At 52.5% G+C, this 108,034-nt stretch overlaps 4 protein-coding genes and 1 long non-coding RNA gene across 7 annotated transcripts; 3 read left to right on the forward strand and 2 right to left on the reverse strand.

The window, feature by feature from the left end:
* The first annotated feature begins 4,626 nt into the window (after positions 1-4,626).
* Tp73 (tumor protein p73) lies at positions 4,627-50,255 on the forward strand. The gene is made up of 13 exons (XM_048416321.3): positions 4,627-4,717; positions 5,138-5,243; positions 29,341-29,583; positions 41,646-41,832; positions 42,338-42,453; positions 44,664-44,773; positions 44,867-45,009; positions 45,376-45,464; positions 46,147-46,274; positions 46,639-46,787; positions 47,479-47,617; positions 48,017-48,110; positions 49,240-50,255. The coding sequence occupies exons 1-13, from the start codon at positions 4,632-4,634 to the stop codon at positions 49,573-49,575; spliced, it is 1,926 nt and encodes a 641-aa protein (XP_048272278.1). The 5' UTR covers positions 4,627-4,631; the 3' UTR covers positions 49,576-50,255.
* An 8,166-nt stretch (positions 50,256-58,421) lies between these two features.
* On the reverse strand, positions 58,422-63,916 carry LOC146894056 (uncharacterized). Its single transcript, XR_015001976.2, has 3 exons — positions 63,674-63,916; positions 62,782-62,927; positions 58,422-59,322 (listed from the first exon to the last, which is right to left on the reverse strand). It is a non-coding gene; the product is annotated as an uncharacterized LOC146894056 (long non-coding RNA).
* A 213-nt stretch (positions 63,917-64,129) lies between these two features.
* On the forward strand, positions 64,130-82,652 carry Ccdc27 (coiled-coil domain containing 27). The gene is made up of 12 exons (XM_048416277.2): positions 64,130-64,597; positions 65,257-65,383; positions 66,353-66,463; positions 67,202-67,356; positions 72,883-73,062; positions 73,709-73,801; positions 74,104-74,500; positions 74,680-74,810; positions 78,102-78,179; positions 78,460-78,672; positions 81,066-81,170; positions 82,426-82,652. The coding sequence occupies exons 1-12, from the start codon at positions 64,421-64,423 to the stop codon at positions 82,546-82,548; spliced, it is 1,890 nt and encodes a 629-aa protein (XP_048272234.1). The 5' UTR covers positions 64,130-64,420; the 3' UTR covers positions 82,549-82,652.
* A 658-nt stretch (positions 82,653-83,310) lies between these two features.
* Smim1 (small integral membrane protein 1 (Vel blood group)) lies at positions 83,311-86,477 on the forward strand. Of its 3 annotated transcripts, XM_087906802.1 has the most exons (6): positions 83,311-83,416; positions 83,700-83,824; positions 84,550-84,759; positions 85,013-85,430; positions 85,560-85,678; positions 85,848-86,477. In XM_087906802.1, the coding sequence occupies exons 5-6, from the start codon at positions 85,569-85,571 to the stop codon at positions 85,972-85,974; spliced, it is 237 nt and encodes a 78-aa protein (XP_087762928.1). In that variant the 5' UTR covers positions 83,311-83,416; positions 83,700-83,824; positions 84,550-84,759; positions 85,013-85,430; positions 85,560-85,568; the 3' UTR covers positions 85,975-86,477. The 3 variants fall into 3 exon arrangements, with proteins under 3 accessions (XP_087762928.1, XP_087762927.1, XP_085546291.1); XM_087906801.1 differs by lacking the exon at positions 85,013-85,430; XM_085690165.2 differs by lacking the exons at positions 84,550-84,759; positions 85,013-85,430 and having other exon boundaries at positions 83,312-83,416.
* A 1,655-nt stretch (positions 86,478-88,132) lies between these two features.
* Positions 88,133-99,220, reverse strand: Lrrc47 (leucine rich repeat containing 47). The gene is made up of 7 exons (XM_085690164.2): positions 98,579-99,220; positions 92,636-93,088; positions 91,508-91,624; positions 90,641-90,756; positions 90,187-90,289; positions 89,622-89,711; positions 88,133-89,454 (listed from the first exon to the last, which is right to left on the reverse strand). Exons 1-7 carry the CDS (start codon positions 99,194-99,196, stop codon positions 89,209-89,211), a joined length of 1,743 nt encoding a protein of 580 aa, XP_085546290.1. The 5' UTR covers positions 99,197-99,220; the 3' UTR covers positions 88,133-89,208.
* Between the last annotated feature and the right edge of the window lie 8,814 nt (positions 99,221-108,034).

A 108,034-nucleotide genomic window follows, 5' to 3' on the forward strand; every position in this document is an offset into this window, starting at 1 on the left:
GGTTCAGTCTGAGGACTTGTAGAGACAGGATATCCAATTCGGTCTGAGGATTTTGTAGAGGTAAGAACTCTCTAGTGGCTGGCTGCTCTGCTTCTCTGATCTTTCAGCTAATACCTGACTCTGGGATTTTATTATTAAGACCAATTAGATTTGTGCCACACTGGTTCACTGGTGTAGGCACTGCCAGGCCTAGAAGAGGTCCAGCTCAGCAAAGAGAGAAACCTATCCAAGGCTTTGAGGAGGTGGAGGCAGGACTAGGACGGGGCAGAGGCAACCCATACGCCAGGCATGCTTACAGGCTGTGACCTGGGTGCTTTCTGGACAGATGTGCACGATACCACTGTCTCTCAATTCAGAGCTTCTGACATGAAGCTCCTCTGGGGGCCCCTGGTGCTTTGGCCATCAGCGGGTACCATGGCCAAGTGTAATTCAGCCTGAAGTCTTCCCCTGAAGATCCTGGATCTTCTGTGGCTCCCATCACATCACAGGATGCATGTTCTCTCTAGAAAAACTCAAGTCTCCAACAAAATCTACAATTCCTAGGCCAGTGAGATGGCTCAAGGGTAAAGGCGCGTGCTGCCCATCCTGACCACTGGAGCTCTAGCTCTGGGACCTGCACAGCGGCAGGAGAAAACTGACTCTTGAAAGCTGACCTCTGACCTCTGAAGTGTGCACCTGAATGCACACACATGCACACGTACATACACACGCATACACACACATGCACGCACACACATGTACACACACATACGCATGCATGCACACACATACACACATACGCATGCATGCACACACATACACACACGTACACACACACAAACACACAAGACAGGCTATTGGGGAATGTGGATTTCATTGAGAGAATTTAACTTAGAGTTTTAGGGTTGACTTACTGGAGTGCAGGTCCTGACCTGCCCTCTCACCCTGAAGTCACACATACCTGCAGCCAGGGCCCCAGGAAGCCCCTTTGATTGACTCCTGTAGTGGCCGGCATCACACACTCCTGGTGGTGGCAGCAGAGGCTGGGACTGCAGTCTGGTGGGATGGAAAGGGAAAGCAAATCTGGCTTCCTGGCTGAACAGGGAGCTGGGCCAGAAGCCCTTGCTATCCCTCACCAAACCCTGGCCCCGAGGGTGCAGATATCCCAGAGGTCTCTCTCCCCCTCCCCTCTCTCTGCCTCTCTTTCCCTCATCCCTGCCCCCTCCCCTCTCTGAAGAGAGAGAGTATAAGATGATAACATAGTAAGGCTGGGTTATCAGCTGTGGGAATTTTGTAGAAAACAAGGGAAGGGAGACAAGGCTGGATGGTGTAGGTGGCCTCCCCAAGGCTGTGGTGGTCTCAGTCCAGACCTGGGTGCTGGGATGGAGCCTTCAAGGACACGGGCAAGAAGACAATGTCCCAGCTGAAGGAACAGTAGTGCAGAGCCAACCCGTGGCAGCTGACTCAAGCACACCCCATTAAGACTGGAGGAACCAGTGGGGGAGGGGGCAAGATGAGAGTGTGTGGTGGAGTGCTATGTGAATGGTGAGCAGGCCAAGGTTTGATCTTAGGCCCCTGGCCAGATGTGCCTTCTTCTGTGTGGATGCAGGAGGACCTGGCAGGCAGGAAGGGCATGAAGAAGAACACTCAGCAAGGAGTCTTGGGAAAATCTGCTGAACTCCTGGGAGTCTGGAGCCTGCAGATAGCCCCTTCCTAACCCCTGCTTCCCCCCCACACCCGGGCACTAGGCATCTGCCACTTCTTAGTCTCTCTCTGCTTGTCCTGGCCATGTGGGCACAAGGGATGAAGTGGAACCTATGTTTTCCCTGGCTTCCCCAGAGGGCTGACCATCTTCAGATACGTCGTTGCTGGAACTGGAGAAGCCAGCCGGCCTGGGTGGCAAGAGGTAGGGTGAGGTGTGGAAGGCAGAGGTACCCACACAGCACTCCTGGCATATCCTAGGCTGGGATACCCAGACCCCAGTTCCAGCCAAGGCTCTTGTTGCTGTCTTCCCAGGCTACATCCAAGACGAGTCCTGGAGGAGCATGTGTTTGGGGTCCTCCACCTGACAGGGAGTTTCAAAGTGCTTGTTCCTATCCTGAGTACTGGCCTTCAGTGGGTGGCAAGGGAACGTGGAGACCATCCAGGGCAAAATGATCACAGCATGACTGACATGTGTTCCAGATGCCGTCGTGGGTCTCTCATTTTAATTAACAACAACAAAAACCAGCGTGAGGCAGTGAAGTGACTCACGGGGCAAGGGTGCTTGTTGCCAAGTCTGATGACCTGCAAGGAGAGAACCCACCCCTGAAAGCTGTCCTCTGACCTCTGCCCTCACACCACGGTACACGTGTACACATATACCACACCACATGTGTATAAATAGGTAATGTGTAAGTAAATGTAATTACATAAAAATTTAAAGAATGCCCTGGAATTTTCCTAATACATAATTAGCATCTTATCTTCAAATATTGCTTTTGTAGACTAGGTCTCAGGTAGTTGAGGCTGACCTTGAACTGATGCCCCTGCCTCAAGCTCTTGATGACGGGGATTGCCTGTGTGCACCTCTGCTGGCTTCCAAACAGCATTTTGAAGCTTGACGCTCAGCAGCCTCCATTCATCTTTTGGTATGGCTGAGCTTCTGCTTGCTCCCAGCATATTTAACCCCCAGAAGAAACCTGGGACCATAAGCGTTTGCTTACCATTGCACTGCCTCAGGCTAGCACCTCCGACCTGCCTTTGGCTCCCGCTGTGAACTTCCTGTCCTGTACCTGTCGAAGCAACAGACTCAGACACATTGGGGGTTTGAATTGGCAACTTGTCCTCGATCACGGCCTCGGCCAAATGCCACCTACCGTGTGCTCGGGTCACATCGTGTCTGTCAGCTCTCCTGCTGATGTGTTCCTGACCCTCCACCCCACCTGGCTAAAGTAAGCAATGCTTCTCTGAAGGGACGCGGGCTTTGATGTCCGTTTACTGTGTGACAGGAGCCATGTCCTTTCCCTTTCTGAGCTTGGCATAGTCAGTGTCAAAGGGAGAAAAGGACTACATGATCCATAGGTCAGGACCCCAGAGCAAGGGTCTGAAGGTGTTGGCTTAGCCCAGCTGACCCATTCACGCCACACATTCCCCATCCACCAGCCTGGCCCCGCTGGCAAGCCTACCATGACCAATGGCTCCTCACCAGAAAGGACAAGCCCCCTTTCCCCCACCAAACTGGTGAAGGCAGGTTTCTTCTGACCCTCTCTGTTGGTTGGCCAATGCTGTGTCAAAACCTTCATAACTGTGGTAAATGGGAAGTGGGGAAAATTAATTCCTATTATTAAAGAAGAGTATAGATTAATTATTCATTCCTGAGCTGATTATAGCTGTGGAGCAAGGCGCTTAATGTCTCAGAGCCTGTCTTCTGAAGAGGACGAGGCTGTGGCAGGTGTAGGGCGCTTATCCGGTGCCGTCCTCCCTTCCTGGGTGAGCCTCCACCCTCAGGTTTTTCTTTGCCTATGCTCTGCTGGGCCGCTGTAATGGCTCTTCCAGCTTGTGATACTTCTTTGGGGACCGATGGCCTGGCCTGTACCATCTCTAGAGTGTGCCACAAACCTCTATGAGCCGCTGCCTGCCTGGGGTCAGACAAAAGTGACAGATCTGCCCTGCCAGCCCTGGGCAAGTCTGGGCCTGTCGGCTTGGCAGTGTAGGGCTGGGCCAGACTGACTCCCAGGGCTCAGAAGGCTGCCCCAGGGAGCCGTTCCTCAGCTGGGATAGGGGCAGCAGCGGGCAGGTGGACTGGGGTTTCCCTGCCCCACCCTCTTCCTGGGTGGAGTCTCCATGTGGGAGGCTGTGCTAAGGAAATAGTGGGGAGAGAGCTAGTGGGTTCTAGCTGGGGTCACAGTAATCCCGCTCCCCTTTATCTCCTTGAGGAGGAGACCACCCACAGGTGAAAACTCCAGGACAGTCTCAGGGCCTTAACTTTAGACTCTGTCAAGTTTTCTTATCTGTGGGTCTAGGGAGAACCCCTTCCCTCTTGAGTTTCACAGCAGCCTGCATAGCTATGCATGCCAGACCTGGCTCCAGCAGGGGGCACTCTACCCATGCTCTTACTAAGAGGAACTGATGACGCCTGAGCTGTCTCCAAGTCCCGGGCACCTGGGACAACCTTCCCCCACCAAACACACAACCAAGACCTGGCTTGACCTAACCCTGGCCATACCTGTCGACTCAGAACACGGTGATGGCAGCCTTGGCTTATTCTTGCTCAAACTGACCCAAGACCCTGAAGACTAAATTCACTCACTCCACAGCGTCTACAAAAAAGGTGCCCTTGTTACCCGTTTTTTCCCGGAGACTACTTCCTGTCTGGAACCCTTCCCACCCCAACAGGATCTAGCAATGAGTATCAAAAGCCAAATTTGCCTCTGTCTCACTTCCTGGGCCAGAGGATGGACTGCTTGAAGGGGAAGAGAAGGAGAGGGGGCAGGAGAAGAGAGTGAGGAGGAAGAGGAGGGCACAGTGGTGGTGCATGGGCAGAGAGCTTGGCAGCTGCTCTGGGGTCTCCCCGACACGGTCACAGCCTTGCTCACTTCACTCACCTGGTACTGAGAAGGCAGAGGATGGGGCTCCCCGGATGTTCACGTTGTCCTCCTTCTCCCTCCAGAATGAGCCGCAGCGTGGGAGAGATGACCCAGTCCGCCTCTTCCTCCCCTGGCGAGGGAGCTACCTTCGAGCATCTGTGGAGTTCCCTGTGAGTATGGAGACCCCTTCAACCATTGGGCCTGCTTGACCTTGGCTGGCTTGGAGCAGGTTGGAAGAGGGGTCTGCCAGGGTAGCAGCTGCCCTAGGCCGTGGCCTGGGTATATAACCAACAGTTATGGTCTGTCCTCTGGCCAGTGCTCTAGGTCTGTCCAGGGCACAGAGATCATGTATGCGAAACGATTTCATCCCAGTACTGCCAGGTCTGAGGGGCAAGCCAAGGGCTGGTGGGGACGGTGGGGATGGTGGGGACGGGAGCATGAAAGCTTCAGAAGGTGGAGGATGTACGATCAATCTCTTGGGACACATAAATGCTGCCAGGAGCCATGGGGTAGCCTGGCATCCTGAACCAGGGGAACTCAGGGGATGCTGGACCAGATACTAACAGCCTATTTCCCTCCCCACAATGCAGGGAGCCAGACAGCACCTACTTCGACCTTCCCCAACCCAGCAGGGGGAATAGCGAGTCAGTGGGCAGCGAGGAGACCAGCATGGATGTCTTCCACCTGCCAGGCATGGTGAGTGGGGCAGTCCTTGCTGAAGACTGGACATTGGTAATAAGCGGGGTCGGCTTTCCTCAGGAGCCAGGCATAACGAGGAAGCCAGGGCTTTGGATGGCCCACCTTGTGTTAGTCAGGACCCTTCAAATTATAAAGAAGTAAATATATTTAAGTTATAAATGATAAGTTATCGGATTATAAAGAAGTAGGACAAGCTTGTCTTATGTCAACCCCTAGGTAGGAGTGGATTCCAGCATGATTGGCTCCAGTGGTGGGAAGAGCTGCGGGCATGACTGGACCCAGGGGGTTCCCAGCTGCCTCTTTCACCTCTTTCTTTCTTTAGTTTTTCCTGAGATGCCTTTGTTTTCAGTTGGCTTCGCCCCTCAGAGAGAAGGGAGTTGGGATTCTCTAATATCTCAAGGCCCTGTGGAGAGGGCACATCTCTTTTTCCATTGCCCAGAAAGCCATGTTGGTCTGAGCAGACACGTTGCTGACTGTCTCTGAGCTATTCCTATCTTTCATGTCCCCTTATCTACTGTGGACCAGGTCAGGATGGAGGGCAGTGAGCTAAGCGCTCTATATGAGACGGGGACAGTGTGGTCAATGGGAACAGTCTCTTTCCTGGACCAGGAGGGGTGCCAGGCTGCCAGCTCCTACCGGGAACTCTTGTCTAGAAGGCGGAAGACAAGCCACAGTAGTTAGTGCAGTTCTGTCCCTGCCCCACTCCCCGGCTGCCGCTGCGATGCCCTGATGATGCCGGGAGCTGGAGGGAGGTGGCTGGTGCGTGCAAGCAGGGGCTTGTGACGACCTCTGGTCCCGAGGAAGCCCCTTGAGGCCTTCTCTCCTCAACCTCCCCCACTGGACCACCAGAGTGCTGGGAGCCCATCAGACATGGAGGCTGGGAAGGTGTCAGGCGGGGTCTCGTTGGAGGAACCCTGCAAGCATATGAAGGAAGAACAAAACCCAGGCCAAGTTGGCACATGTCAGCTGCAGAGGCACCAGAGAGCTGAGCAGGTCTCCAGGACAGCCTTTCTCCCACTAGCCCCTGAGGGCCCACGTGCCAGAGGGTCAGGGACTGGAGAGGCTGGGAAAGTATGAGGCTAAGCCCCCTATATTGGAAGGGGAAATCTGGTCACCTTGGGCATCAGTGAACAAGAGACCCATAGAGCTGTCAGAATGAATGCACAGCAAGGCTGAAGAGGCAGGCGACATCTCCTTGTGGTCCCAACCCCCTCTGTAGAGGGTGGAGCACGGGTCAGGGCCCACTGGTCCCCGTAGAACTAAGAGAAGACTGAGTCCTACAGCGGCAGCCCCGGTGGGCAGGGGTCTTTCAGGTGTTGGCCTGGTGATGTCCACGTCTCTGAGCTCTGCCTTTCCAGCCCTGGTCTCTGCCTGCTCAGGAGACTGTCTCAGAGTTCACCCTCTTTCAACACCTTTGAGTGTCCGTGTGGCAGGTGTAGAAACCAAGGCAGATGCTGCAGCAGGGGTATCCTGGGGTTTAGGAACAGAAGACAGCCGTGCAGTATGGCAAAAGCATAGTCCCCACCCTGCCTGCTACCCCTTAGTGACAAGATCCTGACCCTTGTCGTCTACGATATTGGTGTCTTCCAGTCTAGAGAGACAGGAAATGGCTACCAGGTTCCAGGGAGGGGGGACCTTATACAAGAACTTTAAAGATGCCTTCCTTGGCAATGCTGGAAGCTGCCTCCCCCGGCCCAAGCTGCCCAGTCCATGCCCGAGAGGACAGAATTCTCAGAGACCCCACTGACCAACCTGGGTGGGGGTCTTGGACTGAAGGTGTAAACAGGGAACAGTCCCAAGCCCCTAAAGCTAGGGATATGGTACCCACCCCTAGCCCTAAGGATGCCCAATGTAAACATGTTGGCAGGGTACTCATGAGACCTCACCTGCTGGGGCATGCTGCTCCCAGCGGGGGTAACTCGGGTGGGGCACTACGCCTCCACAAACAAGGGGCCCGCTTCGTCAGGTAGCAACATGCCTTGCAGTAAAGCCATGGATGAAATTCCTGGGTGCACAGCTCAGCTCCTGGAAGTGGGAATTCCCTGGAGCCAGGACTTCCTGGCCTCCTTCTTCAGGCTCCATCTGACCCTTATACCCAGTCCTCTCAAGAGACAGCTACGGACCCACCAGCTCCCTGTATGTTTCAAAACTCCCAGCCACTCTGATGGCAAAAGATCAGGACTCAGATAGAAGCCACATCTATGGCCATCTGGCTGCAGCGCTCCAGAATCATTGGCAGGAAGACGGCCTTGCCACCCCCCAGGCAGAGGGCTGCAGGAGGCTGCAGGGAACTGCAGGGGGCGATAGATGTTTCATACCTGAAATGAGGTGGTTGAAGTTTGAGTTCACACATGACCCGGCTGATTGCAGCTTATCAGGATTGCAAAGCTTAGGGAAGAAAGGGACAGCTTGACACGGCAGGACGCACGCTCCCAGAGCAAGGCGAGGTGGACGGTGCTGGGATTCGCAGCTACCAACTGAGTCCATGGGGCAGAGGTGGCTAAGGAAATAACAGGTTGGGGTGCAGCTGTGTCGGGGTGGCTTGGGGACCTGCAAGATCCCTTGTTGTTGCAGGGTGGGGCTCTAAGGAAGCAGAAGTCAGGGCTTAGAGTACAGAGCATGTACTCCCTGTCTGGGGAAGGCACAGACAGAGGAGGGTAGCCTGCCGAGGCCCACACTCCCACGTGTTAGCTGAATGGGTACTCTTACATGTGTAGTGTGTAGCCCAGGAGTTGAGGTTAATGGCTCACATTCGGGGGCTCGGAAGTATGACGGACATCAGAGAGAGGAGTTGATCACACTCACACAGAGAGGCGGGTGCACGTGCTGTGGACTCACATGTGGGTTCCGTGTGTTGTTTCTTTCAAACAAGACACCAGCACAAAGTAAGGCCCCAGCCTCACACCCCACAGTCTGCAGCAGCTTCTAAAGTGCTGGGTGGCTTTTAAGAGAATGACTGAGTATGTATGATCTTAGAGCCCAGGGGGACTGGGAAGTACAGAGAGGAAATGGTGCTGAGACAGCCGGGGTACCTGGGCCCATTCAACCCTGAGACTGGATGGGAGCTCCCAAATGTTAGCCCCACCCCTGGGAACTCTAGCCCACCCTCTGGCTGGGTCCAGCACAAGGAATACTATCCAGCTTTGCTCTCAGGTCAGCGAGTAGTTCTGGAATCTGAGGTACCGAGGCGCCCAGCAACCCCACCTCCTGTGTCCTCAGGGACCCTCACCCATCCCCACAGGAAGCTCCCCCAGTGCTGCCTGGTGCCTAGTTGTTTCTATGTGCTGGACATCCCCACCCAAATGCCAGGATAGTCTGGCAAAGGTGGTCTGGTTTAAACCAGTATAGTTCTTAAACAAACGGGGCATCTCTTCAATGCTTTATGCTGTGACGAAGGGACCTCAGGTGGGAGATTGCCTTCTGTCACATGGGAGGTCTTGAACAGGTCTACCAGCTACAGCGAACCCTCAAAACCACACGATACCCTTCACCCCACCTTCATGACTGGCAGAAACCGGTACCGTCGGTGAGTTCAAGTTCTCACATGCCTCTGAGTCTCCGTGTCCTTGCTTGTGAAGTTGGTGTGATGGAAGGGAGTGGAACAGAAGGGATGCGGGGGGTGTGCAGGATCCTGAGTAGTACCAGGGGACGCTGGGAACCAGTGCGCCTGCGGGGGTGTGCAGGATCCTGAGTAGTCCCAGTGGACGCTGGGAACCAGTGCGCCTGCTTGGCCTTGTGTGGAGGGAGGGGCTTGACATCTGACCACGTTCTTGTCTTACTCGAGGAGACTGTTGTGGGGTTAAAGAAAATGGGGTAAACAGGAACAGCTGGGCCCCTGGTGGGTTGTGGAAGAGCCCCAGGCTTGGTGAGGGAAGCCATGAGCCCCTGTGGCCTTAGTTTCCTGTGACCATGTAGACAATGTAGCAGAATCTAGAAGGTTGTGGTGGGTAGGGGGAAGTCGAGGTCCCTAAGACTAAATATACTGGGTTCCTAGCCCACCCTGACCTTCTAAGCTGGGAAGACCACAAGGTCTTTTAGTCTTCTGGGTCTCAGTGGCCCCATTTGTAAAATGAGGAGATGGACAGTTAGAAATCTCTAGGGTTTGGGGGCAACAGGTGCGCTTTCTCCCATGGGGAGTGATGGGGACGGCAAGGATGGGGTCCTATGTTTCCCAGACTGTTTCCTTGAAGGTCCTGAACAGTTTGCCATACAGAGGCACTGGGTCCTTGAGCTGGTTTTCCCCTTGTTCAAGTCGACCTTTGCGTATGCAGCTCCTTCCCCTGGCAGTGGTCTTTAGTTCCAGCTGCCCTCGAAGATTCCAGGACCAAGCTTTAAAACAGGCCCTGGTCACTGGGTGTTGTGGCCCATGCCTAAAATCCCAGCTCTTGGTTAACCCATGGAGGGGGATCTCAAGTTTGAGGCCAGCCTGATCTACCTAGGGAGACCCTGTCTCAAAAATGAAGTGACCCCTGTCCAACAAGAAGAGAACTCAGAGCAGCCTCTCCCAGGTACTGGGTAGGGTGAACTGGGGGATGGGGCCCATCCCAAAGGCTGGGGGTGGGAATGACTGTTCCAGCCTATCCTAGGGTGCCCAGGAGGGTTGAGATGCTTTGGATGTGGCCGTGTGTGTGTGTGTGTGTGTGTGTGTGTGTGTGTGTGTGTGTGTGTCGGAGAGTCCCAGATCACTGAGGCTCCCACCACACAGTCTTGGAAGATTGAAGGAAGGGCAAAGTCCCCATCATGAACACCAACTGCGTGCCAAGAGACTGTAGAAGTTTGGCTTTGAGGGCAGGAACCCCAATTCTCACCCCATAAACATGATAAACGTTGTGAGATCAGCCCCTTCACTCTGATCCCTTAGTCTCCGTGAGCCATATGAAGATGGGCACCGAGAGCCAGAGACCCTCCAGATCTTAGGGTACAGAAAGCATATAGAGGGGAGTGTGGTTCCACAAAGGAAGAGGGAGAGAGGCAGGGGCCCCGGGTGTGGCTGCGGGATCGCCCTCCTTTCTTCCCCTCTCCACATCCTCCTCCAGGCCTGCACCTCCACTAGAGGCACCCCCTTCCCGCGGTTTCTGGCGCCTTTCTCTGCAACAGCTATTGTGAGCAGGTGGGCCCCAGAGGGTCGGGGTGGCGCTGCAGCTGGAGAGGGCAGAAGCCTCTGTGCCGATCTCCCTGTGGCCTGTAGGGGGTTGATCTGGGGAGTAAATGCCTTGAGACCCCAAGGGGTATCCAAAGAAGTCTTCCTGACTTTGAGGAGGGGATGTCTCTCCTGACCGAGAAAAGGACACACGTGGGCCATTGTGGGCATCTTTGGGGCAGGTAGGGCAGGAAGGATATAGATTCCTTTGCAAGAAGAAGGAAGTGAGAGGAAGGATGGGACTAAGCTGACAGGGACCGGGTTCAGTATAGTTCAGTTGGACACCCCAAGCCTACCCACCACCCCTAGTGGTTTCTGGCCACCCTTACCTTGACAGACTTTGATGGTAAGAGTCTTAGGTGTACAGCACTGAACTCAACCAATCCTCAACTCCTCTCCCCCACGCCAGGGTCCAGGGGAAGAGAAACAAAGCCAACAGCAGGGCTGAGGTCCCCTGCCACTGCCTGGGGGTACCTGAGGATCCCTGCTACTATCTGGGGATACCTGAGGTCCCCTGCCACTACTTGAGGGAACCTGAGTACTCCTGCCACTACCTGGGGGTACCTAGGAGTACCTGGGGGTATCTGAGGATCCCTGCCACTACCTAGGGGCATCAGAGGACCCCTGCCACTGCCCGGAGGTACCTGCAGACCCCACTGCTGCCTGGGGGTACCTGAGGATCCCACCATTACCTGGGAGTACCTGAGGACCCTTGCCCCTGCATGGGGATACCTGAAGCTCCCTGCTACCACCTGGGGGCACCTGAGGTCCTCTGTCACTACCCGGGGATACCTGAGGACCCCTGACACTACCTGGGGGTACCCGAGGATCCCTGCTATTACCTGGGGTTACCTGGGGTTCCCTGCCACTACCCAGGGGTACCTGAGGCAGACAGACAGACCACCCAGAAGGAGCCAGGAGCCAGGCTGGAGCAGAGGCTGCAGTGGAGAAGAGAGCTCAGAGATGGACACGCCTTCCCTCATGGGGCTACTAGGCTCTCAGGTCAGGTCCCTTGCCTGGAAATGTGGACATGAGCGCCAATTCTCGCCTTCATTTTTCTCCTTTGCGTATTTGCAAGACCAACATGACACTTGATTGACGAGGACTCAGAGCTGCCGAGGGGCACAGTTCCCTAAACCCCATTCTGAAAACTGAGGGCCATCTTTTCAGGGCTCTCTGGAGCAGCCAGGCCACACCTACTGGGGTGGGAGTCTGCAAACCTGTCCCTTAGCCCCCATGGAGGGAAACTGCAGCTGCCCCCCGCAGAACTTCTTACTATGAACCCCAGTTTGAGCAGTGTTTCTCAAAAGATTGCCTCCCACAAAATTTGACTTAACAAACTCATTTTACTGTTCACAACTGACTTAGGAGCAGTTTGTGGCTCTAGCCACAACCAAGCCAGGGTAGGGTAGGGTTCTGTATGACGTAGGGTACCTCCGCTGCTTCTGTGGGTTCCTAAACTCTGAGTTAGTGCTCTGGCTACAGTCCCCACCCTCTGCCCAAACCCAGCTCCTCCCAACTCTCTGGAGAGGCAGAAGGTGGTTTGGAATTTGGCAAGAAAGGGCTAGAAGGGCTAAGTCTCCGTGCCATCTCTGCATCTTCTTGAACATCTTTAAACTTTCAATGTGGGGCTCACACTGTTGTGTTTTAGGGGGCCTGGAAATCCAGGGCCAATGTCTACTTCCGCAGGACACACATCTGTTGTAGACAAGGTGGGTTCAGGTATCTACACCAAAGGTGACTTCGTGGTTTGAAATAAACCTGAGACTTAGATGCCCCCAGACAAAGAGCAGTGGTGACCGCCGTACAGCCACCACTGGGCAGATACTGGTGTGGAGCCCCTGACTCTGTAAGGTCTGTAGTGGTTGAGATGCATTCTAAAGGGGTCCCTCAGGAACTCTCTTCAGCGGGGTGGCCATGTCCCTGCTTCATGGGCTTAGTTAGAGCCAGGACAAAATACTATCTATAATGCAATGCTATGGGTTCTTTGACTCCACCCACCAGGTGGGATTTTGACCACTTACTTGATCCTGTGCCCGGCTCTCCACAGGTGCCCTGGCACAAGCATGCTGGTGTATCTTTCCTCTATTCGGGCCTTGGAGTGGTCCCTAGGGGCCCATAGTTCTCTGAGAGGAGACAGGTCCTCTCACCTGGGTCGCCAAGGCTGGCAGCACCATCTGTTTCTTCAGGGTGGCCGAGCCCTGGCTACCAAGGTCTCCAAGGCCAGGGCTGACCGCTCATGCTTTCGAGCAGCCGATGCTTATAGGTGACAGTCGCAGCCCCCGGAGCCTTCACTGGGGGGCAGGTAGGAAGGAGCCCGGTGGGAATGGATGGTCTCTGAGCCAGTCAGTGACCCCGCATCCCCATCGGCTCCCCCTATGCAGCCTCCTTGGTGCGGTCCAACATATCTCCGGGCAAGCTGAGGCCTGCCCTTTGTTGATGAATAGTCATGAGGAAGAAAGGGGTGGGCCCCGGTTTGTTGTTGGATGCAGCCAGTTGACAGAAATAAGGGAGATAGGCAGGGTGAGAATGCCAGCCCACAGCCCACACGCTCCTGAGCATCCTTGGCTTCTACTTTCATAGCCAGACAGCCTCAGCCCCTCCTCAGTCCACCCCACCGGGAAGCCACCAATCTGCCCCTACCCCACCGAGCCACCCAGACCCATGCCTCGTCCCGCGGCACACCAGCTCCTCAGCGTGTGCAGACCCCCACAAGTCTACCATGCTTTACGTCGGTGACCCCATGAGACACCTTGCCACGGTAGGTGTGCTGTGCCCGGTCTACTTGGAGACCTGGTGCCATGCGTCTCTGGGGCTTGGCAGGGTCTGTCACGGTTGGGGTTCAGAGAGAGACATTCTCTCACCTGTCTCCCTGGCCAAGTGCCTGCTACCAGGTGGGGTGATCAGTGGCGTTGGGAAGGCTGGAGGCAGATCCTGGGCTGGAGGGTGGATGGCTCTAGTTCTCTTCAAACAGAGGTGGCTCTTGAGGACCAGCAGTTTCTGGCAGGCAGTGAGTGGGAAGCTGGAGGGAGGCTCTGCTGGTGTCTGATGGGGTGGCTGAGTTACTGCCCTGTGAGTTGGGTGTTCCCAACAGTTTTTGAGGCTGGTGGCTCTGGCCCTGCTCAGGGTCCCCGGGCTATCCTGTGCTGCCCACTCAGCTGCCCAGGAACTTATGCAGAGGTCGTCTTTGCTTTGGGCTTTAGCGTGAAGCTGCCCCGCCCTGCCAAGAGCATCCTCACCTGGGACTTTGTTCACTTGACAGCGCAGATGGGGTATTTCTCAGAACCGTGGGCTCTTCCCAATGTGGGTGTGAACTCCAAGGCACAGATGGGTAGCAGGCTGGACCTAAGGCTTCCTGTTGCTCTTCTCATTCAGGTACAGGTAGCCCCAGCAGAAGAGCAGAAGGCAGAAGGGGCCACAGCCTGTGCTTGGCCTGAGCCCAAGGGACTTGGGCTCATTTCCAGACTTGCCAGGTCCCTGGGGTCAAGCAGACACCAGGCTGCTAATTGAGCAGATGGAGGTCTTGGTGCAGCTGCCCCACATGGGGCTATTTTTCCATTAGGGAAGCAGGCAGAGTAGGGGCCATGAACACATACACTGCAGAGACCCTACAAAGAATTGTGGAAGATGACAGAGTCCAGATGTGCCCAGGATAGGAGCCATGAGTACAGAGCCACAGAAGTCTTTGTGAAAGACCAGAGATCTTTGGAGAACTGCAGCTCCTAGAAGAATGAGCAGTATGTGTGTGTGTGTGTGTGTGTGTGTGTGTGCACATGCGTGTGTGTGTGTGGTGTGCGAGGTATGTGCACGTGTGTGTATGTGTGTGTGGTATGTGCATGTGTGTTGTGTGTGTGGTGTGTGCATGTGTGTGTGCTTGTGCATGCGTACGTGTGTGTGTGCATGCATGTGTATGTGTGGTGTGTGCATGTGAGTGTGGTGTATGTGTATGTGTGTGGTGTGTGTGTGTGTGCGTGCATGCGTGCATGTGTGTGTGTATGTGTGTGTGTGTGCATGCGTGCATGTGCGTGTATGTGTTGTGTGTGTGTTCATGCATGCACATATGTTGGGGGCATACTGGCATAGCTCAAGGGATAGCAACTCCATCCTTCCTCCTACCTTCCTCCTACCTTGAAATCCAAGGAGGGATGTCCTCCTTCCTCTGTCTGTCCTCTCCCACATCCTCATCGATTCTTTTGTCCGCCAGTGTGTCATTGTCAGATATCAGCTACCCGGGTAGCCTTTAACTCCCATACCCAGTTCTGGGCTGTATAGTTTACTGACCTCTGTGGTATCTGGCTGCCATGTCTGGAATCTAAGGGAACTCCTAACTGGCTAATCTAAAAGTCAGAGGGCAGGGGTACTGTGCTGTTTTTTCCTCTAATGGAACAGGCACCACCCATGGGAAAGACTGAGCGCAGATTGAATCATGGTTCTTCGTGACTGCCCTTCCTGGGGCAAATAGGAGGCAGAGATCCACTGTCAGGGCTGCACAGAGACCCGCTTCCGAGATAGTCAGTGACTCCCACCCGGCAACTGCTGCCCTAGGTCCCAGAACCAGTAATGGCTACCATGTCACGCTGTTATTCTGTGTTATTATGTTGTTGTGGTGGGGTGTGTATGTGTGTTTATATGTGATCTTGTAGTTTTGAGACAATCTCTCTCTTGCAACTGGGGCATACTGAATAGGCTAGATTGGGTTGTCTGTCTGTCTCTGCTTCCTGATACTAGAATTACAAGCACACACCACCACGTCTGGCCCATATCGTGGTGCTGGGGATGGAACTCAGGTCTTCATTCCTTTGTGGCATGCACATCATTGACTGAGCCATCTCCCCAGCCACGTGTCCTCTCTTTGTGGACCATGGATGCTGTGGTTTTTGTTGCATTAGCACGGCCATCATCTGCCCCTTCTGCATTCGGCCCAATGCAGCAGTGCAGCCCAGGATTTGCTGGGGCTCCAAGCTTCTGCTGGGAGCCGGGCTGAGCCATCAGTCTAACTGGGTGGGTGGGTGAGTCGGTTTCCTTATTTCTTCGTGACCTTGTCCCAGTGAATGAGAGGATGTGTAGTAGAGAGTAGCCTTTGGCTCGGAATGTATTAAAGTTAACGTGAACCGCGGACCCATTGGTGCGTCTTTCCCACCCATCTGTCTTTGTTGCCCCTGCCTGGAGGAAGCAGCCACTTGGGAGTCCACAGGCTAGCCTTGTCTTTGGAGAAGTAGCTGACTTTCAGGATGCTGTCTGATCCAGGAATGGGTTTTCTGATTAGTGCACCCCATCGTGATTTGGGGTTCAGTGTATGGGTTCAAACTTTATCTCTGGTGTCTCCCCCCAGCTATGACTTTAGGGGAGCATGAGGCCACATGCTGAGGCACGGTTTTGTTCTCTGTAAGCAGGGTGGTACTAACTCTGCAGAGATGAGCTGTGAGGTCCCAGTGACAGCGTCTGGCCATGGCTGTGCCAGCATCAGTTGAGTTACAGAGAGGCCGAGTGCAAGAGCTGGACGTGAGCTCATCCTCCTGCTGCTTCCTATGCCGTTGGCTCTGCCTCTCTCCCACCCTCCTTTCTCTCTCCAAGGAATAAAGAGTTTCTAGCCAAGTGATGCCCCACAGCTGGACTCCAACCTTGAATGCAGTGCAGGATGGCCTGCATGCAGGGAGCCCATTTACAGTGTAGGAAGAAGTCGAGGGCCATTGGAACTGGGCCTGCTAGATGGGATGAGATGAACAGGAACATATAATGACTAGGACTGTCTTCTGACACCCCAAACTCTTAGCCTCTTCCTCAGTTTCCAGTTCTCCTGCACACACACATACACACACACACACACACACACACACAGAGAGAGACAGAGAGAGAGAGAGACAGAGAGACAGACAGAGAGAGCGCTTCAGTCGCCCCCAAGATACAGGCAAGTGTGAATGCCTTGGTTCTTCCATGTTTGCTGTGTGTTGTATGATTGGAGAACCTGGCTGTTCTCCCTTCTAGCACAGCACATGCCAGCAAATAGTGGTGTGTGAATGTGTGTGTGTGTGTGGTAACAGGGAAGCGCATGTGTGGCCCAGGTCTGGAGTCCACCCCATGCCTGGAGCAGGCTTCCCTGTGCTCCTGCAGGGAGCCCAAGGGATGATCTCAAGTGGGAAAAGATAGCTATGCAACAAGAAAGGACTGGAGAGCAGAGGGGTGGAGCTGGCTTTAGGTTCTAGAAAGGCACGGTGCAATGCTGGGCAGTGACCAGAGGAGGGCAAAGCTGAGACTGGGAAGAAGGGACGTGGTCCAGGTGGGGTGGGGTGTGTGAGGGTGACCTCAAGGGCTTTCCACCGTAAAGGGGAAATGCTGCAGGGGCCTCAGAAGGGAGAACCAAGCATTGTTCTGTGATGTGCAGAGTTTGGGTGCTTCGCAATTGAATGGTAGAGATAGAGTGGCTGGCCGGTAGGATCTGAAGACCAAGCGTGGAGTGCCTGAAGCAACTAAAGGAAGGAGGAAGCAGGATCTGCCCTTCTGGTGGCAGGAACAGGGCATCCGTGGAGGTGGTCAGGTGTGAGACCTGTGGAGGACCAAGACAGGACCAGAGGACAAGGCCACAGCCGCCTTAGGAGCCCTGTAGCAGTGGTCAGAAAGTGTAGGGTTCTGTGTAGGAGGCTCAAAGACTGTGGGCACACAGATGGGGAGGCCATGCGGACAGGATGGTGTGGACATGGACATGCACATGGATGGGGGAGGCCATGTGGACACCCAGGTGTGGGCGTCGGGTGGGCAGGATGCTGTGGAGATGAACATGAGTGTTATTTAAGTCATTAAGTTTATTTATTATTTAAGTTATTAAGTTATTTAAGGGGGAGCCGTGTGGAGAGAGGGGAAAGCAGTTCTGGGAAAGACAGACATTTTAAGGAGAAGCCTGGGAGTCAGAGAGGGGGCATTGTGGTGGCCTGGAAGAAGAGGCTGCACTATGGGGCTGTGAAAGGGACCAGAGTCAACCTGGGGGGAGGAGGGTGACCCCAGGGAGGATAGAACTGAAGGAGGATTGGATGAGAGGGAGGCACACCCAGTGGAGCCTGATCCAGGGAGGTCATCCTGGATCTGTGTTATCTCTGCCTCCCCACTTTCTGTGTTCCCTCCTGGTTCCCAGGGAGCCAGATGATGGGATATCCACACATGAAGCCAAACTGAGCTCCGGCGTCCCACCTGGGCAACATCATTTCAGCCGTGAGACGCCTTCTACTCCCTTGACCCAGACCCAAACCCTAGCGCTATCCCTGACTCCCCTTCAAACACCTTTTCTTTACTGCTACCCTGTGTCCAAAGGCCACAGTGTTGCCTACCCAATGCTCAGACGTGCTCAGAACCACTTAGACATGCCCAGAACCACTTAGACGTGCACAGGACCACGTAGACATGAGCAGGACCACGTAGACGTGCACAGAATCACTTAGACGTGCTCAGAACCACTTAGACGTGCACAGAACCACTTAGACGTGCACAGGACCACGTAGACGTGCACAGAACCACTTAGACGTGCTCAGAACCACTTAGACGTGCTCAGAACCACTTAGACATGCTCAGAACCACTTAGACGTGCACAGAACCACTTAGACGTGCACAGGACCACTTAGACGTGCACAGGATGACTTAGACGTGCACAGGACCATGTAGACGTGCTCAGAACCACTTAGACGTGCACAGAACCACTTAGACGTGCACAGGACCACTTAGACGTGCACAGGACGACTTAGACGTGCACAAGACCATGTAGATGTGCACAGAACCACTTAGACGTGCTCAGAACCACTTAGACGTGCACAGAACCACGTAGACGTGCACAGAACCACTTAGACGTGCTCAGAACCACTTAGACGTGCTCAGAACCACTTAGACGTGCTCAGAACCACTTAGACGTGCACAGAACCACTTAGACGTGCACAGGACCACTTAGACGTGCACAGGACCACTTAGACGTGCACAGGACCATGTAGACGTGCACAGAACCACTTAGACGTGCTCAGAACCACTTCGACGTGCACAGAACCACGTAGACGTGCACAGAACCACGTAGACGTGCTCAGAACCACTTAGACGTGCTCAGAACCACTTAGACGTGCTCAGAACCACTTAGACGTGCACAGAACCACTTAGACGTGCACAGAACCACTTAGACGTGCACAGGACCACCGCCCTTCCTCCCGTCAGAGGTCCTCGGAGACCTCGTCTATAACCCTTTCTTCTGAGCCCAGTCATGAGCCCCAACCTCTCCTGCTGCGTCCATCACCCAAGTACTTGTTCTCGGCCCTCCCTCCGGCCAGGGTCCTTTCCCTGCCACTCCGCCTAGGACTACACCAGATCCCACAAGATTGGGGGAGGGGGGCAAAGGACTGCTTCCTACAGACTAGAAACCACAGCAGCCCAGGCCTTTCCCAGAGTCCCAACCTACCAGGACACCTGTTTCTGCCTCTTCTCTGGGCACCCTTGTTTCCTGGAAGCCCTGAGCTTGTTTGCTGATTGGCCAGAAGGTTCATCACTATACTCCCAGGGGAGAGCTCAGGATGCTCTGCCAAGAGATGGCATGAACAAAGCAGGGTCAGGGGGTGCCCGGCGTGTGTGGGCAGCATCTGTCCTTAGCTTTCATGGCCCATCTCCCAGCTTACACTGGGCTGTCTTCTCACTCTTGGGTCCCAAGACAGTGTCACAGTCCCACATCTCTTGGGCCCACATTACCTTTGTTGTGATCCTAACTTCTAGGGTCAGCTGCTCGTTCTTTGTTCCATGCAGACCTAAAATCTAGGAAAAAACTGGGGGATCCTGACTGACTGGCTCCAGGTGTCCTCAGTTGGCTCCATGAACAAGACAGACAGAAGGACAGCAAGAGGAATGCATGGACATGGATGCTGAGTGCCCGAGTACAAGAATGTGCCCAGGGAGAGGAGCTGGCAGAGGCATGCCCCCCACATCTTTCTCTGAACACCACCTCCCCTGTGCTATCGGAGTACACTCAGATGGTTTGAAATTTTCTGTGAATCACTGCTGCTTGTATAGTGCCCAGAGACCCTCAGGAACGTTCTGCTCTACGATACCCAGGGTTCAGGCTACGCTGGGTGGAGGGGTGGCCCAGGCTTCACAGTGGGTCTTGCAGACGCACGCCTGGCAGCTGAGTGGAGCTTCTGGGGGCACGTTTCCCGGGTGTGAGGTGTGGAAAGTTCCACATGGCCCTGGCATGGGACCGGGCAAGGCTCTGCCTCAGCGGGCAAAAGGAGGGTGCTGTATGCATACCTCCAGGGAGGCCGCCGTTCCCCCCATGCACAAGTCGTGTCTTGTTGACATTTCCATCCGTTTAATCACAGGCTCAGGGAGACTGTGGGAAACACCATCAGGATGGAGGTCTCCAGAGAGCACACGGGCGGGAGGGATGGCTGTCTCCACAGGGCCAGGCTTCTGTCAGTCACTAACCCCGGGCAAGCTGAACCCAGGCTCAGACATGCCTATGGGAGAAGACTGGGGCTCCTGAAGCCTGCTTACCCTTAGAAGAGTCCACACAGCTTCGGCTGGTGTTCTAGAAATGAGAGGACCCAGTCTCCCCATCCCTCACAGCAGAATGAGCATGACACTAGCCCCAGGGAGAAGGAAAGAGGTCCAGGAGTGAGGAGGTTCCTGCAAAAGCAGATGTGGTCACGGGGGCCATGGCACCCATACCTGTGCTGGATGGGTAAATGCTATTTGATTCCTACCCAGAGTAAGGGAGCAAGTGCCCAGGGGCTAGGCCTTGCGTTGGGGAAGTGGCATTGGATTATGAAGTACTAGTGGCAGCACATAGGAGCCTGAGGGACCACAGCATATGGGGCCTGGCAGCTAGCTCCTTTCTCCAGTTCCCATTCCAGCTACTTCTGTGAGAAATCCAGGGTGGGCCACAACTGCCCTGTCATCACAACACGGGATGCACAGAGGCTGGGGCGATTTTCAGAGAGAAAGGAGGAGGAAGGTAGGAAGGAAAGGATGGGGGAACAAAAGAAAAGACAGACCAAAAGGGGGAAGAAGGGAGCAAGCCAAGGAAGAAAAGAAGGGAGAAAAGAGAGGAAGGAAAGGAGGGAAGAAAGGAAGGAGAAAGTGGTGGAGAGAGGGAGGAAGGGAAGGAGGAAGGGAAGAAGGGAGAGAAGGAAGGAAGGAGGAAGCTATGGAGAGAGGGAGGAAGAGTGGAGGGGAGCAGGAAGGAAGGGAGACCTAGACAAAGGTCCTCTTCCACTGAGGTCACAGTGGACTTGGGTGGGGTTGTGCTCCAGGCTCTCCAGGTGTCCTGTGTGGTCCTGAAGCCATGTTCCCCTCCGTGCATATAAAAACCTCGGGGAACTTTGAACTTGAGGCTGCCACTGCCGTCTCCTGCTGGGTACTTGGGTCCCTGGCATTATCCCTGTGAGCCTGGCTGAGAAGAGGAAGTGGCCAGACAAGGTGGACCTATCAGAGCAGCTGTGGACTCAGCATGAAGCTGGAAGGAAGGAAGGAAGGAAGGAAGGAAGGAAGGAAGGAAGGAAGGAAGGAAGGAAGGAAAAGAAGGAAGGAAGGAAGGAAAAGAAGGAAGGAAGGACAAAGGAAGTTTCCTTCCGCAAAAGGCATACTGAATCCAGGGTACAGAAATGCTTAGGTGCCAGGCATGCTGATCCAGGGTACAGAGATACGTGGGTGTCCCTGGAAGGCAAACAAGCCCTTGGCTGGTGACTATGGATCAGGAACCGATTGGTCACTTTGGTGCGTGGACTTTGGTTCTTTGTGTCTGTGGAGATTTGGAGACTTCAGTGTGGGATCCTTGGAAGCACACTGGCAGCAGAGTCTGGTGCCTTTGCCCCTCTGAGACGGCAGAGTATGGAGGGAGCCTCATCAGGATACAACACTCTTGCGGCACCACATGCCATCACGGGTTCCCATTTCTCTGTGTGTATTGAGGCAGAGTGGTTGTATGAAGATCTTGGGTTCTGTGTGAAGCTGGGGAGACAGGAGACAGCACGGCCTTCGATGTGCCTGGAATGTTGGGGCAGCTGAAGAGTACACAGGAGCTTCTTGCAGGCAGGGCACCTTGGCAGGCTGGTCTTCTGGAGAGGAGATGGACAATGAAGTTAGCCTGCACCCCTGGGCCTTTGCATTTAAGTTTGACATCCAGTGCACGCAACAGGCAGGTTTTTCTGTTATTATTTTCATTAGGGGAAAAAAAATCAACTTTCTGGAGAATGTTGCATGTCGTGTGGAAGTATGTGCCTTTTGTTGCGAAGAACTGGGTGCAGCCCGTCCACCTCCGTGGTCCATCTTGGTGTTCTGGGCTATGACAAAGGCTGTCGTGGTTGATGATGTCAGAAGGGACTATGTAAGGAAGGTAACCTGCCCCCAGCCTTTGAAAAGACGCTCGTTTTCCGTCTATGTATAAGAACCGATTGATGGAGATTGTTCGTGGGTTTGAAACAGTTAAGATGGGAGTCGTTAAGGTAAAAGCACAGTATCCAAGTTTAACATGTGAGGGCAGGAAGCCGAGAGCAGGAAGGCGAGAGCTTCCTTGTCTGGTAGGACAGGTGACTGGTGGGGGAAGAAAGGGATACATGGGGGAGGCCCTGCCCTCACTCCAGCATTGAGCAGGAAGAGCCTGCCCCCCTCCTCCACCCCGGGCGCTGTCTGTGGCCAACGGACCATCATGTGGACATTTCCTCCAGAGGCTCCTGAGGTCCAAGGAGTAGAACTCTTTGACTGTGTTTAGGTCTCCGTGGGTATCTCAGGTTCTGAACATCTCTTTCCAGGCCAGGTGTTAGCATGACCGGTACATGTCCAAGAATGAGACCCCAGCTGGGGACGGCAAGTCTATCCCACATGGAGCTTCATGGCTCTGCTCGGCCTTTGGTACCAGCCTTGCTTCTTGTGGGTAGACAGCCTCTGTCCCTTCCTCCCTGGGCCCTGTGCCAGTATGTTAGGGTGGGAATGTGCCAGCGCAAGGCGTTGGAGCTCCTGGATTCCGGTGTCCTGATGCTTGAACCAGGGTTATTCCTCTCAAATAGCCATAGGGTTTTGGTTTCCAGGCCCCACCCTCACAACTGTGCTACGAGTTATGAATAGACTTAATTCCCACTATGCAAAAGAGAAAACAGAGGTCCAGGGTTGTGGAGCCTTATCCTACCTCTCTCCAGCTCCTGCTGTCCCCTACGCCCTGGGGCACAGTTCTCACCCTGGAACCACACCATCAACCAGGAGAGAGTGTTGAAGGGTTAGACTGGCGTTATCTCCTTATCTCTCTGCTCAGAGCAGACACGAAACTCAGCTGCCTTTAGCAGGAGCTTGGGGAGCTAGAGGCCTAGTTTTGGGTGTCCTGTGCTCCATGACCCTCTGCTATAGGGCAAGGTCACCAGCATGCTGTCACCCCAGGGCATGAAGAGACTACCAGGAGACAAGGTGTTAGAACTGAATTGAAGTCTGAGCCCAAGGAAAGAGGACAGAGGCACTGATGGCCCTGCTTCCGGCAGGGGTGCCTGGGAGGCCTCCTGCAGATCTATATGCAGGGGTCAAGAAGAGACCCCTAAGAGTGAGGGAGTGGGAGACTCTTTGGAGAAAGCCTGGCCTTCTCTGTAGAGGGCAAGGTTCACAGGGGTCCCATCTGCCTGAGCCCAGGACAGTGTAGAAGGTGGGGCTCACAGGCCCCCATCTGCCTGAGCCCAGTACAGGTCTTACCCTCAAGTGTCCTGGGGGTTTGCTGGATGATTTCAGTACACTGGACAAAGTCTAGTATGTGACACAGAGACCTGGGGGTAGGCTGTGTTCTCCTCAAACCCCATCCCCCATCAGAGCTATTGTCCCCTGATGTTGGGGTTTCCCGTGGAGACTGGCCCACTAGTGGCCTGGACACTGGAGGAAAGGCCACCCGCTGGCTCCGTGACTCCTCCATTCCTCAAGGCCTCCTCAGGTCACGCCCAAGCACCCCACATGCACATGTAGGCACATGTGGGCCGCCGCAGGCTGGGCATGTCCTAATTAGCCCACTATCTTGGAGTTCTCATTGAAAGGAAAACAAACCAAAAAAGTTCGGGTTTTGCCCAGGTTCTTCCCTGAGGCCAAGTGGGCCTTGTCTGGGCTTCCGGTGGTGGGGGCTCTGGGCCTGGGGGACCCCTGGGCTTCTGTGTGGACCTGCTTAGACCTCTCTGACAAGCTCCTCATTTCAGCAGCCTATCTGGAGACAGGAGTAGGGGGCCTGACTGAGCCTCACAGCCTGGCACTGAGAAAACAGGAATGGGTCCTTCCTCAGAACCTCAGAGGAAGGAGGGAGCGCTATGGAGATCTCCTACACTTTGCAATCAGTGGGGTCCTTGCCGTCTTTGGGACGCATGATAGACACCAAGACTGTGAGCAAGTGGATGGTGTCCCTAGAAATGCAAGAAAAGAGCAGACAGGGGAGGGCCAGCATTCACTAGACAAGGGGATAGGTTGGTCTATTGGCCGGCCAGTCCAGTGTCCCCAAAGCAGGTCTTCAGGGACCTGCTTCTGTGAGAGGGCCTCAGGATCGCCGTGCCAGCCAGGTTCTGCACTCCAGTGCTGAGAACCTGAGTGCTGGAAGCGCCCGGTTCCTCCTGCAGAACGCTCCCCCACAGATGCTATCGCTGTTCCTTTTGGTTCAATTACTAAGTCCTTGGCACCCACCTCCAATCACGGAAGAATGCAGACAAGTTAAAATATGAACCCTACTGCCATGGGCCTGTACTCTGCTTCTGAGCAAGAGAGGTAGGGCTCTCTGCCCATCAGGGATGGGACAGGAATTGGGCACAGAGAGGCTGCTACTGCCCACTGCCGCTGTCATGACCTCCCTTCCCAAAGCCCTTCGCTGGGGAGACATTGAAGGCTGCAGGAAGGAGGTGAACCTACCATCCCATCCTGGATCTGAAACGTAACAGGGAGATGCCCTCCCCGAGGTCCAGGGATCCCCTGGAAGACAGGAAACGTGAGGTAGAACCGTGGCTCTATCCTCATTCCTAGACAGCCACACCAGAGAGAGCTGCCTTCCTGACCATCGCTCAGACATGGGAAGCCATCGCCGGCCTTGCCGTCACATTCCTTCATTCATTCTCTCATTCATTCCCTCCTCTGCTACTTTGTGTGCACAGAAAAATGCCTCAAGCAACTGCTCTGAAATGCACACCTCTCAGGGAACACAGTGGGTGGGATCCTGCGTCTGTGGGCTGCTCTGTGGCGACAGCATCCTCCGTCTGCGTCTATGTGACTCTCAGTGTTTATGACACCTATCCTGTCTGTGGGCTCCTTTGTGTCTGTGGGACCCTGTGTCTGCTGAATCATCTGTCTGTGTGTTCTTCTGTGTCTGTGGGGTTGTTTACGTCGGTTAAAGCCCATGTCTGTGGGGACCCATGTCTGTGGGGTCCCGTGTCTGTGTGGACCCGTGTCTGTAGGTTGTACATCCTCAAATTCTAATGAGTAGGAATCAAAAAAAATATTTGGAAAAATCGCATTTATACTGAGCATGTACAGACATGACTCTCTTCATCCCTTAAACGGGGCAGTCTAATGGCTACACGGCAGATACCACGTGTTCGGTTTTGTGAGTCAGCCAGGGGGATGTGTGTAGGCTCCATGCAAGTGCTATACCGTTGTCTGTAAAGGGCTTTATGTTAAAGGCATCCATAGGGTTCCTGGGCCTGATGGCTCACGAGCGCTGTGGGACACATGCACAATGTGAACCACGTATGGAATTCTGGACTTCAATAACTACATTCCCACGGTGAAATGAGGGCCAGATCTGTGGCTCGGGGGGTGGAGTGTTTGCCTGCATGAAGTCTAGGTTCAGACCCCAGGACTGCAACATAAAACAGATGAAAGGAATTGGTAAATGCAACCGACAGTTACTCCTGACAACTTAGGGTCATCTCAGTGTGTGACCATGGAGCTAGGAGTAAGGTGTTTGGCCTTCTTTCTCTGGCATAGAGTCCTTGCAGTTGGGATACTTTCCTTCATGTGCTTAAACACTTTGTAGCCATTGGTCCAACTCATGGGAAGGTGTGGGTCCTCACACGCTCACAGTTCAGTAGGGAGCATAGGAGTGACACCTTCCTGTGGAAGGCATTAGGACTGGACAAAGGTCAGAGTGCCCGGATGTTCCAGCTGCTGTAGCCAGGGCTAGCCCCTCTGAGCTCAGCAGAGTCTATGGCAAGACCAAGGTAGAGGCTTCCGCTGGGAGGTAGGGCTGCAGTCAGAGGCCTATAGGAGGAGTCTGAGAACGGGGATGCTTGGGTGGGGGACTGTGCTGGGCCAACCAGAGTCCTGCCTCTATGCCACCCGCACTCCTGTGTTAGCAGGAGGAGTAGGACCATGACCTTCCCACCAGAAATCTGTTGTCAGATCTTGGGATGGGATGGGGCTTCCTCAACCTAGATACTCCAATATGGGAGGCTTCACCCCTCTTTCTGAGGGGGGCCAACTGTCACACCCCATGCTCCCCTCACATGGCCTTGGTGCTGGGGGAGGTAAGGATCAGTTCCTTCCTGCTTTCAGACAGTGTTATTAAGGTGTGATTCACACACCACACAATCTACTCATTTAAAACATATGGTCTGGGGGGGTGTAACCCAGATGGTAGAGTACTTCCTGCCTAGAGTGTCTGAGGCTGTGGGTTCAATTCTCAGCACAGTATGAAGTAAGCATCCTGGTGCCTGCCTGTAATCCTGGCACAGCACTCGAGAGGGAGAGGGAGGAGGATCAGGAGTTCGAGGTCAGCCTCCTATATAATGAGCTCCAGGCTAGCTTGGGCTATAAGAGACCATGTCTCAAAAACTAAAAAAGAACAAAACAAACAAGTAAATAACAAAATGGATAAACAGCAGCGTTTAGTCTGATCAGGTATACGCATCCATCACCTTCAGAACATTTCCTCCTCGCTGGCGGGAAAGAAATAGTGCCCGAGCTCCCCTACCTCTCTCTGTGCAGCCTTGCGGTCTTTTGCCGTCTCCCTCTCCGGCTTTGCCTGTTCTGCGTTGTTTACCAACATGAAGTCACACTGTGTATCTGCTGGGAACAAGGTTCAGAGTTTCATCCACAGGCTCGCTATGTAGTTACAATCCTATGTCATCACAGTCCTATGATATCATCATAGACCTTTGTTATCACAGCCCTATGATGTCATCACAGTCCTATGATGGCATCACAGTCCTATGATGTCAATGCAGTCCTATGATGTCATCATAGCCCTCATTGCCAGTGCTCTTCTAACTCCTTTGTCCACTTGTCCGGGGTAGGGGTGGAGGGGCTCATGTCCTATGGCACAGGAAGTTGAGAGGGTTCGGGAGCCTGCCCAGGACTAGGGAGGATACAGTGGTCAGGGTCTGGACTCAGCCCCTCTGTGGATAGATGGTTTTTAACTATGGAAATGGGTCCCCCAGCCAAGGTCTATCCATCCAAGTCCAGTAGGTCCTTGCATACTGGGGAGAAGGTGGGACTTAACATTGGCTCCACTCAGCTTTTGCTAATATCTGCACTGCATGGCAGCAGCTGGCTGCCCCGGTGTCCCAGAGCTGGTAATCTCTGCCTGGTCCTCAGTCTCAGGGTGCAGTGGACACAGTTTCGGCAGGAGACAGAACTTGGTTCTGAAGAGATGGTTCAGTGGTTAAGAGCACTTGCTTCCCTTGGAGGACACAGATTTCGTGTCAATGCATGACCACCCATAACTCCAGTTCCAGGGGATTCAGATACCCTCTTTGTGATTGAACTTGGGGTTACACCTTGTGTCCTGAGCCAGCTTTGGCCACCCATACACAAGAAATCAACTGAAGAAGGCAAATGAAGACTGGAAAATTTATTCAGTGTGGCCACACAGGCAAGCAGGACAAAGAGAGCCACGAAAGTTTGGCTCCAGGGTCCAAAATGAAATCAAAACTTAAATAGTGGGTCAGGAATTTGCATATCTAAGCATCCTGGTCAGGGCACGACCCAGCTCTCACTAAACTTCAGCCTCAGACAGGGCAAGTTTATGTGAAATCTTTTTCTGAGCTACAAGCGGTCTTGAGGCCTTTTCCTTCTCCCACCGCGAGATTCTTGTGGTGGGGAGGTGGAAGGTGCGAGGAGAAATTCCCATTTCTTTGGGGTCCATTGGTTTACTACTCTGACAGACTGAGAGGCACGAGTCTCTCTCTAGAATATCTTCATTTCAGTAACACTCAGGGGTTGGGTGATGCCGTGCTGGCTTGCTTCCACATGGGGCCTGCATGTGGCGTGCATACACACATCCAGACAAGCACTCATACACATAAAATTATATATATATATATATATATATATATATATATATATATATATATATATATATAATCGCAGCACTCAGGAGCAGAGGCAGGAGGATCTCACTGAGTTAAAGGCCGTACTGGTCTACAGAGCTAGTTCTGGGACAGCCAGGGCTACATAGAGAATCCCTGTCTTGAAAAACCAATCAATTAAGAAGTAAATAAATCTTAAAACCAAACAAACTAGAACCTGTCTCTGGCCTCTTTTCTCCTGAGTTCCCTGATCCGTCCTCTGAGCTGGTCCTCCTCCTGCTGGACAGCCTTTTGTAGGACCTTCCTTCCTATATTAGATTCCGTCTAGTGTTTTCCCGTCAATCAAGGACTCACAGTGGACCACTGAGGCCTTGGCATCACCAGTTACTTTGTATGACTGCCCTCCATGTGAGGACTGAGGGACAGGAGGGGCTGAACACAAGGTCCCCAAGAGGAGGGAAACCTGTGGTCTGGAGCCGTGTTGTCTGGGGACACTTATTGCTCTGGAACTTAGAGGCAGTAGGCTAGTGGGAGGGGACATAGAAGACAAGACTCCAGGTTCAGAGGCCTCTCCGAAGGGGCAACAGGGAAAGGGGGGCACTTTGCACTGTGATCTCATTTCTTCACCATCTATCCAGTCTCTGTTATGTTGCTGGCTACCTGGAGCCAGTCATTTCCCCCTCGGAGTCTTAGGGTCCTCGTCAGTGAAGTGGGAACAGGTGGCAATACCCACTTCAGGCCTGTGGAGGTCCATCTGAGTTTGCAGGAAAGCTCATCAGAGCAGAGAGGATCAATTAAGCAACTCAGTTAGGGACCCACTCTGACCAGCATCAGCCATTGGTACTATCCTCTCAAATCGTTCTTGTTTTGATGCCTTTTGATGTGGACCGGGTGGTCTTCCAGTCTTCCAGTTGATAGCTGGTGAGATACCCATGGCAGAGAGGTGGGGCCTCCCTAAAGTTCCTGGGCCAGTGGGGTAGTTGATTCAGAGGAAGGCTGGAAGGCCTGGGCTGCCCTAGAGAACCAGCAGGGGTTCTTGGAGGAACTGCCCCGACCCTGGAGGAATGGGGAACTCATTGTAATGGAGATAAAGCCAAGGGCTTGAAGAAATTCCTTTGAAAATGGCTGTGGGACCTCTGGGGACTGATGGCAGCCTCACCTCTGTCCATCACTCAGAGGGCTGGACCTAGGAGTCACATCTGGCCTTCCAGGGCTTCTGGGCACCCATGCTCTAGAACCCAGTGCATCCCCACCCCACCCTTGCAGCCAGGCTACAGGCTCTCAGAACTTTGATCTTTGTGGCCCTCCAGCCCCTGTGCTGCCCCAGGAACACAGTGGAGCCCACCAGGGTCTTGGGTTGGGAACCTTCCCAACCAAATAGCTCCCCTCCAGGTAGGTGTGCAAAGCCCCAATCCACCTTGCTGGCAGCTGGGTGGATCCCCAGAAGCCCTGGCACCCGGGAGGCAGGCAGACGGAGGGGGCAGGCGGGAGAGGTGAATATGCGTTTATCCCAACACAAGTAGTGACCTGTTGGGGTGGGGTGGGGGCCCCAGGAAATATTTGGGATGACTTGGAGCCGGCTGGCCCTTTAAGGCTCCTGTAACAAGACACCTCCCCAACGGGACAGGAGCTGGAGCTGGGGCTTCCACCTTAGCCCTTGTTTCTCCCCTCCCTCCTCCCCCTTCCCTGCCAGGCCCAGTTCAATTTGCTCAGCAGCGCCATGGACCAGATGGGCAGCCGCGTGGCCCCGGCCAGCCCCTACACCCCGGAGCACGCTGCCAGCGCACCCACCCACTCGCCCTACGCGCAGCCCAGCTCCACTTTCGACACCATGTCTCCAGCGCCTGTCATCCCTTCCAACACTGACTACCCTGGCCCCCACCACTTCGAGGTCACCTTCCAGCAGTCCAGCACAGCCAAGTCGGCCACCTGGACGGTGAGTAGCCGTGTTGTCAGTGGGCATCTGGAGGGCGGGCAGCAGGGTGGAATACCACGGTCCTGGCACCGAGGTCTGTCTGAGCACACATGCTGTCCACATGGGGTTCCCACCTGGCCAGAGCCAGGAGGAGCATCAAGCAGGAGGCGGGTTCTGGGGCTGGGCAGTGTGGGTGTGCCCACCCCTCGGACGTGTGGCCAGAGTCAGCCAGCCTCCCATGGGTCCAGAAAGGTCGGGAGTGTTGCAATCAATGAGATCCATGGGGCAGGGAGACTGGCCGGCTTTTTTGTGCTCGGTGCCTTGGAATCTATCCTGAGCTGAGTCCCGCACCTCTGCTGAGTCTTGGGGGCCCACATGATCCTTTGGAGGCTGCCTCCTCCAGGTGGTGTGGTTGCTTGCTGGTTGTGGACCGAATCTCCAGGAGTGTAAGCATAGTTTTGGGAGCCCTGGTCCTTTCTCTGAGGCCTCTAGGAACAGTCTGGTTTGTGGCTGGGAATTAGCTGATGTTGTCAAAACCCACCCCCTGCGCGCTGACTGCAAGTTGGGTAGCCAGCTAAGTGCTTTGACTTGCCCAAGGTGGAGTCTGATCTTGTCCCCATTGTACAGCCAGGGAAGCTGAGGTGTGAGAAGGGAAAGTAGCCTGCTCTGAGTTGTGCAACTAATAATTAGGTGCTGGACTTGGAGTTCAGGGGTCACTGCGATGAGCCTCTTAACCACTGAGCATCCAGGTTGTCTCTGGGAGCAAGGGCTGCAGGAGGAGCAGAATGAGACGTGCGGGCCATACGAGGCGTTGGGTAGGAAGAGCAGTCCCAGGACCGTCCAGCTGGGAAGAGGGAACCCTGCACCGGCTGGGCCAGTAGGAGGTGCACGGAAGAATACTGGGTTGTCCAGTGGTCCACTGAGCAGCAGCATCCACCCTCTGTAGCTGGAGTTGGGGCTGGGGCCGTCTCTGCAATGCAAGCTTTGTCTCTCACCTCTCCTCCTCAACGGGAGCAAGGCCCCTCCCAAGACTCCTCTCCAAAACCCAAGTCCCACTGGGGCGGCTTTCACCTTCTCTCTGGAGACTGAAGAGCTGGACAGAGCCAGCCCTGTATGTGGCCACAGAAGATCAGTCTAGTTGGCCTGGGTCTGGTCTCAGTCCTTGACCTCCTGCGGTTTCTTTTGGCTACTGTTCTTGGTGGGCTCCCCAGCGTCTGGTCCATGGTTAACTGATGGCTCAGCCCAACTGCTGTGGCTCTGACGGGCTCCAGTGAATCAAGAGGGGCTGGGTGACTATAGACAGTGGCTCATCCTGAGTTTCTCTCGTGCTCCATTCTCCCCAACCACTGACTGAGGGGCGGTGGTAAGCGTCCAAATGAGACGAGACCGGTACAGCACACAGATCTTACTCTTGTCCTGGGGCAGTGGAGATGAGGGAGCCATCCCGTGTGGCCTCCTGAGTTGGCTTTTCTATAGAACTGTTACCCTTGCTGAAGGTCTCTTCTGTGTTTGTAGCTGGGCTGGGGTGGGGTAAACCACAGATTCTTCGTCCAGCCCAGCTCCTGACTTGGGGTGAGGTCAGGAAGCCTGGGAGAGACATGGGTAGTGCCAGTGACAAGAGGCTCTCCACACTGCTCTTCCACTTTCAAATGTCTTCCCTAAGTCCGCCTTCTCCTCTTAGGGTGAGGTGGGGATCTGGTCTGTCATAGAGGTCTGGTGGTGCCTGGAGGAACCCCCTAAACCCTGGGGAGGCAGCAGCTTGTAAAGCTGCCTCCCTCCATCTTATTTGCCTGAGGATGTTGATTGGGCCAGTCTCTGGCATGTCTGAGGGTTCAGGGTACCTCAGATGGTCAGCGTTGGTCTTTGAGAGGGGCAGGCAATGCCCTCTCTGCTGGCTTCCTCCTTCCACTTGGGGCCTCTCTGCAGCCCCTTCTGAGGTGTCTGACACTAAGTCTCCCATAATGATTTGTTTCCTGCTGCCCTGCTCTAACTGTCCTCATGGGATGGTTTGCTCAGACTAGAGACAGTCCTGGCTGGCCAGACTTGCCATGGATCACGAAAGGCTTGGCCTCCCCACCTAACCTTCACCCAATGCCGGGGGCTGCAGAGCTGAGTTATCGGGCAGGGGGATGCTATTTCCCGCACCCTCCCAGCCCTGCCACACAGGGGGCGGAGGTGGGACCAACATTGATAATGAGATTTTTTGGCACCTTGGCCATCTGGGAGCAGACACCCAAGGGCTTTTCTCAATGCCTAGGGAAGGGCTGGTAGCGGCTGCTCTCGGCTCTGGGGGTCCAACTGTGTGTGCGCTGCCCAGACTTGCCCTCTAGGCTTCTGCACCTAGGCCTCTGCCACACCACTGGCTGGTAACTGATAGATAACTCATATTTTTCTCAAGTACAATTCCATATTGACTGTTGCCTTCGTTCCTCTCAGATTGGCAAAAAACACCCTCACTGGCCTCCAAGTGACCACAGCTGTTAATGGGGCCTTTGGCCTTGGCCTGGCTGAAGTCACCTTTCCAGCCCCAGAGGATCTGCTTGCCCAAATCAGCTTCCCTCAACCTAAAAATCTGCTTGTGTAGTAAGAGGTCTGGGCCCTCAGTTCATAGTCCTGCATGAATGTACACACACGTATGTTTACATGTGCTCAGGGTCCCATATGGGTGGACACTTAGGTACACAGATGTGTGTAGTGCATGCACATGTATCTATAAGCACACAAGGATGTAAACATACTTGGGCTCAGGCTATATATGTGTATACAGAGATGCACGCACATACACCAGTAAACACGGGCATGCCAACAAATAGGAGTGAGCATGCAAGCACACATGCTGGGCTCCCTGGTTGCTGTCTTGGGTTCTGACAGCCCCTTTCCTCAGGCAAGGCTGAGCAGTGAGTGGATTGGCCAGAAGAGGGCTTTATTTTTGGGTGTGAGATTGTGGACACCTGGTCTCAGGAGTCCCTCAACACCGGAGGAAATGGAACAAACAAGCATGATGCGATGGGCGTCTAGCCGCTGTCCAGCTCCAGCGCAGCCCCTTCATGCTGCCTTCATCTTGCTTACAGGCTGTCTTCAATATTGGAGGCATTGAGAGAGAAAGAGAGAGAGAGAGAGAGAGAGAGAGAGAGAGAGAGAGAGAGAGCGCTCTGCAGCTAGGCAAGAGGGCCCGTGTGGATGTAACGCTGCCCTGGTGTGGTGTCGGGGAAGGCTGTGACACCGCTAGCTTGCTAGAGAGGGGGCCAATAGTGAGGGCATGTTCACGGATGACTTGATTATTGGCCTGGGAGCATCACTGATGAACAGATGGCTTGGACATAGCCCCAAGTAAACTTCAGCGGTGCTCAGCCTCAGTGTGTGTGTGTGTGTGTGTGTGTGTGTGTGTGTGTGTGTCTGTCTGTCTGTCTGTCTGCCTGCCTGCCTGCCTGCCTGCCTTCCTGCCTGTCTATCCTGAGAAAGAGCAGCTACCCACCCACCCACCAGCCCCTGGCGGGAAGCACAAAGCCTCCGTGAGGGATTCCTGGGGAGGATGGGGCTGAGTCAACACTAATGGATTTGGAACAAACTTTCCAGCCCCTCGGAGGTTTGCAAAGCAGAAGAATAGAGGAGGTGTCCCAACATGATTGTGGTATCAATTGCGTTATCCTAAAAGTTTATGGAATGCATAAATGGAATTAATACCTTTTACTGGCACCGGGAGCAATTATGTATATTTAAAGCCGAGAGGAGAGTTCTAACAATGTTTATTGTGGAGATGAAACGTGAATTATTGGGGGAAACAAGAGCACTTAGAGAGGAATTACAGCAATTGCTCATATTGTGTGTGCAACTTCACAGTAGAAGGCGGGCTCCCAGTAGGCTGGCTCTGGTCTGTGCTGGGTCCCTTCAGAGATGGGTCTCTGCTATCTCCTCCACTGAGGGTCCAAGGGACTTTGGTCCCCAGTGGGCACAGAATCTAACCTGGAGACTCTGAACCCCTGGATCCAAATGCAGCTAGACACTGGAAACATGGTCCCTGTGTCTAAGGATGCTCCCCACCTGAGTGGTTACACTACATACCTCCAGGGTTCTAGTATGGAACAGGAGACAGGCACCTTGGGGGATAGGACTCTATCCCATGGGACTATGAAGGATTAGTTCTGATTCATGCATCACAAAGAATCATCCATTTTTCGGAGACTCGTCTGTATGGACCGGGAGTGTGGTGCCTGAACTCCTGTTCTCTCCATTCAGCCTGCCTGGTGTGACCCCGGGAAGCCTAGAGCTGATACTTACATAGACTCTCTCATCAGCTCACACCATACTGGTAGATAGAGACCTGGTCTGACCGGGGTTGTGGAAGACTCCCCATTTCCTGCATTCTGTGCAGCTGATGCGGGCATGACATCTCAGGACCCCTGGTGCCACCCCTCAGCCTGCAGGAGATGCGTGTACCTCCTTTCCCACTTTGCAGATGAGAACTCAGAGGAGGGGCCAGGTTAGGCCACACATCAGCAAAGTGCAGAGACAAGATGGTAACCCAGTGGCATGTCCCAGGAGTCTATGGAACGCCTTCTCTGCCTGCCCACTGCTCCAAGTTCCCCAGGGGTGGTTCTAGGACCTTAGTAGCTCTGTGAACAGTAGTAATGAGGCTTTGACACTTGTGGGGGACACCACTTACCACGAAGAAGGAAGCTTGGCTTGTTCCTTAGCACCTTGAGAATTTCTGTCGCCACTCATGCTGGCAGAGACACAATATCTGCCCACCATTCACCCTGGGTAGATTCTTAAATGCTTCCTGATTAGAATCTTCTAGGGCTGACTGATCTCAAAGGTGAGTAAGCCAGCCAGGTCTATGAACCACCTTTCCCCATTGTTGATCCATGGTATGCTTGCCCTGCAGGACCTAGCCCTGCCCACTGCCCCTCAGGTCTACCAACACACTTTACAGCCCGATGAGAGACGGGTGGGGGAGGTGTCCATCCTAGGCTAAAGCTGGACAGGGCTTGTGGAACAGAGTAAGGTGAGCTCCAGGGCCGAATGGTGACTTGGGTTTTGCACTCCTGCCCCTCCACTTTGGAAGCTAAGCTAAGGTGCATGGAGGCCACTCCAGAATAGTTGTCTGTGCCCTGGAGGCCCAGACTCTGTTACCTCCTCCTGGTAAAAGCCCAGCGCCCAGTCAGAAATTCTATCGCCTGTACATGAATTGGAATATTCTAGACTTCGAGCGCAGGGAGGAGGGGTCTTCTGCCATCACCCACCACTGATCAGTCCAAGAAGACATGGTGGACCGACCATGTCATGGTGCTCTGAAACCGGGCAGCAGGTTGCGAAGCTGGGCTGTGCAGTACACTTGAGGGCAGAGAAACTCTCTGAACAAGTTTCTGTGTGGCAAATAAGTCAGAAACCATTCAGTGACCCAAATCCCAGGTTCACCGCTCAGTGCGCGGCCTGTGTGCCTGCTTCTCCGTCAGCAGGGTGAGCTGTATCTGCTCACTTGGTGTTGCCTTGTGCTTGACAACCTAAGGGAGCTTGCTGAGCCTTAGAGGGGCGGGCGGTGAAACAGTGCAGTGTCACATCTGCATGTGGTCCTGGTCCCACGGAAGCGCCCAGTCTGCTGCGCCATGCTTCATGCAGGATTGGACATTTAGACACCTGAACGTTCCTGTTCCAAAACTACAATAAGGTGCACAAAGCTCAGTGGAAACGTATATTCTGATCAGCTATTGCCTACAGCACTGAGGAGCAACTCCCCCGAGCACACCACACACACACACACACACACACACACACACACACGCACACACACCCTCAATTGGCTTCCTTGGCTCTTGGCAGTCACTAGCCCCTGAGACTGTATGGAAAGTCACCGGTCCTGAGAGGAGCTGGCCAAGGTCTGTGTTCAGGAGGGTCACAGCTGGAGTAGAGATGGGCCTGACAGACTGTTCTATGATGCCCTGCAATCTTCATGCTGATGAGGTTGGTCCTGCCTGTGGACGTCGCCACTGACAGCCAGCGTGGGCTCCACGCTGTGCACAGAGCAGGCTGGATGCCACCCTCCCTGTGGGACCCTGTGCTAGACAAGCCTGTGAGTCCCTTATCACTGGGCCGATGACTGGAGGCCAGAGGACGGGTCAAGCAGGTCTGCTTGCAGCAGCCGGCTGCCCCCATGCTTGGCCAAGACACAAGGCACAGCTCTCCTGCTGGCTGGATCAGGAAGAAGAGTGACAAGGGTCCCTGTTTGGACTCATGGGGAGGATGAAGCTAGGGTGCTTAGGACCCTGTCATGATGTGTTCGGAGAACTTTCCTGCTATGCTGCTCCTGAGGGCCTCAGATGGCCCTGGGTCCTGGGATAAGATTAGGTGTCCAAGCTAGGGGTAGGTGACAGTACCTCCTAGGAAAGTCTCAGAAAATCCTGACAGTGGCACTCTGAAGCTGGGGCACCACGTAGCATTTGCTTGTAGTTCAGCTGCACCCATCCAATCAGCTTCCAGAGCCTCCATCCACCCCATGACTTGATGTCGGGGGAGACACCTCCACCTGGCAGTTTCTTCTTGCTCAGAAGCATAACCCACACCCCCACCTAGCAGCTCTCCCCGAGAAACGTAACCCCGGCCCAGAGAACGTCGCCTGTCTCTCCTGGCTCTGGTGTGCTGTTTAGCCACCTGATTGCCCTCTTACACTAACCCAGTCTGTCTAGACCCTGATTTCAGGCCCCTGACTTGCCAAGTCTGATGGAACCAAAGGGCCAAAGATGTGGGGACTCCTCCCTCCGGCAAGCCAACAACGCCACAGCAGCTGATACCAGCCAGCACCATCCAACACTAGACTGTTCTGATGCTGGGTTTCCTGGAGGTCTAGTCTGATGCCTTCCTCGGGGCAGGGGTTCCAAACCCAAGGCTGACCCTGTAGTACCACTGCCTTACATAATGTTTCTGCCTTCTACGATTTGGGGCTGTCATCTGTTCCAGCAGCTCACGGGACTCTGCAAAACGCTTGTCTAGTTACCCAGGGAAACAAAGAGACACACGGGGTAAAGTGGGGGTAGGGAAGAAATGTGTGGGACAAGGTAGAGAAAGGATATAGTTTTCTGGTCCATCTCCAAGCACCTCCACATGTCCAGCTGTCCAGAAGCTGACCAAGTCCTGTCCTTTGGGGTTAATACAGAGGCTTCATTATTAAGCCATGGTAAATCACCTGACATTGGGGACTAAATTGACCTTCATGCTCTCTGCTCCTTCCCAAAGACTGGGGCTGGGGTGCGGCATGTACTGCCTGGATCTTTCCGTGAGCTACTCAGGGAAGCAGCCCTCAGCTAGTCGTTAGCATAAAAAGGCACTGTTGCTTTGAAGGGTCTCTGGATTTTAAGAGTATTTTCCAGGAACCAGACATGTATAACAAATGCAACATGACAAGGTCTGGTTACTGATCTACCCCAGCTCAGACGGCAGCTTTTGGAAGTCAAGTTCTAGATCCCAAGAAGTCAAAGTAGACCCAGAAGCCTTGCAGGAAATGGCATGGACGGGGCTCCTTTCCTTCCTCAGGTTTCTGTGTGGACCCTCAACCGTGCATTCCTTCCAGATTCTCAACCATCGCCCTCCCCTTCTCCTCTGAGACGGCTCCATCGGGCCCTCACACATAGCTATTCATCCGCTTCCCAGCTCCTTAGCCTAGGGCAGAAACTGCTGGAAGGTTCTCTGCCATGCAAAGGCTAAGCAGGCCCAAACCCCATGACCTGGGCCCTCTGACTCCACAGTCTTGGTGTGAAAGACCATGGGTATCCGCATGGCTCCTGCTTGCTTGTTTGGTGGGAAAAGCTGCCCAGCTCCTGAGGGGTGCCCCAGCTCGCTCCTGGACTGCTTCTCCCCAGGGGAACAGGTCTTTGCCCCTAGACTATGGAACACCACTCAGGCTTCACATGGCTCCTGGGTGTCCTTTACCCTCCCTCAGATTGCAGCTCTTTAGGAATAACGACTGTCTCTTTATTGCGCATTTGGCAGGGTTAGGCATTGAAGCCTGGGGTCCTCCAAAGATGGGTTCATAGAACACTGACTCTCCATGCCCTCAGCCTATATCCTGGCGTGGAGGTGTTCTGGCATAGGCTGAGTGATGTCACCTGAGAATCATCCCCTCCCTAGGGCTTAGGTTTAGACCCTTGTCCTAAAAGGGGGCCATAGCCTGCGTGAGCACCCACCCCTGCTCTCAGATGTCCCGATTGATCATGGACATGAGCGATCATGAGAGCGAACCCAGCCGAAGCTAAGATGTTCTCACAGAGTAGCTGCTCAGGACTGCTGGGATCCATGGGTCTGCATCTCTGGCAGTGGCTTTTCTCGAGGGGAAAGGGAACAGGGAGGGGAGGCAAAACTTAGGGGCTGTGGACCTGGGTTCCTCCAGATTTAAGAGATCAATCTGAGCTTACCAGATTCCATGCCCTGTTCTGTGGATCTGTCCTAGCAAGAGTAAAAGCCTGTGACCATGGGGCTGATTCTCAAGGGGGTCCAGAGCCCAGAAACGTGTGTGCACACACAAACTATATAAAAGTGGGCTATGAAAAAAACTAAAAAAATAAAGCCCCCACCACCGCCTTTCGTTCAGAATCTGTCCTAACAGATTCACCCAAGCTGGTTAACGGTATTTGCGGTTTTCAAGACGCTACATGTCCCGAGAAAATGACAGACAAGTTATTATCACCTCCCTACTGTCCTCCTGCCCAAACCTGCCTGTGCCGGGCACCCAGCTGCCTGGAGCGGGTGCGAGGAAATTAACAGCCCTGTGCCGCGCCCGCCCCCGCCCGCCCTCTCACCCACCACCCGGCACCAGCCCTGCCAGGCTAGGGGCTTCCAGCCAGGCGGGGACCATAGTGGACTGGGGTGGGAGCAGGGAGGGAGTGAAGGAGGAGGGTTCGGGAGAGGAGTGCGGCGGGAGGGACGTCTGCTCTGCCCCGATGTTGGGCAAAGTATTTCCTGAAAGCCCCACGGAACACACGCATCCGCGCAGGCAAGTCTGGACGGCTCTGTGTCAACAGCCGAAGATAAATAAGATTTTATCAGCTCGGAATCTGTTGAAACACATCCATCTAGCGGTTCTAGGGATGGAGAGGCAGGAGGAGGGCAGCAGGGAGGAAGCCTTCTCACGTGACACTCTAGAAAAGAGATATCTACCCTCCTGCCCCTTCTTCAGAGTCTGACCCTGAGGACTGACCCCACAAACTCTGCCCAGGAAGGGGAGCACTGGTGACCTCCTGGTCTTAGGACTTGAGTATCCTGGAGTCTTTCCCGGAGGCCACTAGTTTTACCGTCTGGCCCTCCGGGGCGTGGGGAAGCCTCAACACCCCACCCTGGAACTCCCTACTCCTGGCTAAAATAGATACCCACAGATTTAACCTGTGTCCAGTGCAGGGTTAGTGAGTGTGTGTACGCCCCAACGCCTCAAAAACCATTGTTTTTAACCTAATAGCGATGCCACCTGAGGGTGCAAAAGTGAGGTGAGGTCTTTGCCTTGCCCTAGGGAGAAGGGCCTCTTGTAGCTTCGTCCCTGAATGTAGGCTTCCCGTCCACACTGGCTCCGTGGGAGACTTGCCCCACCAGAGGTGACTTGACACCAGCTGGTTCTTTCTCTGAGAGGTTATCATGCGGCAGCCGCTGCCTTGGTACCAGGGACAGCTCCTGGCACTTTGAGCTCCTCCCCAGGGAGGGGCATCCATGGCTAGTCCCTTCCCAGCCCTGCTACTCTGAAAGGTTCCCTAGCTTTCTCCAGATTACCCCCTCCTCCCGCCAGGGTCCCACTGTAAGCCATGGAGGGCAGTACCACCTCACACCCATCCCGGGACACCCATAGGTACAAAAGCCCCCTTCTGAGGAGGAGGGTCAGGTCTCAGCTACCTCTGGCCACACCTTGGCAATGACGGTGCATGGCTTGGGGGCGTAGATTCTCAGAGGGCAGTGTTGGGGGAGGGCAACAGTGACCTGCAGGGCTGGGGCAGGGCTCCAGGGATGGTTGGGCACTGTGGTAAGGCACTGCTCAGGAGTAAGTGGTTGAAGGGAGCCCTGATGCCTCCCTCCGTGGCTGGGCTGTGCCGAGCCTGGCTCCATCCTGATAGGAGCACAGGGATGAGCCTAATGCACAGTCCCTCCCTCCAGGCATGTTTGGGCTGCCCAGGAATGTGGCCTAAGGCACCACCATACCTGTCCTGCTCTCTGCCCATCCTGGCTCAGGCCCCCGTGGGTCTATGAACCCTTCTCGGGTCATGAGCATGGGAGAGGAAGGTAGTCAGCTCGGAAAAGGTGCTTGTAAGAACTCCCAGGTCCGTATGCCTATCAGCTGTACCAACTCACCTATCACCTCACCTGGTAGTGAGAGCGGCCATGCTGGAACACGAAGCGTCTGACTTTGCTGGCACTCTGCCACATTGCTGGCATCTGGGGGTCTTGTGGTAAGTCAGTGGTAGGCAAACCTGACAGGTGGTTCTGTGGTTAGGGCAATCCAGCCCACATTCCTGAACCAGAACAGGGGACTTCAAAGGCTAGCTATAAACCTCTTTTTGCTGCTCCTGGTGACTTTGACCCCAGTTCCACCCCCAACCCTCAGTCTATTTTCTTTAAGTAGCCTAGGCCTCTGCAGTGGGCAAACAACGGTCACTCAGCCATTGCTTGTTAATGACGGATATCCCTTCACCAGGAAAGTGCCTTGGTTAGCCTCAGGTAAAGCCCCTATGAGTTCAGGACTGGCTCGGTCCTCCCTTCCTGACAGGAGATCAATCACAATTGTCTGAGCCAGGGCCTTGTTGGGAAGCCTTCATTTGTGAATCAGAGGTCTGGGCACTCCACTGGTACCAACTGTTTGCCTGGTACTGTGTATGAATTTACTTAATGCTTTGGGATCCCCACACTGTGAACTTTATGTCACCCCAGAAAGTCAAACTGGCCCCGAGCTGCTGCTTTGAGAAGGCTCCTTTGACTAGAATGGTTTTTTTTTTCTCAAATGCTTTTCAAAACAAGCTCTCAGGACTTCTGCAGGGTCCTGATAGTGAGCCTCTCTTGCTCTTTAAAGAGGATGGAAGGGACCTACTTCATGGTACCTCTTCCCACCTCCCCTTCCTTGCATTTGCCCATCGTATATGATATTTTGGTAAGCCTCTTATTGGAAAACTTGAGCCTATGGGATTGGGGTGGTCGGGATCCTCCACTGTCCCTTGCAAAGGAAAGACTCTTAGTATGTGAGCATCACCTGCTCTTCCCGGTTTTGTGACAACTCTTCATCTTTAGCCTCGGTTTCCCCAACTGTCACAATGGAGCATGGTAAACATTTTCCAGGTTGACATAACTCATGAATCTAAGTCAATGGGGGCTTTAGAGAGAACAGAGCACCATAAAAGTCCCCTTTAAACCCAAGGGTCTGGGAACCGCCACTGCCCCTGGGGAGGAAGGTGTGAGGAGTCTCCAGGGGTTTCAGGAGTGTGAGGAAAGGCCAGCTAGCATATACATAAATGGACATGACTGAAGTGGCCTCATCAGGGCCAGTTCGGCCCTTAGATGGGTGACCTGGGCCCCAGGATGGTTGGAGGAATGGCAGCATGACCTTGTCGCCCTGGCATGATCTCGGGTCCAGTAAGGTTCTAGGGTGGGGAAACCGGGTCTTGCCTCACACAACTGTCGACCTTGGCTACCTGGACTCAGTGGCTTTTGTTGGTGGAACAGTGCCGGCATGACAGGTCACCCTGCAAGGCCGTGCTGGCCCAGAGAGTGGAAGACGTAAGCCATCTACCTACAGAGTGTTTCTTCTGTGCGAGGCAGCAAAATGCAATTGTGGGCTTGTCAAGCAAGCTCAACGCTCCAGATCCTACCTCTGCAGCCGGGCCTGAGAGCTCGGCTGGGGAAACGACGGAGACTGATCCCCATGTCCTCCCGTACGTTCCCGCCCTTGTTCCTTGTCCACCACTTGCAGCCTCTGGGATTCAGGTTGCTGAGTAGGCAGCAGGCATAACCATCTCTGTATTTTGGGGGAGCAGGCATTATCAGGGTGCCTGGGAAAGGAGTCTTGTGGAAAGTGCCCAGCCCAGACAAGCATACGGAGCTGGGCTGTGATCTCTTCCTTCCAGTACTCTCCACTTTTGAAGAAGTTGTATTGTCAGATTGCCAAGACGTGCCCTATCCAGATCAAGGTGTCCACACCGCCACCCCCGGGCACAGCCATCAGGGCCATGCCCGTCTACAAGAAGGCAGAGCATGTGACCGACATCGTTAAACGCTGCCCCAACCACGAGCTTGGCAGGGACTTCAATGAAGGTGAGCACCCCCTTTCCATTGTGGGTCCCCAACCTCTACAGCACCATGGCCAGTGGCCTGAGGGCCCAACTGAAGGGAAACGGGGCCAGCAGTGCAACAGAGAGATGCAGGCCAATGAGTGGGCCGGTGATGCTCTTAGTGGCTCCCTCATCAGGAACTTTGAGCAGGAACTCCGCCCCATGCCTCCCAGTCCATTTCCTCAGCGCTGACTGCAGCCTCAGAGGCTGATGTTCCAGCAGGAGTGTAGCTTGGGAGAAGCCTGAGGGAGCAGCGGACCCTGGGGAGCCTTGTAGAGCATTCCTGCAGTGTTCCTGGTGAAGCTCATGACACCCCCAAGGTCAGAAGATCTAGGAACAGCATCTTCCAGGCTCAAGGCCACCTGAATGAGCCCCCTCTGGGACTCTCACGGGGACAAGCCCTATGTTCTCAGCTCTGCCATGCACCTGGTACGGGGTGACAGGTTGGAGGATGTACTGCTCTCTAAAGCTATGTCCCCTCCTGGCAGGACAGTCTGCCCCGGCTAGCCACCTCATCCGAGTAGAAGGCAACAACCTCTCCCAGTATGTGGATGACCCTGTCACCGGAAGGCAAAGTGTGGTTGTACCCTATGAACCCCCACAGGTAGGCCGGGGGCCAGACAGGGGTACAAAACCAACCTTACAGGGTGGGTTTCCTGGGGCCACTGCTCTGAGTTCAGCCTGCCTCTCCAGGGCCTTTTCTTGGCTATCCATTTGTGACCACATACTGTGTGATATGACCCTCAGACCTCTCTCTCTCTCTCTCTCTCTCTCTCTCTCTCTCTCTCTCTCTCTCACACACACACACACACACACACACACACACACACACACTATCCCTAGCTGTATATCAAGGAATGGTCACATGACCACTAAGCTTTCAGCCCTTCCCTACTAGGAGAGTCTAGTCTTGTCTGTTTCTACCAACGCCAGCACGGCTTCCTAGACACTCCTAGAATGAGGAGTGAGAAAGAGTTCCCGGACATCTCAGCCTCCATCGGCAAGGACAAAACCAAGCCAGCAAGCATAGGGTGTTGGATGGAGGGTAGGGAATTCCATGCTGGGAGCTGGGGTCATAAAAGGTCCCTAGACTGGGCTGGGGATCACAGGAGATGATAAAGGGGACTGGAGCTGTGGAATGCGGGCTCAGGAGAGCAGGAAAGATGGTGAGGGACGGGACTAAGAGGCCTGTGTGCAGAGCCTCGAAAGTGGGATGCGAGCTGGAGGTGGCGTGTAGCGGAGGTAAATGGCACAGGCTAGATATGGGGTACAGGGTGGATGTGGAGGCTCAGGCTGGACGTAAGTGAGGGATGCAGGCTGGAAGTGGTGGCTGCAAAAAGCAGTCAAATGAAGAAAGACTGGAGGAGGCGGGTGTCGACTTTTGGCAGCAGGAGGGTATGTGATCACCATTCTAGATCTGAAATGAGGCCCAGCTGGGGCCAAAGGCCAAGGTGGAGGGAAGTTGCTCTACAGGAACGATGGCCTTTGGCACCAGGGTGGAGACTCAGAGGAGGACTGTAGATGGTCAGGTCTCATGCTGTGCTGGTATGAGGCCTCCCCATCCTCTGCCAGGCCCCGTGGTCCTCTGAGGAAGCTGTTGTATAAGGACAGGGCCAGGGGTGGGCATGCTCACACCAGCATCCTCCGCTATCCTCACAGGAGGTCGCCGAGCAGCCTTGCAAACAAAGTGGGATTCTCCTGCCCTCTAGTGGTGGCCAGGTGCAAGTTCTGGGAAGGGCTGGCATTTGTGGCTTTGGTGTCCTGATCTAGCAAGACCAGGGAACTTCCTCCATTCTGGGGATGGAGTCCCTTTCAGTCTTCTGCTCAGCCGAGCCCAGAGCATGCAGCAAACACGTGACACACGCGCGCGCGCGCACACACACACACACACACGGCCTTAAGATTTGACCTCCATCTGTATTATGGCTGAGGCAATTGCACCATAGACTCTGCACTTCCCAAGCTCTGTGATCCCAGAGCCAGCACAGTGTTATGAGGGCACGAATGGACCCGTGGCTGGGTAGGCAATCTCAAGTGACTGGATGGATGTGTGGATGGAAGGGTGGGTGGGTAGGGTAGTGGGGAGTCAGGCCAGTGAGGGGGTGATGAACGGGAGGGTGGGTAGGCAGGAATGTAAGTGGGTGGATAGATGGATGGATGGGTAAGCAAACGGATGGGCAGGTGGATGGGCAGACGAATGGTGAGAAGTTGGCGGGCAAGGGAATGGGGTAGGTGTATGGGTGAGTGGGCGGGTGGGTAGGTAGATGGCTGGATATGTGGATGATGGGCAGGCAAGTAAGTGGATGGATGGGTGGATGGATGGACGGACGGATGGATGGATGGATGGATGGATGGATGGATGGATGGATAGGTGGATGGATGGATGGATGGGTGGGTGGATGGATGGGTGGATGGATGATGGATGGATGGATGGATGGATGGATGGGTGGATGGATGGGTGGATGGATGGATGATGGATGGGTGGGTGGATGGATGATGGATGGATGGATGGATGGATGGATGGATGGGTGGATGGATGGATGATGGATGGGTGGATGGATGGATGGGTAGATGGATGGACGGATGATGGATGGATGATAGATGATGCAGAGAGACGGATGGATGAGTGCACAGACAAGATTAATAGATGGTGGAAGGTTGTGCGGATAGGTGGGTAGATGACAGAGAACCATAGTGCATCACTCCTATGCCTATCTAGAACCAGGGCCAGACGTGGCCGCTAGAAGTCCCTTCTCCAGTCGGCTGGCTCTGCATACTGACACCAAGCCCTCTCCCTGCCTCCCCTGTGCACAGGTGGGGACAGAATTCACCACCATCCTGTACAACTTCATGTGTAACAGCAGCTGTGTAGGGGGCATGAACCGGAGGCCCATCCTCGTTATCATCACCTTGGAGACCCGGGAGTGAGTCTGCGGTGCCAGGATGGTAGGGGTGGGGTCTGGACATGATCAGGAGTGGTTCTCTGAGCTCACCATTCTGCTGCGCCCACCCTACAGTGGACAGGTTCTGGGCCGCCGGTCTTTCGAGGGTCGCATCTGTGCCTGCCCTGGCCGTGACCGCAAAGCCGATGAAGATCACTTCCGGGAGCAGCAGGCCCTCAACGAGAGCACCACAAAGAATGGCGCTGCCAGTAAACGTGGTACATGGTGCTCTGAGCCAGGGTGGAGGGCGGGTCGTCCCTCAGGATGGAGTTGGGTGTGCTGGGTGTGAGCTGGCATGCCACCGCAGAAAGAGACCAAGACACTAAGCATGCTCACATCCGTGGGATGGGTCCGGGTCTCAGTGGCCTGGGCCTAGAGGCCTCTCTGGCTGAACAGGGCAAATGCAACCCAAGCCAACCCAAGACAGTTCCTTTCTCTCTATGCTCGAAGGCCAGGGCCAGGCGACTCTGGGCCCAGCTCCATCTGGCCTAGGCTTGCACTGTACCAATGCTCCACCCGTGGCAGGTGTTCACCTGGGCACTTTTGCCCTCTGGCTCACGCGTCTTTCCTGACTTGCTTCCCAGCGTTCAAGCAGAGCCCTCCTGCCATCCCTGCCCTGGGCGCTAACGTGAAGAAGAGGCGGCACGGGGATGAGGACATGTTCTACATGCATGTGAGTGACTATCAGAGTGAGCTGGGGAGGACAAGGCCTGGGGGTGCCCCTTACCCGAGAGCCCAGGTGGGCGAATTCCAGATGCCGCAGAGATGGGCAAGGGTGGCATCTAGGCAACCGGGGTGGAGACTATGGCTCTGGAGGAGATGGGGTTCGAAGGAGGCTCTGCTCAGAGCCAGACCTGCTTCAGTGCCTGAACTCAGTGAGCGTGAAGATGCCAGCCAGGTTAGCTCTGCATCCAAGAGACCCCCATAGTGGAGATTCAGTAGGAGTCCATGATCCTGCAGGGCATAGCCTATGTTTATGTGACTCAGTGAACACTGGATAGTGGCAAGGTCACAATGGGGTCTCAAAGAACGCTTTCTATTTCCTTGAGCATGGGTCCTGTTCTAAGACCTATAGCTGCCTGGTGGGAAGAGGAAGAGGAGAGCTTCTTAGTGGGAAGATTGGGCATGGTTCTCTGAACTCCTGCAAACCTTCTTCCTACATCTGCCCCTGGGCGGAGGAAAGAAAGCCATGTTGTCCTGAGCTCTGGAGTGCAAGGGCACCCTGAGAGAAGAGTTACACTCTGCCACAAACCTGGGGTCCCTCCTAAGGCTTCGGCTGCCCCCTCCCACCTGGGGCGTGGAGCCAGGGGAGGCTCCTGGGCACCTGGGCAGAGGGTCTGCCTCTCTGTGCTCAGGTGCGAGGCCGGGAGAACTTTGAGATCTTGATGAAAGTCAAGGAGAGCCTCGAACTGATGGAACTTGTACCTCAGCCTCTGGTCGACTCCTACCGACAGCAGCAGCAGCAGCAGCTCCTACAGAGGCCGTGAGTGAACCCCACCTTCTGGATAGGGAAGTGTGATATCCTGACCCAGCAGTGAGAAGGCCAGGAGGTATGGCGCACAGTGGAACCAAGGCAGCTCAGTGCTCAGCTGACATCTTCCCCAGGAACTTAGCCTTCTGGGACTTAGCCCTCACCCTCACCACACCTCTGCCTCCCATGGGCCTTGTAAATGTTGATCAGGAATGGGCAGGCAGGGTTGGCTTTGCTGGTGAGGAGTTAATCTTCCTGGTAGCTCTCCGAGAGGTGGGGTCTTCATCTACCTGCCTCCAGGGATGTCCTCAGAAGTGCCAGGTGAGGAAGGAGTTGCTTTTACCTCTTAGGGACATGTGCTTTTGTTCTCAAACAGGAGTCACCTGCAGCCTTCATCCTATGGGCCCGTCCTCTCCCCGATAAACAAGGTACACGGCGGCGTCAACAAGCTGCCCTCCGTCAACCAGCTGGTGGGCCAGCCTCCACCACACAGCTCGGCAGCTGGGCCCAACCTGGGACCCATGGGTGAGTCCCTAGAGCAGTGGACACCTCGTGTGGGCCGCAGAGACCCAAGGTGGGGGTTGGATTTACCAGGTCATAAACAGGACTGGTGGGGGACTCTTGACGGCTGCTTTCCCTGCCGCTCCAGCCTGGAGAATGGCCATAGGGAGGTTGGCTATCTTCATTCCAGTCCCAGGAGTTCTGTGTCTGGGGATTTGCAGAAGTGGTATAGTTAATAACACATGCCTGGCTTGTCCTTCCTCTTGAGGATGATCCCTAGTTTTGCTCTGTCTGCCTCAGTTTCTCCAACAGCAAAATGGCAACACCAAGTTCCCTCATTTTTAGGATTATAGCTCATGAGGCCTCACGGTGGGGGGTAGCTGTAGAGCTGGGCAGACTGGAATGTGGGTCTCTTCTGTAAGGTCTTTACATGGACACCAATGGGCACGCTCCTGGCAATACGCCCAGGGATGTCCCACATAAGGGCACTGGGACCTGGTAATACCCATATGCCAGCTGCTAATTCCTGCTCATTTAAACTAAGTTCCCTGTACACAGCCACGTCCCACTTCCACCTCTTGAGGAAAAGAGTTGGGCCTACGGGTTCAGCCCTTGCTCAGCCTCAGACAGCCCTTACCAGGCTGGATCCTAACCTGGGACACCTCCCACCGCGTGTGGAGCTGCTCTCAGATTCCTCGACCGTTCTTTTGCCCAGGTTCCGGGATGCTCAACAGTCACAGCCACACCATGACGGCCAACGGTGAGATGAACGGTGGCCACAGCTCCCAGACCATGGTTTCAGGATCGCACTGCACCCCGCCACCCCCCTATCATGCAGACCCAAGCCTCGTCAGGTGTGTGGGCTGTGTCCGGACTTGGGTTTGTGCTGTACCCTCTCTTCCTCACCTGCTACTAATTGTGGGTTCCTGCTCTGGAGGAGCAGCCTTGCTTGTGGCTCTGTTTTATTCTGTGTTTTAATTGCTTGGCTGTCCCCAAAGGAAGACATGCTAAGATGGTTGGGTCATGTAAGGGCTCATCAGCAGGTGTTGGCACAAAACCTTAGAACGAAGGGCACTTGAGCCAGGACTCCTAGGCTGAGACACTGATGGCTGGCCACACCTGCTTCAAGGGACCGGTGGCTTTGCCACTGCAACGGACAGATCCCTTCCTAGCAAGACCGCTTACTCCGGGGAGACCTGAACACACAGTCTAGCACTGGGAGTTAACGCCACCTTCTCAAATTCTCTCTGCAGTTTTTTAACAGGATTGGGGTGTCCAAACTGCATCGAATGCTTCACCTCCCAAGGGTTACAGAGCATCTACCACCTGCAGAACCTCACCATAGAGGTAAACCCCGGCAGACCTCCCCGAAGGGATGGAGGGCCTGGCCCAAGGCAGAGTGCGCTATTTAGGGTGGCAAGCAGGGGAACTCCCATAGCCTTTCCCACAAACACTCAGGTTCTGGTTTTTAGAAGCCGAAACAGGCTCGGGTGACTTGAAGGAGGCTGGGTAGACATGTGCCCTGGTCCCTGGAGGTGGCCTGGAGGGCTTTCTCTTTTGTTAAAGCACCCCAGCAAGACTATCTTTAATTTTGGGGGCTGGGATTTTCCTAGGACCCAATGGTTAGGAAGTGCAGGAGCCAGGAGGGAACAGGTCCAGAAAGAATAAACGGGGCCCAAAGACCAGCCTACACACACAGCACAGAACATTCTGGGTTGAATGTGGACTAGAAGGGTGCTGGACATCAAGACTGGAGCCCCAGCATCTGAGTACAGCCCAGTAACACAGCCAGCCTGATTTGTCCATTGGACGCAGCCTCAGGGCCTGGGAGGGGGCATCACCTCAGACCCTCCTGCCCCTCCTGTAACTATTTCCTAGACTTCTGCCTAAGTTAGAGGCCAGTCCATATCTGTCGCCCGCCCAGGGTCCCAGGCTGGATACAGAGACTTATCAGAGGCAGGCGGTGAGGCAGGTGCCTAATGACCCCGCAACTATGTGACCACTAACTGCTTTCCTTCTATCTAGAGTCACATATTAACCCTTGCCTCACTAGTGAGACTCATGCGCTTGAAGCCAAGGGATGAGCCTGGAGCTGCTGCCAGCTAATGGGTGCCAAGGGGCAGCCTGAGGCCAGGAGGCAGGTGGTCTCTTAGGCCCCCATCTCTGTTCTCACTGTGATCCAGGTTCCAGGCTGCATGCGGCCCCCAGAGAGGCCTTCATCACGGTCCCCTCCGACACTCCCACATGTCATTCATTTAGCTGTCCTACAAAACCGTGTGGCTAGACGCTGTGCGTGCGCAGGTGACCCTGATGCTGTCCCTCTCTGGGCTGCTCTGTCACCCACATTGACGTGTTCTAATAAGTCAGTGGCCCTTGAAAGCAGAAGCTTCCTTGCAGGTAGGATGTCCCTGGTGCGGGAGACACACAACCCTGTAGTTTCTCGTTTATAACCACAAGGTGTCCGTCACTCTCGCAGGACCTCGGGGCCCTGAAAATTCCCGATCAGTACCGCATGACCATCTGGAGGGGCCTGCAGGACCTGAAGCAGAGTCACGACTGCGGGCAGCAGCTGCTCCGCTCCAGCAGCAATGCGGCCACCATCTCCATCGGTGGCTCTGGCGAGCTTCAGCGGCAGCGGGTCATGGAAGCTGTACATTTCCGCGTACGCCACACCATCACTATCCCTAACCGCGGAGGCCCAGGTGGGGTGGCGGGCCCGGACGAGTGGGCAGACTTTGGTTTTGACCTGCCTGACTGCAAGTCTCGGAAGCAACCCATCAAAGAGGAATTCACGGAGACAGAGAGCCACTGAGGGCCGTGCCTTCTCCTTCCTCGGTGAGAAACGGCCCTTGGAAGCAGGACCTCTCACCTGTACCCACGGAAACAGCAAGGGTCTTTTGCCAGACGCCATTTCCGACGGAATGACACTCATGAACTGCTCGTAGGAAACTTCTGGAACTGCCCTACCTACATGGACACGAACGAGGCAGGTTGTGGGCCAAAGGCTGAGACAGGGGCTGTCCCTTTGTGGGTGGGTAAGCCAGCACCCACTCTCTATGCCCGTTCTTTCTTGAGGACTCTGCCATCTCCAGGACAGAGCGAGAGCCTTCTCTCACCCTCTGCCACAAAGTATTCCAGCGTCTTATAGTTCCTGCTAGCTGTGAGCAGCCCGGCCACCGTAGCTTCTGCAGGTTGATTCCAAACCGTGTCTTGAAGGTGAAGTCCGGAGAAGCCTCTGTAGGATGTGGGGATGGATCCTGTCCTGTATGTATGCCATTCTGCTTGTCCCCGAATCTCCTGCCCAGAACAAAGTCAGAGTCCAGGGGAGGCTGGAGGACCAGAGGAAGCTTCTGGCATCAGCCCTCAGCCAGCACCCAAAACACACTGGCCACAGCCTCTCTGCGGACCCATCTCAGCAGCCAGAGGGACAGGGGGAGTCTCAGACTATTGAAAATTGAATTGTCAATATTTGATAAAATGTTACTCTTTCTATTTGATGGGTCAGCTTGCTTTCTTCCCCCAACCCCCACCACTCTAACTTTCCCAGCATTCCTTTCTGCTATCAACCTAGTGCATTCCTGGCTTTTCCATACGCTGTTGTCAGCAAGCCTAGGAAAACCGAGTGTCTGTTGCCAGGATGGTTGGATGGGACAGTCAGAGAAAGCACAACTGTGGGAGGGCAGGTCAAAGTCCAGCTGTGAGAAGAACATCTATCCTGGCCAGCCTGAATTCTATCTCATCCCCATGGGGGGAACCGGGGCAGCTGCTGGGGGCCTCAGACTTCATGGTGTACCCCAAGGACAGAGTGGGCTTGGAGAGACAGCTCCTGCTTGTACTCGGCCAATGGGGCTCTCTGCCTGCCAGAAACTGTGAAATCCTGCAGCGAGAACCCTGGCAGTTCCTGCAGGAGTGGAGGACCACAGAGGAGCCCCTGCTGCCATAAAGCCTGATGCGCTGCCCAGACTCTGTGCAGCCGGCCATTCTCCTTAGACCTGGCTTTCGTCAGCATGGCCCAACAGAGGCAGTGAAGCCCATGGGATGGCAGTACAGTCAGCACCACCAGGACTGGCTTCCTATTGGGCTGCCTCCTGGAAACACAGGAGCAGATACTGCCGATCTTAGCGGGCTCTGCAAACTCAGGCGGCTATCACCCACTCCACGCTTTGTGGGACTCTGAGGGGCAGGGTTTGGGTGCACTCAGGGTGGGTGCTGGCACCAGGTTGCCAGAGATCAGTTGATCATGTAGGCTCTTCCAACTGGACAGATGTTGACAGCTTAGCCTCGGGGAGGGGGGGTCCTAAGCAGGCCTGCACCCAGATGGCCCACAGCAGCAGCCACCACTGGTTTAGAACATCCTGGGTGCAGGCTGTGGCCATCCTGCCATACACTAACACACCTCACAAAGTGAGGACAAGTATACCCTTCTTGTTGCACAGATGAGCAAACCGAGGCTAGACAGACTGTGTTGCCTGCTCATGGCGTCAGGTCACGGTAGAGGTGGGTGATCATTCCCGAGGCACACACAGCCCTATGCTACCTCAGGAATAGGGATAGCATAGCATATCATACTGTATCCTCATTCCTGGCTCTGTGAGCCCCATTGAGCTGTGCTTGAGTTCTGGGGTCTCACATGAATATGTCTCAGGCATTGTCCAGAAGGGGCCATCCTAAGCGCCCCCACCTCATGCTCCTGGGAAGGGTTAGGAGGACTTATTTAATGGTGGCTGTCAACAGGAAAGACCCCATCTCCAGTGAGGACCCAGAGCTATGTGTCTCCCAGACCCTGCCCCAAGTGCCAAAGCTGCCTCAAGAGCCTTCGGGATTTTGCCACGCTTGGAGGGAACCGCCAAGGACCATTTCCAGAAAATAAATGTCACAGAAGCAAGCCTTGTCGTGACTGAGGACACAAGTAACTCTCCAGGAACCAGCCTTGGGGTCCAAAATAAACTCTGTTCCGCAAAACACAGAGAGCGAGAGAAAGCCAATCTTCCAGTCACCAGGATTCCCGGGAGCGCTGAAGCGGCAGACTGGGAGTGAGTTTGGGGGTGACCTGGAAACAGCTGTTGAGCAATTGTGGGTACCTCGAGGCTGGACAAGCAGCCATGCCACACATCAGCCTGTGTGGTCCCAGGGAGCTCCGAGCCTCCAGCTAACGGCTCTCATGGTTCTTCTGCTCTGCTTGCCCCATCTGACAGCTCTGGCTTGGGCTGCTTTGAGGTCACTGCATTGAGCTTGCAGCGCCAGCCCTGGACCCCCGTGTGAGAATCCTGCAAGGGTCCAAAGTTGCTACTCAGAACAATGTTTCAGACAGGAGACAAAAACCAAAACCAAACTGTCCATTTCCAATGTAACGACATGGTTCTCCAGGCAGTATTGATGGATGTAGTCCAATGACGCTATTCACTGTTTTGGGTAATGTCATCTTAGAAAAATGTGTTATTTTTTTAGCTGTGTTTTGGTGGGAATTTTTGTTTTTGTAATATAATAAAAAAAACCACATGTTCCCGTGACTGGCTCTTATGACTAACCTCTCCCTCAGGCTTGTGAGGAGCATCATAGGAGGTGAGAGCCAAGCACAAGCAGAAGTGTGTGCACCTGAACGGGCCCAGCAGCACCCGCTGAATATCTGGATCTTTCCTGCAATTGTGCATCTGCCCTGCAGGCTGGAAAGGGGATATCTGGGGACATCTCAGACACCTAGGTGATGTGGAGCCTGCATACTCACCTCAGCAGGACTTACAGGGAGGAGTACACCTCTCCTGTCAGCTCTACTTAGCCTTCGTCATCACTCAGGCCTCTTTGCGGTCCTCAGACTTCTTGATTTTCAGCCTGTGGACGTGTCTTAGCAAAAATAAGGCTCTAAAAACCTACTCTGCTTTGAGGGAAGTTCGAGTCTTCTAAGAGTTGAATGAAATTTAGAACAAGATAAGAAAGGCTGAGGCAAGATGGAGAGGGGCCCACGTTCCTCCTTACCTCCCGCAACTGCTGCCGCAGGAACAGCACAGTTCTAGAGTCTCCGTGCTGGATGCCTTGCCGGTGGGGGGGGCAAGATAAGGATGAGACGGTACAGGGTGAAGCCAAGTCAGGCCAAGTGAGGCACAGCGCTCAGGTGAGGCCAGGTAAGGCACAGCACTCAGGTGAGGCCAGGTGAGGCACCACGCTCTGGCTGTGACCCAAACACCACTGTGTGTTTGACACTTGTTCACTCAACACTCTTTATTCAATGACCTGGTTATTCCCTTCCCGATCCCTCGTTCGTCCCCAGGGTCTGTAGCACCCCTTCTGGGTGAGTTCAGCCTTCATCTAAAAAGCTTTTGGGGACCTGAGTCAAGGGAGCCAGCGCCCATACCACCAGATCTCATGACTTAGTGTGATAACCTATTACACACCGTGAGGGCCCCAGAATTTAGGATAGACCTTCAGCTTCTCTGTGGTCTCTCACTCATACGCCTAATGAGGAGGGTTTACTATGATCAGGGGATCTGATGCTTGGGTGTATTTTAGGAGGTCTGAGGCCCGTGTCATCTCAGGGGTCCAAACTAACAGCTTTCTCTGGTTCCCTGAAGGCCTCATAGAAGGGTTTAGCTATTTGGCTGAACTAGATAGAGAATCCAAATTCAGCAAAAATCTTGCTGTCCCCGAGAGGGTCTGTGGTTATTATTCTTGTGACTGGAGTCTCTGTAGTTAAAATGAGATTATTAATGTATGAATCATTATATAGTCTAGCTGGTCCCAAGACCTATGCCTTTTGTGAAAACATTTGAGCCTTTGAAAGAGAACCCTTTAATCTACGTGAGTTGTTTCTGGAGAGTTATGATGGCATCTAACAATGTATGTATGGAACACAGCTAATTCCAGGGTGAAATTTAGGGAATGGCAGGTCTCTTGCTAGGGTCTGTCCATAAAGTCAGGGGCTAGCCTAAAAGCCCTGAGGTAAGAGAGTCTCCAGGAACTGCTAAACAACCTGGAGAGAGGAGTTCCACCATTACAGAAAAAATAGGAGCTGAGAGTCTGAGTGGGCAGGAATATGAAAGAGTGGCTCTCTCTAGATCTAAAGTGTGACAGGAGGTGCTGGCAGGCGCCTTCCCCAAGAGGGTATAAGGATTGGGACATACAAGGCAAATTGAGCGCATAGCCTCATGTACGGTCCTGGACCCTTCTGTCGGATCCATCTGACGTCCTTACTGTTGAAGTGGAGGTGTTTTATGGGGTGTGGCAGGAATACAGATGCCCACTAGCCAGGAATCCAACAAGAGAGGCTGTCAGCCTTTCTGTGCTTCAAGCTTTAGGATATTGGGATTTTCCAGGAAATTTGTTAAAGACCTTAAGAGCTGTTGCTTCTTTTAGTGAACACCCAAGAATGGTGGTATACCAGATGGCAGAGGGAGCTTGTCTGGTGACATAGAAACATATAGGGAGGGTCCTTGCGTACTAGATGGCTCCAGGCAACTTCAGGACAGGGGACTGAAGAATTTCATAAGAGCTTCTAGACTCACAAGATGCCTTAACTGGACTTGACATTTAGATATGATATGCTGCTAAGGAAGGGAAGGGGGTGGGTTGGACCAGAAAGGTATGAGTGAAAACGCATTGTTCTATCCTACCCTAAAATGGGTGTCAGTCAGGCTGGTTGGGGCTTCATCAGTATCACTGAGGAGGGCTGGGGACCAGAGGATCAAACCAGAAATGGTCAGGGTGGAAAAACCACTCCATACCAATGAGGATTGGAATCTCAGTCTCTGCACATCTGGGGTTAGTGAAGGTTCATAAACCATGTAGCCTCAGGCTCACAGAGAGGGCGACCTCCTTCCTCAGTGGGCTGCTCACACAACAGGCACAACCTGAAGAGCATTTACCTAGTTCCGTTGTTGACTTGAGTCCGATGACCTTGGGAGAAGGCTGGCTGCACCGTGACTGTCCTCTGAGGCAAACCTGCACCATCTTCAGGAGTTCAACTGAGCCTGCTTACTCAACCTCATTTCATCTGGGCTTGTTGGCTCTTGGCCATCCTTCTTGGAGGAGGAGATGGAGAGTATCATGGAACTCTCATCTCCGTATCCAGCTACCCTCCCAACCAGTTGTATGCAATTCTGATCAAAATTGCATGTGACCTCTTAGTATCACGGAAGAACTAGAGCGCCATCTACACAGCCACAGGGAAGCCATCATCCCCGGTGGGTGCAGACCTTCACCCACGCTCCCACCCACAGTCCCTCAATTGCTCTGTAAGCCTAATGTGCTCTTCGGTCCCCTCTGCCAGTGAACTTTCCTGGACCCACTCCCTAGTTTATGGTTGAGACCATAGGAGGAGCAGGAAATGTTCTTGTCTCCCCCGGAAGAAATTTTAGCCACATTGGCTTTCCCCCAGGGAAGAGGAGAGGCATTTTCACTTCCAATTTGTCTCTACGTTGCAGTCTGGATGTGAGTCTAGGAGAGGCTTGTACCCTGGTGGCTTTGGGCAATGACAGTTGAAGTATATTCTAGCGGACCCAGTTAGCTGGAAAAGACTCACCCCCAGGCTGGGTTAGTGCTCTGAGACTGCCAAGTGGCCACTAGATGGAGCAGCAGGATTTCCTGAGACGCAGGGATGAGACATTAGCTGCAGCTGTAGGCTGAACTTTCCACGTATCTCTTTTCTTCTCTAGCTTGGCCTTTCTGACTCTCCAGACCTCTTCCTCATTGATTAAAGACTTTGAAAGCTGTGCCTAATAAAAGGGGAAGAAATCTGGGCTCTGGGCTAGCTTCTAAGCTTTTCTTCCATTGAGCAAATACATAGGTGATGATGGGGCCCTTGAGGCAGGTCCCAGCCCAGGTCTCAGGAGAACTGTGCCTGCCAGAAGCGCCCCATCCTATGGGCTGGGGGTGGGGATCACCAAGGATCTGGCATCAGGTGGGCAAAGGCCCGCAGGCCTCCTGGGAAGACAGTGGTATGAGGCATGGTAAAGTCGGTGTGGCCTCCAGCTGTTCCCAATCTATTCCAGCTCACAAGGGCTCCATGACTCAACTCAGGTGAACCAGATCCAGAAGCGGGTACAGTAGGGGAGCAGGAAGAGCTATATTAGGGAACAGGTCTCTAGCCAGGGCCAAGATCTTGTGGGTGTCTCCTTGCTGAGGGTTGGGGCTCTTGTCTGGGGGCTTGATATCAGGGCTGGCCCAACAGAAGCAAGTTCTGGCCTGTTCAGGTGTACCTGTCCCCAGGGGTTTGCCATCTCTACCTCGGAGTCCCTTCTCTGGACCCATAATCTCTCTGCTGGTGAAGTGTCCCTCTCAGGGGATCACCTTGGCTCATAGACAGCTTTTCTTTCCAATTTATACCTTTGAAATATTAGCCTCTCGGCAAAAACAACAAAAACAGACATTTTAGGGATCTGATGTTCCAACTGAGTTTCATTATTGGAATTCCTGAAACACCCAGGCTGCTGTTCTGTGATGCACACATCACCTGTGCAAGGCACAGCGCTGAGCTCACCTGGATCTCTGGGTCTGTGAGTTGGTGTAAGGCTCACACACCTGTGTAAGGCTCACACACCTGTGGAAGGCTCACACACCTGTGGAAGGCTCACACACCTGTGGAAGGCTCACACACCTGTGGAAGGCTCACACACCTGTGGTAGCTGTCCTCACTTCACGAGCACCGAGGGAGAACTCAGCAAGCTGCAGTAGAGACCCAAGACAGCAAGCAGTGCCAGTCCCCAGGGACTCCTGCCTCATTAGATGGGGCTGCCAGTGTCACCTGTCTGCATTGAAGCCGATTCCTCACATAGCCTCCAAATTTGGAGAAAATCTGTTCATCGCTCCTTGAAATAACAAGACTAGCCTTTAATCCCAGCACTTGGGAGGCAGAGGCAGGCGGATCTCTGTGAGTACAAGACCAAACTGGTCTACAAGAGCTAGTTCCAGGACAGGCTCGAAAGCTACAGAGAAACCCTATCTCGAAAAACAAAACAAAACAAAACAAAAGAACCAGCATGTGGGTGCTGGGAACCAAACCCAGTCCTCTGCTCTTATCCACTGGGCCACTTCTTCAGTCCCAATATGTGACTTTAAAAGTATTTATTTTAAAGCCAGACATGGTGGCACATGCCTGGTATCCTAGCACTTGGGAGACAGAGGTAGATGAGTTGGAGGCCAGTCTGGTCTACATAAATAAGTTCCAGGACAGCCAGAACTACATAGTGAGACCCTGTCTCAAATATATATATAATTATGTTTATTTGTTTAGTGTGTGTGTGTGTGTGTGTGTGTGTGAGCGTGTGTGTGTGCTCATGAGAAGAGGAAGTGAGTCCTCCGTAAGAGCAGTGCATGCTCTTAATGGCTGAGCCACCTCTCCGGCCCCCATTATATGCCTTTCAAATGGGCAGGGGTTGTAGCAATCCTGAGATTGCCACAGTAGCACACAGTTGGCCTCAGAAGCACTTAAAAGCCGTACTGGAAATTCACAGAATAACAACCCGGAGAAAAACCAGCAAGGTGAGACTGACTTCCCTCGGTTTGAAGTGATAAAAACACCCTATTTCCCTTTCCTTCTCTTTGAAACTGTTTCTCATAAGTAGACATGGAATGTCCAGTACAGGCCTCGAACACCTCCCTCCTCTTCTCTTTCTCACGCTCCACCCCTCCTATGGGTCCCCTCTGTCCCCCAGAGAGACAGTTTCACATCGACTTCCACGTCATAAAGACATACATGACTGGACGTGTCTACGCCAATGACAGTGTCTTTCTGAGTCACTGAATATGACTGTCTGCACCTTTATCATTGTCCTGGAAAACACATAATTATTCTTTGTGCTGAAAAGAAAACCTTTCATCGTGAATGTCAATCACACCTAATTCTCCACTCCTTTGTTGCTGGAGCCTAAGCTGGTTCCATAGCTCGGCCACTGTAAACAGCTGTTAGCCCGTTTCTTATTAAAACCTGTCCAAAGATCAAATTCAAAAGAGATTTATTTTGTAATTTTATATTTGGCCATAACATTTTAAAAGCATTTGGGGGGGGGGGGACTGGAGAGATGGCTCAGAGGTTAAGAGCACTGACTGCTCTTCCAGAGGTCCTGAGTTCAATTCCCAGTAACCACATGGTGGCTCACAGCCATCTGTACTGAGATCTGGTGCCCTCTTCTGGTCTGCAGCATATATGTAGGGAAAACGCTGTATACATAAATAAATAAATTTTTTTAAAAAAATAAAAGCATTTGTGGGTCCTTAGAATTGTCTTGGAAGGTATTCTAATCTTATTTCTGTTACTGTGGCAAACACCGCAACGGAAAGCAAGCTGGGAAGGAAGGGGTTTGTGTCAGTTCGCAGGCCATCTCTGTCACAGTTGGAGAAGGACCTTACGCAGGAGCCTGCAGCGGAAACCATGGAGGAACATTGCTTACGGGTTCACAGGCTTGCACTGCAGCTTCAGTATACACAGAGGAACTCCTGACGAAGGAGATGCTGCCCACACTAGGCTGGCCCTCCTACATCAAGACAACAACCCTTCACAGGCCAGTCTTAACTGAGGCTTTCCTTTCAGATGGCTCTGGGCTGCGCTGAATGTGTAACATGAGGGGGCCGGCTTGTTGGGGTTTCCGTCCCACCCGGTACCCCACAGCCGGCATACCCCAAGGAAAAATCACACAGAGGACTCCATAAGGTTACAAACTGATTGGCCCATTAGGTCAGGTTTCTTGTTAAGTCTTATAACTTATGTTACCCCATTATCCTTATCTACATTAGCCACATGGCTCCGTACCTTTCTCAGCTGGGCAAGTTACATGCTGCCTCTTCGGTGGTCTGAACAAGAGTGGCTGAGGAAGTTTCCTGCTTCCCAGAATTCTCCTGTTCTCATTGCATCACCTATACTTCCTGCCTGGCCAATCAGCGTTTTATTAAAATACACGATTGACAGAATACAGACAATTCTCCCGCACCACGAATGGACAACCAGAGCCAACTAAAATAGAAGGGAAAAAACCAGGCTGCTGCTGAGAAGGCTGTGACCATGAGGACATTCAGGAATGAACCATGCCAGCTCCTGAGCTCACTGTTGCTCAGCCAGAGGTGGCAGACTGGCCCGGGGACGCACAGGTCATCTCTGTACCCATCCAGCAGTTCCCTACTTGTTGAGGGCACAGAGGTCCGTGTGCTTACAGAGAAGCAGAAATGTTAATCACGCAGAAATGTCTCCTCAGCAGACGAGCCTCTCTGCCGACACAAATAATTTTAATCAGACCAAATTAGGCCAAATAGAAGATGCCCACGTTTAATACAGCGCTCCTTGGTGGTCCAGAAAAGCATGGAGGGGTCAGCGCTTGGTGGGCTTCCCGGGAGATAGAGTCCAAAGCGACTCCCAGGGGAGGGGGCTTGAAATGGAGCTTCCTGCTCTATTCCCGCTCCATTGGCGCTCCAAGGGTGGGTGCCAGGGGCTGAGGTGACGCTTTCACCCAAACATCCCAGGCTTCTTGGATATAGGGGTGTCAGGGGGCTGGGGTCTCACTTTTGACCAAATCGGTACTAAAATAGACAACCCAAACCAGCCTCATTGGTAACTACATCAAATATCGGCTGGTGGAATCTGAAAAAAAAAAAAAAAAAAAAGAAAGGAACCATCAGCCCAGACAGTAAGGTCAAAGGTCGGACAGTAAGGTCAAAGGTCGGACAGTAAGGTCAAAGGTCGGACAGTAAGGTCAAAGTCAGACCCAGTCCCTTGTGCTACTCATGAGAAAGGTACATTTATTTATTTATTTACTTACTTACTTACAGTTTTTCAAGACAGGGTTTCTCTGTGTAGCCCTGACTCTCTGTGTAGACCAAGCTGGCCTCAAACTCAGAGATCTGCCTGTCTCTGTCTCCTGAGTGCTGGCATTAGAGGTGTGCACCACCACTGATTGACTTTGTTTTATTTTTAATTTTATAGAAAATTTATCTTTATTTTATGTGCATGCCTGTTTTGCCTGGAGGTTTGCATGTGCACCACATGTGTACAGTGCTCATGGAGGCCAGAAGAGGACACTGGATCGCCTGGGACTGCAGTCATGGGTTATCATGTGGGTGCTGAACTAGGTTCTCTGCAAGATCAGCAAGTGCTCTTCACAGCCAAAGGGCAGTCTCAGCCCTGTGTTGCACGCGCACCTTATACACAAAGGGATGCACCGAGAAAGTGAGTGGATAGGCAGGATGGTGGTGGCGCAGTTTTTAATCCCAGCACTCGGGAGGCAGAGGCAGGCAGATCTCTGTGAGTTCGAGGCCAGTCTGGTCTACAAGAGCTAGTTCCAGGACAGGCTCCAAAGCTTCAGAGAAACCCTGTCTCAAAAAAAAAAAAAACAAAAAAAAAAACAAAAAACAATAATGACAAAAAAATGAATAGGCAGACATATTGTAAAAGTGCAAACATACCCGGTGGGAAGACAGACTTCAAAGACCAAGATTTTATCAATGAATGAGTTAGGATTTTTTGTTGTTGAGGTTGTGTGTGTGTGTGTGTGTGTACATGTGTGTGGAGAATTTGTCAAGCAGGCTGGCTGGATTTTGAGCTCCAGGGTCCACCTTTCTCTACCTGGAACTACAATGCGTGCCTTCACACCTGACTTTTTTTAAAAAGCAGATTCTGGGACTGGAGAGATGACCCAACAGTTATGAGCACTGGCTGCTCTTCCAGAAGACCCAGGTTCAATTCCTAGCAGCTCACAACTGTCTCTATGTCCCTCTAGTTCCAGGAGACCTGACACCTTCACACAGACATACATTCAGACAACAACGCATATAAAAGAAAATAAAACTTAAAAGATTGTGTAGCAGAGAACAACTTTATAAAAAGAAGGGGACTGGAGAGATGGCTCGGTGTCTTGTCATTGTGCATGGATTTTGATATTAATAAAAGGTAGCACAATCCCAGGCTTCCCTCTTTCTGGATAGGTCTAATGTGACTTATTGTTGGGACCACAGATCCAAACTACGGCGAGGTTTACCTGCACAGCCGTGGTGTGTGGAAGACCAGTGGGGACAGCTGTGCCGTGAGACGAACTCATAGCCAAGATGGTTCGGAAGAGCTGTCTCGTGTTGTGAGTGTTTTTAGTACCATGGCAACAATAATAAGAACAAGCCCTTCTCTGAAATAGGTTGCCCTGATCACTTCAGCCCTTGTGTTTTAAGAGTTGTAGATGCACTATTAAGAAATTTCTTTTTTTTAAAGATTTATATATTTATTATGTATACAACATTCTGCCTCCGTGTATTCCCGCACTCTAGAAGAGGGCACCAGATCTCATTACGGATGGTTGTGAGTCACTATGTGGTTGCTGGGAATTGAACTCAGGACCTCTGGAAGAGCAGCCAGTGCTCTTAACCACTGAGCCATCTCTCCAACCCCTAAGAAATTTCATTAAATTGTGGATGTGTACCAAGATAATAACATTTAATTATATTCATTAAAGTGCAGTCAGATTTCATACAGGGTGGAAAACTGGTGAAGAAATACTTTAAAAAGGAATGGAAACACACACATACACACACATACACATACACACACACTCATATATGCACACACATACACATATACACACTCATATATGCACACATTTACAAGCATACACACATATACACACACATATATGTACACACACATGCATACACACATACACACTCATATACACACACACTCATATATGCACACACACATACACACATACTCATATACACATACACACACACAAGTGCCAGGTGGCACATGACTGTCATTCCAGCACTTAGAAGGCTGAGACAGAAGGGTCATTGTGAGGGCCAAGCCAGCCTGTACTATAAGTTCTGAGCCAGCCTGGGCTACAGAGTGAGGTTCCTTGAAATTTCTATTAAGTGAAACAAACTGGACTTGGTGTATAAGTCTAATGGAACAAGACTCATGTGTGTGTATCTACACATACAGCTTATAAGAGTAGCTCACAGGATGTGGTCCAGGGAGGCCAACAATGGCTGTCTTCCAACAGAAAAAGCAAAGAATCCAGTAGTTGTTCAGGCCCTGAGACTGGATGTCTCAGCAGTCCTGGTCTGGTGCTGGCATCCCGGAAGAGCCCCAGAGAGCCGCTGGTCTCAGTCGGTATTGGAAGCACACTGAAGAAGTGAATTCTAACACCAGCAGGCTGTGTAGACTTGTCAGTGAGTGAGAGAATCAGCCAGAGAGCAAACTGTCCTTCTGTGTGTGTCCTTTCCTGTGGGTTCCGGTCGAAAGGCGGGGCCCAGGGTTAGGATGGGTCTTCCCACCTCCAAATAGCCAATACAGGCTCCCTAACAGGCTTGCCCTACTGCTTGGGGTCCAGTTGGTTCTGATTCTAGTCAAGCCCAGACGGTCCAGCTTGACCCTTGCTCTCCAGAAAGCCAAATATTGCATGTTTTCTGTCATGTGTGGGTCCTGGATTTTCTGCATAGATCCAGAAGTTATTGATGTGTACACATGAAGAGAAGGAAGAGAGAGACTGTTGGTGCAGAGGAGCGAGCTTGACAGATGGGAGGGGAGGAAAGTGAGGGCATGAGGCTGAGAACTGTTTGCAATAAAATCTGGGGACTGGAGAAATGGTTCAGAGGCTAAGTGCACCGACTGCTCTTACCGAGGACCCAGGCTCAATCCCCAGCACCCACATGGCAGCTCATAACCACCTGTAACTCTAGCTCCAGGGGATCTGATCCTCTCTTCTGACCTCCATGGGTATCAGGTATGATGAATAAGTGCAAACATATCTGTAGGCAAAACACTTATTCACATTTTTAAAAATTAAAGAAAAAAATCCGGCAGTTCATTCTCAAAGGTACCTCAAGTCAGCTTCGGTCTAGTTGCAAATGATCAAAAACACCAGACTCCTGCTAATTTCTGCTGGTCTAGCTACTGCCCCCAGACTGCAAACCTGCATCTGACAGACTAAAAGTTTAGGGCTTTCCCACAAGTCTGGTTACGTTTTACTATAAACAGGCTGTAAGACGTAGGGATGAACACATGCACAGGTTTGGTTGTGTGAAAGACAGATTGTAAGAGGTAGGAGATGACCTGGTCGGAGAGGAAGGTAGGCCTCCTTCTGGCGACACTGCCTAAGCAGTTCACTGAGCGGCTCCCTCCCTGCCACGGGCTGCCTTTGGAGTGGTGATGAATGCGAGCTTCATCCGGTCTTGAGAAGCACACGGCCACAGGAGTAGCTGTGGGTGCCAAGTGGGGAAGGGTTATGCCACTCGAATCAGTGCTGGGAACGACAAGCAAGGTTTTCCCAAGAAGCAAGGCATTTTGACCCACGACTGAGTGCACCTGCTGTTGGGTGAGGGGCATTCTTGTTATAGACCAAAGACAGCTGGAGAGAGGAAGGACAAGCATGTTCCTGGACTCACCGCAGGTGCCAATCTGAGCATTCTCAGCTTGGGTATTGTAAAAAAGAAAGAAAAGGAGAAAAGGAAATTCCTGGACTGACAGATCGACTGTGCCTCACCAGTAGGGACCTAAAAGAGCAAGTGGAACCCAAAATCTTTCCAATCTCTCTAAAGATGATGTCTGTCACTACATCATCGAAAGTCCTTAAACCGAGAAGGTGGGAAACCCAGGACCAAAGCGCCCAGGATTCAGCGTCTCGTTACCCTGCCCATCCTGCAACATGAACGCCGACATATTGCTCTGAAGAAACAACACTAAGAAACACAGAAAAGAAGCTGCAGAACATGCCAAGACCATGAAGGAAGACAAAGAAAACCATCAGCAGCAGGTGCCAGAGGACGCTGGCTGTCCTTGCTCAGAGCTTTAGGTCTGAGTCCAGTAAAAACAAGTCTAAGAAACAAATAAACGACCAGACCTTGAAAAGAGGAAAGAGTAGATGAAGTGTGCGATTGAAACCCCCTGCCCTGATTACTCCCGAAGGAAGGGAGGGGCATGTCAGTCATTCTAGGCTGATGTTCACCTTTGCAAGATGGTAAAATAACCTGTGTTGATTCCATTGGTTCCACTACTCGAGTCTCCGGTGCTTTCTTCTTCTTTTTTTTTTTTTCCAAGACAGGGTTTGTCTGTAGCTTTTTTTGGGGGGGGGGATTCTGTTCTGGAATTCGCTCTGTAGACCATGCTGGCGTCAAATTCTCAGAGCTCCATCTGCTTCTGCCTCCCTAGTGCTGGGATTAAAGACGTGCGCCACCACCGCCCAGCTGATCTCCAGGACTCTTATTATGAAGGGGGAGATCACTGTTTCTCGTGTTGTGAGTGAAGAGGGTAATATCCTGGAACGAAGTGTTCTGTCAATATGCACAGTGTATACATGCCAATAAAAGAAAGGAAAATTCCTACTCCTGCACCCAACACAAATGAGAGAGGAGGATTCTGAGTCCCTGAGGTCAGATGACTTCCTTTATTCTTGTGACATCCCAAGAAGTTGTGGGAACGGCATGTGGATCTGCTTCCCAACTCCTTCACCTAATTGCAGAAAATTGAGGAGACTATGACCATGCCCTGTTTCTATGGCAACATCTGTGATGACACACACTGCTCCCAGGAGCCTGTAGGACAGGAGCATTGGAAGCTTGTCTTTTCTAGCTTGAACCCCTCTGAGGGCTCAAGCTAAGGTTGACTACTCCTCCATAACCGGCGCTGCACACAGAAGCAGATCGGCCTGTGTGGTCGTTCAGGGTGACCGTCTGCCTTTGGTTCCGTCTTCTCAATGAAGAAGGAGAACTTCCCTGAGGAGTTCAGCTTGACATCTCCTCAGATCAGCAAGGGCCTGGTGCTACTTCAGAGCATGGCCAACCGAGACTACCATGGTCCAGAGAGGAAGCTGCAAGACTATCACAGACCCAGCAAGTCGGCCCAGGCCGTCAGTCGCTACTACCGCAAAGTGGTACGGAAGCTAACTTCCCAGCACAGCCACCATGGAGCTAGCCGTTCCTCTTCCTTACCAAAGGCCCATGGGAGCTGGCAGCCAGCAGAGCTTGGCACATGCTTATTGGCAATCTGCCACAGAGTCCAGGAGGCCTGCGGACTGCTGCTTCTGGTGTGGAGAGCCCTGACTGGTCTTGCCCAACTTCCTGACAGACCTATGACCTCCTATCCAGAGCCCCCAGGCTTTCTTGGGGGTAGCTGTATGGAGTCACTGACTTCCCCCTCTGCAGACCTTGACTCTTGCTTGGTCTGGACAGTCAAGCCCAAAGGAGGAAGTCAACTCTGAACCCTGAGCAAAGAGACCCAGTCTGTCCTGAGTGTCACAGAGGAAGAGGAAAGAGAGAGAAGGGCCCAAGGGAGGGAAGTCCAATTGAAAAGGCCACCTGCACCCACCATGCACCAGGGGAGCCAGGGATGGTGCTGGTAGTCTCGGTGACTTCCTAGTTGGGTGCTGAAAGCCCAGCCAAGGGTTGTCTCTAATGCAGAGATTTCTGGGAATGCTTTCCAGCTGGCCAGGAAAGGATCGGCCCATCGCCACGAGTAACAGCATAGGCAGGGCCCCTGCATCCATCCCGTAGACACAGCCCAAGTCTCTGGTCTCACTTTTTCTCCTGCCAGAGCCAGATCAAGAAGCTCACTAGCCCTAATGGCTTTGTGTCTGAAATGGAAGAAATGAGAAAGGCCTTCCTCATGCGGCCTGGATGCCCCCAGTTCAGTACCAGAGCCACGTCTGTATCTCATGTGGGTAAGACCACCCTCCCCCAGACCACCAAGGGTGATGAGAATAGCCTCCTGCCTCCTGAAACCCTTCAGCCCGTAAGGAGCCTCTGGGGACGCTTCTGAAGTCCTCTGTGGGAGCACAGAGTCTCTGAGACCTGCACAGAGGCTGGGGGATGGCGAGATGTAAGAGGATAGACCTCACACTCACGATTGCTCCTTCTTGTTTTGCTGTTGCAGTGTTGGGATGGGAGAGGGGAGGGTTGGAATTTCTAGAAGCTTCTGTGAAGATGCTCTTAAGTTCATAGACACTTAAGTGGGAGCAAACACCCCAAGGACTCCTAGAAGCCTTACATCTTGTTTTGTTGAAACCCAGGAGAGCACTCAGTGCCTACCCAGGGCACATCACTCAGAGTCAAGGCTACATCCCAACCTCTTGGATCCCTGACCTGCTCTTGTCCCATGTCCCCAACACCAACTTGGAGACTTGTCTGTGAAGTTCAGCAATATCCCAGCATGGGCTCTGCTCCCCAGGAGGCGCTGTGGGATTGTTGTGGGGTGAACTGAGGGGCCACAGAGTCTAGGCTGCAGGGGCTGTACCTACATTCGCTCACAGACGCCTCCATCAGTCCGCTCGGGTGACACACTGTGATCAGATGGTTTTTTGTTTGTTGCTTGTTTTGTTTTGTTTTTTGAGACAAGGTTTCTCTGTAGCTTTGGAGCCTCTCCTGGAACTAGCTCTTGTAGACCAGGCTGGCCTCAGACTCACAGAGATCTGCCTGCCTCTGCCTCCCAAGTGCTGGGTTTAAAGGCATGCGCCACCATCGCTCTGTTTAAGCCTCTGTTTTGATGGATGTTCAGGGTCCAGTACCGTGCCTCCATCAGGAAGACTCACTTGTTCCTGGCCTCCTGTTTAAAGATAACATGACAGCCTTGACCCTAGAGATCTTGGAACAGTGAGAACTTCTCGTCACCTCTGGCACCTTGCACATTCCAGGTTCTGCCACCACGGTAGATCTGCCCAGGGACACATGCACCAGCTCCGGAACCTGGAAGATGTCCGAGGACCCGCCCCTGGACAGGCAGGGCTCTGCCACCAGTATGGACGGTAAGGGGATCCTGGAGGTCTCCGCCTTCATCTTCTGGGGTCCTGGGTCCCCAGGGATGCCTGCTGTGTCCTCATGGAACTACTCCTAATGCTGAGACACAGGCTACCCAGGTCCAGGGCTGTAGCAGGACTCTTCTCTCACTGGTGGAAGACACTACCATTGTTCCTTGTCTTTGGCTGAACTGCAGCTGAAATCTGAGTCCTCTACCTTCTTTGTGCCCTTTCCTTCCAGCCCCTTGGGTACCACATCCTTGAATAACGCAATAAGCTTTCCTTTGCCAGAAGGTGATATAAACATGGTAGTTTCAGATAATAACCCATAGTGAACAACTGCCTCCAGGGTCAAGAAGGTGAAGAACTCCAAATTCTAAAACAAGACTCTGGGGTGCAAGAGGGCTGGGTCATGGAGTCAATAAGGGCAGTAGCAGATGGCTTCCTGTTCTGACTCGAAGGTTCTCGTCCTTCCACCCTGGAATCTGGATATGGACTTTGATACACGGCCACCCTCCTGAGTGTGTTCTTGGTGTGTGTGGACAGATGTGGTGGTCCCAAGGGCTATACGTAGGCTTCTGGTCGAGGAGACACAAACTTGAAGCTTTTAGCTTGGCAGTGGATGACAGCTGACTGGACAGATACCAGCCTCTGAGGGAAGGGCGGGAAGGGTGGATATTATCATGGAAGATTCTGCATATCCACAGGGAAGAATCTAACTGCCCTCTGGTCTGTGTTCCTCTACAGGGCGCATCTTTTCATTCAGCAAGAGTGCTTGCGAGCTCAACTACTCACGCAAGAGGAGTGAGCCCCCAGCCACGAGCCCCACCAGCAGCCCAACCATGGTCAAGAGGTCCCAAAGAACCAGAATGCCCTGGTACATCTCAGTCATCCATGAGAAGGTAGGGTCCCGCACCTGATCCGGCATCCTGCCCACCCCACAGTGGACTGTTGTTCTACTGTCTGGCTAGCCATAGCCTAAAACAACACCCAGACATCCTACATTGGCTGCTATTAATCCAGTGATTCTCTCACACACCCGCCCTGCCTCCTTCCTTCCCGGTGTGTGGCACTTTAACCCAGCACAGAACTAATTAGCATGTGTGGCCATCAACCAGTCTGTACACCTTCAGCCCAGAAATCCCTGTGAGTATGAGAGGCTAGCAAATGCCCAGAGATCTGTGCATAAGCCATCACATCCTGGTGGGATCTTCCCTTTAAATAACAAAAACAAACAAACAACAAATAAAAGTTGATGCTTGTAAGAGTTGAGCACACAAACTCACTTGTCTTAGAATTCTGTTGAAATATGACGTTCAGGTTATTCTGGCCTTGTTTTTAAAAATTCAGAAGTACTTCTGTAGTATTATTTTATTTGTGATCTAACAACTAAAACTTACTTGAAGATCAGGGGGCAGAGCTAAGCCACTAGTTAGCCATGGAGGCCAGGCAGTGGTGGCAGACTTTAATCTCAGCACTATGGAAACAGAGGCAGACAGATCTCTGTGATTTCAAAGCCATCCTGGACTAAACAAAATTGAATCAGTCTAAAAGAGAAACAGAGCCAAAAGGTGGTGGCTCGCATCTTTAATCTCAGAACGAGGGAGGTGGAGACAGGAAGGAATATGACTGGACAGAGAGAGGAATATAATGCAGGAGGAGACAGGAGCTCAGTTGTGGTCTCAGAATTCAGTCTGAGCATGCAGTCTGAGGATTCGTAGAGACAGTATAGCCCCTTCAGTCTGAACATTAGCATTAGCGGTTGGCTGCTCTGCTTCTCTGATCTTTCAGCTTACATCCCCTAGTATCTGTCTCTGGGTTTTTATTATTAATACTAATTAGAATTTGTTCTACACACTTCATCTAGGCTTTGGGAGATTCTATGTTATCACTATTCCCCAAAGTCTGTTTTTCAAACCATCTCTCCTACCATTTTGCCCTCTGGGGCTCAAACCCTGGGTCTTGCATGTGCTTGTAGCACCAAACCTTCTACTACTTTTTATTTTGAGACAGGGTCTCACTGATTTGCTCAGGATGGCTTTGGACTCACTCTACAGACCAGGCAGGCCTTGAATTTGCAATCCTTCTGCCTCAGCCTTTCGAATGAGTTGGGATTCCATGCTTATAAAACAGACAAGTTTTAATAAATCACAGGTTTTATGTCTTTACAAGGTGGGCACTTCCCCTTTTCTGCTTCCTGCAGTTAGCAGTCACGTAGGAAGTGTCTGACTCCTGAAAGTCTGTGTCACTAACGTAACGCGGTGTAGCAGAAGGGAGCGGTGCCATCACGGCCCGCGGCTCCTGCAGCGGCAGCCTCTTCATTCCCGAAGCCCCTGGCTCCTGTCGTGTCTCCTTCTGATCAGCTGCTCTCTCTGTTTTAGGCTTTCTCTCAGTGTTGGCTTTAGGACGTGCTGATTTTTTTTTTCAAATGGATGCTTATTATTTCTAGGTCTTGAATTTGTGTGTTCATGCACGCATGTGCAGGTGCATTTGTGTTCACACGTGAATGTGTGTGTAAAGGGCAAAGGTCAACCTTGGGTGCTGTCCTGTGAGTGCTGTCTGCCTTGTTTTTGAGACAGAGTCTCTCACTGAGCTGGATTTCACTGATTAGACTAAGCTGGCCCCAAGGATCTGCCTGTATCCGTCCTCCCAGGGCTAGAATATGAGTGTGCCCCCACTTCTGGCTTTTCCAATGTTAGGTTAACTTTAAATTATTGGCTTTAGGGGCTGGAGAGATGACTCAGTGGTTAAGAGCATTGCCTGCTCTTCCAAAGGTTCTGAGTTCAATTCCCAGCAACCACATGGTGGCTCACAACCATCTGTAATGAGGTCTGGTGCCCTCTTGTGGCCTGCAGACAGAATATTGTATACATAATAAATAAATATTCTTAAAAGTTTTTAAAATTATTGGCTTTAATAGAGTGAGACAACTTTCCATTCTTATTTGTATTGTCTTTTAAATGAATTATTTCATGTGTATAAATGTTTTGTTAGCATACATATCTATGTTCTATGTGTGTATGGTGCCTATGTAGTCTGGAGAGGGTACCAGATCCCCTGGAATTGGAGTTACAGATGGTTGTGAGCTATCGTGTGGGCACTGGAAATAAAACCCTGATCCTCTGGAAAAGCAGCCAGTGCTCTTAACCACTAAGACATCTCCCCAGGCCCAACACCTATTTTCCATGGGTTCCAGAGATCCAACTCTAGTCTTCCTGTTTGCGCAGCAAGTACTTTACTGGCTGAGCACCTCCCCAGCTCCCATCCAGTTTTTAAAAAGGCAGTGGGGCTATAGGGAAAACCCTGCACACTTGTTGAATGCACAAGGAAGAACACAATTGGACAGAAGCCAATGAATTTCTGCAAGTCCCAGCCAGGGCAGGTCCCTGACAGCTGGCATATGTGTGATAGGTCCAGAAGCTCAAAAGCATGTGTGTCCCGTGACCCAGCCCTTCCACCTCTGCCATGCTGGCAAAGGTGTTCACCACCAGGCTGCTGCTGCTCACCCACCAGGGTGGAAGCCTCTGAGAGATGGCGACAGGCCTGCTTCCTCCAGGAGCTCAGATGGTGCTACTGGGGTTGCCTTCGTGTCTTCTGAAGAGACAGGAGAGCCACTTGCACCAGAAAATTTGCCCCATGCCATCTTAGCAGTCCTCAGCAGGAAAGGGACCAGTTTCCCCCATGGCAGTTCTCAGACTACTTGGAGGCATGTGCACATGTCTGAGATCACCATGGTCAGAACAATAAGATGTGTTCTCTGGTATTGTTTTCCTACTTTGCTTTTTCATTTTAAACATTAAAAAAGTTTAATAGTCACACAAATAATTCCCATACCCCTTTCACACTTTCCAATGCTACAATGTTGCATGCTGGTTTCCGTCTGATGTGTGTGTGGGGGGCAGGGGTATGTGTGTGGTTTTTGTGCTTGCAGACACACGTGCAGGCACATGTACCCATGAGCGTGCCTGTGAGGGTGGGAAAAGGACATTGGCTGTCCTCTCCAGTTTCCCTCTGCCTTATTCCCTTGAAACAGGATCTCCCACCAAACTTGGAACTAGCTGTTTTTTGGCAAGGCTTGCAGCCAGCATGCTCCAGCTATCTTCTTGTTTGTACCAGGGTTACAGATGCACAGGGTCTTACATCTGGCTTTCTACGAGGGAGGAGGGAATCCAAACTTGGGTTTGTAGGTGGAATTCTTCGTTGGTACAGCCAACTCCCAAATAACCACTCAGAGACCTATTAATTATAAAGGTTCAGCCCATAGCTCAGGCTTATTACTAACTAGCTCTTATATTTTTAAATTAACCTGTATTTCTTATCTATGCTCTACCATGCGACAGTACCCTTTAACAACAGGGCAAGTTCATCTTTCTTCTCTCTGTATCTCCTTGAGACTCCTGAGATTTTACTCTTCTCAGCATTCTCTTTGCCCTGAAAATTCTGCCTAGTCATCAGCCAATCAGCTTTTTGTTAACAATGAGAGCAACACGTCTTCACAGTGTACAGAAGGAGTATCCCACAGCACAGGTTCTCATGCTTGTACAGCCAGACATCAATCTTTCCAGCCCCACTTGCTTCTTTCTCAGATTTGTTTTTATTTACTATGTACATGTTGTGGCTATGTGCGGGTGCCTTCAGAGGCCAGAAGAGGACGTCAGATCCCCTGAAGCTGGAGTTATGGGTGGTTGTAACCACCATGTGGGTGCCAGGAACCAAACTCAGGTCTTCCGTATTCTAGCCCGTGAGCCATCTCATCTCCTTTTGCTTCATTTCCCCCTCCCATTCCTCATTTTCAACCCTCTCCCTATACTATTAACTCTTTACATCTTCCTAGTACTGGGGCCTGAGCCCAGGCCTCATACACTCCGAGCAAGAGTTCCACCACTGAATGATGTACCTAGCTCCCTGTCTACTCCTGTGAAAACTTCAGAATGGATATCATTAAATTGCCCAGGTAGGTTTTCATTTGTGATCCTCCTGCTTCAGTCTTCTGAATAGTTAGGAGTTCATCAATTCTTGTGTCTCACACTTCCCCCTGGTTTCTATCTTCATTAGGCTCAATTTTTGGTTCTTTTCTAAATTCTAAATTTAGATTTTTGAGGTGTCTATTTTTTTCATTTATTTTTATGTCATGTGGATGGGTGTTTTGTCTTCATGGAAGTTTGTACAGCATGGGTGTGAGGTACTTGTGGAGGCCATAAAAGGCCAGGACTCCTGGAACTGGAATTGCAGACAGTTGTGGGCTGCCATATAGATGCTGGGAACCGAACCCAGGTCCTCTGGAAGGTCAACGAATAGTCTTAAATATGGAGCTATCTCTCCAGCCCCTAAGATGGCTGTTTATATTAGTTTATATTTCTCCCAGTAAGTAAATCTCAAAACCACAACCTGGCATTTATTTATTTGTTTGTTTGTTTAGTGTGTGTGTGTGTCCCTGTGTGACTTTCTTCCTGGTGTGGGTACCCTCAGGACCAGATGAGGGTGCTGGCTCCCCTGGAGCTGGAATTGCAGGTAGTTATGAGCTGCCCTGCATGGGTTCTAGAAACTGAACTCTGGTCCTCTGCAAGAGCAGTATAGAGTTGGGCACGTGGGAGAGCCCTTTAATCTCGGTAGAGGCAGGGAGATCTCTGTGTGTTTGAGGCCAGACTGGTTCCAGTCATCTGGAGCAACAGTTAGACACTTGTCTCAGAAAAAAACAGTACTCATTCTTGAGAACTATTTACTCCCTATGAAGTGGCTTCCATCACAGTTTTAGATTTATCCTGAGGCATGACAATGGCCCCACGTTCAATGTCATCCATTCATAATGTTTCCTAACTTCTCAAGTGGTTTCTTCTTCAGTCCGCAGGCTACACAGAAGCCTGTGACGTTATTTCAATTACTTGAGAGATTTCTAGTTGCCTTCCGTTCCAGATTGTTCTGCATGGGTAATTTTCCTTCTGCCTGGAAGCCTTACCTTAGTCTTTCCCTGAGTTCATATCTGTTGGTGAAGAAGCTAAAGATGCCTTTGATTTGCCTTCTGTTGAAGAACTGACACAGTTGAGATTTTGAGAAGGCAGACTGAGGGGCTCCCTAACAAGCTCCTTTGGGGGGGGTCACTCTTGGGTGACATCTCCACAGAAATGTGTGGGCCACCAAGAACACAGGTATCTTGAATTACAGCGGGAAAGCTGACCAGGCTCTGGTCCTGACCTGAAGGCCTTTGCGCAAGGATTTAGGGTCCACTCCCAGGACAGATGCTAATGCCGCAGAACCCCAGGACGTGAATCCCAGGGCGTGGCTCCCCAGGAATGGCTGCAATAAAGAGCTGCAAAACTTGTCCTAGGGTTTAAGTGTCTGGGAACTACTGTTCTCTGGGTGGCTGAGAAGGAAAATGGGGACAGTTGGTCTTGCCTGGTGCCCAAGAGTTGCCTCTGGTTTCCACACAGGATCATTCCCTGCTCCGGCTGGGAGAAGAACTCCAGCGCCTCTCGGTGCTGGAGACCCAGATGCAGAAGAAAGATCAGGAGATCTTGCTGCTCCAGAAGGAGAAGGAGGCCCTGAAGAAACAACTGAAGACCCTCCTCAGAAGCAAAGGCACAGAAACATCTTCCTCTTCCGTCAAGATGGTGAGCCTTCTGCCAGGGGCCTATGGGAGCCCTGAGATAGTCCAAAGGGATAGCTCATGGACTGAGATAGCCTATGAGCTGTAGGCTCTGCCCTCTCAGACATTAGCAGAGGGCGGGGGAGGCAGAACCCTATGGCCAGGAATGGTCCCTGGATTGGTCCAAGACTTGATGTCTTTCACACCTGATAACAGCTTGTGCTTGTCTGGGCAGACGTGAAGTGGGAGCAGGGAGGAGGTTGGAGGTCATGGGCGGTGCCTGGGTACCTTGGGAAAACTGCCTACACAGATAGATGCCCAAGGGGGAACAGATGGGACTTCTGCTCCCCCATTCCCTCCAAGGGCTCTAACGCAGGCATGAGAGGACAGGGCAGGCAGATGAACCACAAACGAGCATGCTCACTGGGCCAAGTGTTTGCGGGAAGCTGTTCTGGTAGGGCCCAGAGCCCCGTTGTTCCCCAGAGCTGCTCGCCCACAGACCATTGCCCTGTTCTACTGGATGGCACTGCTCCTTTGCCCTCTGCTATGGTTACCCACCTGCACTTGGAGAGACTAAGGTTCCCTTCCGGGAGGGTGAGGAATGGGGGCAGTATCACCTGGAGCTCCTGTGGGAGTTTGGAGAGCTTGAGATTCATAGCAGCATCTGATAGGATCGGTCATTTGAGGCTTCGCTGAAGCTGGGAAGGCTGAGCATGCTGAAGACACTACACAAAGAAGAGGAGGAGCTCCAGCCCTGGATGCAGGTGTGGAGCAGGCCGAAGCCCCAGGCTGTCACTTCTTGGATGCTCCTAGGGACAGAGGAACGCTAGGAGGGAGGCCCCAGCCACAGCGCCCCTCCCTGCAGCCTAAACCTTGCTGGCCCTCCCTAAATGCAGAGGAGGCCAATGGGCAAGCCCAATCAATGCCCCTCCCCCACCAAGAGTGCAGATACTGAGAGGCGGAGACAAAGGAACTGAGCTGCTTTCTGAAGTTGGTACATCTCCCTTGTACCTAGGGACATTTGTGTCAATGCCCAGTCCCTTTTCTCTCTGTCCCCCAAATGCAGGATGACTTTAACCTGACAGAGAGTAGCAAGGAGCTGCAGATGGAGCCAGGAAGTGTCATGGAGGAAAAAGGCCCCAAGGGGCCCCCGGAGGAGGCTGGAACTACTGCCAGACCTGGGAGCAGCATGGGCAATATGGGGACTTTGCGTGAAGAGGGCCCTGAGGAGGAGGAGGAGGAGGAAGCAAACAGACTAGAAGAGGAGGAGGAGGCGGTGGTAGAGGAGGAAGAACTGTGGGAGCTGAGGGAGGAGGAGGAGGAGCAGTGTCCCAAGAGGTCGTACTCCCTGACTGAATCCTTTGAGGAGGAGCTGATGGCCCAGCTGGAGGAGTATGAGCGCATGTTACTGGACTTCCAGAGTGAGCTGGAACTCACTAGGGCCAGATATTCCCTGGCCACAGGTAGGAGGGGCCAAGGGGCGGCTGCCATGGGGTGTGGGTGCTTGGTTGCACTGACTCTGCCCAGCGGGCAGGAGTTGCACCAAGAAAGGACAACAGGGCATTCAGACAAGCGCTTGGGGCCTGGGGCTCACAGATGGTCCTCACTCTCTCGCTCCGCCTGTGTCCCGCCTTGCTCTTAGGAGCCATCACATCTTTACAACGGCAAACCGACTTTCAGGAGTCTCAGCTGCGAAAGGTCACCACGGAAAACGAGCTTCTGGAGAAGGAACTCCGCGAACGGAAGCGGCAGATACAGGCCATGACCAACAAGGTGGCTGTGTGCTCAGCAGTCCCTCTAACCTTGTCAGTGAGCAAAGCCAGCAGGCCCAGTGGTCCCAGTGACTCAGGGGGTATGGCCTTCCAAGTCCAGGGCACCAGCTGGTGGCACTGTGGACAGCCTCAGTCCTACTGTCCTTTGGTCTGTGTCCCCATGTCTTGTGTCATGGTGACCCTGGTTACTCCCTAAACATTTGCCGGCCCCTGATCCCTACCTAGGCTGTTTATCCACATTTAGAGTATGTTTAGCTTCTGGGCCTACTCATGTTTCTGTTAGCAAATGCCCGAGACAGAACATGTTATGAAGTAGAGAAGTTTATTCTTACCCAGGCTACCCCACAAGTGCCTCTTCTCACGGCCCCCATCCCATAGCAATGACGTCTAAGTCTTCTAGCAAATTCTTCAGGAAACTCCACTGTGGCATCAGATAATGCGCCTCATAGAGTCATCTTCACTGTGACATCATCAAATGACTTCCTCTTCCCCAGCGTCCTCGTCTGCCTTCCAACGGGGCAGGCTCTCTCCCCGTCCTCTGCTCCCCTAACGTCAGCGTCTCCCAGCTTCCATTCTGTGCCAACATCATATTCACAATCACCTGAAACACGGGAGAGTTCCCAGAACAACACTGAGATTCCTGTCACGGTCTCAAGCTTCTGCACCCACGTCCTTCTCTTTCTTGTTTCTGTGCAACTCATTTCTAGGGGTTTTTGTTTTTTTCCCAGAAAGGATGTATGTCTGGAAGCTTTGGTAACACAAACCATCTGAAAATGCCTCAGTTCTACACGTTAATAGCCATCAGGGTCACCACAGTTCAGAAATCATTATCCCGCCCAGCTGCAGAAGCACTGCCCTGCTGCGAAGGCAAAGACATTGTTCCTGTCCCTTCCAGGCCTGCTGGTGGGAAATCTGAGGTCACCTGTGTGTTCTGAATGTCGTCTATTGAAAAGCTGTCAGATCCTGTCTCTGTCCAGGGCGTCCTGAGACCTGGCAGAGCCGTGCCTTAGTGCCCAGAGGGGTATCACCTCACACTGTGCGGCAGGCACTGGGTGGCCCTCTAGAAGTGTGTCGTGTGTTCTAGAGCCTTTGTGTGCCCTGCTGTTCACTTCTGCTTCTTTGTTCCAGTTTTAGTTCTGTTGCCACACGTGACAACATGCCCTGATAGAAAGGAACTTAGGGAGGTGTGATGGCACACCCCTTTAATCCCAGCACTCAGGAGGCAGAGGCAGACGGATCTCTGTGAGTTCAAGGCCAGCCTGGTCTACAGAGTGAGTTCCAGGACAGCCAGGACAGTTACACAGAAACCCTGTCTTGAAAAATCAAAAAAGAAAGCAACTTAGGGGACACAAGGTTCGCTTTAGCTCATAGTCCATAGTCCGTCAAGGCAGAGCCAGAAACAGCTAAAGTCCAGTCACGAGGAGAGGGAGTGGATGCTTGGACGCTTAGTGCTCCCACAGCTTTGTCTGCTCCCGCACAGTCTCGGACCCCAGTCAGGGAACAGCTGCCCATTTTCAGGCTTAGCCTTTCCAAACCAATTAACAATCGAGACAATCCCCCCAACAGATATGCCCACAGGCTAGCATGATCCAAACAATCCTTCATTGAGACTCTCTTCCCAGGTGTGAGTTGTATCAGGTTGGCAGTTAAACTAGCCATGTTCTTTTCTAGATTATTTTCCTTTTTTTCCCCTCACTCCTCTCCTCTCCTCTCCCTCCCTCCTCCCCTCTGCCCTCTACGCTCCTGCAGGCAAATGGACAGACCTAGATAAAACCATCCTGACCGAGGTAACCCAGGCCCGGAAAGACAAATATCATATGTACTCACTCATAAGTAGATAATAGGCATAAAACAAAGGGCAACCAGCCTCCAGGCCACAACCCCAGAGAACCTAGGGAACAAGAGGACCCTAAGAGAGACATACATGGGTCTGTCTAGGAAGGGAGAAACAGATGATTTTACTTTTTAAAGTAAAGATGATGGTGGCACACACCTTTAATCCCAGCACTTGGGAGGCAGAGACAGGTGGATCTCTGTGAGTTCAAGGCCAGCTTTGTCTACGTGGTGAGTTCCAGGGCAACCAGAACTACACAGAAAATCTCTCGAAAAACAAGCAAAAAAATATGTGTATGTGTGTGTACATATATGTATGTGTGGATGAATGTGTGTGCATGAGTGCCCGTGCTCACAGAGGCCAGTAGAAGTCAGCCTGGCGGCTGGAGTGAACTGCTTGACATGGTGCTGGGAGCTGAACTCCAGCTGTCTGCAAAGGCAGTGAGCTCTCAGCCACCTGGTCATCTCTCCAGCCAAACAATCACATTCTTCCTTTCTGATTTCCCTTAGGGAGCTCCAGTAGCTTAGATTGGCCCTCTCATTGTGAGATGCCCTTTCTTTTAGCTTTGTCTCCTTGTCCCTTAGGTTTCCTCAACTCCATCTGTAGCTCTGCTTGGGAGTTTCAGTTTCAATGTTTGAAATGTCCATCTGTGCTTTGAGGGTTCTTTTCCTTCTTTTTCCAAGAGCCAGCCCCTTTCTATTTCACAAGAGCCCTGTCCTTTCTTCCTGCAAAGGCAACATTGATGGGAGCTTGCTGTCACATTCTTTGACAAGGTCTAGAACTGAGCCCCAGGCATGTTCATGACAATCCTCCTGCCTCTGCCTTCCTGTCCTGGGATCACAGTGTCTCTGACATTTCAACATCTTGCTCTTCCACTTCTGACGAGCCTCCCTTGGTCTCTAGTCTCCACTATTTATGTTTGTTAAACTGGTTGCCCCAGGGCTGCTGGAACCTCGGACTTTGTGGTGACCACACTGTGATCCAGAGTGGCCCCTGGAGAGTTTCCGTAGAGGTCTCCTCTGGTGTCTGGGGCAGTCAAGTTTCCTTGAAAGCTAGGGGCTGAAAGAGCGTCTTGGCTAACAAGCAAAGGTTTCTTGCTCCAGTTCTGGGCCTGGAGGGCAGAAAGTTGAGGATGTTCCCACACTCAGCACACAGGGGAGGGTGGCATCTTCAGGCCTGAAAATGACTAGTCTTTACCAGAGTGGATACAAGGGCAGGTAGCTGGCAGGCCAGGGCCTGTCTTTGGTTTCCTTGTGAACGGTTTAGCGTCTGACTTTCTTGGCTCTGCCATCCACTGATCTGTTTCCCATCTTCCACTGTGTCCTTGGCGCTCTTTCTCTTCTTGCATGTCTGCAGAAACCCACTTTCTTCTTGGGAGGGTGGGGAGGCAGGTCAGGTGTCTGTATGCCACCTGTCCTGGGCCTGGGACCCACACTGACCCCCTCATCTGCTCTGCAGTTCTCCAGCCTCCGGGAGGAAAAGAAGCAGCAGGGGATAATGGGACTCATTGAGAAGGAAAACCTTATCCTCCGACAGGTGATGGCATGGGCACCGCTGAAGCCTGGGCTGGGCTACCATCCTTGTGGGTTGGGATACCATGATGGACAAGATAAGGTTGGAGCATCTTCACAGTGGAGCTGGCCCTCTGAATCCAGACAGCACCCCACTCAACAGACCCATACTGGGGTCCCCTGGCAATGGCTGGGCTGGGTGGCAGGAATCCGAGGCTCTTTGCCTCCTTCTTTTGGGAAGACATGGTAAGGATCGCACAGCTCTGGCCACACAGCTAATGCTCTGCCCTTCCTGGCTCCCCCAGCAAGTATCTGACTTGGAGAGAGAGCTCCTCAAGCGTGATCAGGACATCGTGGAGCTGCACAGCAAAGCCAGCGAGCTGCAGGCTCAGGTCGACCTGTACGAGGACCACCTGAGGCGGTGGAAAGAGCTTCACAATGATCTCCAGAGCCGGAATGAGACAATCCAGCAAGCAGAGCAACAGACTCGCGTGGTCCTGGAGTCCTTTCAGGCCAGGGTAATGCCCACCGAGGGTTCAGATTCATGTTTATGACCACCTATATCCTTACCCACTGCCCCCCCACACCGACCGGATGCCCAGCAAAGGCTCTGGCTCATTCTGCCTCAGATTGCAACGTGCAGTGTAGAACTGATGTTTGTGAGGTAGTAGAGGAGGGAGTGAAGGCTTGTGGAACATTCTGGAAGCAGAGGACAGGAGTCAGTATTGTTCACCTAGAAAAAGAGGCAGGAGGGAGGATGAAGATGTCCATGTCAACCCCCCCTTTCACCCCACACCTCCTGCCCCTCCCCAGTGTGTCTCCCTTCATTCCTCAAGTCCTCTCATCTTTTCTAAGTTGATTTTTTTTATAACCCATTGAGTCCACTTTGTGCTGCCCATATGTGAACGGCTGTGGGGTCACACACTGGGGGTCATGAACAATCAGTCAGTGGTCACCGTTCAAAGAAAAGTGACTCCTTCCCATACCAGCCATTAACTGCCAGTAGTTCCTCAGCTGGGGTGGGACCTCAGGAGCCCACTCTGTGCTCCACTCTGAAATAAAACAAACAAGCCGGGTGATGGTGGCACACGCCTTTAATCCCAACACTCGGGAGGCAGAGGCAGGCAGATCTTTGTGAGTTCGAGGCCAGCCTGGTCTACAAGAGCTAGTTCCAGGACAGGCTCCAAAGCTACAGAGAAACCCTGTCTCGAAAAACTTAAAAAAACAAAAACCAAGCACACATGTGTATGTGATGTGTGGGTGCCAGCAAATGTGAACACAGGTGCCTGCGAGGCTAGAAGCTTCAGATTCCTGCAGAGCAGAGTGATGGGGGGTTGTAAACACCCCATGTGGGTGCTAAGAACTTGTAACGTCTGGTGGTTTGATTGAAAAGGACTCTCAGAGGCTCGGGTTCCTTTGTTTAAATATGTGGTCCCCAGTTGGTAGAACTTGCTGGGAAGGATTTCGGAGTGCAGCCTTGTAGGCAGATAGGCTTTGGGGTTTCAAAAGGCTCTACCCTTCCTAGTGCCTGCTTCTACCTCCTACTTATGGGTCTTGGGTATGTGTGCCATAATGCCCTTGCTGCACCGTCACAGACTTCAACCCTCCAAACATGCAGCTCAAATCAAACACTTTTATAAGAGGCCTTGTTTATGGTGTCTTATCATAGCAATAGAAAAGAAACTAGACAGAATCAAATTCAGGCCCTCTGCAGGAGCAGAACAGACTCTTAACCGCTGAACATCTTGTCTATACTATACAATCTATACTAGAGTTTTAACTGGCTTAGTATTGGCCTCTATGGCTGTGTTTTGATTGTGGAGGTTGAAGGGATATATATCATAGATAAGAGAGAGAGCTGTCTAAAAACTGATAGTCTACAGAGAAGGGATGCTGTGAATTGTTAAGAGGCTGAGGCGGGACTGGAGAGATGGCCCAGCCATTAAGAGCTCTGGCTGCTGCTCTTTCAGAGTACATGGGTTGAATTCCCAGCACCCATATGGCAGCTCACAACCACATACAACTCGGGTCCCACAGGGTCTGATGCCCTCTTCTGGCCTCTGTGGGCATTGCATGCATTTGGTGCACAGATGACAAACAGGCAAAACTCCCATACACATAAAATAAAATTAAAGCAAACCAAACAAAAGAGAGGCTGAGATCTTCAGTGGCAGCTGGAAACTAAAATTTAAAGTAATTGTTTGTGTCATTCTTTTATTTATTTAATTTATTTATTTATTTTTTGGTTTTTTGAGACAGGGTTTCTCTGTGGATTTGGAGCCTGTCCTGGAACTCAGTCTGTAGACCAGGCTGGCCTTGAATTCACAGAGATCCACCTGCCTCTGCCTCCCCAGTGCTGGAATTAAAGGTGTGTGCCACCACCGTCCAGCTCATTCTTTTATTTTTAAAATGTGTATTTTTATGTATGTGCATGTGTAAGTCTGTGTGTATACAGTCTGTGTGCCTTTAATCCCCTGGAGCTGGAGGTACAGGCAGCTGAGAGTTCTGGGTCCTGTTGGGTGCTAGAACCCAAACTCAGGTCCTCTGCAAGAGCAGCAAGTGCTCTTAACCGCAGCGCCATCTCCCCAGCCCTGTGCTGATATTTTAAAGTCACATGCAGAGCTGGGAATATATCTCAGCAGTAGAGAGCTTCCTAGCATGTGGGAGTCCCAGGACTCCTGGTGGAGATGCGTACTTCTCTAGTTTAAGAACATAAAAATAAGTGTGTTGGCATGCTAAAGTTTCTGTGCTTCAATGTGGGGCCACCCAGGAACAGAGGTCTGATCCAGAACATTCTAGCTCTTAGGCAAGTCCCATTCCCAGCCACGACACGTACGAGCCTGCAAGGCTTATGGTGGCAGTACCAGGCATCGTTCTTCGTAACTGGGAGATGGCTTCACCTTTGTTACAGCTGGAGAGACTAAGGAATAAGATCATCCAGGCCGTCTACAGCGTCAGTGGGACCAAGAACTTGTCCACTGAACTCTCTGACAACTACATCCTGGAGTCCCTGCAGGTGAGAGGAGCCAAGCTGTGTCCCCACTGCCCACCACCCAAGACTCAAGGGAGATGGGAACCCAAGCTGTGTTCCCACTGCCCATCACTGAGGCTGAGGGAGGAGGGGACCCAAGCTGTGTCCCCACTGCCCATCGCTGAGGAAGTCTGGACTCAGTTTGTAAACCCGGTTCTCATCCCAGCTCTACACCATGCATTGTAACTCCAGGACTGTCCCTTTTCCCTGCTCAACCAGAGAGGACCAGCCCATCCTTGGAGACAGCTCTAGCATGGAGCTGGAGAATCTGAGCTGCTCTCAGCCTCATGGAGAATGGCACCCAGTTACCTCTGATCCTCATCCCTGCTCAGGGAGAGGGATAAGCTACCTGCATTTAGGAAGTTCACTGTCCAGCTCAGCTTCCTTGGTGGAGCTCCCTCCAGAGAAGCTTCTGGGCCAGAGTCTTCCTCTTGGCCTCAGCCTTGCCAACTCCTATGGACCTAGAGTCCCCCAAAGCAGAAGCTTTAGAGAGTCCTGGGGGTGCAGGCTGTGGTGCCTATGAACTGGAGTAGCCCTCGGTGTGCTAATCCTAGCTACTTTGTGTTTCCCTGAATTACAGGGCCTTCCCTTTATAAAGGGGATGAACCTGCCTACCCTGAAGGTATAGGGCACCAGAGCCCTGGGGATGGCTGAGGTACCAGGCTGCTCTGGTTGGGGTCGTATGCCACACAGGATCACATCTCCTTAGCAGACACTCTGTTCCCAAGGTTCTGTTGCGTTGCCCAGCGAACCCAACATGCTCACATTTCCCTGAGGCTTTTGGGGAATGAGCCTGGGTCACTCCACTGTCACTTGTGGGGACAGGCCTGTGGTCGTGTGTCTGCTGGTGGGGAGGAAGAGGGACGGAAGGACAGAGAAGATGCTCAAAGGCCCTGTGTCTCTGCTAGGAGTGAGAACAGGGCTAGGGCTGGGAAGGGACTAGTCAGGCCCTGTTGGACAAGACGAAACAGTTTCTAGTCTCTAGGAGTCTAAGGTTCCCTTCAGTGCCACACTGACTAAAGGGGTGGGCTCAGTGCACGAGCTGACTCCTGGGACAAGTGTGGATCCACTCCCACCCCCTTCCCCCACCCCTCCACCTCCTGGGACAGCATCTCTGAAGTCCCACCACTGGCAGGGAAGCCACACTCCAACTCACCTGCTGTAGCAGCAAATCCTGGATGGGGGGTGGGGGACCAAGGTGGCGAGCTGGAGGCCACCCATGGACTGTTTTCTTGTGCAGAGAATCATCACGGAGAGAAGCGAGTTCTACAGCCAGCTGAAACAAAAAGGTGTCAAGGTGCCCCCGCTGCAGCAGTCAGACATCTCCCTGCCCACCAAGCTCAAGAAGCTGTCTTCCAAGTAGATCTGGCAGAGACCCCAGGACTTGGCCTGCCCAGCAGAGGTCAGGGCAGAGGTCAGGACCTGTGCGGCTTGCTTTGTGTTAAAGAATTAAACCTTAGAGTTGGCCACTGTCTCATCTTCTCTGCTACCTACAGGACCTCATCTTTTGCACCCGAACCACACAGGCCAGGTCCCACGCCACAGCTCCCTGTCCTGGGCTACAGCCCCATTTGTGGGGGAGAGCCACACCTCCAGGACCCCTCTTCCAGCCTTCACTTTGCAGAAGACCAAAGACCTCTCCCCCCATTCTGATCCAACACTTCTGCCTGGGGCATGCTCTTGCTACTGGGGCCCCACTGGAAGGTGGGGAAAGCGTGGGATGGGGTAGGTGGTGTAGGGGCTGAGGACAGCTCTTCCCAATCCACGGCTTCCTGGCGTCTGTGGTCAGGATGTTTTCACATACGACTGTGCCCCGTACCCTGATGAATATAAAGCGGCTCTTTACACACATAGTATGCCATACACGCTTCTGATGGCACGTGCACGGGGTGCCATCAGTGCAGGAGCACTACCTCTGTCTTCCATCTGGGGAGCAGAAGGCCCGGACACCGAGCCTTCTCTGAGCCTGACTCTGAGAAACTGGGCAAGGACCTAGCGCCCTCTGTAGGTCTCTCCGGTGGCCGGCTCCGTTCGCAACCCCAGCAGCCAGAGGGGGTCCGCCCCTCCCGATCTGGATCAGACTTCCCAACCGTCAGCCCCCTTTCCAGCCGGGCCTCCCTCATCTCGGCCCCGCCCTTTAGACCCGCCCCCAGCCTCGGGCCCCGCCCCTGTCACCCCCAGGGCTGGAGACGCGTCCCGGGCTTGCGCAGCGGCCCTGACGAGGGGCGCAGGTGAGACGCACTCAGCAGAGATTAGCAGTTTCCCGTTGCAGCCCAGGGAGGTGGACCTGGCAGCTCGCCCCCACCACTCCTATGTCCTCCCTCCGGGGCTAGAGCTTCCCTGGCCCTAGAATTCCGGAGTGGGAAGGGCTAGATAAGGCCTAACTACCAAGGGCTATCAGGCCCGGAACTGGCGGCCCAGCTCTTCTCGGGACCCAGGAACTCCCTTGGGGCCCGTTTCTTCCTTTCCTCCAGCTATCTGCTCCTCTTCCCACCTTTGTTTTCTTTATTTAAGGCTCGAGACACCAACCCTACCTCACATCCTGGCTTACCCTGCTGGGGCAAGGTGGGAGCCACTGACCAGACCCTGACAGCCTTCCTGGGCACCGGAGGCTTCAGCCCCCACCACGACTCGCCTTTGTAAGTTGGGGTCTCAGAGGTACTCTGTGGGCAGACGGGTCTAACGAGCAGCCGCATTTTGGACTCCTGTGTGCACACCCCATCACGGGAGGCTCTGGGTTTGAAGGGGCCTCGTAGGCCCTTCCTACTGTGTCTGTGACGACTGTACAGATCAGGGTGCACGAAGCCCAGGAGAGCCCGGCCCGAGGAGTCCATTGATGTCTGTCCAGCCACGGATGGTTGGCAGATAACAGGATCCCACTACCTCCGGCTTGAACAAATTGGGAAGACTTCCATAACCCAAATTCCACATGTGGGCAGGTTTTGCTGTAGAGATGGTCCTGTTAGAGCCAGTGTTGCATTCATGTCTAGACTGCATGGGTGGTGTAGCAGCTTCGGCCACCGCATAAGCAGGAAAGAGGTGGTCACGCTTAACTGTGAGAGAGCAAAAGCTTCCTCTCCCCGCGTTCCACTTCACCCCGCTTCACCCCACACTTTGCCCACAACTAGTGGTATGGCAAAAGAGGGGTTCGGGTATTCAACTCATCTTGGCGTGGCTGCCACCCGGGGCCAACACTCCTGCTATCCACCTGGAGTTGAGCCTTGTGCAGGTAGCTGGCATGCTCTGACTGAGGCAGGTAACAAACAGGACACTCCAGCCATGCTTGTCACCCCAGGCGGTCAGCCAGAGGCCCCACCTGAAGACACCTGTGGTTAAGATGGCGTCCCTTCTTCCATCCATCCAGCCTGGCTTCCTGGGCTTCTGTAGCTGTTTTCTGCAGTCTGCTGGCCTGCTGTGCCTTTGGGTCACTGTGTCCAGGGTTATCTAGGATGCATGCTGCCCTTCCCATGGCCCCAGCGGTGCCGTGAGGGGACACTTGGATGCCCAGTACACAGGAGCTCTACCTTCACCTTGTCTCAGCCTGTACTTCTGGTGTGTGCCCTGTTCCCCTCAGGTAAACAAGAGGCAACGGGAGAGGTCAGAGGGTAAATGAGAGGGTTAGTCAAGTATTCAGTGCAGGCAAGCCTGTAGGGAGGCAGGAGCGACCATGCATGGCAATATTGTCACCATGACTCCTCCTCCTCCCAACCCACTGTCTGTGCCCAGGGTGGCTGGCCCTGAGGGAGTCAGGGATGGTTTGGTGGTAGGAACCTTCCTGCTCTAGGCACTCATGTGGCCCCTACTTCCTGCTAATCTATGATCTACAGGGGCCCAGAAGCCTCTCAGGGGCAGCAGGTGGAGGAGGGGAAGAGGACAGCTGCCGCCCGGCAGCTCCCTGGCTGGCTGGACTGGCGGTACCAGCCACCATCCACTACTCATCCCTCTCCTTGCCAGCCTCTCTGGAGGGCAGCTCCAGGCCTTATCGGCTGGGCCGAGGAAGAAGACAGTTATCGGGTCCTTGGCAGCTACACTTTCCTGGTCTCTGAGGGCGGCACTGGCTGCCTCCCCTGATAAGTGTCCCGCAAGGGAGGAGAGCCCCTGACCCCTCAGAAGAGGCCCCAGCTGGCAAAGCAGTGGCTTACATTCCTGAGGGTCAGGGCTTAGCGAGGGACCGCCCTGCCCTCTGGGTTGGAATTCCTGTTTTGCTTAGGCCTTCTGACCCTGAGCTAGTTTCTAGTTACCTCGGTAAGTACCGCCCCCTCCTTCCGGACTGACCCTCTCGTGACAGCAGCCGGGCCCGCCTTCTGGGAGTCTGGTCTGATACCTGTCTGGTCTCCACTCTGACTGCTGTAGCCCCCCCCCCCCCCCGCCCAGGTCTACAGCATGCAGTCCCAGGAGAGTGGTGTCCGCTACAGCAGGTGGGACAACAGTAGCCGGGATGAAGTCAGCATGACTGCCATGTCCAGCACAGAGGAGCCCTCATGCTATAGGAGGTAAAATCCCAACAGGCCGTGACCCCCACTGCACTGACCAGCCTTGTCCAACCATTGGGCCGTCCCTTTGGGTGGACAGGTAACTCCCAACTCCAGCAGGGCACTCAGGAGGCCCTGATCTAGCCTTCCTTCCCCATCCAAACCTATCTCACTGGGGTTCTCGCTCTAGGCTCTCCCAGAAGTTGTGCTCCGGCAAGTTGGGGATCGCCATGAAGGTGCTGGGTGGAGTGGCCCTCTTCTGGATCATCTTCATCTTGGGCTACGTCACTGGCTACTATGTGCACAAGTGCAAATAAATGCTGCCCCGCTCCCACTCCTGGGACTCCCTCCCATGTACACAGACCCCGGGGCATGTGAAGATGCCAGTGTGCACTGTTGTAGAGCTCATCACCAGCACCAACGTCCGGTGCCGGCAGCGCCAGCTGCAGACATGCTGGGGACTAGGCTCAGTCCCAGTAGAGCTGGAGGGAACCTCCCCAGGCTAGGCGCTACCTATGGTGTCCACATCTCTTTGACCAATGCTAGGTGAGATCTTCCTCAGCCTAGGCTGGCCCTGTCCAGATTCCTGGCTGTGCAGGGAGGGCTGTGCATATTCTTTTTAGGGGCCACAGATAGGGCCCTATATAGACTTGTTCCTGTGCCTGGCAGAGGCCTTCTCAAACACAACATTGTATGCTTTTATTGGAGACAGCCTTGCCTGTCCTGGAACTCACTTTGTAAACCAGGCTGGCTTTAACTCAGATCCACTTGCCTCTCTCTTGAGTGCTGGGATTAAAGGCATGGGCCACCTGGCACACAACATTGTATTCTTTTGTTTGGTTTTTGATTTTTTGTTTTTGGAGACAGGGTTTCTCTGTAGCTTTTGGAGCCTGTCCTGGAACTAGCTCTTGTAGACCAGGCTGGCCTCGAACTCACAGAGACCTGCCTGCCTCTGCCTCCCAAGTGCTGGGATTAAAGGCGTGCACCACCACCGGCACAACATTGTATTCTTTAGCAAACTAGCACGTCTTCAGGGATGGCCCTGAGAAAATGGAGGCTGGCGCCCTACTCGCTGCCTCTTCACAGGCCCCCATTCCTTATGGAGTCTGTAGACAAATCACTGCTTGCTGAAGGGACAGTGGGCGACTGACTGTCCTAGAAGTGCTGCCCAGCCAGGCATGACTTGCTGCAGGCCTGACCCTCCTCCACAGCTCTTCCTGTTTGGCTCTGTTCTGGAATGTGCCACTCCTGGCTGGGCCATCTCCCAAGAACACGCGAGACCTAAGGGTCGAGATGTGGTTGGACCTGTCCCTTCTTACTGGACCATGGAGGACAAGGCCTTCAACCCTTGAGGGTACTGTGGCCTCCTCTCCAGTGGTCCACATAGAACCTTCCTGGGCCACCCCTCATACCTGCTGTGCTGTGAAATGGTTCCAGACTTGCAGGACGTTTGCTAGAAAATCTCAAGATGAAGTCTGCACCCTGGGCTGAGAGGGTGGAGGGCAAGGGAGCAGTTGCTGTCTGTGGGCAGAGAAGGGGAGCCAGACAGTAGGTGGTGGTGCTGGAAGACTAAACCCATAGCTCTCAGGTCAGCAAGCGCTCCCCTCCCCTGCTCTTGTCCTTCACCGCACTGACAAGTTGAGGGGCTCGGCCACATTGGCCAGGGAGGGCTGGTATGGCTGGCCTCATTCTCAGAACTCCTGGTTTGGATTGTCCCGAGCTTCAGTGGTCCTCATGTGGGAATTGCTCCAAATGGTCTGGGTCTCTGTATTGCAAATCTAGGCCTCAGTTCTAACAGCCACCATCTCTGTCCCCACTCACAGGCCCCAACTGAGGTAAGGCAGTGGAATGCCCTCCTGCCTCCGCAATGGCAAAGCAGGCATTGGGAGGTCCCAAAGGACCCTTCAAAGCCTAGTGTGGCCCTTGCCAAGAGCAGGGCACCCTGGCCTGGTAGCCCTTGGGGTAGGAGGAGCAGGTATGTGCCTGGACAAGGCAGACATGGCTGAGCCTGGTATATGGGGTGCAGTGGGGGCGGGGGAGTTTGAACAGGGAGGACCAAGTGTGCTCCATCTAAGGAGCTCCAGGGAGGATCAAGTGTGCTCCATCTAAGGAGCTCCAGTTGAGAGAAAGGAAGTGGCCAGGCTTCTCTTGGTAGTCCTGCACCCCTGGGTGACGGTAGTGGATGGGCATCTAGCCATATCCTGTACTCCAACGACAGATGCTCCCAGCCCTGGCAACTGACCAGGGCTCTCTGGCCAGTGCTCCACAGGGAGTAGGTAGTCTCAAGTGGCCACAGGCCATGGGCCCTGATGGAGGTCCAGAACCAGGTGGGGATTTAGGCTGTTTTCCCACATGTCAACACTAGGAACAGACCCTGGCGCTATCCTGTTGATGAGAGCGGGAAGTCGGCTGGATGCAGAGAACATGCTGCTACCAGAGGGTTTTATTAGAACAAAGAGGCGTTCTGCTCGTGTCTGTAAAAAGTTCCAAAAATTTTAATCTTACACATGGGCTGTGTTGGAAGAAACAGCAGGAACTGGCGGGGGTAAAGGGGTGGGCATGGGGCAGCTCCACCCTTCCACACTTTGGTGAATCCACACAGAATAGGTGAGCTCTTGCCATGGTCACTCAAAGAGACCTTAGAGCAACTGTACAGTCACAAGGCAGCTCTACCGGCTTTGTCCAGGACACTGCCGTGAGGGACCCGCAGCCCCACTGGCTCTGACAACCACAGGACCTTGCACAGCCTCAAAACTAAAACCACAAACCCGAACCGTTGTTGTTTTACAGAAGACAGGAACTGTCCTTTGAGGTCAAAGACCACCAAAGAAAGGCTGAAGGGCCGGGTCCCTTCTGCAGCCAGATGTTAAGGCATAGGATAGGGCCACTAAGTCCGCTGTGCAGCTGGCTGGGTCCTCAGGATCAAGCACTTTGGCTCCACGGATGGCAGGTGTGCTGGGTATGTGCGCCAACACATGCAGAGCGAGACAGGTGGGTGGACAAGGACAGACTGACAAGGAAGCCTGTAGGGCCGTGTGTGCGGCACACCTTCCTGCCACTGGCCAACAGCTTGCAAGCCAGCCTTCCCATCACTCACAGAAATCTGTCGCCGACTCAGGACTACATGGGCATGACCTCTGGGGCTGAGGAGTGCAGGGACTTCAGTCCCGGGGGCACGGCAGAGGTTACAATCACAACATGATGTTTTCTACTGTCTGGGCAATTAACATGCCATAGAGAAGTAAGCGCTGTCCCACAGGATGTCTTACCCTGAATTCACACCTGCACATCAAGCCCTGCTCAGCCTCCCCCCGTTACCCACACGATTCAAGACATTTCCAACAGTTATGTGAACATCCATGAGAACAGCAGAATTTCATTAGTGCTGTAATGATGACACAGCTCACTCACTTTACAACCGTCACCCAGACAAAACGCAGACACCTTAAAACACCCAGAGAAAAGGGACGAAGAACAACCAACCACACAGAGACATCTACAGCCAGTGCCCCCACAGGAGCCACAGTGGAACCAGTTATGCAGCCTGGACGTCAGCGAACCACAGTCACGTAGGGAGGGGTGGTGACCAGGTCCGCCTTGGACGGGTATACCACCTTCAAGCTGCCCTCCAGGTCCACCACTCGGACCTGCTCCACCACCAGGGGGCACTGTCCATCCTTCCCAGCTCTCAGATTCAAGGTGGGATCAGAAACCCCACAACCGGCATCAGCTTCTGTACCCGAGAGTGCGTCTTCCTCTTTATTTTCTGAAGTGCTTTTGTTCAGTTCTGCCATTTTCTGCAAAGGGAAATAACGTTTTCACAGAGAGGAGAAGTGACCTAGGAAGTCAGGCTGCAGTGACCTGGAGAGCAGCAAGCAGCAGCCATGGGGGGGGGGGGGGGGGGACGGGACGGGACACAAAGCTGCCCTCATGGCCAGGATCTCGCTCAGGTCGGACCACTCACCAGAATGAGGCTGTCCATGATGTCCTTACAAAGCTGCAGGCTAGTGGCACTTGTGACTTCCAAAAACAAGTTGCATGTGGTTTTCTTAATCTGAAGAGTTAGAGTTCAGGAAAAAGTTATTGGTGCAGGGACACCAGCTGCTCAGCGTATCCAGGAGAAAAATCTATGAGCAGGGCTGGAGGTGCAGAGCGCATGCCGCATGAAGCCTTGGGTTAAGTCCCCAGCACTGCATAAACCAGGCAGGCATGGCGGTACACACCTATAATCCTATGGCGTTAGGGGCATGGAGACAGGAGAATCAGAAGTTCATGGTAACTCTTAGACTATATATCAAGTTAAAGGCCAGCCTGGGCTACATGAAAACCTGTCTTAAACTAAGAACTTGTAGCCAGGGCCACAGACTGGGGGACAGCACAATGGTGACTTTGTCGAGGTGGGCGGCACCAGGTGTGAACAATGCCAAGGAGCAGAGGGCCCCAGTCCTCTACTTTGCACCTCTCTCACGAGTGGGCACAAGCAGGCGGGGCAGCCTAGAGGACTTGTCCACACGCCATACAGTGCCTACCTTTGTCTTCTCGCTGTTTGTTATAGGTGGAAAGGAAATCACATCTCCTTCGGCATCCACGAGACAGGGGTAGTTTTCCTTCCCGTCCAGTAAGTGAAGGTACCTGTGTGGGAGGGAATCCAGGTGACAGGCAGTGTGAGCTAGTGCTAAAGCCGCAGCCCTGCATCCCCACCTGCCCAGAGACCTGGGAGGTGAAGTGACAGAGGGCCTTAGGTCTGACAACCCTGACCATCACTGAGAACCTGATGGCTGCCTAAAGCAGGCCCCCCCACTCTCTAACCCCTCACAATGGAGTCTGGCCCTTTCAGGCGGGGTAGTGACTCTCCCTTAGAAGGAAGTCTGGGGAAAGTCCCTCTCCATCTGCTTATGTTGTGCTTCTGCCAGCTGGAGGGCGGGCCGAGATACAGGGATTTACAGTGGGCAGTGTGCTAGACCTGTCTGCCACCTGACTGACCTGTGCAGCCCGGAGACGTTCTGCCGCTTCTTCTGCTTTCTCTGCTCCTCAGCCTCCAGCTGAAGCTGCCTCACCAGCTCCTTGGCCTTGGCTTCTTTCCGCCCCAAGGGCACAATCTGTAGGAGTGGAAGCTCATAGCTCATTGTGTTACTGAGGCCACTCGTAAGCATGAGGGATGCTGTACACCTCTCTACCTTAATCTCTAGCTGGAGAGTGGGTTGCCAAGTCTCCAAGTCTGAAAGCAGAGACCCCTCTAGAGAGGGGATGCTCAACACTCAAAGTTTTGAGCTCATAGACACTTGTATTTCTAAAAACATGCGATTGCTCAGAAGGCCAATGGAGAGATAGGAATTAGTTGCCTGTACTGGTTGAGTCAGGCATGCAGCTGGCACCCGAGTCCCTACTCCTGAGTCTCTATGCAAATCCAACCTTGGAAATCACATCCCAGAGAGCAACCTGGTAATTCAGCTCACACTACAGGTGTTAAGTGGAACCAAAATCTTTTGTTAAAGTTGGCGAGCTACCCAGGCATGGTGGCACATGTCTTTAATCCCAGCACTTGGTGCAGAGGCAGGTAGATCTCTGTAAGTTCAAGGCCAGTCTGCTCTACACTGAAAGTTTCAGGCCAGACAGGGCTACAGAGTGAGACCCTGTCTCAATAGAAGTGGGTAAGCACAGGAAGCCCTTGCCAAGGCCTCCCTTATGACGGGCATTTGTACAGCTATGCAGGGTCCCAGAGTGAAGGCAGACATCATGTCCCTTATGCATTTGCCCAGAAAGTACCAGGTTAAGCCTCCCAGGTCCAACCCCCAGCCTGTGAGTCTAAGTAAGTGCAAGTGTAGACGGAAGGGGCAGAGCAGTTGGTACCTTCAGGTCATCGGGTGGCCGGGCTGCATACAGCAGGGGCCCGCGCACTGCCTGGAGGTCGTGGGTCGCAATGGTCGCTGCTGTCCTCTTTTCACAGAGGTCATCATGGAGCTTGGTCTGTAGGTGAGAGCAGAGAAATGGGCTTCAGAGTCCCCGCTGCCCAGGGAGGCCTGAGCTCACCACCACAAAGTGGCACCTCCCTGCCTCCCAACTGTGGCTATCTGAGCCTTTCTCTTCTCTTTAATTCTAGAACTTTCATCTCAACCTATCACTCCATCTACAGGGCAGATCGCAGGTCTACTGCTAGGCTGGGCATGGCTGGGGCGGGGAGGGGGCGCTACTGGCTTCCTCCCGGAACTGCTGAGGGACGTCTCAGATAGCAACTCTGGCCGTGCCTGCACAAGGCTGCACCTGTCTCTGCTGGGCACAAAAGATAAAATGTGCTTTTCAGTGCACAGGGAGGCAGCTGCCAGAGGAGCAGTCCAGTCAGCCAGATCCAGGAGCTTCCATGAGGATGTGCTGCTGAGAGGGGACAATTGTACTATTATCCATTTATTTATTATTTGTTTGTTTGTTGCTGAGACAGGACCACACTGCATAGTCCTAGTTGATCTGGAACTTGCTAAGTAAACTAGAATGGCCTTGAACTCACAGAGTTTTGTCTGCCTCTGCTGGGATTAAAAGTGCTACCATGCTTGGCAAGAAAAGGCAATTTTAACATAGTCTCATATAAAACAGACTGCATTTTACTACAGAAATCAGAAATTCCCACTAGCATCAAATATCATCAATAAATTCATGTCTGGAGCGAGGCGAGATGTGACAGCTGTGTGGGGGAACCAACAGTCCAGGCCTGGCAGACACTTGACAAGGGTGTGCTCTGGATACCAAGGGGGTAGGCAACGGACTTTCTGCATCCTGAACCAGGGCCTGCTATACTACCACTGACGCAGGGAAACTGAGGCATGGAGACCACCTTGCACCTCCTGACCCTGACCTGACTGCTGGCTCCAGTGGTACACCTAGCATGCAACCCCTACACCCAGCATACATGATCCCCAAATCTGTCTGCTACATGTATGCCCACCCCAGCATGCAGTCTCCCAAGTCCACCTACTGAGTGCCCACCTGGGAGTTGAGAAAGCGACGGAGTGCATTTCCCGGCTGCAGGTCCATGCCTCTCACGATGGCACCCACGATGTACGGGCGCACGTTCCTGACCTCCGGGCTCACCCTGACTGTCAGGGGTGTGGGGTTCTCAGAGACGTGCAAGACCTTGAGCATCAGCCTGGCTGAGTCTGCTACCTCCTCCTCGCCCTCCCCACTTTCCCGACGCTGCTTCCGCTCCCGCCTCTTCTTTCTGTCCTCCTTTTCAGCACCCTCTTGCCGGCCCTTGCTCCGGCCACCGCGGCCACCAGCACGTAGGTACTCTAGGATGGACTTGGTCTGGCAGCCACCCACCATCTTCTCCAGGCGCTTGTCTCGAAGCTTGTTCCCTCGGAAGTTGATCTCTTTGAGCTTAGGGCAGTCTGCCAGTTCAGCAGGGATCTCGGTCAGCTGGTTGTTGGAGAGGTCCAGCGTCTGGAGTGAAGGAGAGAAGAACTGGATGCCCAGGTCTGGGCAGGAGGACAAAAAGTCCTAGGCTAACCCATGAGTTATCTACATGGCCATCACTGTCCCCCTCCACAGAGGCTGCCAACTCAGTACATCAGGCCTGCAAGCATAGCAAACACTCAGACCTGTCAGCAGGCAGGGGACCAAGCAGAACTCCTTCCAATCTGAAAACAGGGTCCTCAAATGGCACCCTGCTATTTCTTGAATGTAATGTCAAAAGCAAGCACCAGCAACCCCCTCCCCAGACCCAGTATGACATCAGGAGCGGAACACCGCCTCAGCTGGGGAAGACGGTAGGGCCACTGTCCATGCCACACACGCACAAAGAGCAGTGGTCTGTGGAAAAGGATGTTCGGTTGCTATCCCTACTGCCGGACAATGCTGCTGTTTCGAACACGGGGAAGAGTGCAGCCCTTCGGCCTCCACAGTCATTGTGGCTCGGGGGAGGGAGCTCAACAGCAGGCTAGATGTAGAAATTCCTTCCCAAGGAGACATAGACTAATGCCTGCCCTGCCTTATAGAGCAACACTGTCCAGTTTGGGGAGCCGGTGGTTTTTAGTGAGCTTTCCCATAGAACACGGGCCAGGGTTACTTACTGGAACGAGTGACCTCAAAACAGTCACACTATTGAAAAACCTCATCACAGCATGGGTGAATAGATGGAGTGTCTACACACACACACACACCCCCAGATCACAAGGCTACATGCACGCGGGGCAGAATTACATACATGTAGCTGGGAAGGACTGAGACAGCTCCAGTGACCCTCCTCCTTCTAGGAGTGACATCAACAGTCAACACACCTGACCTGGTCTGTCACAGCTGCTCTGAGAATCACACACCACAGATATCTCTCTCAGGGCTGGTGGGGACTCTCTCTGCTTGGCTCTCTGCTCTTACATCAAGCACCCTTCAGAAGAGCCTGGGAGAGGTCACAGGCACCACGGGTGTGATACCTCAGCTCTGCCCTCAGAAACTAGCAAGGGCTGCAGCAAGCACTCGGATGTAGTCTGTGGCAGCTGAGCCTGGACCTAGGGGCGTGGAAATGGGACGAGGACAGCACAGGGAGGGGACTGTTACGGAAACACCTGCTCTGGATGGTGGCGCTTCTCAAGCAAGGGAGAGGGAAACTTTGGCTCGAGCCCCGGGCTGCTTGAGGTGGGAGGACACAGCACAGAGGGGCTCCAGACACACCCAGGGACAGCAGAAACTCACGAGGCAGAAGACTGCCATAAAAGCCAAAGGAGAAAAGCATGAAAGAAAAGCGACACAGGCCCTTGAGAAGGGAGAGGCCAGACAACAGCAAGGCCTGCTGGCCGTGTCCATGATGGAGCACAGTGCTCCCCCACCAACACTCAGAGCCAGGAGCCTTCAGCTTTAAGATCTCTGAGATGTGGGTATTTGTGTGAATGTGATGAGCTATCTCGGGAAGGAGCCCAGGTTCAAGCACACGGCTCAGCTGCTTCACACACCCACACACAGCCTGAAGCAAGCTCATGAAGTGCTTTAATGTGCTGACTCTGTGATTGGCTTCATAAAAGTTGGGTTGGTCTTTCCTACAGTGCAGCCACACCAACGCCCCATGAGTTGGGAGCATCAGATCTGTGGTCTGTGCCTCTGTCCACTGGAGGCAGAGAGCATCCTCAGAACCGAGCTGTTCCCCAGTGACTCCAGTGACCTCTCAGGACCACTATGACACTATCAGGAACCATGCTGGGTCCGTACCTTCCTCCCAACCCTGAGAAGTCACCAGCCCAGAGGAACGGGATGGTGCAGGTCTTGTTTGACTGTCAGTTTAACAGCCCGTCTGCGGCCCTGTGGGTGTGGACATGGGGGCGTCTGTGCTCCTTAGAAGAGTTGTGTGTACAATGTCCCCATGACGAACCAGTGGAGGCCTATGGTGGCCCCTCCCTCTGAGGCTACTTGACTTTCACCTTCCTTTCTGCAGTTGAGGAGCAGGGTTTTCTCAGTGTGTGAGACTCCTAACTCTAATAACCTGAGAGGCACCACTATCCACTCCAGCCCGTTTAGCAACCTTCCCAAGTCCCCTTGGCGTGTTCTGGGGCGTCCAGAATTCACAAAGTCACTCTGTCAAGGTGCCTGCTCTGCGGGGCTAACAGATGTGGAAGGACAGATGCAAACCCAGACATCTACACAACAAAGCTGTCTCAAGTGACATGATGCTAATTTGTAAAAATGAAATGTCTGTGGAAACGATCTTCACCTGGAGTGGTCAAAAAGCTTCCAGAAAAGTAAGGGATTGACAGAAAGGCTCTAGAAACCAACACGAAGCCAGCACTGAGACATTGTTATCTGAACTGTAATGTGAGCCACATGTACAATTTTACATTTTTTGCAGTAGCCACTCTCGAATAAAATAATTAGATGAATTTAAAAAAGTTGTGTGTAACTGTTCAGACTACAGTGGGATGAAAACACTTCTCAAACGCTGGGTTGAATGAGATTTTTTTTGCTTCTGCTGTTGAAATACAATTTACTGAAGACCTAGGAAAGCAATAAGCAGGGAAGGGAACAGCAGTAGGGCTGCTAGTACAGCACAGCCTCAGACACAGCCATTAGAGGAAGGGCATCTTCCAGGGACACCACCTGACAAGGGCAGGACAGCGACAAAGATGAAGACCGAGTCAGAGAGAGGCAGATGGGTCCTGCCACACAGAGCCACAGGGTGAAGTGTTCTTGTGAGAAAGGTGACACTTGTTTGGGTTGAGCTGGCTCTCAGTGCCTAGAGTGGCAACCTTGTCTGAGAGCGGAGCCTGGGTTCCAGCTGCGATGGGCCCTAGGTGTGGAAGGTAACAATAGCAAACAGCAGAGGTGGAAGCAGGGCAGACATGCTAGGTGCCAGCCTCCCAGCGCCCAGGGGAAGCTGTGAGTGGCTGTGCTTGGGGCACCTGGATGCCTTGCAGAATGTGCTGAACACCCAACAGGACATCCAATGGGATGTAAGGACAACCAAGGCTACCTCTGCATCAGACACCTGCTAGGAACGGGTCCACAACACAGTGGTGGCGGCAGTGTGAGGCAGTGTCTGTGAGACACATAGGGACCACAATATGGCAATAGCTGCTGGGTGAATCTGGGCACTTCTGGCTACAACTGCAACTCAAAGATTGGGAAGGATTTCTTTACCCCAGATTCTGGTCAGAGACAGAGGTTTTGGTCCCTGTGTGAGTAACAGGGAGGGACCAATCCTTGGCCAGGAAGAATCTCTACAGGGTGTCTTTGATGACTACTTCAGAAGTCTCAAGTGAAGAGCACTGTAAGTCTGAGTGACAGACACTGCAGAAGTAGACCGGAGTGATGTCACATAACTCTTCCTGGCTTACCACAGCCCTGGTGTGATTCCTAAGAGACCACAGAACCCCAGGAGAAGAGAATGGCTACTACTCTGGGTTCACAGGTGATGTGGGAGTCCCCTCTGTGTGTTGCTTGTATTGGTTTATGAATAAAGAAACTGTCTTGGCCTGTTGATAGGGTAGAACTTAGGTAGGTGGAGAAGACAAAACTGAATTCTGGGAGGAAAAAAGAGTCAGGGAGATGCCATGGATCTGTCTCCAGAGTAAGACATGCTGCTGAAACTTAGCTGGTAAGCCACTGCCATGTGGCAATACACAAATTAATAGAAATAGGTTAAAACAAGATGTAAGAGTTAGTCAACAAAAAGTAGGAGCTAATGGGTCAAGCAGTAATTTAATTTATTCAGTTTCTGTGTGGTTATTTCGGGGCTAAGCTAGCCGGGCAGCCAGAACGAACAAGCGGCCCCTCTGCCTGCAACACGCAGGCCTCCCACAAAGAGAAACCAAGCTGCACAGGTCTAAAGCAGAACAATGAACTCATGCCCCAACAAGCATAGTCAACAGAGAGGGACAGGACAGCAGAGGGAGGCCAGCTGCTGCTTGCATTTCTTGCCCCAAATGCTGAAACAGCAGATTCAAAAGTTTTCCTATTGTTCTCCCTCAGATTAGAGTTGAGGAACTGATCTGGTTTTGTGTTGATAGTCCCTCAGGCTGGTGTGGGGCCAGATGTAGAGGCAGCTCCTGGGCAAGAGCCAAGGCACCTGCGTTTGATTCTCTTTTCTGGAAAGTAAAGAGATAAGCAGAGGTCTTGGTGTCAATGCCCTGCGCCTAACCAAGCAGGCTTTTTGTGTCCCCATCCTTGCCTGTACTGGCTTTGCTTTTTTAACCAGTGGAATGTGGTTTAGTGGCAAGAGGCTAGGCCTAGAGGCCTGACAACTTGCTTCTGAGTTGCCAGGTGAAGAGAGAGAGGAATTCCAAGATGATGGAAGATATGCAGACAACAGTCAGCTCACACCTTCCCCTCACCCCCCAACAGCAAAGGCAGCTGCATCCATTTGTGGAGCCAGATCAGGTCAGTGGCTGGTACAAAGAGAGGCACCATGCTATCGCAACCATCGGCCTCCTGGAAAGTCAAAACATCTACTACATAGGAAGGCATAGTGTCCAGCCTGTGTCCCACCTAAGCCATAGGGATGCCAATGACCTAGTGGTCCAAGGTACCACAGGGAGTCACATCCCACAGCCTCCTCCAGTCCTCATGGAGATGCCAAAAAACAGGTATCATTCTGCAGAGTGGCTGGCCCATTTCATTCTCATTCTCTCTCTCTCTCTCTCACACACACACACACACACACACGCACACGCACACGGGGTGGGGGGGGAGAACATATTACCAGTCAAATCTTTTCATATACATATAGGCATATTTCCAAAGTGAACCTTTGCGAACCAGCCGCTATGCCATACACATTAGGAAAGGTCTGCAAAAGGATGAGAAGCAGGAAAGACACAAAGGCCTGCCCAGCCAAGGTTGCACAAGGGGCGGGGCTAGCTTCGCATCTTCTGCCTTCCCACCCCTCACTCAACAGAATTAACGAGCACCTGGTGGGAGTCAAGCATGGCGGGATCCTGGGTCCACAGATCACATGAGCTTTCTATAAAACGGAAGCCCAGGGGCTGGAGAGATGGCTCAGAGGTTAAGAGCATTGCCTGCTCTTCCAAGGGTCCTGAGTTCAATTCCCAGCAACCACATGGTGGCTCACAACCATCTGTAATGGTGTCTGGTGCCCTCCTCTGGCCTGCAGCATACACACAGACAGAATATTGTATACATAATAAATAAATAAAAAATAAATAAACGGAAGCCCAAACCGACCGACCTCTGAAGGCTGCTGTTAGGGTGAACACCGCCAATTCCAATTCTCTCATGATTTTGTGCCTCCTCTGGATGCACTGCCATTTGGAAAACCGAACACTTACAATTACACACAAAAGAACGAGACCTGGCTCCCTGCTACTGAACATCTTACGACAACTTTTAAACTCCCCCAAGTTCGGAGACGCCCGAGCACGCGGGTCTGAGCAGCGAACTGGGGCGGACCGGCGGCGGGGGCCAAGCAGCCTCCAAGGGGCCCCAGCTGACCTTGAGCGAAGCCAGGTGCGCGACGTCGGGGCTGAGCTCCCGCAGGCAGTTGTCGGCGGCGGCCAGCTCACTGAGGAGGGGCAGAGCTCCCGGGAGGAAGAGCTCGGCGGGGAAGGCGTCCAGGCGGTTGCCGGTGAGGTTGAGGCTCTGCAGGCGCGGAGCGCAGCGCGCCAGGTCGGCGGGCAGCTGGCGCAGGCGGTTGCCGCTGAGGTTGAGGCTCTGCAGCTGCGGCAGCCCGGGTGGCTCGGCGGGGCCCAGGCCCTCGCCCGGCGGCAGCGCCTCCAGCGCGTTGCCGGACAGGTCGAGCACGCGCAGCGCGGGCAGCGGCCCCAGCTCAGGGCTCAGGCCTGGCCCCAGCGCGTTGCGCCGCAGTACCAGGCTGTGCAGCTGCGGGAGGCCCTGGGCCAGGCCGGGCCCCGGCGCACGCAGGCTGCCGCAGCCGCTCACCTCCAGGTAGTGCAGCAGCGGCAGCGTGAAGAGCCGCGGAGGCAGCCGTCCTCCCGCCGCCTTCACTCGCTCCTCCAGCCCCGGCCCAGTCAGCAGCAGCTCGCGACGCCGCTCGCGCTCCGCCAGCTCCAGCTCCGGCCAGGACTCGGATACCGCCGCAGCCGCCATCATCACACCCGCCCGCGCGCCGCTTCCGGAGTGCGGCACCTTAGTTCCGGCGAGCCGGAAGTGACGGCGGAGAGTTTGTGAGGTGGGTGGCCGGGTTCGGTCACTTAGGCTTTCTGGGGCTGGCTGGTGCTGGTGGTCCTGGGGATTCTAATAGGCTAGGGTGGCCTCCTTTCCTAACACCCAAACACCAGTTAAGCACACAGTTGTGCTGGGAATGTAGTTTAATTAGTAAAGCCCTTGTCTGGCGTGCATGAAGCCATCGGTTTGATTCCCAGCTCTGCATACACGGTGCATGGTGGTGCACATCCCAGCCCTCAGCAGGTGGAGGCGGCACGGGAGACTGTGGGAGTATAAAGCTGATGGCACCTAGCGTCCAACAGGTCGACCCCTTGCCATGACTCTCTGATGGGGAGCCCCACTTGGCAAAGACCGTGGGGTCACTGACAGTGAATCCGTTAGTTTCTGGCTGTGATTTTTCTACCTTTCTTCCCTAAAAAGAGCTATGTGTATTTTCCCCACCGCCTGTGTGTTTATCGTGTTTTCTATCTACGGGGCACATATGTAGCTGTGCGTGGTCAGGAAGATGATTTCTACTTAAGTGTATAATTTCGATGCATAGAAAAGTAGGATATTTTTCATAGCTCAGACTGACATAGGAAAACTGCAGTATTCTCAGTTACAAAAACAGCTTTTAACGCATTTAATTGATTTTAGACTTCAGTGCAGATTCAAAATGAACTAGTTGCCCTGGCAAAATGTGCACAAGGGCAAGTTCCCAGGTGTCTGTTGAACCAAGTCAGGCTGATAACATTAAAGACATAACTCCCTGCAGCAATTGACTTCTTGCATGTACTCCTGACCCCAGTTTGTGATTCAGGACTCAAGATCCAGTCAACAAACTGTTTATTGCTTAGGTCCTGAATTTTGATGTCACTCTCCATATCTCTCAGGCTACATGCAGAGAGGCTGTGCCTTCCTCCATGGCCACATTGCATAGCTACTCACTTCCAGCCAGTCACTGTGACAGTCTAAGTCTGAGAGAAACCGTGTGATTCCTTGTATTCAAGAAATGCTATGTGACCCTGAAAATATAATTTATATATTGTCCAGAGTTTGTTCTCTCTCTCTCTCTCTCTCTCTCTCTCTCTCTCTCTCTCTCTCTCTCTCTCGCTCTCTCTCTCTCTCTCTCTCTGTGTGTGTGATGTAGAAGAGAGATGTAGCAGTGGGTGAAGAAAGGTAACAGTAGAGTGAGGGAAGTGTGTATAGAAGAGAGATATGTGGAGGAAAGAGATGTAACTGTGTAGAGAGATTGTCTAAAGAGGTTTTCAAGAGGCAGTAATAAAGTTATTATCAGAACACATAAGTTCTTTTCCTAAAGACCCTCAGATAATTTTTTCTAAGTCCTGTTACTCTGAAGGCATTCTTTCTGCAACCCTGGGTGCAGTCCTGGGAGCGGCCCTGTTGGACTGCAACGAGGCAGGAGGATTAGGAGTCCAATGCCAACCTTGGCCCTATAACAAGTTTGAGGTTGGTCAGCCTGGGCAACACGAGACCATGTCGAGAAAGTAATAAAAGAGACAGGTAATGAGAATATAGTTGAGTCAGTATGGCATACAGGGATGAGGAAAAGATAAAGGGCTCCAGTGACCCCCCTCCCACCAGGCTGTCGTCTTCAGGGTACTGACAAGAGCCTTAGATTTAAGTAGAGGAAGAATTGGGACAAGCAACAAGAGGTAGCCCAGTTGGCAGAAACATATGCCAGCCCCAAGGTTCAATCCCCAGCCCTGGTGGGAGGGAGCAGTATTGGGCCAAGGTATGACCTAGCCATCTGTATGTTCTTTCTGGTCCTGGAATGTGGTCCAAGACGTTGAAGTTGTATCTGCTATTTTCCTTTAAGTGGGAGCTGTCAGGTTTCCATAGGTATTAATTAATGCTCCAGGGTGAGGCCTAGTGGTCAGAAATAATGGGTTAGGACAAAATTCACTGCACTGGGCCTGGGATGCACTGGGTTTATTGCAGTGGGTTAATCCTTCTGATGTTGTGAAGATGTTTGACTCTCATTGGTTAATAATAAAGCTGATTGGCCTATAGCAGGGCAGTATAAAGTTAGGTGGGACAATCCAATTGAGGACTGGGACAAAGAAGAGTGGAATTGAGAGAGAGGTCAGTCAGCTGCTGGGAAAGCAAGATGCTAGAGGACAGGTAAAGCCACGAGCCATGTGGCAATACGTGGATTAATAGAAATGGGTTAGTTTAAATGTAAGGCCTAGTTAGTAACAAGCTTGAGCTATTGGCCCAACATTTGTAATTAATATAAACCTCTGTGTGTTTATTTAGAAATGGGTGGTTGGGACAAAAATAATTCATCTACAGTTTGTCAAAAGATAATAGGAAAAGTTAGGCACATCTTCGGAGACTGGATTGTGATTACTAATCTTCTCTGTGGTTTGCTAGGGAACCATGCAGGAAAACACAGCCAGGGTGAGTGGGAATGGTAGTAATCATGGTGGTTATGACTCAGGATGGCTTTGGTTATGTCAAGTGGAACCCATGCTGGGCGGTGGTGGTGTAGCCAGTCAGTGGTAGATCACTTTTAATACCATGACTCAAGAGGCAGTGGCAGGTGGATCTCTGTAAGTTCGAGGTCAGCCTGGCCTACAAAATGAGTTCCAGGACAGCCAGGACTGTTACACAGAGAAACCCTGCCTCAAAAAAGACCAAAAAAGGAAAGGAGGAGGAGGAGGGGAAGGAAGAAGGAGGAGGAGGAGGAGGAAGAAGAAGGAAGAAGAAAAGAAAGAGAAGGAAGAAGAAGGAGGAGAAGGAGGAGGTGGAGGAGGAGGAGGAAGGCCCAACACACTGCCAAGGGTCTTTAGAAGAGAAGCAGGAAAAGGAGGAAGCGGACAGTGGTACAGTGAGTACAGACATGGAGACACTTCAGCGGGTTCTCCCCTACAAAGGAATGGGCCTCATGTATGATTCATTGGTTTGAGTCTGGTGAGATTCGTAGCTGTTATGAGTCTGTAAGGACAAATAAGTCCAGGAGTGTTAGGAGACAATATTAAATGAAATGATATGAGTTTATAAAAATAAGCCCAGAGATGTTAGACGCAATATTAGGTGTCACACACAAAATGAAACTAAAAAGCATGAAGCAATGTGTGCAGTGGTGATAAGAGTTTGAGCTGGTGAATAAGTGTGACGTAACTATATGATAAGCAGACATGTGTGTTAATCTAAAAAGAAAAAAAAAAGGAATATAGCCACAGACAATATAAAAACTTGAGGCTCACGACCAGGAGACATTCTCAAAATGACTTGCTAGACATGCTGTCAGAGCGGTCATAGAGAATCCAACGAACCAGCAACTTCACAGCTGAGACCATCCAAGAGCCAGAGAACTAGCTCTTGCCTGCGGATCAAGACTTGCTGATCCAGAGGCCTATGTTGAGAGCCACGGACCATTATCAGGTCGTATACACCAATGCCTCAGTAAGATAGGATAGAAGACCTTGCCTAGGACACATAGGAACCTTTGCTGAATGTGTGATGTGATTGAAGGTGTGATGTGATTGATTGACTAGGATTGTTATAGGTTTGATGTTTACTTATATTTGATATAAGAATAATTAGGGATTTAAATGATTGTTATAGTTTTGATGTTTGCCCATACCTGCTAACAATGGGAGATTTGACTATTGGCATAATAAACTTGTTCCTAGAACAAACACTGTGGTCATCCTGAGTATTTACTTGCAGACCTCTAAGTAAGGGCAGAATGCCCGCTCAGGAATAAGGCTCGCGACAGTAGCTGACCTCAGCACAGCAGAACTGTAAGGCGAAGCCTCTGTGTTGTCCTGCTAAGGCAGCCTTGGAAAGTACTATCAATTTCAGTACTTTTCACCTTAGGTGGAATGGGCGGGCTGGAGGGAGGTGTGGAGACACACAGTCTTGGTTGGTTACGCTTTGGAAGTCCTCCGCCTTCCTCTGTGTCAGAGTCCTGTACATGATAGGCAAATGCTGTGCTCCTTGACCTACACATCTGTCCTAGTCAGGGTTTCTATTGCTGCGATGAAACAGCATAACAAGAAAGCAGGCTGGGGAGGAAAGGGTTTATTAACTTACACTTCCACAGCACTGTTTGTAGGGTAAAAGGGACAACTGGGCAGGAATCCAACCAATCATTGATCAGCCTGACTCTGAACCCAGAGTCAGAGAAAGAAACACACCCTGCATTTGAGGTCTGAGTCAGGAAAGAAACATCTTTATCCCTGAACCCAGGACTAAAAACATGTGCACTGGCTCTGAAACTAGTGTTAAAGAAACACACTTTATCCCTAGAATTAGAGCCAGTAAGAGAAATATGCCCTGGTCCTAAGATTAGAGTCAAAAAGCTAGAAAGGACCAGTGAAAGAAACACAGTTTGGCCATGAAGTCAGAGTCATCTTTGCCCCTGACCAGATAAACTGACCAATCCCTGAGCAGGGAAAAATTAACCAATCCCCTTTCTCCCTGCCCTTAAGAAGCCCTATAAAAGCCTCTCCACCCCTTCAGTTGAGAGCTGCTGCTAAGTCAGGATATCCTAATACCACTACTGTGCCACATTCCCCTACACTGTTCATCACTGAGGGAAGTCAGGACAGGAATTCAAGCAGAGCTGGAAACTGGAGGCAGGAGCTGATACAGAAGCCATGGAGGAACACTGCTTACTGACTTGCTCCACTTGGCTTGCTCAGCCTGCTTTCTTATAGAACCCAGGACCACCAGCCCAGCCCTGGCACTTACAATGGTGTCCACATTGATCACTAAGAAAATGTCTTACTGCTGGATCTCATGTAGGCATTTCCTCAGCTGAGGCTCTTTCCTCTCTGATGACTCTAGCTGATACACAAATGCATCACTATTCAGCCACAACCCTTCCTTTCTTATCCATCCCCAGGATCACACTAAAAACATAAATAACTTAAAAGTCCCATAGCCTTTACAAGTTCAAACACATTAAAAATTTCGGTCTTTTAAAAATATCCAATCTCTCTAAAAAGTCCAAATCTCTTTTTTTTTTAAAAGTTCAATGTCTTTCATCTGTGGTCTCCTGGGGAAAAGAAAATCAAAATTAAATGCTTTTGTGCTTTAAGAGGGCACACTCACAATCAAACCGAATTCCAACTGTGTAAACAGCATTGTTCAATGTCTGGGACTGACTCCCGATCTTCTGGGTCACATCCTATGCTCTGCCCCCAGCAGCACACACAGCTTACCTTCTAGGCTTTGGCTGGCTCCACTCCACTGCTACTTCTGTCCTTGGTGTCGGGACCCAGGGTACTGGCATCTCCGACACTGCTGGGGTCCTCGCTGCAACTGGACTGAACGTTCACCAATAGCCTCTCCTGGGCTCTACGTGGAACCAAACCTCAGCTTCTCATGACCCTTTCATTCCTGGATCGTGAACTGCTACCGAGGCTGCACCTTCACTCATGGTCTCTCACAGTGCTAAGCTTCAAGTTGCTCTACATACACGATCCCTTCATGAAGGACCCCAACTAGTTTTAACCACAGTTATACCGTTTTGCAAAGGTTCACAGATAACTAGCTCAGGACCTCCGGAATGCTGAGCAAATAACAGGCTTAATTAAGGGCCTCCGGAATTCAGGGCCTCCGGAATGCTGAGCAAAGATACCTGAGGTTAGAGCAAAGACAGCCTTATCTGGCTGCAAGACAAAGGATTTATGGACTAGCCATAGAAACAAAGAAAGAGAGGATTGCGAGGCCTGAGTCACGTATAAAGCGGGGCTCGTCACGAGTCAGGGGCTGTGCAATCAGACATCTGGTCGCCAGCCAGGAAAGGGGGGGGCAGGATGAGAGGAACAGTAAACCGCTGAGTAGTCCCCTCATTGTTATCTAGGTTAAGAATTTACCACCCTGCATCTCGCTTCTGTAAACCTCGCTTTTTGCTCTCCTATAAAAACCCCTCACCCCCAACCTGCAGGCGCGCAAGTCCTCCGAGAGACTTGGTCGCTCCAGGTACCTGCGTATCCCCAATAAACCTCTTGCTGTTTGCATCCGGCTGCGTGTTTTCGACTGATCTTTGGGCATGGGGTCTCTCCCGAGGGAAGACGCCCACGGGAGTCTTTCCTTCATGCCTTCAAAATCAATACCACCTGGGTCACTCTTAAACTACCAGTTCAGTTTAAAGCATGAGACACAACCTAGACCAGTTCCAGAACATGGCTTCTCTGTGCTCTCAGGAAACACTTCTCAGGAGATTTCACCTAAGTGACGCTGGTCTCTTTTTAATCACTGCTAATTTCTTACCTCCAGCCAACCAGTATCAATTGTCCCAGTAGTGCAAAGGTTTCACTTCAAGGGTGCTTGTCTCTTGATAATCGAGGCTGATTCTTCAGCCCCAGCTAACAAGAATGATAGACTCTCAGTTCAAAGTAGCAAAGAACCCCGATAGAATCGTCAAGCCCCCCCCCCAAACATCCCAAGCCAGGCCTCCATCTTCTGCACTGCCCTTAACATTCTCAGCTTCCAAGCTCCTACAGAACATGCCACAGAGCTCTTAACACTCAGTTGTAGGGCCCGGGTCTTCCCTCGCTCCCTGGGGTGCAAGTCTCAAGGACTGTTTTGGTTAGCCAGCTAAGCTTCCTGCTAGTTTCTGTTATCTCTGCCACAGCCTGGTGATTTAGCTGTAGGGCTTTGTTTTATCTTTGGTATGGTAATTTCCCACCTGTCCGGGAGAGTTCCCACAGGGCGCCAGTTTCTCTCCACTGCTGCAGCTGCTCTCTGCCCCCAACCCCCTGCCTGGGAAGGAGTTCCCACACAGCGCCAGTCCCCACCCCTCTGTCCCCCTGGCTGGGAGGGAATTCCTTTACTGGGGCCCTAGTATATTAGTTTGGCAAAAAGCTGAATAAAGTGGCATTCGGTGATCTCTTGTCGAATGACCATGATCTCTTGTGTCTTTTGTTCAATCTCCAGACCTTTGCCCAAACTCACGTTACACTCAGTGGCTCTTTTGCCCAAAGTTCCAGAGTCCTTCCTTTATCCTCCCTAAACCATGACCAGGTCCATCACAGCATATCTCACTGTCTTAGTTAGGACCACGGTGGCTGTGATGGAACACCATGACCAAAAAGCAAATTGGGAAGGAAAAGGTTGATTCAGCTTACATTTGTACATCACTGCTCATCCTTAAAGAAATCAGAACAGGGACTCAAGCATGGCAGGAACCTGGAGGCAGGAGCTGATGCAGAGGCCATGGAGGGGTGCTGCTTACTGCCTTGCCCCCATGGCTTGCCTGCTTTCTTACAGAACCCAGGACCACTAGCCCGGGGAAGGCACCACCCACAATGAGCTGGGCCCTCCCCTACTGATCACTTTTAGGTGGCCGTGTCAGAGGAGCAGCAGGAGGCAATTGAAGTTCAAGGTGTTGGTCCACCAGGAGGCAATTCCCCATGGATGAATCTCTGATAGACCCTGAGGCCCTGAGACCTCAGACTCTGAAATCTGGCAAGGTGTGAATGGGTGTGGGGAGATCCTCACTGCCTGGAATATAGTATGCTTATCTCATTCTGTTGGGTATTTTTACCTGTGGATTATTATGAAGGTGATTTCTTCCTAAGCTGTGCTCTCTGATTGATAATAATAATGTTTATACAGAGTTTTGATAAATAAAAATACATACAAGGACATGTTACAGAGCTAGGGCCTATGAGTTTCACCTAAGGAGCTGCACAGATTGCAGCTCAAGTTAATGATTAAGAAAAACAATTGAGTCCCAGGAACCAGGCTGACTCCAATTCCTTTCATCTTAGTGTAGAAAGAAGCACTCACAGGCTTCGGTGTGCATTAGCTCAAAGCCTCACAATAACCTCAGGTTAGATCAGATGCTTTGATAATAGCTCTGAGGTAACAAACCCAAGAAGACAATCTAAAGTTTTAGAAAGCCACATAGTTGAATGAGGAACTCTTTAAGTTCAGAGAACAAGAACAAAGCAGCCTAATTAATTTTTTTTTGATGATTGACAGCGATCTAGCATCGATCGATCGCTATCAGAGCGCAAAACGGGACTCGAACCTGCGTCCTCTGGCACTAGAGCAGAGCGTTAGGTGCTCCTAGCCGCTGAGCCACGGCTCCAGCTGCTGAAAGCAGCCTAATTATTACTAGCTGACACACTTTCCTTACTAGGATTGGTTGATGACCAAAGGTGATGATTAATTCCTTGTACCCATTTCTGCCCTCAATCTCCTGATATAAAAAATATTGACGAGTGTGTATGGACTCTAAACATTTAAAGTAGAGCTTGCTGATTCTTCTCCATATACAAAATTTTAGATTCATGATTTCTTTAAGATTCCTTGTAAGATTACCTTTTAAGATAAGTAGTAAAGTGATTGGTCCTTTCTTTGCCTCTACAAAATGCAGCCTGCCTGTAGAAGATCTTGCTTGCTTACACACTGCTGATCCATAATAAGTCGCTTACACACTGCTGATGTATAACAAGTTGCGTGGGTGTGAATGTGCCTGGGTTCTTGGGACAATCGATTTCTCACCTGTCATACAGAAAATCATGGAAGGGATATGGAAAACAGGCTGTGTTTTATTTGTACTCATTGTAATAATTCACTTGAAAAACAGAATGTAACCACACTGTAATTTTTATGCTGCCTGAAAGATTTTCCTGAGGTATATAAGATGTAAGAGAAAGAATGAAGACAGTTAAAATAGATTAGAAGGAAAACATCAAGAATAAAGTTAGAAGGAAAACATCAAGAGAGATAGAAGGGACATTTCTGGATAGAGATAAGAAAAGAGAAGATAGAACACAGAAGAATAAAGAAGGA

The sequence above is a fragment of the Myodes glareolus genome, chromosome 6 (genome assembly GCF_982192425.1).
Source record: "Myodes glareolus chromosome 6, mMyoGla1.1, whole genome shotgun sequence".
Lineage (NCBI taxonomy): Eukaryota > Metazoa > Chordata > Mammalia > Rodentia > Cricetidae > Myodes > Myodes glareolus.

What these genes read in the sequence shown, in the direction of transcription:
- Tp73 (XM_048416321.3), top strand. Translation starts at nt 4,632, where the DNA reads ATGAGCCGCAGCGTGGGAGAGATGACCCAGTCCGCCTCTTCCTCCCCT. An exon ending in TCTTCCACCTGCCAGGCATG is followed by an intron (nt 5,244 to 29,340) that starts GTGAGTGGGGCA and finishes CTTCCCTGCCAG; the next exon opens with GCCCAGTTCAATTTGCTCAG. An exon ending in TACCCTATGAACCCCCACAG is followed by an intron (nt 42,454 to 44,663) that starts GTAGGCCGGGGG and finishes CCCTGTGCACAG; the next exon opens with GTGGGGACAGAATTCACCAC.
- Ccdc27 (XM_048416277.2), top strand. Translation starts at nt 64,421, where the DNA reads ATGAAGAAGGAGAACTTCCCTGAGGAGTTCAGCTTGACATCTCCTCAG. An exon ending in TCTCAGTCATCCATGAGAAG is followed by an intron (nt 67,357 to 72,882) that starts GTAGGGTCCCGC and finishes GTTTCCACACAG; the next exon opens with GATCATTCCCTGCTCCGGCT. An exon ending in CTTCCTCTTCCGTCAAGATG is followed by an intron (nt 73,063 to 73,708) that starts GTGAGCCTTCTG and finishes AGCATCTGATAG; the next exon opens with GATCGGTCATTTGAGGCTTC.
- Smim1 (XM_087906802.1), top strand. Translation starts at nt 85,569, where the DNA reads ATGCAGTCCCAGGAGAGTGGTGTCCGCTACAGCAGGTGGGACAACAGT. An exon ending in GAGCCCTCATGCTATAGGAG is followed by an intron (nt 85,679 to 85,847) that starts GTAAAATCCCAA and finishes TTCTCGCTCTAG; the next exon opens with GCTCTCCCAGAAGTTGTGCT.
- Lrrc47 (XM_085690164.2), bottom strand. Translation starts at nt 99,196, where the DNA reads ATGATGGCGGCTGCGGCGGTATCCGAGTCCTGGCCGGAGCTGGAGCTG. An exon ending in GGCCACCCGATGACCTGAAG is followed by an intron (nt 90,757 to 91,507) that starts GTACCAACTGCT and finishes CCACTCCTACAG; the next exon opens with ATTGTGCCCTTGGGGCGGAA. An exon ending in TCATGGACAGCCTCATTCTG is followed by an intron (nt 89,455 to 89,621) that starts GTGAGTGGTCCG and finishes TTCCCTTTGCAG; the next exon opens with AAAATGGCAGAACTGAACAA.